Source organism: Bufo bufo, chromosome 7, assembly GCF_905171765.1.
Source record: "Bufo bufo chromosome 7, aBufBuf1.1, whole genome shotgun sequence".
Classification (NCBI taxonomy): Eukaryota; Metazoa; Chordata; class Amphibia; order Anura; family Bufonidae; genus Bufo; species Bufo bufo.
The window spans coordinates 29314338-29458516 of record NC_053395.1 but is presented as its reverse complement, the minus strand read 5'-3'; the positions used below and the strand labels follow the sequence as shown (position 1 = coordinate 29458516).

Here is a 144179-nt window from a genome sequence, read left to right as displayed (position 1 = left end):
ATTACTTGAATGATGTACATGACACCATCCCTGCAGGACTGCAAGGGAATAGATGGGTGAGTTTTTTTAAACAATTTCTTATGCAATCTTTTTAACCCTAAAGGAGTTCGCCGGACTTTTAATATTGATGACCTATCCTCAGGAAAGGTCATCAATATCAGATCAGCGGGGGTCCGACACCCGGCACCCCCACCGATCAGCTGTATAAAGGGAAGGAGCGCGCAGTGTGCACGTGCCGTCTCTCTTCCTGCTCGCTGCTGCTTTGCCATAGACAGCGGCGAGCAGGAATAGAGACAGGAGACGGCACGTGCACACTGCGTGCGCCTTCCCTTCATACAGCTGATCGACGGGGGTGCCGATCTGATATTGATGACCTATCCTGAGGAGAACTTGAAGGAACACATGAACAATGAGAGCTGTGTTCACACTTGAGCTTTCATCACTTTTTTTAACCCCCTTAAAGACATGGTGATTTTTCATTTTTACTCCCTGCCTTCCTGGAGCCATACATTTTTTTCCGTTCACATAGCTGGATGAGGGCTTTTTTTGTGGGACAAGTTGTACTTTCGAATGGCACTATTTAATATTGCATACGATATAGTGAGAAGTTGGAAAAAAATTCCAAATGGAGTGAAATTGGAGAAAAAAAATGCTATTCTGCCATAGTTTTATGGGTTTTGTTTTTATATAGTTCATTATACAGTAATACTGACCTGTTTACATCATTCTACGGGTCAGTATGATTACAGCGATATAGTTTTTCTTGTGTTTTCATCCTTACAAAAGATAAAAACTTTGGAAAAAAAAGATTTTTATTTGCGTCGGGGGGGGGGGGGGGGGGGGGGTGGTAATAGTTACAACTATGGAGTTGTGTGACAGGTAATTTTGTGCAGGGCGACTATTCGTTTTTTATTAATACCGTTTTGGAGTTTGTATGACTTTTTGATCCCTTTTTTGGGGAGGCAAAGCAACAAAAAAAGGTGAATCGACAATTTTTTTTTCCCCTTTACAATGTTCACCATGTGGGCTAAATTTATATTTTAATAGTTTTGGGATGCGGTGGTGCAAATTTTTTTTAATGTTAATTTTTTAAAGTGGATTTATTTATTTCTTTTTTTACTTGTCATTAGGGGACTTTAACATTTGACTGTCTGTTCGCTTCTCCCATAGACTGTAATGAATTCCCATTGCAGCCTATTGGAGTTTCATTGGGTTTCTATGGAGCCATGCCGCAGTATTGAGCAGGAGATATAATTAGCGTCTATGCATCAGATTTTAATACAGGTATCCATTCTGTGGGATATTCTCAAATCCTGACCGGCAGGTGGGCCCTGAGGACTGGAGTTGAGGGCCATGGCAACTGAATGGCTTCCTCCATCGCCGCACAGGGGAGCAGTTCGGGCTCTGAGACCACAGATCTCCCGGGGAATTTCATTCTCTGCCTGGATGCAGCAGCCAGGGGCTCAAGGTGGGACCACATCTATCAGACATTTATGGCATATTCCCCCTAGGACCCCCAAAGTGTACATTGAACAGTAACGGGGGTTGTCTAATAGTATTTAGAATTTGCTTGTTTGTCTCAGTTGATGTGATCTGATGTGGTGTAATTCCACAGTTTTTCATTAGGGGGCAGTATTGACCTTCAGTATACAGGGAACTCACCAGTAAATGCTTCTGGCTTCTCATTGTTTCTCCATAAAGACTAAAAGAAACATGGTGCCGGAGAACATATGCCGTTATTTAGGTACATTACTAGCGTGTACAATTTAGGGATTATTTGGAGAGGGAGGTTATGGCTGGAAAGGAAAGTGCAGGTGAAAAGTGACGTTTCTGATTACAGTTATTTCTACACAAATCCTGCAGACTCCCTAATGAATTCGCTGTGCAGGTGCAGGGCTGACAAGAGTTGGTGCCGCACGTTGTTGTGCGGGTGCCGACGCTGTATGTGAGGTTTGATGCGCTTGTTAATCAGGAGTGTGGATCTGGAAATATGGAGCCGTAGCGGTCAGGATGAGATGACTAGTATATAAAAAAACGGGTACAAGAGCCAATTCATGGTTCATTCATGGGTGGATGCCAAAATGCCAGACTGAAATCCCACAGAAGCACTCCGTAGTGCTTCCATCGGTTTCCACTCCACACTGCTCCGTATTTTGCAGACTGCAGACCCAGTACGGGCATGGGCGGCACACGTTTCTGTCCATGAGCCCTTTATACCGTATTCGAACTGCAGGGCTCCGACCACTGGGCTGATCATGACAATGGGGGCCCACGTTTCCCAGTGTGAAGGGGGCAGAGGACACACTGGCCCTTCATTCAGTACTGTAGGGCTGCTAGAGATAGCCCATCACTTGCATTTTGCTATCTCTGTCAGTCCCATGGAGTTGAATGGACATTTGTGTCTGCTGCTCCATTCAAATGGTGGAATGATGCAGTGGTCCCGCATTTCTGCCATCGCTCCGTATTTAAGAGGTTGTCCCATCTTGACAATCACCTTTTCAAATGCTGTTTTTGGGCACACAGACATCTTATTGGTGGTCTTCCACTCCGGACCCCTCTATGACCCAGAACGGAGAACCAATGCAAAGAGCAGTTCCAACAGACTCCATGTCACCATGTATTACATGATCATTTATTTGACTTGTCATATTCTTCCGGCTGCAATAAGCCATTACAAATGTGCCGTCATTGTCAAATAGGTGCAGGTCCCACCTCTGGGACCCGCTGTTATCTCCAGAACAGGACCTCCAAAGTAAACAGAGAACAACCATACATGCATGGACAACCTCTGTTCACCGCTACAGCTTGGCTATTCCTGCAATCCCACAGCAGTAAATGGAGAGGTCTCCACCCTTGCGCGGTTTACTCTCCATTCACAAGCTCAGCTACTTTCAGGACTCCCATAGTGATGAATAGGGATCATGCCGCACATGCACGGGATGCTTTCTTTCACTTTGGGGACCCCATTCTGGAGATAGAAGTGGGTCCCAGAGGTGAGACCAGCACCTATCTGATATCAATGGCCTATCCAACTAAATACCATAAATGTCTGAGATGGGCCAACCCCTTTAAATTCAGTGAATAGATGAAATTGTCTGAATACGAAGGGTAGGCCTGGGCATGACAATGTGAGAGAAAACTGTGCAGTCCTGAGAGCTGCAGCTCTTTTCTATTACTCATTAAAATTGATTGAAAATCACTTGTTTTGCAGGGAAACCTACAAAGCCACGCCAGCATTAACCATAGGCAATCAATTGATAATCCATTATTAATTAATGTCTGATATGGGCCAACCCCTTTAAAGGGGTTCTCCGGGAATTAAAAAAAATATGAAAATATTACTTTACTTTATTATAAATATATTCCCAAATACCTTTTGATTAGTTATAATGGCTTTCTTTGTCTGGGAGCAATTATTAGGAGAAATAAAATGGCCGCCGTCTTATTAGTACACAAAAAAAACCTGTCCTAATCAGTAATCACACAGGAGGATAAGTTACTTTCATTGAGCTAAAGAGCTGCCTCATCCTCCTCTCTGCTCTGCTTGTCTGGGGTTATGATCCTGAATACAGCTGAAAATATCTTCAGCCAAATCTCTGTAGGAATGGAGTTCATGAGAAGACATGAAGTACAGAGAGGAGGTGGGGATGTGACTAATGCACAGCAGCACTTGTATACAGTCTCAATTACCACAGCGTGTCAGTCCTCTCTGTACTTCATGTCTCCTCATGAACTCCAGAAGATCTTATCAGCTGTATTCAGGATCATAATTCCTGACAAGCAGAGCAGAGAGGAGGATGAGGGAGCTCTTTACCTCAGTGTTGTGAAGTAACTTGTCCTGCTGTGTGATTAGGACAGGTTTTGTGTGTACTAATAGGATGGCGGCCATTTTATTTATCCTTATGATTGCTACCCAGACAAAACGAGTCATTATAACTAATGAAAGATATTTGGAAATCTATTTATAATAAAGTAATATTTAAGTATTTTTAGTCACTTTATTTTCTTAATTCCCAGAGAAACCCTTTCCTACATTGTAGGAAAAGGCTTGAACTGAGTTACCGCTCCCATGCCAATGCCTACTTGGTCTCTGCTTCCCAGTCCCTTTTTGACATACAGAAAAGGCCTGCTCTGCCAATCACTGAGTCAGGTCACCGCTGTAGCCAGTGATTTGCTGTCAGGGCCACAGAGATACTGCAGGCCGTGATATCAAGGCAGAGGAGTAATAGTATACACTCCGGTAGAAGAAGCAGCCCTCCAAAGGTTCTTCAAACTCTATGCACCCAGTGCACAAGTGACATCTATGACACCATTCTCAAGCTTCGTTCCATAGAAGGCGTGAAAAGTGGCTTGTACATTGGGCGTATAAAGTCACTGTTTATTTGAAGAACCTTTGGAGCCCTGCTTCTTCTACTATTATAACAGGACCTGGAGTACAACCTCATTTGAGGCTTGCACCTTTCTGTTTTGAGGATTTTGGCTTTAAAGTCTACTTAAACTTTATACAATTTTATTAAAACCTATTCTAAATTCCATAAAATGTATATCTGTAATATACTTTATTTTTTTCATATTTCCCATAGACATGTTACAGGAGATGGTGCTGGTGCAAAAACAGTGACTAAAAGCTCAAAAGAGCAGAAACCACCCTTACTGTGCTGCTCCACTTCTGTGAACTTATGGCACATCAGTAACATACACAAAAATGTACACTATGACATCATAGCACAACAAAAAACAGCGCAATGATGTCAGGTGCAGTGCAGATGAAATAGGACCAGGGATTTGGCCCCTTAGTTGTTGGGTGCCATAGCATGTTACCCTGATATATACGCTCATAAAATAAAAAATGTTAGTTGTCGTGGGTTAATGCAGATCTTCACCCTCGTAGCATCTCTATACACAGTATGTGACAGAATTGAAAATTAGGAGGTTTACAATAGATACGAGTGAGTGAAGTGCTCAGAGAACAGAGCAAGCTTGAAGGAACAAGGATGAGAAGATGAAGCCAAGATGCGCAACGGTATCAGTGGTGGTCCCTCTCACAAGCCAAGCTGGAAGTTAGAGTTAGAAGCCAATACTAAATCCAAAGGAAAGTCAAAGGCATTACTATACTGAATGTCAAATTAAAGCTAATATGTTTCATTAGGATGGCAGCCAGAAGAGCGCAGTCAACCAGAGGATGTCAGGACGAAGAGTCTTATAAATGAAGAGGGGGGGCTGTAATGTGAAAGCTGGTGAAGAGGTTGAAGAGCGTAGACAAATACAAAAACGGTCCTTACATTTTACAGAGAGCGCGTGTCTTTGGCCATGGCTTGTTGTTGCTCTTTCGGTAGAGTGTTAAGTGTGGAAACCAGATTAGACAGCGCCAAGCAAGGTGTTAGAAGAAAGGAAATGAGTCATGTGCCCGTATTGGAGAAAAACCTGGAGGAGGCTTGATAGGGTAGCAAGTTAGAAACTAAAGAGGGTCATGAGGTTGAGGCTTTTCATTAAGGGCCCTTGCACACGACCGTATGCCCTCCGAGACATACGGTCCGTGAGCGGGCCATATGTCCCGAAGCGGCATTGATCGTGCTCATGGGAGCACACAGCATCATAGATTAGTATGATGCTGTGCCCATCGGGCCGCCTCAGGGCTATTGTCCTGCACTCATGTGATCTTACTCATATGATCTTGCACTCATATGATATTGACCTTCTCGGAGGGCATACGGTGGTGTGCAAGGGCCCTAAGTAAGAAAATATGTCAAAGACCAGGTTTGGATTGGTACAGTGGTGTACCGGAGGATCCTCTAGTACAGTGATGGCTAACCTCCGGAACTCCAGCTGTGGTAAAACTACAACTCCCAAGATGTACACTTGCTTGGCTGTACTCAGAACTTCTTAGAAATGAATGGAGCTTACTGGGAGTCGTAGTTTCACCACAGGTGGAGTGCCAGAGGTTAGACATCACTGCTCTAGTAGGCCCAAGCTTTGAAACAATAATGGACCCCATAGGTTCAGGAGAAGACAACCCCATCTGGAGGTGACCTTCGAGCCGATTACTTAGGTCCATTTCTTATGGGATGTCTTCTAAATAACCCGTTCGATGTAGAAGACGGTAATCTACAGCAGCTCCGAGTTGCCATAGGTTTTAGTTTAGGAGCATGGAGGATGTGCCAAATTTATGACGAGGCCCCACCCACTTTTCAACCAAGTCTAAAAAAAAGTAAAGAAACCCTAGTTGCTCCAAATTGCGTCACTTTTTTGACAGATTTTAGGCACAGGCACATTAGTAAATCTGGGCAGTGGAGTGGACAGAAGTATACAGCAGTTGTATACACCATACTTATAAAAAGTGTGTTGTTGCCGCTTGTCTGGGGTCACTTACTGTCACAGTCCCTCAGGTGACTCATGTCAGGAAATCAAGGAGATTGGCTGAGCGTGGAGGAATCTAACAGCCTCCTTGATTTCTCTTGATTCAGTGTTGATAGGGTTAATGACCACATCCCTCTTCTCAGCTGTTGCTCAGTGGTCATCACTTCTACCCTTTATAATCTCACCCCACCCTTCTGACTATGCGGTTGATAGCTTCATTTGGGTTTGACTGAGCTGGTGTGAGATCCTCTTTGGTGTTCCTGTTCTTCCATCTCTAAAGAAGTTAAGTTCTCGCGTTTGTTTGTATTTGTTATATTCCGTGTTGTTGTATCTGGGCCTGAGACAGAGACTTCCATTCGTCCTTCTGGAGAGGAATGGGTTGTCCCTGGTCCTATGCTTATTCCAGGGCCTTATAGGGAAATCAGGGCCTAGGTATACTGCTTACAAATATTCCTACCTTCAAGGTCTATTCATATTGATAGGTAGTCAGTAGGGATCGACCGATTATCGGTTTGGCCGATATTATCGGCCGATATTGAGGATTTTGAACGTTATCGGTATCGGCATCTCTTTTGCCGATATACCGATAACGTATGGGGAACACAGAACGCGCTGCTCTCAGCGCGTTCTGTGTTCCCTCCGCAGCACAGGGGAGAAGGAAGCAGTGTCTCCTCCCCCCTGTGATGCTGCTGCTGCCGCCAATAGCAGGAGAGGAGACAAGAGGAGGGGAGGGGCTGTGGCCGCTGCGCCACCAATGAAGATAAGCCTTTCATTCATTCATATACAGGAGGCGGGAGCTGGCTGCAGAATCACATAGCCGGCTCCCGACCTCTATGAACGGCAGCTGCGGTCCGCGGTAGTTAACTCCTCAGGTGCCGCGGATCGCAGCCACCGCTCATAGAGGTCGGGAGCCGGCTATGTGATTCTGCAGCCAGCTCCCGCCTCCTGTATATGAATGAATGAAAGACTCCTCTTCATTGGTGGCGCAGTGCGCCCCCCCCGAGCCCCCCAGTATTAATCATTGGTGGCGCAGTGCGCCCCCCACCCCAATGCCGGCCAATAGTAAAAACATTGGTGGCGCAGTGCGCCCCTCCCCCCCACCCAGTATTACTCATTGGTGGCAGTGGCCACAGGATCCCCTCTCCCCTGCTCCTCCGATCGGAGCCCCAGCAGTGTAAGCCTGGGGCTCCGATCGGTTACCATGGCAGCCAGGACGCTATTGAAGCCCTGGCTGCCATGATAAGCTCCATGCTGCTGTGTGCACAAAGCACAGAGCAGCAGGGACAGTGTGAGCTCCTATTCACTCTGATAGAGATCTATCAGGGGGAATAGGACAAGGGTTCTAGTCCCTAAGGGGGCTAAAAGTTAGTAAAAAAAAAAAAATACAAAAATATTAAGTATAAATGAAAAAGATTTATAAAAAAAAAAAATACACATTAACAATAAACCAAAATACACATTAACAATAAACATATTAATTTTCAGCAGATTTGTGTATGAATTTTTTTTTTTTCTCAAAAATGAAAATTCCCAGAATATCGGTATAAATTATCGACTATCGGCCTGAAAGTTCACAAATTATCGGTATCGGTATCGGCCCTAAAAAATCAATATCGGTCGATCCCTAGTAGTCAGGGCCCGGATTAGGGTTGTCTAGGAGGTGACCTGTTTATTCCCTAGTTTCCAGGCCCAGTTACTACTGTTCCCCTTCCCTCCTGTGTTCAGTGTGGAGTTTCCCCCCCACACTGATCGACGATTCGTGACATTTTCAACCGCCACAAAAACCGCCATTTCGTTCAGGTCAGTGTAGCTATGGATCCTATATCTGTACTGGTCGAACAGCTGCAGGGACTGTCTTTGGAGGTAGCTGACCTCCACGCGACAGTCTTACGGATTCAGAGACCAGTCGGGTGTTTCCGATGGTGGGTACCAGGCCTGCCCTGAACCTAAGGTTGCCCTCCCGGACAGATTTTCTGGGGTAGTGACAATTTCTTTCGGTTCAGGGAATCGTGTAAATTGTACGTTAAGCTGCGTCCACACTCTTCTGGGGATAAGTGTCAACGTGTGGATATGATAATTTCTTTGCTTAAAGGGGTTCTGCACTTTGTTTAAACTGATGATCTATTCTCTGGTCTTCATCCTCAAGACGTACTGTCAATTAAGGTGGCGGTTTACTTTGACACCTATGGTAAAGAGACACCTGTGGTTACCCCTTGTGCGGAGCCTATGCAGTTGGGGGATGCTACTCCTGGGACTGCTGGTAAGAGCTCTGGTCACATGAAGGGAGTCTGTTTTGTGGAAAGAAGGGACATTTAGTGAATATTTGTCCGTACATTCAGCGTCAAGGTGTAAACAAGAAAAAAACAAAACGCTTAATCCCCAAATTACTATTGGTGGTGTGGGTGGAGAGCAAGAAAACGTACTTTTGTCATTTACTGGTAGTACCTGATTTCTCCTGTCTGCCGAGGTGGCGCTAGAGTCCAAAACTGTGGAAATCGAGGTATTTATCGACAGTGGGGCTGGGGTTAACCTGATTGATGGACAGTTTGTTCGAATTCATGGGTTGACTACTAGTGCACTAGAAAGAAGCATTTCTGTCTTTGCAATTGATTATGCACCTCTTACCCAAAAATGCCTGTCGCAGGTGGTAAATTACATCCATTTAAGAGTGGGTGATTTCCATCAGGAATCTGTCTCGTGTTATGTGTTGGAGGGTCTGCCTGCACTGATGGTTTTGGGCTTACTATGGTTAAGCAAACACAAGCCTACCATTGACTGGCAAGCGAGACAGATTCTCGATTGGAGTGATTTTTGCATGGACAACTGTCTTAATGCGTCTTTCTCTGTGGTCACCACTAAAACTGTACCCTCGTTCATTTCCGAATTTTCTGATGTGTTTTTCGAGAGTGGTAACCAGGAGTTACCCCCGCATCGGGAGTATGATTGTCCTATCAATCTTATTCCTGGAGCTAAACTGCCCAAATGTAGGTTGTATAATCTTTCGGAGCCCGAAAGAAAGGCTATGCAAGAGTATATCACCGAGAGCTTGGTGAAGGGTCATATCAGACCATCCAAATCCACAGTGGCTGCAGGGTTGTTCTTTGTAAAAATAAAATAAAAAGAGGTGGTACCCTTAGACCATGTCTGAACTTCTGTGAGCTCAACCGTATTTCCGTCCGTGATCCTTACCCCCTTCCTTTGATTCCTGATTTGTTTAGTCAGATTGTCGGTGCCAAGGTGTTCTCTAAATTGGATCTGAGGGGGGCATATAATCTGGTAAGGATCAGGGAGGGGGATGAGTGGAAGACCACATTTTAATACCCCTGAGGGTCATTTTGAAAACCTGGTCTTGCCCTTTGAGTTAACCAATGCTCCAGCGCTTTTTCAACACTTTATCAATGACATCTTTCATCATCTGGTGGGGAGATTTGTTGTTATATATCTGGGCGACATACTAATTTATTCTCCAGACATGGAGACTTATAAGGATCATGTGAGACAGGTTTTATAGATCCTTAGAGAGAATAAATTGTATGCGAAGATGGAAAAATGTGTTTTTGCTGTTCAGGAAGTGCAATTCCTGGGTTACCTGCTCTCACCCTCAGGTTTTCGTATGGATCCCGAGAAAGTCAGTGCCGTGTTGGACTGGGATCAACCCGAAAATCTGAAAGCGCTTATGCGGTTTTTGGGATTCACCAACTACCGTAAATTTATCTTGAACTATTCAATTGTGGTTAAACCTTTAACAGACATGACTAGGAAGGGCGTTGATTTCTCTGTTTGGTCTGAGGCGGCGTTACAAGCCTTTTCTGCTGTGAAGGAATGTTTTGCTTCAGCCCCTATTCTGGTGCAACCGGATGTGTCTCAGCCATTCATTGTAGAGGTTGACGCATCTGAGATAGGGGTGGGAGCAGTTTTGTCGCATGGTCCTTCACCTAGTAAATGGCACCCATGTGCTTTTTTCGACTGCTGAAAGAAATTATGACATGGGTAATAGGGAATTGCTGGCCATTAAGTTGGCTTTTGAAGAATGGTGCCATTGGTTGGAAGGAGCAATTTATCCTATTACGGTAATTACTGATCCCAAAAATCTGACTTGCCTTGAGTCGGCTAAACGACTGAATCCAAGGAAGGCCAGATGGTCGCTGTTTTTCACACCAGATTTTACTTCATTGTCACCTACCGCCCTGGGGTTAAGAACGTCAAGGCGGATGCTTTGCCGCTCAGCTTTCCGGGGGGGGGGGGGGGGGGGGGGTGATTCTAAAGATCCTAGTTCTATTTTGTCTGAAGGGGTAGTCATATCTGCCCTATATCCTGATCTTGAGGCTAAGGTGTTGAAGGCCCAAGAGGATACTCCGGACTCTTGTCCTCCAGGCAAATTGTTTGTTCCTTCAGACTTTCGTCACAAGTCATTTGAGGAACATCACTGTACTGTCTTGGCTGGACACCCTGGGAGTAGATCCACTGTCAATCTCATCTCGTGCAGATTTTGGTGGCCGGGCTGCGTAAGTGTGTTGAGGACTATGTGTCAGCCTGTTGTACCTGTGCTCGTGCTAACATGACACATACTCGGCCTTCTGGATCTCTTCTTCCGTTACCCATCCCATCCAGACCTTGGACGCATTTGTCCATGGACTTTATTGTGGATTTACAGAATTCTTCGGGAAAAACCGTGATCCTGATTTAGCAAAATGGCGCATTTTATAGCATTGCCTGCTCTACCTAATGCCAAGACTCTTGCACAAGTGTTTGTCGATAACATTGTGAAACTACATGGCGTTCCCTCTGATGTGGTGTCTGATCGGGGGACTCAGTTTGTTTCCAGATTATGGAAAGCGTTCTGTACTCAACTGGGGGAACAATTGTACTTTTCTTCGGCTTTTTATCCTCCGTCGAACGGACAGACGGAGCGCACCAATCAGAATCTGGAGACCTACTTGAGATGTTTTGTTTCGGAGAACCAGGAGAAGTGGTCTTCATTCTTGTCGTTAGCTGAGTTTGCCATTAAAGGGTTTCTGTCATCAGAAAAATTGTTATGTATCTGGCTGACATTAGCAATGTGCTAATGTCAGCAGAACATAACTGTATGATTTTTAACTCCCTGCCTGCTGCCGTTCCCTCAAAATAAAGACTTTTATAATATGCTAATGAGCCTCTAGGTGCTAGTGGGGCGTTGCTGCAGCACCTAGAGGCTCCGTCTTCTCACCCTTTGACACTCCCATGTTCAGTTGATTGACGTCCTAGTTCTCCTCTGTGCCCGTATCCCGCGCCTGCGTCGTCCCGTTTAGTATTCGGCGCAGGCGCAGTGAGTGAAGCCGGCAGCAGGAGAGCGTCCTTCACTCACTGCGCCAGCGCCGAATACTAGAGAAAACTTCAGTATTCGGCCGAATACTAAACGCGACGGCACGGGCGCGGGATTTTACGGGCACAGAGGAGAACTAGGACGTCAATCAACTGGACATGGGCGTGCCAAAGAGTGATAAGACGGAGCCTCTAGGTGCTGCAGCAACGCCCCACTAGTAATCATACAGTTATGTTCTGCTGACATTATCACATCGCTAATGTCAGCCAGATACATAATGATTTTTCTGATGACAGAAACCCTTTAATAACCGTAGACAGGAGTCCACTGATAAGTCAGTTTTTTTTTTCCATCCACAGTTTGGCACATTTTCTGGTTCTCAAACTTCCGGTCTTCCTGAGGAGGAACGATTTTCTCTCTTATTTTTCTTCGATTTGGCGGAAAATTCTAAATAACCTGAAAAAGATGGGCAACAGGTATAACCGTGTGGCTGACAGGAGACGTATGAATGGTCCGGACCTGAGTGTCACACACACAGGGGGGTGGGGAAGTGACCACTGAGCTCCACCCGCACCCCTGTCCCTGCCTACTTGCCTCGCAAGTCCTAGTGACAAGGGACAGCTGGTCGACAAACCCTTAGCAAGGAAAGTGCAGGGAAGACAGCCAACACACGCAACAGACTAGTCAAACAAGCCGAGTCAAAAACCAAGAGAGCAGTAAGGTACTGGAGGAGCAAGCAGAGGATCGTCAGGAGAAGCTGAAGTCCGAACCAGGAGGGAACGCCAAGACTAAGGGATGAGACGGATGGGTAATCAGAAGCCAAGCAGAAACAACAAACCAGGTAAGTATATTGCAGGAAGGACCTCAATAACAGGCAATCTGTGGCCAGCAGATTGCTTGTTTAAATAGGGCGCTAGTGGAGTCATGTGACGTGGCCAGTGTCACATGACTCCTGAGTTCCAATACAGCCAAGTGATCAGCTCGGCACTAAGCCCCAGAGTGGTTACCACGGGTAACGCCGGGCGCGCTGATGACGCAAGCGCGCCTCGGCCATCCCTGCCTCCTGGAACCACATACAGAGCGCATTGTGACGGTATCCCCCTCCCCCCCCCCTTCCCTCCACGCGGGGCCACCGGACCCAAGGCCCCAGGCGACAGCTTCTCAGGATGTTCCACATTAAATGTTTTGACAAGTCTAGCGGCATGCACATCCTTAGCTGGTACCCAGGACCTTTCCTCCGGTCCATAGCCTTTCCAGTGCACCAGGTACTGTAAGGAGTTACGCACTCTCCTAACATCCAAGATCTTGGAAATCACAAACTCCTCGGAATCATTAACCAGTAGCGGCGGTGGAGCGGACTGTGAAGGAACAACAGGAGCAATATGTTTTTAAGCAGAGATTTGTGGAAGACGTCATGGATGTGGAAAGATTCGGGCAACTTCAATCTAAAAGATACTGGATTAATTACCTCCGTAATCTCGTACGGACCTATAAAGCAAGGTGCAAACTTTTTAGAGGCCACCTTACGAGGCACATTTTTAGAAGATAGCCACACCTTGTCCCCAACCTGAAAATCCATCCCCCTAGATTCCTAGAACGTTTCTTATTTGCTTTGATTTTTTGATTGTTTTGAGCTTTTTCTAGGTTCGACTGAACCAGAGCCCAAACTGTGCACAGTTCTGACGAGACCTTATCCGCCTCGGGGTTAAACGAGGAGACGGATGACCCAGAATGAAAACAAGGATGAAAACCGTAATTACAAAAGAATGGGGAGACACCAGCGGAGGAATTTACATGGTTGTTTATCGCAAATTCTGCCAAAGAAAGGGACTTAACCCATAATTGTTGATCATCAGAGACATATGACCTGAGAAACTTTTCTACAGACTGATTAAGTCGTTCCGTCTGCCCGTTACTCTCAGGATGATAGGCAGACGAGAAAGACAATGAGATTTGGCACCTCTGACAGAAGGCTCTCCAAAGGCTCTCCAAAATCTAGACACAGACTGGACACCACTATCAGACACAATGTTCTCGGGAACACCGTGCAAACGTACAATTTGTTCTACAAATACCGAGGCCAGAGTCTTAGCATTAGGAAGCTTAGCAAGAGGAACAAAATGTACCATCTTACAGAACCTATCGACCACTACCCAAACCACAGTTTTGCCCTCTGCAGGGGGCAGGTCTGTGTTGAAATCCCTAGAAATATGAGACCAGGGTCTACTGGGAATGGGGAGGGGTTGCAGAACACATAATGGTCTGAACTGGGTGCAATACTCTTCCGCAGGTTGATCTCCCTGTACCAAAGCCTTAAGAGCGGTTTCAGCTACCATGGCCCAGTCGGGTTCATCATACAAGGTTTCCAGGGCCTGAAAGAACCCCTCAACGGAACTGAGGCAACCATTGTCAGAAGGCAAGGAAAAAGCCCAATCCTGGGGGTCCCCCTGTAATCTGGAGATTACTATGCCCAAGCGCTGGGTCTCAGAATCGGATTACAAGGGGCGTAATCTGAAATAAAACTTACAATTCTCTTTGAAAGAAATAAACTTGTTACGGTCACCAGAAAATGGTACATGAAGTTTAATCTGAGGCTCCATAAAATGACTAGATGAATGCTGGGTAGAGGCACTCCCCCAATTCCTAAACCATCTGAGTCAAATTAGAAACATGCTCCATCAGGGTAACCAAAGGATTTATGGTAACAGTGGTAATTTGGGCCTGTTATTCTGTCACACACACAGGGGGTGGGGAAGTGACCACTGAGCTCCACCCGCACCCCTGTCCCTGCCTACTTGCCTCGCAAGTCCTAGCAACAAGGAACAACTGGTCAACAAACCCTTAGCTGGGAAAGTGCAGGGAAGACAGACAACACAAGCAACAGAGTAGTCAAACAATCCGAGTCAAAAGCCAAGAGAGCAGTAAGGTTCTGGAGGAGCAAGCGGAGGATCGTCAGGAGAAGCCGAAGTCTGAACCAGGAGGGAACGCCAAGACCAAGGGATGAGATGGATGGGTAATCAGAAGCCAAGCAGGAACAACAAACCAGGTAAGTATATCGCAGGAAGGACCTCAATAACAGGCAATCTGTGGCCAGCAGATTGCTTGTTTAAATATGGCGCTAGTGGAGTCATGTGACGTGGCCAGCGTCAAATGACTCCTGAGTTCCAATACAGCCGAGCGGCGAGTGATCAGCTCGGCACTCAGCCCCAGAGCGGTTACCATGGGAACGGGCGACGCCGGGCGCACTGATGACGCGAGTGCGCCTCGACCGTCCCCGCCTCCTGGAACCACGTACAGAGCGCATCGTGACACTGAGAGTGGGTGATTCTGTGTGGCTGTCCACAAGAAACATTAAGCTTAAGGTACCTTCTTGGAAGTTGGGGCCAAGATTTATTGGTCCATATAAGATCACTGCCATTGTTAGCCATGTAGCCTTCCGTCTTGAACTTCCTCAGGCTTTGAAAATTCATAATGTATTTCAAGTCATTGTTGAAGAAATGTGTCGAACCTGTTGACCCTTCCTCCTTGCCTCCTGCTCCTGTCATGGTGGACGGCAATTTAAAATCAGCAGGATTGTGGACTTCCGAGTTCTCCGTAGATCGACCACTGGAAGGGTTACGGACCAGAGGAGAGGATGTGGGTTACAGCGGCCGATGTTAATGCAAATTGTCTGGTGAAGGCCTTTCACAGAGCCCACCCTGATAAGGTCGGTCCTGGCTGCCCGGAGGTTACCGTAGAAGGGGGGTACTGTCACGGTCCCTCAGGTGACTGATGTCAGGAAATCAAGAAGATTTGCTGAGCGTGGAGGAATCTAACAACCTTCTTGATTTCTCTTGATTCAGTGTTGATAGGGTTGATGACCACTTCTCTTTTCTCAGCTGTTGCTCACTGGTCATCACTTCTACCCTTTATAGTCTAACCCCACTCTTCTGACTATGCGGTTGATAGCTTCATTTGGGTTTTGCTGAGCTGGTGTGAGATCATCTCTGGTGTTCCTGTTCTTCCATCTCTACAGAAGTTAAGTGTCGCGTTTGTTTGTATTTGTTATATTCCCTGTTGTTGTATCTGGGCCTGAGACAGAGACTTCCATTCGCCCTTCTGGGGAGGAATGGGTTGTCTCTGGTCCTATGATTATTCCAGGTCCTTATAGGGAAATCAGGGCCTAGGTATCCTGCATATGAATATTCCTACCGCCAAGGTCTATTCATATTGATAGCTAGTTTGGGCCCGGATTAGGGTTGTCTAGGAGGTGACCTGTTTCTTTCCTAGATTCCAGGCCCAGTTACTGTTCCCCTTGCCTTCTGTGTACAATGTGGAGTTTCCCCCCCACACTGATCGTGACACTTACTTGGTTTGTGCTTTTGTTTGTTCTGTTTCTTCCTTTTAGCCCAAACATTATCGTTTATCAGCTCTGCAGTTGGACTTAATAAATGTGTTTGCCTTTTTAGGAAACAAAAATTAAGCATTTATGAAATACTCTGTTAATATCAGCAGTACACTAGATCTGTCGAAGAAGCGTGGCGACTCTGAAATGGTTTGTTTTAGAAAGACTTTTTTTTTTACTAGCGTCTACAGATGAGCTTCTTAATTCATATAGCCATATCAATGTAGAAATGGTAGTTACATATAATGTCCCCATGACCAGGCCGAAAAAAGCAAGAGCTCAGGCCTCTCTGACCTGGTTGGTAAATAGTCACCATTGTACTTTGAGATTGTTATTAGGGTCTTGTTTGTCTGCTAGGCTACAAGAGAATCAGTTTCGTTGCCCAGCGGTCGTGAATTTGCTGTATCTTGTATGCTCGGACCAGGAGCAAGTTTCTATAACGCAGGTCTTCGTAAATGTGCTCCACTGTTTTTTGCAGGAGGAAAGGTAAAGTCTATATAATGGACAGGACATATATTTTATATATTATGCATACCTCCAGTGAAAAATGAAGTCTTCACAGTGTTATTAGCTCTGAATGTACAGTTGTGAAGTCTTAAAACTGTTTGTTCCGCAGACCTCTCCTGATTATCATTGTCTGCCAAGTTACAGATACAGTAGAGCTGCAAGCCAGTCACGGACACAGTCTCTACAAGCCTGCTAGTTTACACTATACTTGCCTCACCTCCCATCTTCCCTGTTAGGGCATGTTTACATTTACACCAGAGGCTCCAATCGACCTCCATTGCAGATTCTACCAAAAAGAGCAGACAAAGTCTTGTACAGAGGACTTTTTTGTCTGCTAAAAAAAGCTGACTCCTGAATGGACACCATTAAAGTCAGTGGATTCTGTTCAGTAATTTTCGTTGTTCTCCTTATTCTCCTGTTCTCAGAAATGACTAGCCTTGTTGTGAACATGCCCTCAGTTGACTTCTGCCCACTGCACAACTTAGTGCTGATGCTGCAGTAATCACAGGACTATTAGGTAGCAGGTTCAATTTACAGACATGCAAACATCTTATAATTGCCTATTTGTGTAACTCACAATGTTTCTGCTTCAGCAGGGAGGAAGTAAAGAGTAACTAAAGTTTCCTCCTACTCTGCACCATATTGACGTACATGGGGTTTGTAGCCTGCAAGTGAATGGAAGCTGTTAAAGAACTTAGATCACTCATTTTTTTAATTGTGGATTAGAAATTTGAACTTGCACATTGAGGTTTTTTCGTGGACGGCTGGAGGTTCGCTTTAACATTCATCATACCAATATAATATAAATATCATATTACTAGCCAATACTAAGACTGTTGTTACAGCTGACTGTCCTTGATTTTCAATAACCTGCCTATGCTTTTCCTTCGGCGTAAACTAGTCATACACATATAACATTTCGAGCTTCCCTTCTTTTGCCATTTGTGCCCAGGTTTTTTTTTTCTCTCCAGTATTTTATTAATATTTGTAATTTTATTTCACTTCTATTATTTCAGGGAACCACATACCGGTGCCATATTCATCCGAACTGTCCCTCAGGGATCCCTGTGTAATTGAAGGTATGGTGGAGCGGTTACGTGTTTGGTGTTAACCACACAAGCATGTGGCTTTGGTTTTAGCCGCTGCTGCTTGTACTCAGTGTGTGTTCTTGAAGGCAACCATTTAATCCCACGTTCTTCTGCTGAATTAACCATATTCGCTATAATCATTGGAAACAGCATTAACCGAGACTCTTCTTTCCACTTGAGACGACGTAATGGTAGGCATCACTAGTATATATTTCAAGCTGAATGTGCACATATTCCATGTGTCTTTATCTAGGACTATAGTTTGGATTTAATTCATACCATGGAAATAATACACAGTCTCTCTCTCTCTCTCTCTTTGTATATATATAAACTATAACTCAATAGCTGAATGTTAGTGTCAGTTCCAGAATGCAAAATGTCACTTTCCTTTGGGACCAAAGTTCTGCTGGTTACGATTATAATGTATATTTGACAATAAAGGAACATGAACTGTTGTAGTCACCTTATAGAAATATGGATTCTCTAAGCTAAAGTCTTTTTTTGTGCTGACCAGATTGAGATGCTGAGCCTAAGGAATCCCTTGGTCTTCACCTTTATCCCTTGGAAGGTGGTGTGGACTTCGCTGCACAAAGATACCTGGGTGGCTTTCCTCAGAATAGTCACGGATTGGTACAGCAGGTCATAAAGGGATGTCACCAAGAGAACAGTCCGAATTTCGACAGGCCAGAGGGTGAGATGGGGAAAAAAGTCAGGAACTGAGCCAATGATCAGAACCAGGAGTAGAACAGATACCAGACCTTGTCCAAAGGACAAGGCAGGAACAAGTTGTTAGGTTCAGGGTTGAATTCAGAATTTAGATGCAAAAGTAGAAGCTCACAAATCAGAGCCAGAATGAGCCTTGAACGGGTTATGCAAGAATGGACGGTTTGCTTGGCCGGGAAGCTTACTTACTTCCCCTCTCGGCCTGTGATGCTCTGCTGGGCACCCTCGCTGTAAACATCTGATTTGACATTGACATCATATTCGGGTACAAGTTAACAACCCAACACAGTGCAACTTAAGTAGCAGAGCCCTAACCCAAACCAGCGGGCCATGGTGAATAAATGGAGCTTAAAGGGAACCAGTCACCGGGATTTTGTGTATAGAGCTGAGGACATGGGTTGCTAAATGGCCGCTAGCACATCTGCAATACCCAGTCCCCATAGCTCTGTGTGCTTTTATTGTGTAAAAAAACAGAGTTGATACATATGCAAATTAACCTGAGATGAGTCAGGGTGACAGGTTCCCTTTAATCAACTTGTTGCCCAGCCTAATAACCAGAGAACACCATCGGCAGGAGTCTATTGGTACAACTGGGCAAAATTAGTTAAAATGGCGTAGTATTGGCGTGGGTTTCCTCCGGGTTCTCTGATTTCCTCCCACACTCCAAAGACATACTGATAGGGAACTTAGACTGTGAGCCTCATCGGGGACAGCTTGATGTTAATATCTATAAAGCTCTGCGGAATATGTCTGCGCTATATAAGTGCATAAAATAGATAGACAGTGAAAACCTGTTGAGGGACTGCACAAGGGACCATAACTCACTTGCTGTAAACAGTAATGTGTCTGATGTGCCTTGTGAGTCGCAAAGGTATACATACAAAAGAGGCAGACCATGCATCTGCTATAGGGGCCTGGAGAAAGTGGGTAAAGCCCTGGGTGCTCACTTCTCCTTTGGTACAGGGTGATGAGAACCTGTGCAGGTCACTCCTATACAGAGTATACCCTACTGTATTTTTTGCAAGCAGGTGGGAAAATTACTTAAAGATCATAGAAATAACATTGCAGGGGTAAAAGTCACCAGGCCTTTCTGTCCTAAATGGCAAAATCCAGCACTATAATGTTGGCTCATTTTGATCTATGTGGTGGCCCCGCACTGTTGTATGAATTGAATCTTAGCAATATTTTCCCTGATCTGTAAATAAATCCTCATCTCGGTCCTCTAGTTCCTGACATGGATTCTTTTATAACTTGCATCAAATATGACATTGTTGTGTCTAGGACCAGCACCTCGAGACTTGGCATCAGATCAGGCAATATTGTACTGGCACGTGCCCATCTATATTTGCTTTTAGACATAGTAATATTACACCCAGCACAGAACTACTTGGCTCACCACCAGGTATACCCAACACTTGTACTTTTAGGCCTGTAATCAAACATGGTTGTATTATAGCTGGCATCAGGACTTTTATGAATGCCAAAAAAGTTTGACACTATTGAATGTGTATTATGTAAATTTTATGAATACAATTTTAATGGTTCCTGGGTAAATATACACAATATATAGGTGGAAGGGAAAAGGACTGCTAAAAAGAGAGAAAAGTAGAGAAATATGACAATAGTTAAAGGGGTTTTCCGAGACCTTTATACTGATGACCTTTCCTCTGGATAGGTCATCAGTATCTGAGTGGTGGGGATCCGACACCCGGGAACTCCGCCAATCAGCTGTTTTGCAGTAGCGCCGCAGCCTTCTCTCAGCTCACCAAGCGCAGCGCTGTATAGTGGCCTAGGCACAAAGGCATAGACTAAGCTGCAAGTAGTCTGCAGTGCTACTACAAGCACTTGTGCCTTCTCAAACAGCAGTCCGGCGGGGGTCCCGCGTGTCGGACCCCCACCGATCAGATACTGATGACCTATCAGGAGGAATAGAAAAAGTCTCAGAAAACCCCTTTAAGGGGATTCTAACTTAACCAAGGGCAGCATGAAATATTGAAAAGTACCATGTACTATAGTTTCATAAGGACTCTGGCACAAGAGAAGGGTCTGCTGGGCAGCACCCCTCCAGCTTGATTGACAGGTTGACACTTATGACAGCTTGACTGACCCTTATCCCTATGACCAGCTCTTTTCAAAACTTTTTTTGGTAATAAGGGAGCCTGTCAGTATTTTGTTCAACCCATGGTCAGGAAAACATGAATCAATTAAAAAGTTCCCCAGCTTAAAAATATAATCCAAGTCTAAAATAAGTCCATATGCCCTCTTGAAAAAGCTACAAACAGTAGTGGAGGGGGTAGACGGTTGAAATAACACATGACTTGCAAGATCAGACTACGCACGATTTGTGTAGTCTGTAACCATGGAAACGCATAGGTCTGCATACAATCTGTGTACACAAATCATTAAGAGATTTTTTAATCAAGACTATTTGTAAAGTTGCTTGATTTTTTTAAATTTTATTTTTGCATTGAATCAATATCAAAAAAGTTAGTTGCAAAGATGGCCACAGGTTGTCCTGTCCAATTCTAGCGCAACCTAGTGCTCTCAGCAATAGTTGGACACTGTCAGACTGTCCCATTGACAAAAGGAATGGAAAGGCCCATTTGTCAATTTATTCATATATTTCCAGAAGGAATAACAGAAGTCATATTTTTTTCAAGACGAAGAACAGAAGTCATATATTTCCAGTAGAAATAAGAGTAACAACTGAAACTCCCTTTAAGAAAAAATACTCCAGCGTTGTTATTTTATGGGGAATACAATATATTTACTAAAGCAGACATGTCAGGAGATCTGACCGGTCCTTTCTAATTCTACCTGCGCCCTCTGAAATATATCCGCCCTGAAGTCGCTCAATATTCTCATTGTTTCACCTGTGTTTCCACAGGAAAATTTAACAGTTATGACCTTTTAAGAGTTCACTGGGGACAGTTTAGAGAAGCCTTCTTGTGAATGAAAAGTGATACGTCGATAGGAGCGCAGCATACAGCAACTGGCATATTGTAGCAGGGATTAGTGGAGGGCAGATTAGGGCAGCGATTGGCAGAGGGCAGGGGGGGAATCCTGAGAAAACAATGTTTCTTAGGGGCTGTGGGAATGACTGATGCCGAGAGGGTGAATGGGTCTTTGATGAGAGGTACAAGCTCTGGAGACTGAAAGAAGTCATGAAGATCAGAGAGAAGGAAGGGGTGAGGCTGCCTGCGTGTGCCAGGAATGTGGCTGCATATAACATTTAATACTATATAAGGAGACAGAGATGGGACCAGCGCTGGCATTTCAGAAAGGGGGAGAACACCCATTCTACTAGACTGAATCCAGCAATGTGACAAGTTGTTTATAGTTAACCACTAGCACACCAGGAACATGTCTGGAAATCTGCATCTCTGCGTCTCTTGCAAAATCCAGCTTAACTCTGCCCCCCGACGTACTGACAGAACACTACGAGATGTGCCAGTCGAGGACGTAGTAGGTGGAATGGCAGTAGGGGAGCAGAAGAGTGCAAGCGGATAAGCTACCTGCCCTGTGTGCACTTAAGACCTGAGCTAGGCTTACTATGTCATGGCTATATTGAGTAAGGTTGGTCATGGTGTCTGCAACATATCACACCAGTCGTCCACATCGACTGTGCTTACAAAAAACTACACCTAGACCTTGATGCTCCTTTAGTCAGCAAAGTATGTACATCATCGGTGGTCAGCACGATTCCCATTAAAGGGCATCTGTCACTAGTTTTGTGCCTAGGACACTGGCTGACCTTGGCAGCTGAAGGCATCTGTGTTGGTCCCATGTTCATATGTGCCCGCATTGCTGAGAAAAATTATGTTATTATATATGCAAATGAGCCTCTAGGAGCAACGGGGGCGTTGCCGTTACACCTACAGGCTCTGCTCTCTGCAACTGCTATGCACTTTGACAGGACCAGGTAGTGTAAACGTGATCATGCCTGATCCTGTCAAAGTGCAGGGGGCGCAGCAGTTACAGAGAGAGCAGAGCCTCTAGGTGTAATGGCAATGCCCTCGTTGCTCTTAGAGGCTCATTTACATTATATTAAAACATCATTTTTCTCAGCAATGCGGGCACATATGAACATGGGACCAACACATACAACAGGTCAGTTTCACAGGTACAAATCTGCTCACACATATGGATGGCATCGTGAATGGGTTTTGGGTACAGACACCTGGACAGACTTACTAATATGGTCAAATTTAATTTTACATAAGAGAGTCTAAAAATGTGCCGCATTTATGAAAGGCGCACATATAGACTGTTTAGGGTGCATGGACCCAAAACTTGCGTTTCTGTTTATAAAATTTTTTTTGCTCCAGATCTCACCCTTTGCATTGTAAAGCGTAAATCCGCACAAAGAAAATTGCACAAACAATTGATATGCTGCAGATTTCTAAGTCCGCACAGCAGGTCAATTTCTACATAGAAAAAAAAGCAAAGCGTTCATGAAATTTGTCAGATCTGTATTAGGCCTCATGCACATGAATATATTTTCTTTCCGTGTCCGTTCCGTTTTTTTTTTTTGCAGACCGTATACGGAACCATTCATTTCAATAGGTCCGCAAAAAAAACTGAAGTTACTCCGTGTGCATTCCGTTTCCGTATGTCCATATTTCGGTTCCGCAAAAAAATAGAATATGTCCTATTATTGTCCGCATTACGGACAAGCATAGTACTGTTCTATTAGGGTCCAGCTGTTCCTTTCCGCAAAATAGCTGTCTTACATTTAGACCAGGCGTAGAAAATACCCACACCACGCCCATTTTTTTAGACCTGGCGTGCGTGGGCAAAGGACCTTAGCGAGACAATCTGTGCAAGATATATGCCTAATATTGGCTGATTTCTGTTCAATAAATGACCCCCTTAGTTTATACCACCTACTAGTTGGCTTATGAAGTAGAAATATTATCTGTTGTAGAAATATTAATATTCGAAATCCGCTCTCCAATGTCTTTGTGTAAGGAGAGGTAAAAATCTCAACCGCTGTCAGCCAAAGGTGTTCTCGTGTTAAGTTCTGCTGAGCATCTGCCCCGCCCCCTGCTCAGTCTGCTCACTTACTTATTTACTAACAAAACGTGTAAAAGGGGCTGGCCCAAGACAAGGGAACAGGAAGTGATGACATACAGGAAGTGATGACATAGGAAGACAAGACACCATCATTTAGAATAACCTAGCCAGCTAACAAACACATGTATACAATAATCTACCATTACCACTGGAGCTAATTTTATCCAGCCTTGCTCAGTGATCAATGCCAGATAAAATTACTATGATCCTCATGCATGTTTATTTACAGGACAACGTCAATATCTCCAGCGGCTGATCAGGCGCACTAGAGACAACAAACGCACGTTCCTTTCGTTATATTGTTCTCTTAACAAATGCATCCACGCCAAGCCAATAAATCCGCGTCTTGCGCGGGTGCCCTAGCCGGCGTCCACACATCAGCCAACAAAACACTGCTCTGCTGAACACATCAGTCTCCCCCGGCCCACAGCCCAGTGCTTAGCACATGGACCATTCGCCGACGGAGACCTCTGCGCCCAGCAGCTGTGACAGGACATACACGGGAAGATATCCACTCCAATGGTTTACCCTGACACTGAGAGACATGATGACAATACACAATATATTAAATACACATCCTAATAAAATTTCCACAACACTTACATTATGGCAGAATTTTTTGCCGAAATTCAGGCACAGTTTCTAGTGCACATTGATGCTCCCTTTTACTGTAGGACAGGCCCCTTTCCGCTAAGGGATGTCCCATTGTCGGACGAGTCGTGTAAAGAGTCTGAGATGCTTAATATATGTGTTAAAATGCATGTACACCATGTGTTTTATGCAATTCATGTCATAAATTTGCCACATTTTAATTAGCAAATCTCTTGTCTGAGTTGTGGGTCATTATGATGGCACTGCGTATCTGGTTGTCTAGCTAGAAACACTACCCCCAGCTCTTATAACGCAGGTGGAGCTCTTATTGTCCGTGCTTTTATTTTTGTGTGAGATTTTCTCACATGTGGCTAGTAGAGTTTTCCCATACGTTTTCTATTGCCAAGTCTCGGCACACGTGTTTATTTAGACTGAGGTGTAAGCTCTGTGGGGCAGGGAATGGCAATTTCCTTCAGAATGAATTCCCTCACATTGTCCCCATATATAATACATGTAACACAGCGGCTGTATAAATAAGCTACACGCTGTCAGCATTTAGGTAGAGGAGCGCAGTGATCGTTTCTCGGCGTGAAGCTAACGCTCCTTTCTGTCCAGGCAATAAGTCTGTTCTGATCCACAACTGAAATAACACGGGGAGCCCATGTAGGTGACACAATGGTATAATTCATACCGCTGCTGTTTATTTTCTCACTGGTCTCTAATTTCTTACAGACTGGCCTGGGTAATGAAGTGTTTGTATTGTTACCCCCATCGTCTATATTAAAAATAGATGAACGCTATAGAGCAAAGAGGCAAGCGGCTCCGCTGCATTGTATCACAGGTGTGACGCATTTATAGTCTGCACACTGAATCACACCAGCTTCTTCAGCTTTTACCAAGAACTAGAAATAGTGATGTTGGGGGTTGTAGTTTGTAAAGAATATACAATACCTAGGGGGGGTCATTTATTAAGACCGGCATTTTAGATGCCTGTCTTAAAAACCCCTATATGTGGCGGTGGATCCGCCAAAGTTATGAAGAGGTGCTGGCCTCTACATAACTTGAGCATATCCAGCACTGGTCTGAATGTAAGCCAGCTTACTAGCTGGCTTACATTTAGACCATTTTCTACGCCTAAAAGAGGCGTAGAAAATGATGAATAGGGGATAACTTGTACCTACCAGAGTACCCCTTTAAAAATGGCCACCAACAACTTGTCCTAGAATGTGAGCAGGACTGGTTTCCATCATTTGCAGAGCTTCTAGGTGGGGTACTGCACTGCTCTGCGATTCTGCCTATGATAAGCTCTCATGGATGAGCAGCCTGACAGGAACGCTTACCAGTGTTTAGTATATGCAAGAGCCAGAATGTAATGTGTAGTGAGGCCTGACCCGTCACACCCCCCAGGCAGCTCTGCAAGTGGAGGCAACTAGTACTGCTCACATTCTAGGATAAGTAGCTTGTGGCCATTTTAAATAATTCCCAGAGAACCCGTTTAAACACATTTCACAAACCACAAGCTCTTCTGCAGGATCTACACGCTCCATTCGCTTTGAAGAGGAAAACTTCTATTCTCACTTTTTTTTTTTACCCCTCATAAAAGTATTTTTCTAAACCCCTTTGTCTTTAAATCCAAATTTTTTTCCCGTTCCCATTTTTTCTCTCCTTATTTTGTGCTTTTTTTTCCTCTTCTTCACATTTGTTACTTTTCCCTCTCGCTATCCCCAGAGCCCCCCCTCGCGTCTTCGTATCTTTTCATCTCCCGCTGACATTTGGTGATAGAGCTGGGTGACAATCGCATTGATATGGTAATAAGGCAATGAATAGAATGAGAGGGTGTTGGGGGGTCAGTGCCATCCCCCCAGTGTGTGGCATAGGGAGTAATACTGCTTGGCAGCACCCCTTCATCTCACAGGGGATGCCATTGTGTTAGGACTGGCACAAAGGACAAGGGGTGGTTGTGGGCTCGACAGTATCACTTATTATAGCCTTGCAGTCCGATCAAATAAGTAAAATTAAACACTGGTCTTCTGGATACCTCCAAATTAAAATATAACCGCTCTAGGGTGGTCCTAACCTTTCTGCCATTTTCACCATTCATACAAGCCTAGATTAATATTTTAGCGTAGACTGGTAGACGTGTCTGATGGGGTGGCTTACATACTAACAGGCAAATGTACAAAATCCCATAGTAACCAAGCAAGTATTCACCTTCATTGTTAGGCTTTTTTAGGGTTTTAGAGTTTAAAAGCACCCATTAGTGCCCATTGTTGGCATACATAAAGGTAACCTTGGTAAACATCATAGGTCTTCTTGTTCAGTATTCTAGTAAATGCCAGGATCTCGACATGGATATATCGTTCAGAAAACCCAAGGGTTGCCTCCGTAATATTTTAAAGGGGTTCACAGTTTAGAAAACCCATTTTCATAACCCTGTTAGTGAATTGTGAGAGCAGGGTCATCTGTTCAGGATCCGGATGTCTTGGCCAGAGTGGAGAAGTGTCTGGAGGACCTGTCCTGCCTTGTATTTTTCAGGTAATCCACTGGTTTGAATTTGCACTGTGTAATAATTAATTTCTCCTGGGGTGGCGCTGCAGGAAAACCAAAAAGGCTTCCTCACGGATGACAGCTGATCGCTGGGGCTTCCAGAAGGAGGACACTTACATAATTTTGTAAAGAGATTCTTTCCAACAAGTAGGAATTTTCCAAAGTGGAAAACCCCTTTAAGTTTTTCCTGAAGATAGGCTGATCTTCCACGTGCACTCCACCAGCTCCGGAATAACGAAAGCTAATTTTTGGTCCCAGTGTTTCCCATGTTCTTCAGGCAGCTCATGACACCATAAACCCTGCCAAGAGCGTTATATGAAACTGATAAGACATCTGTATATAGAATTACTCCCTCTGCTGGTCAGGAGGTTATACAGGTGACCATTTGCTTAGTGATACAACATCGTGAATGACATAAAATAATCAAGGCAGACAGAGGGCAAGTTGTATCACTTGTTGGACCCTATGGGGGAGATTTATGAGCAAAAATCAGTTTTGCAGTAGTGTGCGTTGCTGTAATTTATTCCAAATTTATCAAATGCCATCCAATCTTTGATAAAATTTGAGCATCTTTAAGGCTAACATGCTGTCTTCAGATGGTAATCCACTTTCAATGCCGCCCCTTTATTGGAATATGATTGAAAAAGTTTTTACAGCGTTTAAAAAAAATCTCTGTTGATAAGGGCTCATGCACACAACAGTATGTATTTTGCAATCCGCAAAAAAAATACGGATGATGTCCGTGTGCATTCTAGATTTTATGGAACGGAACAGCCGGCCCCTAATACAACAGTCCTATCCATGTCCGTAATGCGGACAATAATAGGACATGTTCTACACTGCTCAAAAAAATAAAGGGAACACAAAAATAATACATCCTAGATCTGCGTTAATTAAATATTCTTCTGAAATACTTTGTTCTTTACATAGTTGAATGTGCTGACAACAAAATCACACAAAAATAAAAAAAAGGAAATCAAATTTTTCAACCCATGGAGGTCTGGATTTGGAGTCACACTCAAAATTAAAGTGGAAAAACACACTACAAGCTGATCCAACTTTGATGTAATGTCCTTAAAACAAGTCAAAATGAGGCTCAGTAGTGTGTGTGGCCTCCACGTGCCTGTATGACCTCCCTACAACGCCTGTGCATGCTCCTGATGAGGTGGCGGACGGTCTCCTGAGGGATCTCCTCACAGACCTGGACTAAAGCATCTGCCAACTCCTGGACAGTCTGTGGCGCAACGTGACGTTGGTGGATAGAGCGAGACATGATGTCCCAGATGTGCTCAATTGGCGAGCACATGGAGGGCTGTGCGGCCCTCCAAAGAAATGCCACCCCCACACCATTACTGACCCAATGCCAAACCGGTCATGCTGGAGGATCTTGCAGGCAGCAGAACGTTTTCCACGGCGTCTCCAGACTCTGTCACATCTGTCACATGTGCTCAGTGTGAACCTGCTTTCATCTGTGAAGAGCACAGGGTGCCAGTGGTGAATTTGCCAATCTTGGTATTATTTGGCAAATGCCAAACGTCCTGCACGGTGTTGGGCTGTAAGCGCAACCCCCACCTGTGGACGTCGGGCCCTCATATCACCCTCATGGAGTCTGTTTCTGACCGTTTGAGCAGACACATGCACATTTGTGACCTGCTTGAGGTCATTTTGCAGGGCTCTGGCAGTGCTCCTCCTGTTCCTCCTTGCACAAAGGCGGAGGTAGCGGTCCTGCTGCTGGGTTGTTGCCCTCCTACGGCCTCCTCCACGTCTCCTGATGTACTGGCCTGTCTCCTGGTAGCGCCTCCATGCTCTGGACACTACGCTGACAGACACAGCAAACCTTCTTGCCACAGCTCGCATTGATGTGCCATCCTGGATAAGCTGCACTACCTGAGCCACTTGTGTGGGTTGTAGACTCAGTCTCATGCTACCACTAGAGTGAAAGCACCGCTAGCATTCAAAAGTGGCCAAAACATCAGCCAGGAAGCATAGGAACTGAGAAGTGGTCTGTGGTCACCACCTGCAGAACCACTCCTTTATTGGGGGTGTCTTGCTAATTGCCTATAATTTCCACCTGTTGTCTATCCCATTTGCACAACAGCATGTGAAATTGATTGTCACTCAGTGTTGCTTCCTAAGTGGACAGTTTGATTTCACAGAAGTGTGATTGACTTGGAGTTACATTGTGTTGTTTAAGTGTTCCCTTTATTTTTTTGAGCAGTGTATTTTTTTTCAGAATGGACATACGGAAACGGAATGCACACGGAGTAACTTGCGTTTTTCTTGCGGACCCATTGAAAGGAATGGTTCCTCATACAGTCCGCATAAAAAAACAGAACGGACACGGAAATAAAATACGTTCGTGTGCATGACCCCTAAATCCGGCTTAAATAATTTCAGCAGGCTAATCACAATCACTGGACTGAGTGCTGTAGAATTTAAAAAAATTGCCCAAAAAGTCACACAGCCCTATTTTGCAACATTCTGGAAAAAACATATATACAGCAGATGCACGCCTCAACATTTAAATTGCAACACCACGAAGGAAAAGTCGTGGAATTATGGAAATCACTGGATCAATAGACATGTTAATGAGGTGCAAAAAAAAAAATGGAAAAAATAATTCAAAACATCTCAATTTATTCAGTATCAAGTATGAGCACCACACACAGAAATACGCACACTTGCACGCCTTGGCATGCTATCATTGAGGTTATTAAAGGGGTTATCCAAGACTGAACAAGTCCGTAGACGCTGCAGATCATGGTAGCTTGTTAAAAATAGCTCCTAGGACACTTTGTAGAAATGGCTGAACCACTTGTTCCACAACCAAATCAATGTAGCACTTAGCTGTTAATGTATCTGAATTGAGGACTAGAGAGGTCTGGCTATCGTACAATATGCCACCCCAGACTATAATCCCGGGAGTGGGACTGGTGTGATGTTCCCTTTTCATGGCGTTGTCCACGTGGTCTTCAGACCAATCTCCAGCTATCATTGCATTCAAGACAAAAGCGGGACATCTCTGAAGAGGATAGACCTCCATGCCAGCCTCCATTGACGTTTTACTGTGTACCATGATAGTAGCCTTTGAGAGTGGAGGTGTGAGGTCAGTGGCACACCTGTAGCTGGACGTCTGGCTCGTAGTCCAGTGTCGTGCAGATGCCTTCTAATGGTTTGTGTAGACACTGTTTGCCGCCCCAGGCTTGGGATGTGACGTCCAATTTCACCTGCAGTACAGAATTGATCACAACGCGCCATTTTTCTAATCAGACGACCCGTCTATGCAGAGGTTTTCCTCTGTGCATCTATTGCTGTCATTCCAGTTCATCATTTTTCTCCCAACCACTGAGAAACTCAACGTTGACCAGTGCCGATATCTCGGCCTAGGCACGTAGCGATCTACCGGAGTGATGATGCAAGGTCTCTCAGTTCAAGGATTTGTCCCTCAGTTTACAACAAGTGGAGACAACTAGCTTGTCAACGAACAGGAGGCATCGCACAATCATCCTGCACGACTTGATCCGATTTTTGAGGTTTCATGTGGCTACAAAAACTTTGCTTTCAATCTGGCTTTTATGCCACTCTCAATTGTCACAGACTGGAGGTAGGTGCTTGAAAATTTGATCCTCTGCAGATCTTAGCGACACCTGCGTCCGTGTATAACCTTACGGCTTATTGTTGCAATTTCAATATTGAGGAGTGTGTGTGTGTGTGTGTGTGTATATATATATGTATATATTAGGGGTGCACCGAAATTCCGGCAGCCGAAAATATCGGCCGAAAATGTACCTAATCCATTTCGGCCGATATTGTTACATATCAGCCGAAAATATGGGGTGTGGGATTTGTCACCCACCATTTGCGGGCGGGCGGTTTACTGCATCTTTATTTTACCTTACAATGGTGACGCTCCAGTAAGAACTCTGCAGGCAGAGCGGAGGGCGACGTAACGTCACTTACTCACGTGACGCGCCTGCTCTGCCTCCTTCATTCATAAAGTGGGCGGAGCAGGTGCGTCACGTGAGTAAGTGACGTTACGCTGCCCTCCGCTCTGCCTGCAGAGTTCTTACTGGAGCGTCACCATTGTAAGGTAAAATAAAGATGCAGTGAGTGATTAGTCTGCTGTGAGCAGCAGGGCCGGGGCTGTTATGGGTAGGGGGATCGGTCTATGGCACTGCTATGGGGAGGGGGGATCTGTGCACTGTTATGGGGAAAGGGATCTGTGCACTGTTATGCCCATAACAGTGCACATATCCCCCCCTCCATAACAGCGCCACCCACAGATCCCCCCCTCCATAACAGCGCCACCCACAGATCCCCCTCTCCATAACAGCGCCACCCACAGATCCCCCTCTCCATAACAGAGCCACCCACAGATCCCCCTCTCCATAACAGCGCCACCCACAGATCCCCCTCTCCATAACAGCGCCACCCACAGATCCCCCTCTCCATAACAGCGCCACCCACAGATCCCCCTCTCCATAACAGAGCCACCCACAGATCCCCCTCTCCATAACAGCGCCACCCACAGATCCCCCTCTCCATAACAGCGCCACCCACAGATCCCCCTCTCCATAACAGCGCCACCCACAGATCCCCCCTCTCCATAACAGCGCCACCCACAGATCCCCCTCTCCATAACAGCGCCACTCAAAGATCCCCCTCTCCATAACAGCGGCACCCACAGATCCCCCTCTCCATAACAGCGCCACCCACAGATCCCCCTCTCCATAACAGCGCTACACACAGATCCCCCTCTCCATAACAGCGCCACCCACAGATCCCCCTCTCCATAACAGCGCCACCCACAGATCCCCCTCTCCATAACAGCGCCACCCACAGATCCCCCTCTCCATAACAGCGCCACCCACAGATCCCTCTCTCCATAACAGCGCCACCCACAGATCCCCCTCTCCATAACAGCGCCAATCATTTAAAAAAAAGTATTTTAAAAGTATTTGGGCAAAAAGGCAGTTTCGGTTTCGGACCAGAATTTTCATTTCGGTGCACCCCTAGTATATATATATATATATATATATATATATATATATATATATTATATATATATATTGTGGGGACTCACACTGGTAAACAGGATTAGCGGACGCAGTATAGAGGCAACAACAAGTTCTTTGGATCAAACAGTTCAGTGTTTTATTCACACTTTAGGCAAGTGGCAAAACAAACAGTCATAATCAAACAAAAAGTCACATTGCGGTGTTGGTGGTAATTCACACCATGTGGCAATTCTGCCTCAGAGTCCTTGCTGATAGCAGCACCAACCTGTTTTTACGCCAAACTAGTAGCGAGCCTTCATCCAGACACAAGGCTCCCAGATCCCAACACAGAGACCTGGCTTCTGAGCCCAGCTGCCTTTTTAAGGACAGCCAGGTGCTGCCAAAACCCGGACCGGCATTTAAAATCCGGTCCGGTATTTGACCTCACCTGGCTGTAAATCATGCTGGGAGGAAAATACCTGTTTTTCCAGACCAAACCTCTCACTGTGTCACTATATATATAATTTGGTATTACTAAAAATACATTATGGTTACCCTTTCCACAAGACTGATGCCGTATAAATAGTTTCTTACATGTGGATTTCCTGGCAGATAAAGGGTTACTACATGTATATGCTTTTCCTGGCAGATAACGAGTTTCTGGCCCTGTACGTACCCTAGAAGGTAAAGGGTTTATGGCCCAGTGGTTCCCCTGGCATGGGCACACAGAGATGAGCGTTTGGCTTAATCCTGTGTGACCAATCTGTCCTCACTCGGAGCTGCTCTCCAAGGCTACTTTGTCATGCTAATCACAGCTTGCTGAGTGAAAGGTGTGTGTCCTGCTGTGTGTGTTTGTCCTTCCGTGTGTGCATGTTTGTGCTGCTTTGTCTGCCCTGCTGTGTGCTTATGTTTTCCCGCTGCGTCCTCCCAAATATTTATGCCTCATAAAAATCACTTCATGTGTGTCAGTCAGACTGTTTGTCCTGCTGCATTTGTGAATCCTGAGCTCCCTAGGCCGTATTTCATAGAACCGCCATCAGTGAGAGCTGACGAGTCCGAAGCAGCTGTATGCAAGTTACATACGTGTCTGTTCTATACATTCAGCATTTCGTGGGGCTTGGTCAGCCACCGGAGTGAGAAGTAATCATTACCCCTGGACCATATGCTGAATCATTACTGGAAACTGCCTCTGCCTGAATGTATGATCATTTCATGCCATGTAATGCCTCCTTTTCTTCTCGGCTTTAAACTATATTTTCTTGTTGGAAGGATCTGCAGACAATAATCTGCATGCACTGCTTGGAACCAAAACAATCACCTGTAATCTGTGGTGGAACCATTAGCAAGTATTCTTCACTCATTGACAAAATAACGCACCAAGAAGGAGTTGTTGGAATTGAATGCAACGTTCTATGTGTGAATGTAATGATGATATATGTACCGTATTTTTCGCAGTAGTACAGTAGGGCGGGATAGCTGTGAATTCAGTGCTTCTTGTCCTGGCAGTACTCACCACTTCCTGGTCGTCTCCTGCCGGCGCCCCGCTGTGCTGTGACTTACGCACAGCATGGTGATCACTGGGGTCTGATGAAAAATATTTTTTTCTTATTTTCCTCCTCGCGTCTTATAGGGTGAAAAATACGGTACGTGATTACAATATTAGAGTGAAAGGATAAGTTTATTGGGGTAAACTGTATAATTTAAAGGAGGCTCTTGGATCCTGTTGTGCCGCCTCTAGCCTGGATACAAGATAGGATACGATTGGACATGAAGGCATACAGGTTCACTGTGGTATCCTGCGACAAATTTGCCCACAGATGTTGGAGCTGGAACTGTAGATCCTGCACACTTCTAGGTTGCTAAAACTGAGATCCCAACTGGTCCCATAAATGCTTGATTGGCGATAAATCTGGTGATCGTACAGCCAAGGAAATGTAATCTGGAGGAGACATTCCTGGGAAAGCCTTGGTGTGTGTGTGTGTGTGTGTGTGTGTGTGGGTGAGCATTATCCTTCTGAAATTTCTTTTATGTCCTGCTTATATTGCTGAGCTGTTAGTTTCCTTCTTCGTATCACTACCAGGGGTGACCTACTGTCGTATGCGATGGCCCCGAGATCGTCACACCAGCAGTTAGGGCAGATTTTCACTCCACTGTAAAGGCAGGATTGAAGTGCTCGCCCTGAGGCATCCATACTTGACCTTGGAATCCCGAGCAGAACCTGGATTTGTCACTAAAGACGATAAAATTCCAGTCTGTAGCAATTCAGGTTTCTTGTTTCACGACACTACTGTAAATGAAGCTGATGGTGGCTGGCTGGACGTGTAATGGGCGTCATGACACCAAATTTCCTTCTGCTAAGTACTGGGAAATGGTCCAGGAAGAAAGGGATGCGTAATGAAGGTGCCACCTGGATGGTGGACAACAAAACTGCGGGAGCTGCTTGTGCTTGTTGGTGGATCAAAAGATCCTCTTTACTGGTGGTCTGTCTGGGTGGTCTGGAGCCTTTTCTCCTTGTGTGCATGCCCTCGCGTAATCCCTGCTCCCAACACTTGCTTACAGCTAGGTTAGAAGGGCCTAGATGGTGGACAATTCGTTGAATCTTACTTCTCTCAGTCCAGTGATACACCTCCTCTCAAAGTCTGTCAACTTGCCATAATGTCTTTTACAGGCATATCAAGCAGTCTATGAGGTACTTGATTCAAAAGTAGCCTCTGAGAGCCTTTTTATAGGGCAGTGGGGGGAGCATTTTTACGCCCCCTTCTAGCAAGACCCAGTTTCTAACATAACTGCATGCTGTGTTTTGCAACATTTGACATTTCTATCTGGGTACATTTAGTTTTTTGTCTGAGTGTATTTGCCTGCGGTGCCCCCACAGGAGGATTCGGGCATTATACATTTACTGTAAGCTGTCTGTCTACTGTGTGGACAAGTCCTCCAACGGGAGAGATGCTCTTTGTGGTGTTTGTCTAATGTATGGACAAGTCTTTCAAAGGAAGAGGTGCTCTCTGTAGCCACTCTCTTTTCTGGCTTATGGGTATGGAACAGGGTACCCCATTAATTTAAAGGGAATTAGACAACCCCTTTGCTTGGTCACCTTAAATAGTTTTTTCGTTTGTTAGCAAAGGCTTAATTGAAGCCAGATCCCCAAACTTCAAGTATTCATACACCCAGGCTCTAATATTTGGACGTTCCTTCCACAGGTGCTCTAAGTGGGTGGCAGAGGATGGGGACAGAGTGGCAAGGAAGGATCGGGAGACAGACAGACATCTAGGGAACTTTCTCATGAATATCAGCACCCGGCGGAGAGAGACAGGAGGGATTTCCTTGATATTACCTGGTATTGACAGACATGTGGCGTATATGTGTCTGCAGGTGTCTCTCCGCAGGTATGTGTGTGTATTTATTACACAGGCGCTCACTTCCTCTCGGCAGTCAGATGTGTGCTCCCTCTGTATTACCGGTCTCCTCTCTCCTGTTCCATTATCCTGATTTCTTATGGCTGCAGTCAGAGGTGTAATGTGTGTACACTGAGTATGGCTGGCAGAATGCAGGATATTTTAATCACTATATAAGTCATTTATTCAGAATTGTATGAAGTCAAATCTCCGGTAGTTTTCATTTATGGACCCATCCAAGTTCCAGCTGAAGATTACTGATGAATTTTAGGACACTTCGGATATTGCAGCTCACAGTCATTACTCATCCCTAATGAAGATGTAGACAATACAGCAATTAGCTAGGCTGTCTGGTAAACTTTTTCCCTTAATGGATCCAAATATTGGGGTGTTACACTGAAGTCGGAACGGTTTGTTTGTGATTTTAAGGCTCCTTTACACTATCCGAATATCGGGCAGATCCTCGCTTACGAGCATTCTTAGGATCGATATTCTGCGGGTGTAAAGGTGTCGCTAATTACCTGACGAACTAGCAAAACGCTCGTTTATTGGGTAATTGGTTCTTTCATGCGATCACCTAAAGTCCCCTTTACATTGCTCAACTGAGCAGACGATTGTTGGAAAGGAACGGTTCCTTCCGGGCAATCGCCTGCTCGTCAGTGGAGGAGACCGCAATCTCCTACACAGTATTGGGAGAAGCGATTTGCTAATGCCATTTCTCGTCCCCATACAGAATCATTGTATGGTTAGATAGCATGATCTGCTGCCGGCAAATGATGATTTGGGTTACCGCAAATCAAAGATCCAGCATTTCGCTCATTCATCGGGCAGTCACCAGCACCTATACACTGGCAGATCATCGCTAACGAGCGTTCCTACGAACCCTGTTTGCGATGATCTGCCCGATGTTCAGGCAGTGTAAAGGGGCCTTAAATCATTGTTTGCTGGCAGCAGATCATGCCGTCTAAACAGCCTCTGCTGCCGGCAAACAATGATTCTGTATGGGGATGAGCGATGGCATTAGAGATCACTCCTCCCTATACAGTGGAGGAGATCACTGCATGTAAATGCAGCAGTCTCCTCCACCGACGAGCAGGTCATTGTTGGGAAGGAACGCTCCCTTCCCGACAATTGTCTGCTTAGTTGAGCAGCGTAAAGGGTCCTTAATCAATGGCTTCTTTTTATAAGGATTCATACCGACCTAATTGGCCACTAAGTAGTCAGAAAAAATGGGCAGCATGGCCGTAAGGCCAAAAGGTTCAGCCGCGGTGCTTGTGGACACGTCCACCCACTTCAGCCAATGGCTGCACAAGAAATCGGTGGGTCTGGCATGCAGGCGGCAGCTGCCTGGCTGGGCCTCTTGGCCTTACCCTATGGATCTGCACAGCTTAGACAGGGACCAAATGGGATGGATAGCCAACTGGGTCATAGCATCTGCAACACGGTCTTGTGGTGTGTTCAGGGTATGCATTGATTAGTACCTATGAAAAGTGGTCCAAGGGATGACATCGATGACAGTCATAGGCACGCAAGGCTCATTTATGTGTGTCCAATCCATGAAGGTCCTACCTTCGCTGACAGAAATCACAGGGCACATTCAAAGGTCCTGTAATTCCCATGCCTCGACGGATCAGAACTCTGTGGCAAGAGCACAACTTACACAATATTAGTCAGCTAGTTTTAATGCTATGGGGCTGATCGGTGTATGTACCAAGATGGGCCTCAAGTGCATTGCAGCTCTGAGATGTACACCCATGGACTTCTTTGGGGTCGTACAGAACCTTTGAACGCATCAAAATTCACATGTATGAATCTGCTAGAAAAAAAAGCACGGCATACTGTCGGGCGCTGTATTCCCTAGCCATCCTTTCCTAGAAGAAACAATTTTGTAATGCAGTGCCGTATGGAGCACCAAAAGGATGCACGCATCGGGGCTATGGCTCTATAGTACCTCTGCCCTTGCGCATGAGGCCTTAAAGAGATTATTTAACAAACTTATTTTTTACAAAACTGTTTTCCACCCGCAGCCCCAATAGTGATGGTTTCATAGCATTTAGGCTGCAATTGTTTCCCCGTTGTCATTAAGTGCCATCATTAAAATTTGCCCCACATATTGGCCCAGTGGTTTTTGCAGTGCAGTAGTTGTGTGGGTCCCTGCTGCACCATTACGCTGGCTATCAATATACCCTTTATTCTTATCAGATGATAAAACATGTTAATAAGTTGGCAAATTACCTCACTTTGCATCGTTCAGATAGTAAAGCGCTACAGAGCACTGAACTGGTTAAGTACCTGCTGAGTTAAGGTAAGGGGGCACAAGATTTTCATTAGCCCGAGTGACCTGAAAATAGCTGACAGGCACCAACCCATGACAGGCGAAATGAAAGAATAAAAAAAAGCTTGCTCTTCCTCCTCCCTCTGCGGTGACCATTCATAGGAAAACGCATCCCAATTCTAGGCAGGTAATAGAGGTACATTCTTGAGGTTGAAGGAAGATGTTTAATCCTTATATTTTCCAATATCTAATATCACTCTGGTATCTCTTATGGGTCTGGGGTCATCGTGACAAATGGCAAACATTAGTATTGCACTTTTCTCACAGGGACTCAAAGTACTTATTTTAAAGGCTTTTTTTTAACATTTTGTAGCCTTTTAAGCATGCATTTTTTTTGTTCCTGATATTTTTCAATTTTTAGGGCGCCTTCACACACGGCAGATTTTGTTGCAGAAAATTCTGTGACTGAAAATTCGTTTCATTCACCTTAATGGGGCTTGCAGACATCCATGTGCTTGCTTACTGCCCCATTCGAGAGAATGGAACTGATTTTCTGCCACATAATTTTCTGCCGTGTGTGGAGGTAACCTTTATAGAGCAACCTATGGGGAAAAACTCCATACCCAGAGCATGGTGCGTTCTGAAAAAAAAAGTTTGTCACCAAAATTTGGGACTTTTTGGCATTTTGAACCAGCCCCTCTTCTTTTTTAAAAGTGGGCGTGATTTGGTATGGTCATTAGTTTCATGCCAAATTTTTGAAAAAATCGCTCGAGTTGGGGGATGTAGGAAAAGTGGAGTAGCATTTTTAGACAAGTGTATTTTTAAAGATGCGCCAAATTTAACAAATAACATTCGTTAACTCATAGTCTTAGCAAAACTGACTTCAAAAGGTACCATCATGATATATCTTCTTTTTGTGTATAGACATTTTAATATTTTACTATAGACTTTAAAGGGGTTTTCTGGTATGTTTATATGAATTGCCTATCCTCAGAATAGTCCATGAGTATCTGATCAGCAGGGTTCGACACCTGGCACCCCCACGATCAACTGTTCTACTGTAGGTCTGGCAGACAGTAACAGCTCCATCCTCGGTGCAGTGGACAGAACTGGTTGCCATTGACCACCATGGGAGCAGCTCCATCCACTATATTCTATTGGAGTTCGGAGGAGAGCAGAGTAAATATGCATGCTGGGAGTTGTAGTTTCACAACAGCTAGAGTGCCGGAGGTTGCCTACCCCTGCACTACACAGTGGACGAGGCTGTGTAGTTGTATGCCGCATACAGTTACTATACACGGAGGGCTGCTTTCTGGGAGAAAACAGCCCTCCATGCTTGTCCCAGGAAATTTGCCAACTCGTCCAGGAGGTCTCCCTTTTTGCTGGGAGCCTCCTGGACGTTCCTGGAGAGTTGGCGAGAGTCAGCTTCACCTTCTAGTCTTCAAATTTGAAGCACAGTTTAAGTAATTATATCCTCATGCACATGACCCTGTTACGGATCGCTGTTGCACGGTTCTGTAATATGGCATCTATAATCTGCTGTGGGCCCGCGCTGCACCTCTGCATGTCTCTGATTTTATATGGAGGCACACAGACTGCTCAGGACTTTTCTCAGGGCTTCATATATAATCCTTGAGCAAATAAATAGTGGCTTTTCCCGTCAGATGCCACATTACACAGGTAACCTGCACAAGTGAATACAGCGCCTCATGGAGGCACCATCTGGTGGCACGGGGAACGCCAACAGCTCAGTAATAAGGACCTGAAGACTTGACATGTCCTGCAGCGCGGCTTTGCATGAGCCCTACTAGCTCTGGATTCCAGTCTCCCTGGACGTTTTGGACGCTGCTCCTCTTCTAGCTCCTTCCAGCCTTTCAGTCCCCAGAGTCAGTTCATTCATCTCTCGCTTCTGTAAATATTATACAGACATTTCAAACAGCACCAAAACTTTCCCGTACCGCGTCTGGCGAGGGCATTCCTCAGCGCAATACTCATCGAATGACTGCCGTAAGCGCATAATGTCTGCAACTGTTCCGTCATCTACTGGATACGAAGATCATGACGAAGATATGTCCTGAGTAAAACCTTCAAATCCTATCCTAATAATTCACATAACATGTTAAAAAAAATATATATATATATATATATAATTGCTGTCTGAGTCCTAACATGCAACCTGGCAGCAAAGACTCGGGTCACGCTGTCCTGGCGGTAATGCCCGTTCTGTCGAGCAATGTTTTGATGAGCTAAATTAATGAGTCTCTGTTAAAATAAATATTTCCCCGACGGCTATGCTCCTCGGTGTCTACATATAAATGCCGCGTCTTGCGTCGTCCTTTTATCTGCCACTTTCTCACCCTTGCACCCTCGGCTTGTCTCAACACTTTCCCCTTTCCGTCTCTCTTTCCTTCCTCTATCTTCCACTTACAAGTGTCTGGATGATTTTTACCGCTATCCATGTTCTTCTTTTATAAGGCTACGTACTCCATCTACCAGGAGGAGAAGATAGCGATAAGGAAACCCTGCAAGAAATGGGATAGCTCAGACTGATGGTATCAGGAATGGTCTGTGCTTGGGGAATATCATTCTTTTTAAAGCACAGGGGAACATTATTAGGTATAGGATAGGGAATTGATAAGGGAATTGATAAGGGATGTCGGACAGGAGCGAACTCTGTAAAATCCAGGCACTGAGAATCTGTCAGCAAACAACGTTTCTTTGGGGTAGGTTCACACTGCTGACCCCCAGGATTTGCATTTGTGCATATACGCACTTGAATTTGGCCACACTCAATGGGGCTAATCCGCGTGTGGCCCCTGGCCATGGTTTCCTGCCTGAAAATTGCGGCAAGAAAAAACATAATATTATTTTTTTTTTTTTACATGATGTAGATTTCAAATCCGTATGTGGAAGTTTTAATCCTGATTTCAGTGCAGAAAACGCACCGAAATCCTCAACAAAAATACCCCGTGTGAACATACCCTTCCTACCGCTGATGCAGAGGTATTACATCTCGTGCCGAGTGTGCATGAGTTCTAAATAGGCACAGGGGAATACCTCTGGCAGCTTACCTCCCCTGAGAGTGAAAGGATTGGGCATGTTGAAAGCCAACATCTGCCATCTGGTGAGAGTCGGGAGTCCCCCTTACACTTGTCGGCAAAGTCAACCACTTCAGCCAACAGTGGTTTAATGTCTATGACCTCCTTAAGAATTTGTGTGCTAAAAAGCCTGCTAAATAAAGAGTCCTCTCATCCCGAGTTAGCTCATTTGGCCGACAGCTCTTTCTTCTATTCCTCTCCCCATATACGTGTGTGATCTGCCTGGTAGAGCAAGCATGTGTTCTCAATAGGGAAAGTGGAAAAAGCTGCCGCCATCCATGATCTCCCTTGAGAGCAAAGGGTCAGGCATGTTGTAATTCAACATGTTCAATCCTTCTTCCCTCTGACATCTGTCAGGAAAGAGTCGGAACACCTCCATTAAAGGGTTTGTCTCATCTGAGATATTAGTGGCCTATTCCTAGGACATGCCACCAATGTTAGATAGGTGCAGGTCCCAGAGGTGGGACCTACACCTATCTCCAGAATGGGACCCTTTGAATGGAGCGGAGAGCATCCACTCTGGCTCGGCTATCTCCAGCAGTCCCATAGAAGTGAATAGGGTGGCGGTCGCTCTTGCCATTCATTTCTATGGGACTTCCGAAAATAGCAGAGTTCACATATTTGGCTATTTTTGGAACTATTTCCAGGAACCCATTCTGGAGATAGGTGCAACCCATACCTATTTCATACCTAGCGATATGCCATCAAAGTGCCAGATGACACAACCCCTTTACCATTAAATAGTCGGCCAGCCCTACAGAAATTTTTGGGTTCAGCTGACATTCATCTAATGTGCACATCATGTCCTTTCGTAATAGGTCTACTTCATAGCAGATTGCTAGGATATGTTTTGCTGCATATAAAATGACCCATCCACTCTGGATGAACACGCATACGAGATGATGGGTTCATTCCTGTGTTACTGAACAGTATGGCTAGTGCTACTCAGCAAAACCTAATGTGCTGATCAATGCTGTTCCCGGCTCTCTGTCATCTTGTATTTTTGTTTCCCCGTCTCAGTCCGTTTCGTAAGGATCTTTTAGCCACACGCCTGTATATTTTTCTTACTTTAAAGCACACAGCCAAATTCTGAACTTTTCACTCTTTCCTTCCTCTGCATTTTATTTGCACATTCTTGCTCATTTACAATAAAATATCTGATCTTCTTCCAAAATGGTTGCACAGGGGGATGGATACAAGGCCAGGCAATCAAAACAAGACATGTAACAGCAGACCAATACTATTGGCCTGATGTCTGTGTATTAGGAGGAGGAGAGGTCCCTGTCCTGATGTCTGTGTATTAGGAGGAGGAGAGGTCCGTGTCCTGATGTCTGTGTATTAGGAGGAGGAGAGGTCTGTGTCATGATGTCTGTGTATTAGGAGGAGGAGAGGTCCGTGTCCTGATGTCTGTGTATTAGGAGGAGGAGAGGTCCGTGTCCTGATGTCTGTGTATTAGGAGGAGAGGTCTGTGTCCTGATGTCTGTGTATTAGGAGGAGGAGAGGTCCGTGTCCTGATGTCTGTGTATTAGGAGGAGGAGAGGTCCGTGTCCTGATGTCTGTGTATTAGGAGGAGGAGAGGTCCGTGTCCTGATGTCTGTGTATTAGGAGGAGGAGAGGTCTGTGTCCTGATGTCTGTGTATTAGGAGGAGGAGAGGACCGTGTCCTGATGTCTGTGTATTAGGAGGAGGAGAGGTCCGTGTCCTGATGTCTGTGTATTAGGAGGAGGAGAGGTCCGTGTCCTGATGTCTGTGTATTAGGAGGAGGAGAGGTCAGTGTCCTGATGTCTGTGTATTAGGAGGAGGCGAGGTCCGTGTCCTGATGTCTGTGTATTAGGAGGAGGAGGGGGTGATGTCTGTGTATTAGGAGGAGGAGAGGTCCGTGTCCTGATGTCTGTGTATTAGGAGGAGGAGAGGTCCGTGTCCTGATGTCTGTGTATTAGGAGGAGGAGAGGTCCGTGTCCTGATGTCTGTGTATTAGGAGGAGGAGAGGTCAGTGTCCTGATGTCTGTGTATTAGGAGGAGGCGAGGTCCGTGTCCTGATGTCTGTGTATTAGGAGGAGGAGGGGGTGATGTCTGTGTATTAGGAGGAGGAGAGGTCCGTGTCCTGATGTCTGTGTATTAGGAGGAGGAGAGGTCCGTGTCCTGATGTCTGTGTATTAGGAGGAGGAGAGGTCCGTGTCCTGATGTCTGTGTATTAGGAGGAGGAGAGGTCTGTGTCCTGATGTCTGTGTATTAGGAGGAGGAGAGGACCGTGTCCTGATGTCTGTGTATTAGGAGGAGGAGAGGTCCGTGTCCTGATGTCTGTGTATTAGGAGGAGGAGAGGTCCGTGTCCTGATGTCTGTGTATTAGGAGGAGGAGAGGTCCGTGTCCTGATGTCTGTGTTTTAGGAGGAGGCGAGGTCCGTGTCCTGATGTCTGTGTATTAGGAGGAGGAGGGGGTGATGTCTGTGTATTAGGAGGAGGAGAGGTCCGTGTCCTGATGTCTGTGTATTAGGAGGAGGAGAGGTCCGTGTCCTGATGTCTGTGTATTAGGAGGAGGAGAGGTCCGTGTCCTGATGTCTGTGTATTAGGAGGAGGAGAGGTCCGTGTCCTGATGTCTGTGTATTAGGAGGAGGAGAGGTCCGTGTCCTGATGTCTGTGTATTAGGAGGAGGAGAGGTCCGTGTCCTGATGTCTGTATATTAGGAGGAGGAGAGGTCCGCGTCCTGATGTCTGTGTATTAGGAGGAGGAGAGGTCCGTGTCCTGATGTCTGTGTATTAGGAGGAGGAGAGGTCCGTGTCCTGATGTCTGTGTATTAGGAGGAGGAGAGGTCTGTGTCCTGATGTCTGTGTATTAGGAGGAGGAGAGGTCTGTGTCCTGATGTCTGTGTATTAGGAGGAGGAGAGGTCCGTGTCCTGATGTCTGTGTATTAGGAGGAGGAGAGGTCCGTGTCCTGATGTCTGTGTATTAGGAGGAGGAGAGGTCTGTGTCCTGATGTCTGTGTATTAGGAGGAGGAGAGGTCTGTGTCCTGATGTCTGTGTATTAGGAGGAGAGGTCCGTGTCCTGATGTCTGTGTATTAGGAGGAGGAGAGGTCCGTGTCCTGATGTCTGTGTATTAGGAGGAGGAGAGGTCCGTGTCCTGATGTCTGTGTATTAGGAGGAGGAGAGGTCCGTGTCCTGATGTCTGTGTATTAGTAGGAGGAGAGGTCCGTGTCCTGATGTCTGTGTATTAGGAGGAGGAGAGGTCTGGGTATTAAGGGTATTTTCACACTAGCGTTTTTCTTTTCCGGCACTAAGTTTCATCATAGGGGCTCATTACCAGAAAATAACTGATCCGTTTTATCCCCATGCATTCTGAATGTAGAGAAATCCATTCAGAATGCATCAGGATGTCTTCAGTTCAGTCACTGAATGGCGTTTTGGACAGAGGAAATACCGCAGCATGCTGCGGTATTATCTTTGTCCAAGATTCCAGATCAGTTGCCAGAATTCATTTACATTGAAATGTATTAGTGCCGGATCCGGCATTAAAAATACCGCAATGCCTCATCCGGAATTCTGGTCTGCGCTTGCACAGACCTTTAAAAATACAAAAAAAACAAAAAAAAACTGATCCGTTAGTCCGTATGACAAATGGAGAGACGGATCCGTTCTTGCAATAAATTTGTGAGACGGATCCGCATCCAGATCCGTCTACAAATGCTGTCCGTTTGCATGCATATTGCCGGTGACGGAACTGCTTGCCGGATCACTCTGCCGCAAGTGTGAAAGTAGCCTAAGGCCTTGCTGCTATCAGCTATATCTCAGGCTATGTAGCAGCTACGGATATGAGCCAAGAAGAATAAGAATCTAAGCTGTAAAACAAGACCCAGATTATGATGACATACAGCCTGAGATATCACCTATAAAACCTGCAGATCTCACTCCCGACCTGGTTTCTAAAGGTTCTCCAAATGCACTGTGATCCTGGTATTGTTTTAAATTTTAGATGCTTCGCTTTAAAACATGATATGGCTAAGATATTCCAGGTTGAAGCAGACCCCCTCCCTCAGCCAATCAGTGGAGGGAAGGCGTGCTGACAGGCTGCTGGGAAAAGAGGAGAGCTTTAGATCATGCTTTTCCTGTATAATTGTGCATGACCACAGGGGAGAAGTCTGGGTTCATATCACCAGTTCTATTTTCCTGCTCCATTATAGGAGCAAAACAACGAAAATAATAGAAGTGGTGTTTCTTCCAAATAATGGAAACTAAACCACCTGATGGACCCATTCACTATAATTAAACAAACCAGGGCAAGCTGGGCTCCTCCATAGGCCTCCAAGGCTTAGGGGCAGCATGGGGAAATAGGTGTAGGGTATGTATTTCTCCTGGCTTTTTCTCCTGCATTTTTTTTTTAAATACCAGTATCATTTTTTCTTAAAGAGGTTGTCCTACGAAAAAATATATTCTGTAGTTTTCAAACCAGCACATGGATCTGAATACTTTTGTAATTGCGCAATTAATATGGCCGCTTATTTATTCAATAAAATGCTGTTTTTTAAAAATAAAATAAAACTTCTCTGATCACCTTGCTGAGGTGGACGCACATGCTCAGTTCCATCCTTCACCTGCCTCCTGAGCTGTGATAGGACAGAGCATGGACACGCCCCCTGAGCTGCAGCAGAAAAGACACTCCTCTTGAGCGGTCAGCAAATCTAGCAGAGCAATGAATGGGGAGATCCCTGGATCCATGTGAGGTACAGGGCTGGTTCTAGCTTTGTTAGAAAGAGGTTGCCATTTGCTATATGATGTCTGATTTTAATGTTTTACAATAATCACAGGATAACCCCTTTCAGTGCCGCAAAAAACGAAATATGAGCAACCCGTTGTTGTCCAATAACTTGCTGTATTAAGCCACGTTCCAAATGTTTTTACCTCCTTTTTTTTATTTAATTTTTTATAGTGGCAAGCTTAGTCCTGATGTCTGTCTATTTACCAGGAGATATGGAGAATATAATGGCGCCTAAGACCATATACAGTATACACTCTGGATGTGTGCATTAGGTAGGTGAGTGCAGGTTGTGTCAGGGGGTGAGGTATGTGTCCTTGATGGTTTGCAGTAGTCCGCTGGTTGGGGATATGAGCGTCCCTGATCTGTGCAGTAGACATTTTGGAGTGGGAAGAATGTTCCCTGTTAATCACCGCTTGGTCTAATTGAAATATAAAATGAAGTGCGGGTCTCCTGTTTCCAGGGAGCTGTCAGAAGTGCAGGTGTGAGTCCAGGCAGCCTGAGGTGGGTTAAGGGGGGGAGAGGGCGGCTCTTTTAACTGGCGTTGGGTTACTGGCAGCGATGAGAAGAACGGGAGGAATCTTGCCTCAGCCACAAGGCTCAATTCTTCCTTTTGGAATGAAAGGCAGGAAAACAGACCGCCCCTGTGCACCTGTCCCCCACCATGCTAGCCAACACAGGAAAAAGAGCGAGCGTACATTAACCCAGCACACGCCAAAGGCTTTGCTGGCTTTTTTTTTTACTGCGTGTTTGCTGTCTGGACTGATGTGTTTTTTTTAGGCAGATGGGGAACTCTATGAACTTTTCAGTTTACCATAGCCTATACGGGGAAATTGTAAATAGGACACACCGGTGGTGCATGCTGTACCGCTAATCTGACGCAGGTTTCTGACCCAAGTGCATCTTTATTTGTGCAGCTTTATGTGTTTGTGCACATTGTACTATGGGCCCGTGCGCTCATATGTATACTTTTCTGCATATTAGACCGGACTGGTAAGTTAGGTGTTGACATGCTGCCGGCTATAACCGAGGTACAAATACCTAATTAGCTTTACACAAAGGATCAACTATGTCCTGGAAAAGGAGCGAATGGACGTAAGGTGATACAGTTTACTCGCTAACAGGGTTGTTTTTTTTGTAGCAGATGTTCAATATAAATCTGTTCAGTTACTTGAAAAGCACTAAAGAATTATATATCGCAAGAGTATTCGCTCTAGAACAGGGATGCCCAACCCGCGGCCCTCCAGCTGTTGCAAACCCCCAACTCCCAGCATGCCTGTACAGCTTACAGCTATTAGGACATTCTTACGGTTCTTGACCATAGAAATGTATGCAAGAAGAACATGTGATGGCATTCTATGAGCCGCCATATGGTGCTCTTAATAGTGCCGTATTACAGTGGTATCTCTGTATAAAGCATCTGATGTAAGATGGCACCAAATGAATCAATTGCATGCTTGTGGTAAGTGCTGCGGCCTCTTCCTAGGCCAGCAATGTTATGTTCAACAGTCAGTTGGCCTGGGTGCACTCACTCCCATTGAAATGAATGGCCTGGGTTGCAATACCAATTCTTATGCACCCCTCCAGTGGCCACAAGTTACCTCCTGAATTCAACTGCATCACCGTCCTCAGGACAGTGATTCACTTGAAAACTGCAGTGAGGGTGGTGGTATTTTGTGCTGCACTGTGGTATTTGTTCTGCACAGGCAGTATTTTGTGCTGCACTGTGGTATTTGGTTCTGCAGGGGCGGTATTTTGTGCTGCACTGTGGTATTTGTTCTGCACAGGCAGTATTTTGTGCTGCACTGTGGTATTTGGTTCTGCAGGGGCGGTATTTTGTGCTGCACTACAGTATTGCTGTCCCCGCCTATTTTTGTTGTCCCTGCTTACTTGTGTTGTCCCTCCTTCTGCCAATTTGGACTCTCCTACGACTTGGGGCCACTTTTATGTATCCAGGGTCACTTTAAGTTCGCATCCCACCCCTACGCTCAAAACACACAGAGCATCACAACAGGAAGATCCCACTCAGCAATGGTGAAGAGAGAAATTGTGCATTTAGACGACGCAGCGGAGATCCTGCACATTTCTGGCTGCACTACATGTAATATACATCTACAGCTGTATAAGGTTACTTTCACACTAGCGTTAAAGTTTTCAGGTATTGAGTTCCGTCCTAGGGGCTCAATACCGGAAAAAGATGCTTCAGTTTTGTCCTAATGCATTCTGAATGGAAAGCATTCTGTTCAGTATGCATCAGGATGTCTTCAGTTCAGTCCCTCTTACGGTATTTCCAGAACACTTGCCGGAATGCCGGATTTGGCATTATTTTCCATTTGAAATGTATTAATGCCGGATCCGGTACCAAGTGTTCCGGAATGCGCAGACCCTTAAAAGTGTGAAAAATAAATACCGGATCCGTTTTTCCGGAGAGACAGATCCTGTATTTCAATGCATTTGTCAAATGGATCCGGAAACAAATGGTATCCGTTAGCACACTGATAATCCGGCAGGCAGTTCCGGCAACGGAACTGCCTGCCGGATTCCTCTAATGCTAGTGTGAAAGTACCCTAAGATGCAGTTGTACTGTCATTTCTTTTAGCATTACTTTCACTTTAAATGCAAAGGAAATGGTGAAAGGAGTCTTAAAAAAACGAAGCTGCTAAAGTGGAGATACTGATTACAGCGAAATCAGCAACGTACAGTTATGTGAATCCTTTCATTTTTGGCTTTAAGCATCTCTGTTTTTTTTTTTTCTCCAGGTCTACACATCCAGTAGCACTTCACTTTTGTGGGGGTGTTTCCTGAGAACGGAATTTGGGTGTGCACCTTGGTACATGCTGGGAGGGACATCAGGAAACACATGTGTAAAACCTCAGATATTCACACTAGGTTCATTTTGTGTTTGCACTTTCAAAATACAGGTCCAATAAAATAAATATTTTTAGCCGCTATTCACATATTTTTGGGGATATATGTCAGGTATACACCGGGCGTATCCTTCAAAGTATTCTCTTTTGGGATATATGTCAGAGGTATACACCGGGAGTATCCTTCAAAGTATTCCTCCAACGTATGTCTTTGTATAACTATATAGTGACACATGACAACCATTGAGCACAATACGGTGGCCCACTGGAAAGCACAGTATGGGCTTACCTAAAAAGACTTACCAGCACATACTACCCCAACGGTGGCCAAAAGGACACTCTGCCGGCCTCAGTTGAGTCAGTGTAGTCCTATGTCTACGTCTGGCGTATGCACCAGGAACTTCTCTGGTACACACACCAAACGTGTTCTCATAACAAGATGTGGACAGAGACCCTCTTATTACATAACCTCACTGGTTGTGCCAGCATATTCCACAGCCCTGTACTCATTTCTGGAACACCAGTGCCTGCCGCACTTGATTCACATCTAATATCTTAGACATACTGTAGATGCTCAGATCTGTTTCAGTGGTGGTCATTCTACCACACAGCACTGGTTCCTCAGGGGCGGTCCTTAAATCTGAAGACCACACATTACTTTCCTATTGTCATGGTAGAAATTTTTGTATGATCCCTAAACAAGGGATCTAACCATGTTGTCTGCAGTGCTCCAAACCTTAAAATTTAGTCTAGGGGCAAAAGAATGAGAAGACATGACTCGTGGTGGTATTTGAGTCTTCCTCTTCCGACCCCAAATGGCTGAAGACTCATTTTATTAAGCAAAAAAGTAGGTGTTCCCCTTACAACCTAAAAATACAAATGAGCCAATAGATTCTGCCACACAGCTCTATAGGTCTTCACAACATCATACCGTCTGGACGCAATAAAGATACTATAGTGCGGTAAAACCAAAGCAGAGGAATTCCCTTGTCTAGATACATGACGTCCCCTCTGTAGCCATCTAGCTTTTATACCAAATATTGCAACCCAGGTATATCCAAGATTTAATTATGTTTAATTAATCCTACTATATCACTATGTCTTCCGTGTGCAGCGGGGAGAGGAGAACGTTTGAACACGTGTAGCCTCCTCTTTCAGTAAACAGGGGACTTGGGACTCCCATTCTTGGTGTGAGATTAAAGGGGGTTTCCCACTAACATTATTTATACCTTATAAGTGTCTGAAGGAGATCCCATGAGAATGGAGTAGTGATGCACATGTGTGACCACCAATCCATTTACTTCTAGGAAAATGCCAAGTAGGTGGTCACCCATGTGCACCACCACTCCACTGGGCGGTCTGGGACCGCCATTCTCATGATCAGCTGTGGGTCCAAGTGGTGAGACCTTCAGCGACTACTCACTCACTTTTCCCTTGTCATGTGCATAGAAGAAAATTGTTAGTGAGACAACCCCTTTAAGCAATGCATGTGTGGATCAGTGGGAGACGGGATCCATGGGGGTGAGCATCTAAGGGCCGTATGCTGCTGCCTGTTGCCCTCCACTGGCCCATTTGATAGAAGGCCAATTAAAGTGGCATTCCCATCTCAGCCTTTCATCACATTCTGCATCCACAGCCACAGTAACCAAGCGGGATATGCTATACTGTTAGCAAGGGAAATAGAGTGGCATAGCAGTTTGTGTAACCCAGGCCACCTTTGTCTACCACATATGATGGGTACTCCTACTTCAGCCTTGAATGACTGACATGGTAGGACCCCTTTAACTTTCCAGACTGTTTGTAACAGGTGAGATAAAACTAGAGCGCCCAGAGGAAACCCATATAAGCACTGGGAGAACTCCTGCAGATTTAGCTTTGGTTGCATGTTAGGACTCACGACCACATCCGTTTTGCAGTCCTCAAATCTCAGATACTGGTCGTGTGCATCCCGCATTTTAACCTTCTATGTGAGAAATGCCTATTTTTTTTGTTTTGACAAGAATAGGACATGTTACATTTTTTAGCGAGGCTCCTGAACGGACATACGAATGCAGACGGCGCACTGCATCTTTTGCAGCCCCATTGAAATGAATGGGTCTGCCTCCAATCCGCAAAAATTGCAGATTGAATACAGACCAGAAACAAGGTCGTGTGCATGGGGCCTCAGGTCTACAGTACTGCAAGCCAACAGGCTGCTTTATTTTACAGCAGGTGTGTGCTTTACTGTACCCTACAGACAGAATATATTTGAAGCCATCCTGTGGAGCACATCGGTGTGACCAGGCTTTTCTATTGCTTTAGATTATATTGCCTTTTCCCCCAGCGCATCCATTAACTTCTACAACACCCAGGTGTGCAGCTGATGATAACGCGATGAATTATCGTCTCATCCCCTGCAAATCTGTCCTCACTCCCCTTCAGCATCTCAATCTACTCGTATTCTTCCAGGTGTTTGTCTGTCATGCACATTTCTACCGCCATTCGTCTCCTCTCCGCGTCTTAACAGCGAAAAAAGTCTTTCCGCACCAATGAAATGAAGCCGGCGAACATCTGTCATGTGAATAGTCATCTAGCTGGAATAATACACTGGCTGGGAATGCAGTTTCTTGGTGGACATTCATCTTTTTACGATCATTATTAATGATGCCACATACAGTAGATGTAAATGTCTGTCTGTGTCGCTGAATCTAGTGTAGGCGGTATTTTGTGAGCAGAAATAATAATTTATTGCATTAAGAAATTGCGCTTAATGTTCTAGAAAGGACCCTCTGATAGATGGGCCGCATTATTTCCTGGTGGGTTATACGGTAGGAATGCATCTTTTAAAAATAGTGTCGTATTTTTAATATCCACGTTGTCCTTGGTTTTATATGTAATTGTACACAGGACATGCTGATGCTCAGTCATAGGACTGATTTAAAGGGAGGAAAAAAATAAATAAACACGCAATTTGCCATTTTATAGTCACCTTGTCCCCCCAAAAAAATAGAATAGGACTGTTCTATTTTGGGCCGGACGTTCCATAAAATGTGGAACGCACACTTCTTTTTTGGTGTTTTATATTTTTTTTGCGTGGTATCGAGTATCACAATACTTTTTTATGGTATCGCAATCGAATCAAAATTTTGGTATAGTGACAACCCTACTTCTATTAAAAAGTTTTGTAGCCATGCTCTGTGACCTGTGCAGAGGTCAGGAGGGAGTAGATAATCCTTGACAATCACCTATTATGAATGATGAGTCCTATATTATCTATACAACAAGGTGATATCTGTCATTGTAATCCTGCCTGTGATGATAAGTAGATAACTGCAGAAATGTGATTTGTACAGAACAAGAAGTGGCGCCTATTATTAGGCTTAGTGGCCAGTGCGGAAACTGCAGGGTTTTATGTAGGGGTGCACCGAAATGAAAATTCTGGTCCGAAACCGAAAATTCAGGATGCCCTTGATCGAAAACCGAAACCGAAACTGCCTTTTTGCCCAAATACTTTTAAAATACTTTTTTTTTAATGATTTTATTAATAATTCTTTTTCATGAATGAAATTCATCTGTGGGTGGCGCTGTTATGGAGGGGGGGATATGTGCACTGTTATGGGCATAACAGTGCACAGATCCCTTTCCCCATAACAGTGCACAGATCCCTTTCCCCATAACAGTGCACAGATCCCCCCTCCCCATAGCAGTGCCATAGACCAATCCCCCTACCCATAACAGCCCCGGCCCTGCTGCTCACAGCAGACTAATCACTCACTGCATCTTTATTTTACCTTACAATCGTGACGCTCCAGTAACAACTCTGCAGGCAGAGCGGAGGGCGGCGTAACGTCACTTACTCACGTGACGCACCTGCTCCGCCCACTTTATGAATGAAGGAGGCGGAGCAGGTGCGTCACGTGAGTAAGTGACGTTACGCCGCCCTCCGCTCTGCCTGCAGAGTTGTTACTGGAGCGTCACGATTGTAAGGTAAAATAAAGATGCAGTGACTTAAACCACAAATCCCAAACCCCATATTTTCTGCCGATATGTACCAATATCGGCCGAAATGGATTAGGCCCATTTTCAGCCGATATTTTCGGCCGCCGGAATTTCGGTGCACCCCTAGTTTTATGTTTTTTGTTTAAATATAGATGTTGACATGGAAAATGAAATTAAAACATCACTAAAAATTTTTTAAAGGGAGTCTGTCACCTCCATATGGCCATATACAGTGCTTACATGGGTCTGTAGCACACCTATACAGGATTGTAACGGTACCTTTGTTCTTTTCTTTAGACTTGCACCAGCAGGAAAAACTAAGTTTAATTCATATGCAAATGAGCACTGGCAAGTGCCCGGGGCGGCGTTCAGTGTGTAGCACCAGGCTGCTCTGCCTTCTTTTCACTTTACTCCTCCCCAGCCTCTGCCTTTGCCCGCCCTCCAAGTCTCTTGCCTCAACGATAGGTCCGGACTTGGAGGGCGGGCAAAGGCAGAGGCTGGGGAGGAGTAAAGTGAAAAGAAGGCAGAGCAGCCTGGTGCTACACACTGAACGCCGCCCCGGGCACTTGCCAGTGCTCATTTGCATATGAATTAAACTTCGTTTTTTCTGCTGGTGCAAGTCTAAAGAAAAGGACCAAGGTACTGTTACAATCCTGTGTAGGTGTGCTACAGAGCCATGTAAGCGCTGTATATGGCCACATGGAGGTGACAGACTCCCTTTAAAAATTAGTTTAACATAAAAACGTGATTTAAACAATAGGTCATTTTTTGATGATGCCTTCTGTTTTAGAAGAGATGTGTTGCGCTCGGGGCAACAGGTTTTTCCCAAATTCTCCATTCTTTCACTTCTGTGCATCCACCTCTGATTGGTTAATAGTGGACGGGATAGGTTTAGGGATTGGTGTGCGGGCGGTGCAGGTACTTAAATACATGATTGTCAATCCAACTGCAGAACGTTTTTGGGTAGGGAATGGAGGGGGCACGTTATGAAACCCCCATGACACCTTGTCTTGCTCCTGGTATCAGGTCTTCGTTATTTCCGGTATTGGGAATTGTAACGTTAGGCTGCGTCTACACATAGCAGGATGCAGTTTTTGTGGCAGTTTTCTGAAATTGCATAAAAACTGGAAAACTGCTGCAAAAACAGCACCATGGCCACAACATTTGAACAAATCCTAATTTCAATCTAGCAGCATTATTGTGTCCTGTGGTGTGTGCCCTGTGGCCGTGCTGCAGCCCGCAAATTGCGTTGTGCAATGCACGAACACCCACCGTGGGGCAGCCGCAGTGGATCGCGGACCCATTCACTTTAATGGGTCCGCAATCCCGCCGTTCCGCAAAAAGATAGGACATGTTCTATCTTTTTGCGGAACGGAAGTACTGGACGAAACCCCACGGAAGCACTCCGTAGTGCACCGCACCATTCAGCATCTCTGGATTTGCAGACCCATTGAAGTGAATGGGTCCGCATCCGTGATGCGAAATGCACGCGGAACGGTGCCCATGTATTGCGGATCCGCAAATGCGGTCCGCAATATGGCCACGGAGCTCACACGTTCGTGTGCAATAAGCCTTAGGCCTCTTTCAGACGGGCGTTGCGGTAAAAGGTGCGGGTGCGTTGCGGGAACATGCGCGATTTTTCCGCGCGAGTGCAAAACATTGTAATGCGTTTTGCACTCACGTGAGAAAAATCGCGCATGTTTGGTACCCAAACCCGAACTTCTTCACAGAAGTTCAGGCTTGGGATCGGTGTTCTGTAGATTGTATTATTTTCCCTTATAACATGGTAAAATAGCGCTGGAGGGGTTGAAAAAATAAAATAAAAAATTTAACTCACCTTAATCCACTTGATTGTGCAGCCCGGCATCTCCTTCTGTCTTCATCTTAGCTGTGTGCAGCAACAGGACCTGTGGTGACGTCACTCCGGTCATCACATGATCCATCACATGATCTTTTACCACAGGTCCTGTTCCTGCACACAGCTAAGATGAAGATAGAAGAGATGCCGGGCTGCGCGATCAAGTGGATTAAGGGGAGTTAATTTTTTTTTTTTTTATCCCTCTGTATTCAGAATGCTATTATTTTCCCTTATAACCATGTTATAAGGGAAAATAATAATGATCGGGTCTCCATCCTGATTGTCTCCTAGCAACCGTGCATGAAAATCGCACCGCATCCGCACTTGCTTGCGAATGCTTGCGATTTTCACGCAACCCCATTCACTTCTATGGGGCCTGCGTTGCGTGAAAAAAACGCAGAATATAGAGCATGCTGCGATTTTCACGCAACGCACAAGTGATGCGTGAAAATCACTGCTCATGTGCACAGCCCCATAGAAATGAATGGGTCGGGATTCAGTGCGGGTGCAATGCGTTCACGTCACGCATTGCACCCGCGCGGTAAACTCGCTTGTGTGAAAGGGGCCTAAGAGAATACGAATAGAGCAGGTGCGAGCCAGATCTCCACTACAATACATCTAGCTTCTTTGGTGGGAATTCCCAGTGACATCCCATCGGAGGATTACCTGTAACAGGTAATTAAACCTACATTCTGTTATTTTGGCGGATCATAGCACTCACTGTAGTATTCTTGGGACACATGACTCTAATGGTGCCTACATACATAAGAGCAAAGTTGGCTGATCTGGTTGATTTTGGAAGGACTGGCAATTGTTTTGTGTATTGTAGTATAACAGTTTTTCCTTCACAGAATTTGGCATTGGAAATAAAGATCAGGCATGTCGAATTTCAATACGCCCGATCCTTTGCTCCCCCAGGAGAGATGTCTCGCAGTTAATCATTCTCCTCTCCTGATTTAAAAAATACATCCATGCTCAGCGGAACTGACCATGCGTGTGAATGGGGGAGTCAGGATCAATATCTGAGACTGAGAACATTCAACCAATGGCTATTTCTCCTAACCCCCCCCTCCCCCATACACATGCACGCTTGCCTAGCTTGTTTTTCAGTGTGGAAATGGGAAGAACCGCTTCCAGATTCCACTGCTACTGGCTTATATCCTGTGGGAACGAGGACTGGGTCAGGTTGAAAATCAACATGCCTGATCCTCCCCACCCAGTGTCTGCCATCAGTTGTAGTTGAGTGACCCCCCCCCACACACACATACACATTAGATAGATGCTTGGACCCACCTTATTGAATCAATTTTGCATCATGAATTTTGCTGTATGCAACTTGTGGATCCATAAAAGACAGACTCTGTCCGTGTTGCATCCGCTTTTTTGCGGACTCATTGACTTCAGTGGGTCCATGGTCTGCATTTTGAGGCCCGGTGTCGGGCATGTTCTATCTATTTGCAGAATGGACAAACGGATGTCCAAAACACTTAAATCATCCTTGTGCTTTTCGCATCCGTATGCAAAAAGATAGACTGTCTGCAAAATGCAGACCACGGACCCATTGAAGTCAATGGGTCCACAAAAAAAGATGCGGACGGCACACAGACTGCATCCATATTTTGCGGATCCATGGTCTGCAGACCGTAAAATGGACATGGTCTTGTGCACAAATCTAATGTCTAAGGAAATTGGATTTCTCACATGTAGCCATGATTATTAATTAAAGAGGTCATGTGAGATTAGAGAGAGGCCGCTTTCACACGAGCGTATCGAAATCCGTCCGTATTCCAGCTCCGGAGGCTAAACCATCTGCATTGTCATCAGTATTGCTTCAGTAATTCATCCAGATTTAAGTGCATATTCCTTCCTACATTTTTTATGCATTCCCATAGACTAGAATAGGTGTATTTGGAAGCAAATACGCACAAAACTAAAACAGGCAGCAAATTTCAAAGACTGACGGAAACTATATGCCCTTGTGAATAGCTCTATTCATTAACATTAGCTGCGGATTCTGGTGCACAAATACGTGCCGTACACTGATTGCAAATAGGCTTGTGTGAAAGAGGCCAAAAGGTGTTATTTTTTTAGAAACAAGCTTATTCTGCAGTGACTACTGCAATACCATGCACAGCCTATCAACAACAGTGGCGCTGTTTATAAGGAAAACAAATCCTTTTTCGTAATCTCACATGATCCCTTTAAGGGCTCATGCACATGCCGATGTTGCCCGTGCATTGGGGACCGCAAATTGTGATCTCCAATGCACGGAACGGCCGAGCAATGGCCGTGTGCATGAGCCCTAACTCTTCTTTACTTCTCCTTCTCTTTTCTTCTTTCTCTTACATTGCTTTCTGCTTTACCTTCACCCTCGTATCCCCTCTGCCGCACTTCAGCACGTCCAAATATATCAGATATGCTGACACATCACGCAAACATCTGTGAGCCAATTACATCAAAATTATGTTTTTCAAAATCATTTCCAGAATGATTTCCGACGCCCAAAGAGCACATTGCAAAAATCCAGGATAACATAAAAGCATTCTTTCCAGGCACAAATTTACTTGACACTCGATATGTAGGAAATAAAGAAAAAAAAAACATCCCAAAAAGTCAGGTAAATCTTTTTTTTATTTTTTTATTTTATTGAATGTGTTTCCATGTCGGAAAGGTGTTTACAAGGCAGGAGCCTGCTCCTTCGCCACAAAGAAAAGGCATTTAGGATGTGGTGTAAGAAGATCCAGTAATTGCTTCATTGATCGGAGTCTGAATGTTTGGAATTGAGGCATCAAATAAAATATTCTGGGAAGAATGGAAAGGGGAAAAGGATTGGGTGGGCATCAGGATTCACAAGGCACTGCACAGGAGGGTGGACAGTAACTACATTCATACACAGCCGGGGCCGCTGCTATGTCACCACAGCAGATGTGTGGCTCGTGGGCAGGATCTTGGTATATTTCTCGGTACCTACTGTTGGAAATTTAAAGAGAATCTGTCAGCAGTTTTGTACCTATGACACCGGCTGACCTGTTACATGTGCGCTTGGCAGCTGAAGACATCTGTGTTGGTCCCATGTTCATATGTGCCCGCACTGCTGAGAAAAATGATGTTTTAATATATGCAAATGAGCCTCTAGGAGCAACAGGGGCGTTGCCATTACACCTAGAGACTCTGCTCTCTCTGCAACGGCTGTGCTCTCTGCACTTTGACAGGACCAGACAGTGAAAACACCATCACATCCTGGGCGGTTGCAGAGAGAGCAGAGCCTTTAGGTATAACGACAACGTCCCCGTTGCTCCTAGAAGCTCATTTGCATATATTAAAATTTAATTTTTCTCCGCAAAGCGAGCACATATAGACATGGGACCAACACAGATGCCTTCAGCTGCCAAGCGGACATGGACCAGGTCAGCCAGTTTCATAGGTACAAATCTGCTGACAGATGCCCTTTAATATAACCAGCGCCGTGCCCCTTTACCACCTTTCTGTTTTGTCTAAAGCAAAATGAAAACATTTCAGCAGGTGCAAATCTAAGCTATTCCGACTCCCCCCGGCGCCTCCTTACCCATAATGTTATTATAACCCAAGAAAGAGAACACATTGGAAGAAAGTTACTTAGCAAAACGTGCCAGAGTTTCGTAAGAAAACATAGGGCGTGTGGTGATGTGTCTCCGGTTTCTTATGCATTTTATACCCTTTTTACGCCTAAGCTGCAAAGTGTCGTTTTAAAATGCTGCAAAAACGGACTTGATAAGGCGTAAAACGCACCAAAGTTGTGCAACTATTTTTGGCACAAAACATATAGATGTATAAGGAAAGTTGTCTGGGGTATACAGCAAGTTGTGCCAAATATACGGTATTATACCATGTGCAAGTTAGGCCTCATGCACATGTTTTTCTCGGCCTCCGTTCCGTTTTTTTTTGCGGATAGGATGGAGAACCATTCATTTCAATGGGTCAGCAAAAAATGCTGATAGTTCATCCGTTTGTGTTCCGCGTCCGTTGTCCATGTTTCCCTTCAGCAAAAAAAATTGTGCATGTCCTACTTTTTTCACATTTGCGGACAAGGATAGGCATTTATTACAAAGGATCTGTGGAAAAAAACGGATCCTCCAAAAAAAAAAAACGGATGCCGCATCCATTTTTTTGGGCAGACGCACAATTTGCGGACGCAAAAAACTGTCGTGTGCATGAGGCCTTACTCAGTAGGAGCGTTGTCTCAGGAGGGGAACCCTGCTAATTCTGGGAAGACATGGGTTTCATCATGCAATTTATGAAGGTTCTACGGCAGTTTTCTAGCATAGAATACTGGCAAATTTTCGGACAGGTCCCATTTTGCACTAAAATTTGTGATTTGTCCCCCTTTTCCTACACACTCGCTACTTTTGGAAATAGCAGGAAGGAGGAAGAGGAGGCTGCCGGTGGAACCCGTGTGCCACAAAACCGCCTCACATTACACCTGAATTCTACGCCAACTCCTATCAGATATTTATGGCCCGTCCTGTGGATATGCCATAAATGGTTCAGATAGGAATACCCCTTTAATACTTTCTCTTCCTTTAGGATCCACACCTGATTTTAGCTGCAAAAGTGGCATAAAAAGACCAATTTGCTGCATGCATTTACCAGACATCAGTCTGTAAAGTTCACAAAAAGACCCTGCAAAAAAGAAAAAGGAATTTTTCTCAAATCTGTTATTTACGAAGCCATTTTGGTGGCACTGGGAAATATGCCTCCTATCCGGCAGTAGCAAATTGTCTGTTTACTTCCATTTTAATCTAATTGCTCACTGGATGCGGCACATTTTTCCTGTTTACGGGTTTCCATAAAAGCCTTTCAGATTTTTTTTCTTAGCAGGTCAGTCGATGTGGAAACTCTGTGAAGCAAATGACACGAAGAAATCGGCTGTGTGGACCCAATGTTCTATACATATGATACACACTACATAAACAGTACATGAACGTACCGAAGGCTTAAATTACACATATATTACTACAGAAAACGCGTCGTATTACACAACCCCCTTCACTGCTAGGCCTGAGCGACAGCGAGAAGGTCCTGTCTAATGCATTATAATATAAGATAATATACCGGCTTGTATGTTACACTATTTTGCATATCACAACACTTTTTTACACACCCAAAATATAGTCCTCAAGTCACTTGTTTTTATTTTTCCTGTCCCGTTAAGAGGCAGCATATGCCATGTCGTGCTGTTTGGCAGAGGCTGGGTTACTGTACATAGCCCTGCAGGTCTTCATCCCTAGATACAATCCATACAGTTCCCTAGAACAGTCCGCAAGCATTCAGATCAGATCAAAGGTGCTACATTTTTGGGGCAAGTAGGTTCTTTTTTATTTTTTGTTTTGCCCGGTGTAAATTGGCAGCGGCCTTGATGGAAGGGCAGGAGGTTCTCGTTATGCTTGTTGACTAACGTCAAGAATTAAGTTTGTGGCATTTTGTGCTGCATCGGGTGGTCTTGAAATCCTTTTTGAAACCTTTCAGAATTTTTTGTGACCTCCTAAAAATAATTGTATTAGGGCAAAGATGATAGTCATACAAATATACCTAGAACTTAGACATGTTTCCCATTGTAGATCCATCATGGTAACTGGACAGTGAGTTGGTCTTTGAGAACGTGTAGCACATGCCCCAGCCCGGTCATGTTGTTTCGAAAAATATAAAATTTAAACCATCTGGCGTAAGAGTTCAAGATAGCCAATGGTTTCGATAACCTTGTAGCATAGAGTCAAGGCCTTGTAAGTTAGTGACACCAGGTCACAATTTGAGAACAATCCTGGTACTTTTTGCACATTGACTATAAGATGCATTAGTCCCCGTTAATGGAGGTTCAAGACCAAGATCAGTGCCTAACATGCTTAGGGGTCAGTTGGCTCACAGGTCGTGGGTGTCATAGTCTCTTGCGTTGTGAACATTGATGGATAGTTGTAACCCTCTCAACGAGTGAGACACTGCTAGGCCATTGAAAAGAAGCATCCTTCTGCACGTGTGGATCTTGTCTAAGCTGCACCCTTAGCATCCTTGCTGTCACCTAGACTCTCAGTCTCCGCTGATGCCAACATGTGCGTAGTTCCAAGCATTGAAGGTTGTGTATATACAGAATTAAAGTTCCCTATCCATGACAACCCTCACGGTTTCACACATTTTCCTTTTTTTTCCTTGCGCTGTAGCTTCCTCAGGCGCCTGGTCCAGGCGTCCCTCCATAGGATGACCATGCTGTTTTTGTCGGCTGTAAGTCCTGGCCTATCTCCTTGACCCTCGCTGCTTCCCATCACTAAGTATCGCCGGCTCAGCAAGATCTTTGGACATTTGCAGGACAGATCTTTTATGTGTATCCACAGGACGTTATCACCACGTTTCACCCGGTCATCTCGGCATTTGTAGACTGAAAGGACGTTGACCGTAAACTTTGCCCAGGATCCGACCATCTCCATTTCCAAAACGTTCACCTGCACCACTGTAAGTGAAGAAAAGATGATGAAAAGATGAAAGTCTTACATATAGCATGGGGTAGCAGATTCACAAAAACCAAACTGAACCAGATTTTTCAGTTTCATTAAAGAAAATGAACCCTTCACCGATATATCACTGAGATAACGGTGTACCGGGGCAGGGGCTTGATTCACATGGATAATAATAACCTTGATTTATCATCCAGGCACATAACATCTCTTGTTCGGGCTAAATGAGGTACCAAGCACTAAGGGTTATGGTATGAGCCTGCTACCCCCCCATTTCCAAAAAAGCTCTATTTATCAGTGGGGGGTCTTTGTCTTCTTGACAGGGACAGCTTGGGGAGGCCTGGTTCAGACTTTCACGTCTCACAGACCCATAACGCCTTCTCTATTCTCCGCACGCCAAGAGTCCCTGCCATACATCAATGTGTTGCTTCCCCTCCGCGATCAGGATGAATGGTCACCGTGTCACACTGATTAGGGGCCATCAGTCTACGTCCAATGGTTGCACCGCCAGGTGATTATTAGCATCTCATTAGCATACGGTTCCCTCCCATGGATTTTTTTTTTAAAGGGGGACGGGGGGGACGGGGACGATATCCTTTTTAACATTTCTGGCAGACAGAGAAAGGGATTAGAATGAAAAGAACTAGGGAGAGGGAGTATGTGAAATAGAGAGAGGTGGAAGCAGACCGTCCTATGAATTAAAAGGCCAAGAGAGTATTCTCTTCTCTAGCCCTAATGAGGATACAGTCCTTTTATAACCCGGTGGCATCTCCCCTCTTCTGCGCCTTTCTTAACTCTTATGTGGCTGAACAAGTCCTGGAATGTCAATGCTCTGGCTATCCTAAAGGCCAGTGATGGGAAGACCCCCACACAAACACCATAAATCATGGGGTATATGTTGAGTTATAGAAGAATAATGTGGATATACATGTTCCTGGGTTCACATCCTTTCTCACTTTCTTGTCGGTTTCTGAACTTTATATGACCCGAGATCGAATATGCTCACTTTTTTACTGTTGGAAACTAGTTTATAGCATGACCCCTGTACCCTGGTACTTGCATTGTGAACTTTGATTAGTAGTCAGTCGCCTTATACCCATTCTAACCCATGAAATGCTGAACTCATCCAAAGCTCTGGCCCATTCTATATTATAAGGTCAGTGCTCCACAGCATTCAGTAAAAAGCAGCAAAAACAACTGAAGTAAGGCAGGGGTCGCTTCTGCGGCAAAAGAATTCGGATGTCTGATCAGGCACAAATGCCGGCTGTTGGCCGGACCAAAAAAACGTTGCGTGCATTGTTTTTTGTCTAGCCAAAACCCGGCGTTTGTAACGGAAAGCGGTCGGATCACTGCTGGATCCCATTATAGGCAATAGGGATCCTTCGGTGATCTGTAGAATCAGGCAATGCCGGATATGGTGAACTCCAGCAGGAACCCTTCACCAGAGATGTACACATGGCCTAACAACACGTCACTGTCTGCCAGTGCCTGCTGCAGAGAGCCCTGCTCCTAGATGGGTTGCCATAGGCTGATATGCTCCAATGCTATGTAATAGAGCACAGACACTATGGGGCACATTTATTAAAACGGCGTTGTAGACGCCAGTCTTAATAACCCCTATTTGTGCCAGAGAATCCGCCGGAGTTATAAAGATTCAGCTGCCTCTACATAACTTCGGCGGATCCACCGCTGCTTCTAAATGTAAGACGGCTTCCTTGCGGTCTTACATTTAAACAATTTTCTACGCCAAAACCAGGAGTAGAAAATGATGAATGAGACGGGCCTACCGGTCCGTCCACGCCAACTTTTTTAGACCTGGCTTGAGCAGGGAGAAGTCGCAGATTGTGGCGCAAAGGACCTTTGCGCTGCAATCTGCGCCAGAAATTTAGGCATATTTCTGTTTAATAAATGACCCCCTATAAATGGCATCTTACATGTCTGGTTTTTGTGTAATCGGCTCTGGCGTGTGATTTTTAAAAAATTATTTTTTATTCATTTATTTTGTAATTTATTGTTACTCTATTGGAAAGGGAGCAGCGCTGCACTTACCAGCTCTGTCCACTACACAATGGATGCAGCTGTGTAATTCCAGCACCGGAGCTACATGGTAAGGGGGTGCCTTCACACGCTGCGGATTTTGTTGCAGAATATTCTGTGACTGAAAATCAGTTCCTTTCATTTGAAGGGGCGGCAAGCACATGGATTTCTGCAAGCCTCATTCAGGTGAATGGAACTGATTTTCAGTTGTGGAAAATTCTGCAACAAAATCAGCAGCGTGTGAAGGCACCCTAACAGATGATCGGTGGGGATGCAGGGTGATGGATCCTGGGCAATCTGATATTGATGTCCTGTCCTGAGGATAGGTCTTCAATATCAAAATCCTGGTAACCAGGTAAACAATAAATGCTACCATTCACAGACAGCAAGCAGATGCAAGTCACGTATCATGCCATAATTTAGCTTTATTTACAGAAGACCGATCAGCCACCTAATTGGCCGTACACGGGTGCATGCGTGCTTCGTACGCATTTTCATATTTGGCATATTCAGCAGGAAAGCTCCCAATGTATATGTCAGATGCGTCTTTTGGCTCTCATTTACCTAATGCGGACCGAAAAAGTGCCCTCCATCAAGCCTGTATGTGTCAGTACAATGCTATTCTATACAGAGGCATTGAGTAAAAAAATTACTCTTTATTTTATTCCACGGACATGCTCAGAGCATCTTCTACCAATAGGCCATGAAAAACCGCTGACCGAACACGGATGCCATCAGTGGTTTTTACCGGACCTATAGACTTCAGTGGGTGTGTTTGGTCCACATCACAGACTGAAGTGGTTCATGTTTGCGTGATTTTTCCATTTACCCACGGCGACTGGAAAACCAATGATGCATCAAAGGGTAAGTTCGCCGTCCGTGGAGAAGTGTGAACGAGGCCTTAGACTGTGCATAGAAGGATGACGGATTTCATGCAGCGGCTTATGAAGTCAAAGTGACTCAGGTGTGAACACTGATATAATGCGCTCATTTTGCATTGGAACTCAAGAACTACAAGTAGCAACAAGACAATTTTCGCCCCTGTCCTTTTCTCTCATTGTCACCCCGATTTATCTGACCTCATATCACTCCCATATAGTAGAGCCCTGCACAGCACATGTATAGACATACGAGGTTTCTCACCATAATCTTTCTTGCAGTATTTCTTCAGGTTGATTTTATAATTTCCCTTAGGAGGTTTGCAGTACTGCTCGCAATCTACAAAATAAGGAAGAGTAGTTTTATTACATTAGAAACAAGTTCTATAATACATGTGGGGGAACTATTTCCAAATTCCGCATATTAGGGCTCATTCACACGACCATATTTATGTGCCCGCAATATTGCAGAACGGGTGTGGACCCGTTCATTTCATTTGCATCCGTACTTCTGTTCCGCGGCCCCACAAAAAAAGATAGAAATGCCTATTCTTGTCCACAATTGCGGACAAGAATAGGACACGCTCTATCATAGGGCACAGCCAATATCCATGTTTTGCGGATCGGCAATTTGTGGGCCGCAAAACACATGCGGTCATCTGAATGGGCCCTTAGGAACATCTGTCAGTGTATCGGGAGGGTTAGCCATCCTCAGCGGATGGAGTACAGGTGGTGGTCTGTTCCTGCGCAGCACCAAACCCCATCAAGAGAGTGATTGTGTCCACCAAGAGGAAGGGGCTGCTCCTTGTATTCGTCTGCCTGACGTCTGTACAGGTATGGCAATTTGTACTATTGTTTATTACATCCACTTTTTTATACATTGCACTGTGGTTGAACAAAATGAGGGCAACAGAAGCCCCTCAAACCCTATTAAGAGCTTTGGGTCTAAGCCAGGGTGAAAAGGCCATCTGTTGTAGGGTGGACGGTACAAAGTGTGCCAGGGCTCTGTGCCAGGGTGACATTAGAAATCCTATCACATGCCAGGCTAGTGCTGAGCACCGGCAGGTACAGCTCTAGGGCCCAGCTTTCCGTGTAAAGAGCTGCGACTGGATCACCTGATATAATGCCGATTATAAAGACTAATCATAAAATTCATTGAGGGAGATTTATAAAGAATGACTGTGAAATAAATAGGAAAAAATCTATGCTTTGTGGAAATGTTCAGTGTAAAGTATAGCCTCATGCACACGACCTTTGTGTGTTTTGCAGTCCGCAAATCGCAGATCTGCAAAACACGGATGGCATCCGTGTGTTCTCCAATTTGCGGAACGGCATGGATAGCCATTGATATAACTGCCTATTCTTGTCTGCAAAACGGACAAGAATAGGACAGGTTATATATACACTGCTCAAAAAAATAAAGGGAACACAAAAATAACACATCCTAGATCTGAATTAATTAAATATTCTTCTGAAATACTTTGTTCTTTACATAGTTGAATGTGCTGACAACAAAATCACACAAAAATAAAAAAATGGAAATCAAATTTTTTAACCCATGGAGGTCTGGATTTGGAGTCACACTCAAAATTAAAGTGGAAAAACACACTACAGGCTGATCCAACTTTGATATAATGTCCTCAAAATGAGGCTCAGTAGTGTGTGCGGCCTCCACGTGCCTGTATGACCTCCCTACAACGCCTGTGCATGCTCCTGATGAGGTGGCGGACGGTCTCCTGAGGGATCTCCTCCCAGACCTGGACTAAAGCATCTGCCAACTCCTGGACAGTCTGTGGTGCAACGTGACGTTGGTGGATAGAGCGAGACATGATGTCCCAGATGTGCTCAATTGGATTCAGGTCTGGGGAACGGGCGGGCCAGTCCATAGCATCAATGCCTTCGTCTTGCAGGAACTGCTGACACACTCCAGCCACATGAGGTCTAGCATTGTCTTGCATTAGGAGGAACCCAGGGCCAACCGCACCAGCATATGGTCTCACAAGGGGTCTGAGGATCTCATCTCGGTACCTAATGGCAGTCAGGCTACCTCTGGCGAGCACATGGAGGGCTGTGCGGCCCTCCAAAGAAATGCCACCCCACACCATAAACGACTAAATGCCAAACTGGTCATGCTGGAGGATGTTGCAGGCAGCAGAACGTTCTCCACGGCGTCTCCAGACTCTGTCACGTCTGTCACATGTGCTCAGTGTGAACCTGCTTTCATCTGTGAAGAGCACAGGGCGCCAGTGGCAAATTTGCCAATCTTGGTGTTCTCTGGCAAATGCCAAACGTCCTGCACGGTGTTGGGCTGTAAGCACAACCCCCACCTGTGGACGTCGGGCCCTCATATCACCCTCATGGAGTCTGTTTCTGACCGTTTGAGCAGACACATGCACATTTGTGGCCTGCTGGAGGTCATTTTGCAGGGCTCTGGCAGTGCTCCTCCTGTTCCTCCTTGCACAAAGGCGGAGGTAGCGGTGCTGCTGCTGGGTTGTTGCACTCCTACGGCCTCCTCCACGTCTCCTGATGTACTGGCCTATCTCCTGGTAGCGTCTCCATGCTCTGGACCCTACGCTGACAGACACAGCAAACCTTCTTGCCACAGCTCGCATTGATGTGCCATCCTGGATAAGCTGCACTACCTGAGCCACTTGTGTGGGTTGTAGACTCCGTCTCATGCTACCACTAGAGTGAAAGCACCGCCAGCATTCAAAAGTGACCAAAACATCAGCCAGGAAGCATAGGAACTGAGAAGTGGTCTGTGGGCACCACCTGCAGAACCACTCCTTTATTGGGGGGGTCTTGCTAGTTGCCTATAATTTCCACCTGTTGTCTATCCCATTTGCACAACAGCATGTGAAATTGATTGTCACTCAGTGTTGCTTCCTAAGTGGACAGTTTGATTTCCCAGAAGTGTGATTGACTTGGAGTTACATTGTGTTGTTTAAGTGTTCCCTTTATTTTTTTGAGCAGTGTATTTTTTTTTGCACATTTCTTTATGTATCATCGCTTGTAAATCCAAAAGAGAATGTCAAGCTAGTACAATCTTAAATCACAAAAATACAATGTCATACAACTTAAATTGCAGATTGTACATTAATTATCAACGGTTTTCAAGTAAAACAGTCAATACCATCCAAAAGCATAACCCACCCGCCCCTCCCCCCTTCCTCCCTTCGGTCTGTTACCTCTCCCCCCCTCCCCCCAAATATTTAACAGTATGCCCTATACCTAACAGAAGCTAAATTCAGCCTATCTACCCCTAACAGCCCAATCTAAGATACTTTCAACACCCCCAAATTCCCTTTCAGGTCCTCCGTTAAATACCAGGACGTTAACTTAAATGGAGATAGGATTCGCGGGTATTCCGAAGCAATAGTGTACCTGATCAGGAACCATTTCCATACTTGATAGAGTTTTTTCCCTAAAAGCTCTTTATTATTTAGGGCTTCAAGCCGCTCTAAATGGAACACATGACGTAGTTGGGCAAGAACCATATCCCGAGATGGAACTGTTGGCTGCAACCATAAATGCAGGATACACCGCTTGGCGACCATCAAAAGTTTATGACCCAACCTTGTAAACTGCAGGGTCCCTCCATCTCCTTCCTTCCCTGAAGACGAAGAATGCTGAGTGAACGAGTGTGTGATCACCAACACTGGGGAAATATCTCCCTTAAAACTGTTGGTATCCCGCAAAATCTGCCCTATCTGTGACCAGAAAACTGTCAGCTTTGGACACTGCCACAAGCCATGAAAAAGGTCCGACCCTTCCATCATACATTTGGGACACCCCTTCAATCTGCTGGTATCACCCTCCTTACATGGGATATTAAAGCCATAAGTGGCACAATGTAATTTTTTAAGATGTGTTTCTCTCCATATCTCATTTGTAACCGCTCTATATAGACCTGACAGACCTGAACAGATGTGCGAGTATACATCCTCCACTTCCAATGGTCCCTTCCACTTGTCAAAGATTTTTTCCCTATCCCTAGATCTCCATTTGTCTCGTAAGTACTAGTACAAGGAGGTTATCGTGGGTCTAGTCGTAGTCTTGAGAAACCGGTCAAAATCATTCCTAGTCCACTCCCGAGACAGGTCTCTAACAAGGCTTCTACTATAACTTCTGACCTGCAGATATGGTAAAAAGTTTGATCCACGTATCCCCCATCTCTCCTCCAACTCCTGCATTGTGGCCCATCTGTCTTCACCCTCTTTGAACAGGTCACCCACTGTAGCGATCCCTTTCTGGGCCCAGTCATCAAATAGCTTGTTAGTCTCTCCCAATTGGAAGACGGGGTTGCGAAATAACGGGAGATGTTTAGAGAATTTTCCTTAAGATCTTCCACGTCAGTATAGTGTCCCTCAGTATAAGCGACCTCTTAGCGAAGATTGGGAGATTGGGTATGCTAGTATGCAGCAAGCCCAAAAGGTCCCAAGGTTCCGCCAGTTGTGTTTCCTCTTTCAAGTTGGAATAATAGGATGTTTTATTAGCCCAATCCAATAAGTGACGACTCAAGCATGTCAAATTGTACCCTCTTAAATCCGGAAAATTCAGTCCCCCGTGTTCCTTTCTTAACTTCAACTTGTCTAGGGAAATAAGTGGCCTCTTTCCCTTCCACAAGAATCTCAAGAAACCCTGCTCTAATTTCTGAATATCCGCATGTCTAAGCAAAAGTGGGATGGTCTGTAAGGGATATAACAACCTGGATACCCCCATCATTTTTATTAAGTGACAGCGCCCCACCATAGAAAGTGGGAGATTCATCCACCTGTCCAGGTCTGTCAGTATTCTAGCGATCAGCGGTGGGAAATTTTGTTGGTATAGTGTGTGTGGGTCTTTCCCCACCTTAATGCCCAGGTAGGTAATGTGGGTCTTGGCTCTGGTAAGAGGTAAACTTGTCAACCCCCACTGGGATCTCCCACTATCAGAGGACAACGTTAGCAACTCACATTTGGCCATATTAACTCGGTAGCCCGAGTAGGAACCAAAAACCTTCAGTTCCTCGAAAATTCTTCCTATATGATCCTGGGGTCGAGCCAGAAAGAGGATGATGTCGTCAGCGAACAGGGCCGTTTTCAGTCGCGTGTTCCCTATCTTTATTCCCTCAAAAAGGTCAGACTGATTCAGGCTCCTGGCCAGAGGTTCTAGAGCTAGGTTGAAAAGAAGGGGTGATAGGGGACACCCCTGTCTTGTCGTGTGCCTTTCTGTAGAGGAAAGGGGCTAGAAAGGAAACCCTGTGTATAGACTCTCGCTTTGGGGTTCTTATATAGCTGAGACAGGAAAGTCCGGAAAGGTCCCTCAAACCCCATTTTGTCCAATACCGCCTCCAGCCATGCCCACCGGACATTGTCAAATGACTTTTCAGCGTCTAGGGTGAGCATGGCTGGATTCTCCCCCTTCTCGGGATGAAACCTAACCCTGTCCAGAACCGTTAGCACATTTCTTATATTAACAACTGCCAATCTCCCCTGCACAAAGCCTACCTGCTCAAGGGCAATCAGAGTAGGCAACATGGTTGCCAAACGTTCTGCCATTATTTTGGACATTATTTTCATGTCTACATTTATAAGGGAAATGGGCCTGTATGACCCGGGATTCAACAGGTATTTTCCCGCTTTGGGCAACAATTTAATGTAGGACATGTTCTCCCTGTCTGGGGGTGCATTTCCCCTCAGCACCTCATTATACAGCCGCAGCAAAACTGGAGACACCTGGGTAAGTAAGGTCTTATAATACTCCCCCGAGTATAACCATCAGGCCCTGGGGCCTTGGAGTTACCCAGGTGACGTATGACCGTCTGGAGCTCCTCCACCGAAACATCCGCATTTAGCTGCGCAATCTGGTCTTGTGTAAGTGACGGCAATTTTACCCGATCTAAGAGGATATCTGTTAGGTCCGCAGTGACATTATCCTCATACAGGGATTTATAATATTCCCCCACTATTCTGTTGAGATTGGCAGGATCAGTAACCACCTCACTATCAGAGTCCCTCAGGGACGATATGAATTGTGGCCGCCTTCGCCCCTTGCCAGGTTCGCCAATAGGCGACCCGCCTTATTACCAAATCTATGCAGGGTAGCCTCAAACGCAGTGAACCGCAGGGATTCCCTATCCTTGGTAAGTTTGTCAAAGTCCTGACGCGCCTCCACCCATCTCCTTTTATTCGCTTCAGTTGGGCTTCCTAGAAAAGCCGTATAAGAAGTCCGAACTCTAGCACTTGCTTCTTCCTGTTGTAGCAGTACCTTTTTTTTCATCCCAAACACATAGTTCATTATCTTCCCCCTCATCACCGCTTTAGATGTACACCAGAACAGACTGGGGTCCTCCATATGCTCCTGGTTCGCATCCTGATACTCCTCCCACCACCCCTCTAACTTATTCTGAAATCCTCTCTGGTTAACAACTGGGAAGGGAACCTCCAGAGATAGTCCGGGCCCCTGGGATACTCCGCACTAAGGACTAACTCTACCGGTGCATGATCCGCTATCACAAGGTCCCCCACACTCGCCATCTCCACCCTCCCTCTCAGTGAGGGGTGCATTAAGATGTAATCTAAGCGGGACCACGAATTTCTCGCGTGGGAATAAAAGGAGTAGCACCGCTCATCGGGATGCAACTGTCGCCAAGGATCTACTAACTCCGTCGCCTGCATCAACGTTGACAACACCCCGTCTTGGGACCTAGCGACCCCTTCTCCACCTTCTGCACGCTTCCTATCCTCCAGTTCATTGAATACGGCGTTCCCCTACTAGTCTCCCCCTACTATTTTATTAGGGCATGCATCCTTCAATAATAATTCCTCCAACTCACTATAAAACCGTGCATTATTATGGTTCGGCCCATAAATATTGTACAAGCTGTACTGAGTCTCCTGAACCTTCAACGATACATGGACCCACCTTCCCTGTCTATCTGACTCACAACTTATCACCTGACAATTTAGCTGCCCGTTAATGAGAACTAAAACCCCAGCCTTTCTGTTAACCGCCGGTGAGCCCATAACTTGTGCTACCCACATCTTTTCCATCCTGTGATTCCTGCAAGAAGACTAGGTCGGGCTTCAACTTTTTGAGATGCCTAAGTGCCCTCCACCTTTTCTGTGGTGAGCGGAGGCCATTTACATTCCATGATATTACTATTATCTGGCTGGGGCAGTAGATAGATAGGCACGAACTTGTCCTCCCCCAAGTAGTAGTACTAGAACAGACCGATTTCCCTCTTACCTTAAGGTATGAAAACAAAATAAGCAATATACTGTAAACCAGATAGCCTTGTCCCTACACCTCCCCAACAGAACATTTACCGCCCCCTCCTAGCTCCGTTCTAATATCAGGTAGAGCGTTCCGAAGAAAAAAAACATGAGACAGGAGCCCGGCAGGACCAATATATCCCCCCGGTTCCTCACCTCCCCCCCCCCCCCCCCCTCATCCCTGTCAACATCACCAAACAGATGATAAAACTAGGCATAATAGACAAAATAGAGAGAGACATAGAGAAAACAACATTATTGCTAGCTACTGTAGGTCGGTAAACCTTGGACGCTCGCCTCTTCAGCGTCTGCTTTGTCACAGAGTCTCCATAAGAGCCATCTAATCCACCTCCATTACAGCGCGAACTGGAACAGTGAATTCCTCTTGCTCAATGCTCTGCGACCTCCTGGAGATCTCTGGTCTCGGGGTCGTGGTGTACCATCTCGACCTTCTCAATCACGGCCTGCCGGATCTCGATCTTCCTGCTTATCAAGCGGGTCCCTCATGGAGTCAGCAGTGAACGGCACATCAGACCGGTGAGAGTTCCGATTGTCCTCCTTAAGTCTTGTAAGCATTTGCTCCGCTTCCTGGGGGTCCCTGTAGAACCTCACCGAACCATCATGCATAGTTTCTTTCAGGCGAGCTGGATATTGTAGTTGGAACCGCAGCTGCCGCTTATACAATTCTGAGCAAACTCGACTGAAGTCTCTGCGCTGACGTGCTACCGCGGCCGAGTAATCGGCAAATAGGAGATCAACATGGCCTCGAATCCGCAGGGGCTCTCTCCGGGCCCGGAAAGCACGGAGGATCGCCTCTTTGTCGCAGTAATCTAACTAGTGCATTATCACCTGTCGCGGTTTCCCACGGGCATCTGCCGTACTGTTGCCTCTGCAACTTTTACTGTCCAGTGTCGGGCCCACGCGATGGGCTCTCTCCACCTTATGCTTGCCCTCTAGACCAAGGGCTTCAGGCACCTCGTGTTCACAAATCTCCATCAGAGCTTGAGGTCTAATATTCTCAGGTAGGCCCAAAAGTCTCAAATTATTCCGCCTGGACCTATTTTCTAGGTCCTCCAGCCGGTCTAATGTTCTGCTTGTACAGATCCTGAGTTTCACTTTCCGCTCTCTCCATTGCCTCTTCTACTTGCACCAATCTTTTTTCCACATCTTCTATGCGGGAATCTTGCTGGGCTATCGCCTCCCGGACCTCATCCAAGGATTGCGTCAGGGTTTTGGTCAGTGTCTCTCTAATGTCAGGCGCCAAATGCCGAGCTACCTCAATTGCCAGTGCCAGATAATCTATCACCGTGTCAGTAGCCACTGTTTGAGATACAAGGGACGGCAGCTCCACCGCCTGTGAGTTCAGCAGCTCGACTGGTGAGGCTGGGCAGGGATTTGCCATTTTGTTGAGCACGCTCTTCCCTCCTGCGGCCTTGCCGCTCGTCGTTATCCTGCTCCCGCTCCTCAAAAGATAACGGTCCATGGACCGAGTTGTCCAGATGTAAGGCCGACCGAACCTCTCCTGTTCCGGTCTTCGTTGCACGCTTTTACTGTGGAGCGTGGCTCGATTTAGGTGAGCGGTGTCCGGAGCTCTAGCACTCCACGTCCTGCATCACAGCGCCGGAACCGGAAGTCAGGTTATATTTTTTTGGCGGACCACGGAACGGAGCAACGGATGTGAACTGCACACGGAGTGCTGTCCACATCTTTTGCGACCCCATTGAAGTGAATGGGTCCGCACCCGAGCCGCCAAAACTGCCACTCGGATGCGGACTAAAACAACGGTCGTGTGCATGAGGCCTAAGAATGATTTCATTATTCTTTATAATGTCTCCATCGCAACTTCTGATTTGGTATTACTAACATTTCCCCAATTTGAATATGCAGGTTGCAGATGTAGCAGAGCTGAACTTTATAGCCATATACATGACAATCATCAAGCGACCCTTCAGACCAGTCTTCTCCCAATCTATGGTCCTCCACCTGTTGCAAAACTACAACTACCAGCATGCCCTAACCGACGGCAGAATAAGCTTGAAGCGGTCTTTTTGAAACAGCCGGACCGCCACAGGTTGAAAAACGCCGTTGAAAATCGCCTCCTTAGACTATGCTGGCACCAACACAGTCTAGACATTAACCTGCTGCAGTCTATAGTGCCTGGAGGAAGAGGAGCGTCTCGTCTGGGAGACCCCGGTGCATTACGAGGTGAAGGTCTGTTCACATTTTGTGTCCGTCAAATTGTATACCTCCATCTGAAGCCTCTGGTTTATGGCAATGTATAGGAGTACCGTGATGATTGGCTCCCATTTACCCTGTCCCTCTGTATGGGAAAGGGCAGAACACTGTGCAGTAAAAAAAATGGGCATACCAACCCAGCCAGCGTATGCCATAAGGACACTATTTTGGGGTACGCTGGGTGCTTTCGGTTAGTAGGAAGGTTATAAACTGCAGAACAAAGCTAAACTTCACCTATCTTACTGAAAAAATACGATATACACATGTACTGTATATACATATCAGATTTTCTGCAATTTATACTGTACAGACCTTTCTATGAATCCAGGAGTTGTCAGACCTCCGGGGGTCAAATAAGCTTGATTCAGTTCTGGACACATGCAGGACAGGCCCCTAGATCCTAGCATTATAGCCTTCATTCAGATAAAGAGGAAATCAGCTTATAAACTACAAGCTCGTCATATACGTAACCTCCTTCCCAACTCGTAATCCGACTTTGCGACCAAAAATAAACTGTCCCGATAGACTTTATAATTCAGGCACTTATTTTCAGCAGCATTGTACCAGTCTACCGCCGTTAAGCCTGCTCTAGATATAGCCATTTTTTTTATACGCTGCGAACAGGAATGAGCCTTTTTTATTTAGGACTACGCACCGTGAGCATAACGGGAATGGATTTTTGATAGACGATAGACTTGAACAGGTTGAGCGGCATCATTATAATAAATCACATTTAATATGATGCCATATAGGAAAATTCATAAATAAATTAATATTTTATTATTCAGCACATGGACTGGTTGTCGTGTAATAAATGCAAGGTAATGGTGGTGGCGTGTTATCCATATGGGTTGTGTGTGCCTAAAAGTGTCCCCAAGTTGTAGACGAGTCCAAATTGACAAAAGGTGGGCCAACACAAGTAGGCAGGGCCAACACAAGAAGGTGGGGCCAACACAAGAAGGCGGGGCCAACACAAGTAGGCGGGGCCAACACAAGTAGGCGGGGCCAACACAAGTAGGCGGGGCCAACACAAGTAGGCGGGGCCAACACGAGAAGGCAGGGCCAACACAAGTAGGCAGGGCCAACACAAGTAGGCGGGGCTAACAATACCACAGTGCAGCACAAAATACCGCCCAGCAGAACCAAATACCACAGTGCAGTATAAAATGCCGCCCTATCACAATGCTGAACAAAGTAATACAGTTGAATTCAGGAGGGCACTTTGGCTACCAGCAAGGTACCTGATGCTCCAAGTGTTAACTTTTTGCATCAGGGCTCGGGCGGCAACCTGGGCATTGTCCCACAGGGAAATTTTACTGTAGGGTCTATGGACAGTCCACCCATATTTGCCTGGGATATGGTCAAAAACTGTAGATTTATTGTAATTTGGTGCAGTTTTCACATGCAATAGCTGTGTGTTATTTGGAGGTGAAACAGGTGTATAACTGCAAAAACTTGCAAATTACTGTGATTTTTAGTCACATAGCTGCCGCTGCTAGCATAGCATTTCTTTTTTTTTCAGATTTTTTGTGTCTATGGGAAAGCGCCTGCAAAATCACCACTGGCATGCTTGACAAAAGCGCCAGCAGATCAAAAAATGCCTTAAACCCAGTGTTTGTAGGGTGTTTAGTAATTTCCTATTGACCATTATATAACATCTGGACGACCAGTTTTTTTTTCTCCTAAAAAAAAAGACAGAAAATGCAGTGTTTTTGAAAGAAAAAAAAAAAGTTTTGTGTGGTGTGATAGATCAGTCAGTATTGGATCAGTCATTGTAGTTTGTTAAAAATTGCTAAATATGTCGGCCTTTTTCTGATCGTTCAACTTAAGACTACTTTATGGTATTTCTTGGAAAGTCTCCTTCAGTCAGTATCCACACACGGTGAGCCAGGACAGTGTAGAAGTGCAGGTTACTTAGACCTCCTCTAAGTGTTTTATGGTTCGCGTGCCAAGATTTTTAGGTTGTATATAGCCAGTACTGGCTTCAGTTCTCTCCGTTGTCCAAGGGGTTAACAGTATCATTATTTCCGCTGGGAGATTTAGTTTCAGAAAATGAGGGGAGAACGTCTCAGAAAAATGTCAATGCAAACAGAGCCGAACAGGCCTCCACCCTGACTGCAGGACGAAGGAGGGGGGGACCAGACCCCTCTCTGAGGTAGATGGAGGCACGATCTATGGCTGCTGTCTCACCCTCACCTTGCTGCCTTATATGCTGTGTCAGCTGGATCGGATCTATAGATTGTTGCTTCTCACTAAAGACACGGATGGCATGTCACTAGGATATGCTCAATGTCCAAACAGCGAGGGTCCGACCGATGAGTTCCCCACAGAAAGAAGAAGCAGCAGAAGGAAAGCCTTGTGCCTCACGGCTTCCCACTGCTTTTTCGGAGAGTGCATGGACGGCCCTTTCAACCCTTTTTAGAGATTAGTGGAGGTCACTAGGATATGCCTTCAATGTCCGATCGGTGAGGGTCCAGCTGATGAGCCCCCTACAGAATGACATATAAGTGGCAGAAAGAAAGCTATATGCCACTACATCTTCTCATGGCACCTCTTATGCTTTTTCAGAAGGTGCATGGTCAGCCCATTCAACCCCTTTTACAGATTAGTGGGGGTCCCTAGGGTATGCCTTCAATGTCCGATTGGTGAGGGTCCAGCTGATGAGCCCCCTACAGAATGACATATAAGTGGCAATAAGAAAGCAATATGCCACTACATCTTCTCATGGCACCTCTTATGCTTTTTACGAAGGTGCATGGTCAGCCCATTCAACCCCTTTTACAGATTAGTGGGGGTCCCTAGGATATGCCTTCAATGTCCGATTGGTGAGGGTCCAGCTGATGAGCCCCCTACAGAATGACATATAAGTGGCAATAAGAAAGCAATATGCCACTACATCTTCTCATGGCAACACTTATGCTTTTTCAGAAGGTGCATGGTCAGCCCATTCAACCCCTTTTACAGATTAGTGGGGGTCACTAGGATATGCCTTCAATGTCCGATTGGTGAGGGTCCAACTGAGGAGTCCCCCGCAGAAGCAAAGCAATGTGCTTCTTTAGCTCCTCATGTTTCCCCTCGGCTTTTGCATTTGGCATTATATTTTGTACAGTTTGAACCTTTAAAGCCCTTTTTTCGGGAAAAATATAATTCTCTAACAATGAGAAACTAGGAGAGAGAAATATATAAAAATCCAAATTATCTCTCATTCATTGAATAGAGGTAAGAGGGTATTTTGGGAAAAGATCTTTATAAAGGGCACAGTGGGTTTATGAGTTCCCCTACTGGTGTTATCTGTCATGGTGATCTTGTTGCCTATGTGCTTTGCAGAATGAGGGTCTATGCTTTCGTGAAGTGGTTCCATGAGGATTTCTGACAGCTGGGTGTTTGTGTATAGCTGGGTATACATTTTGTAGGAGAAGACCCTATACATCCGCATCATTGGCTGCAGGTCTGGTAGTGGTGGGGTTAACATAGCCTGACCACAAGAATGTTCTGTGTAAGATTTCTGACCAGCCTCCACTTCCCCTCCCTGATCCTCAGACCGACCATGAAAGAGCAATGGGCACTCGGTACTCCAGCATCCAACCACACGTGGGCAGCGACCCCTCCACAGACCCTCGAGGGTTTCTCTTAACTCTTCAGTGCCAAGCATATGCAGTTGCAAGAAAAAGTATGTGAACCCTTTGGAATGATATGGATTTCTACACAAATTGGTCATAAAATGGGATCTGATCTTCATCTAAGTCACAACAATAGACAATCACAGTCTGCTTAAACTAATAACACACAAAGATTTTAATGTTACCATGTTTTTATTGAACACACCATGTAAACATTCACAGTGCAGGTGGAAAAAGTATGTGAACCCCTAGACTAATGACATCTCCAAGAGCTAATTGGAGTGAAGTGTCAGCCAACTGGAGTCCAATCAATGAGGTGAGATTGGAGGTGTTTGTTACAGCTGCCCTGCCCTATATAAAACACACACCAGTTCTGGGTTTGCTTTTCACAAGAAGCATTGCCTGATGTGAATGATGCCTCGCACAAAAGAGCTCTCAGAAGACCTACGATTAAGAATTGTTGACTTGATAAAGCTGGAAAGGGTTATAAAAGTATCTCCAAAAGCCATGCTGTTCATCAGTCCACGGTAAGACTAATTGTCTATAAATGGAGAAAGTTCAGAACTGCTGCTACTCTCCCTAGGAGTGGACGTCCTGTAAAGATGACTGCAAGAGCACAGCGCAGACTGCTCAATGAGGTGAAGAAGAATCCTAGAGTGTCAGCTAAAGACTTACAAAAGTCTCTGGCATATGCTAACATCCCTGTTAGCGAATCTATGATACGTAAAACACTAAACAAGAATGGATTTCATGGGAGGATATCACAGAGGAAGCCACTGCTGTCCAAAAAAAACATTGCTGCACGTTTACAGTTTGCACAAGTACCTGGATGTTACACAGCAGTACTGGCAAAATATTGTGTGGACAGATGAAACCAAAGTTGAGTTGTTTGGAAGAAACACACAACACTATGTGTGGAGAAAAAGAGGCACAGCACACCAACATCAAAACCTCATCCCAACTGTGAAGTATGGTGGTGGGGGCATCATGGTTTGGGGCTGCTTTGTTGCGTCAGGGCCTGGACAGATTGCTATCATCAAAGGAAAAATGAATTCCCAAGTTTATCAAGACATTTTGCAGGAGAACTTAAGGCCATCTGTCCACTAGCTGAAGCTCAACAGAAGATGGGTGTTGCAACAGGACAACGACCCAAAGCATAGAAGTAAATCAACAACAGAATGGCTTAAAGGGTTTCTGTCACCCTGCAAAACTCATTTTTTTTTTTTTGGATAGTTAGATTGCTCATAGTGCGATATAGCAGAATATAATGCTCTTACTTACTTTCATGCGGCCGATTCTTTATAAAACGAACTTTTATAATATGTAAATGAGGGCTCTACCAGCAAGTAGGGCGTCTACTTGCTGGTAGCTGCTGCAGAAATCCGCCCCCTCGCCGTGTTGATTGACAGGGCCAGCCGTGATCTCCTCCTCCGGCCGGCCCTGTCAGTAATTCAAAAATCGCGCGCCTCGCGTCATTCGGCGCAGGCGCTCTGAGATGAGGAGGCTCGTCTCCTCAGCACTCCCTCAGTGCGCCTGCGCCGATGACGTCTTCTCTTTCGGTGATGTCATCGGCGCAGGCGCACTGAGGGAGTGCTGAGGATACGAGCCTCCTCATCTCAGAGCGCCTGCGCCGAATGACGCGAGGCGCGCGATTTTTGAATTACTGACAGGGCCGGCCGGAGGAGGAGATCACGGCTGGCCCTGTCAATCAACACGGCGAGGGGGCGGATTTCTGCAGCAGCTACCAGCAAGTAGACGCCCTACTTGCTGGTAGAGCCCTCATTTACATATTATAAAAGTTCGTTTTATAAAGAATCGGCCGCATGAAAGTAAGTAAGAGCATTATATTCTGCTATATCGCACTATGAGCAATCTAACTATCCAAAAAAAAAAAAGAGTTTTGCAGGGTGACAGAAACCCTTTAAACAGAAGAAAATACGCCTTCTGGAGTAGCCCAGTCAGAGTCCTGACCTTAACCCGATTGAGATGCTGTGGCATGACCTCAAGAAAGCGATTCACACCAGACATCCCAAGAATATTGCTGAACTGAAACAGTTCTGTAAAGAGGAATGGTCAAGAATTACTCCTGACCGCTGTGCACGTCTGATCTGCAACTACAGGAAACGTTTGGTTGACGTTATTGCTGCCAAAGGAGGTTCAACCAGTTATTAAATCCAAGGGTTCACATACTTTTTCCCCCTGCACTGTGAACGTTTACATGGTGTGTTCAATAAAAACATGGTAACATTTAATTCTTTGTGTGTTATTAGTTTAAGCAGACTGTGATTGTCTATTGTTGTGACTTAGATGAAGATCAGATCACATTTTATGACCAATTTGTGCAGAAATCCATATAATTCCAAAGGGTTCACATACTTTTTCTTGCAACTGTATCTGACTCTGCACTGGCTGCACATTTTAACTGTATAGTATACCTGCATTTATTTCTCTGCACAACAAATTCCTAAATTATGTATTTTTTTAAATTAGTATATTATGCATTCAATTTAATATATGCACAGTTGCAGGTATACAGCGGACTTTCACCTAAAATGTATGGCCACGTTTATGGCACAACCTTTCAGTGTGGTTGGGTACCACGCAGCCATACAAGCCGATTAGCACCTCACTGTTTACTCAGTCTGCATTGTTAATGGACGCACTGCACCTGCAATGCCATGCAGCCATTAACAATGCAGATCAACAAAACAGTGCAGTCCTAATTAGTTTAGTTATAGCCTGGTTTAGACAGCCGCATGGTAGGTGACCACAGCGAGTCCTCAATGCAACCGAGACATGACCGCACTGGGTGGTCGTACATTTAGGGTCAAGTCTACGGGGGTAAGGATCAGTGCTACAGTTGGGTGAAAAATGGGTAAGAATGGTGGACACTGCTATTATCAGGGGTTTTCTAATTGCACCAATCAGTGCAATTTTTAACTATATAGTCATAAAATCTTTGTCCGGTAAGTTAAAGGGGTTTTCTGGGGGTATAATATTGATATCTGATTGTTGGGAGTCTGACTTCCAGCACCCCGCTGATCAGATGTGTGTAGAGACTGGGGGGTGCTGCAGCCTCTTCCAAGGACAATGATGTCATGCTCATTGGCCACATGACCTAGGCGCGGCTCAGTCCCATTCAAGTGAATAAGTCTGGACTGCAATACCAAGCTCAGCCACTATTCAACAAACGGCGCTGTGCTTGGTATGCAGTGTGAAGGCTGCAGCACTCACCAGAGCACCGCTGCCTCTTCAAGCAGCTGATCGGTGGGGGTGCTGGGAGTCTGACCCACCGATCAGATGTTGAACTATCCTGAGGATAGATTATCTATATTCCACTCCTGGAAAACACCCTCTAATGGCCTGACTCACAAAGACAGACCCTGTCCTATTAGCAGCCCTCGTTATGATGGACCCATCTAATCATTAAATAAACTCTAATAGGATACTACATTACAGTCCTTGTATAATAATAAAAAAAAAAAAATGCACTTTTCCCGAAATATACAGTTTACTTTTTCATAAAACGGTTATGATTTCTGTCTGCAGTGCATGGACTGGACGGCCGTGCGGTGCATGCTGCAAGCCACTCGTCATGGACTATCGGTGCGTGCCACAAAACTGAAGTGTGAATTGCACCATTTAATTTATTGGGTCCTTGCGCTATGCAGGTGCAGTTCGAATAGCACATGAATAGAAAAGACTGTCTAAATCCGGCCTTAACCCTGGTCCCTCTTTCTTTTGATGTTTGCAAAGATATTTGTTTCCCTGAACCCAGATATAACCCGTTCTTTACCCAGGCAGCCCCTCTGAGATGAGCATTGGAGCATTTTCAGGCTTTTTTGTTCACAAACCTACAATGCTAGGCGGAGGCTTCCACCTATCGGTGTTCCCGGTGACATCACCGGCACTAATGGGTGGGCTTTAGCGCTCCCCTACCCCGCCCATTAGTGCTGGTGAAGTCACTGGGAACAATGCTATGCGGAAGCCTCCGCCTAGCAGAGACCTGGTACATCTCTAGATATAATGAAAAATCTCTTCCCTGCGCTGAGACGAAGGAGATCATCGGAGCATGAAATCCTCCTATGCTCATCTCAGAGGGGCTGAGGGGTGAAGAAGGGGATATGTCCGGGTTCAGCTCTGAACTCGGACAACCCCTGAATGGAGCTGAGCTGCAATACCAGTTACAACCAAAACATAAGGGTGGTGTTGTTTCTGGGGAGAAAAAAACAGATACTGCTTTGACTACTCACAATCCATTCACATTTCACTTTTTCAGTCCTTTTAGGGTACTTTCACACTAGTCAAAAGGGCTCAATGCCGGAAAATAACTGATCAGTTATATCCCCATGCATTCTGAATGTATTCCGTTCAGGATGTCTTCAGTTTTAGTTTTATTTTAATTTGACTTATTAGGGAAAAGATAAAACCGCAGCATGCTACGGTTTTATCTCCGGCCCAAAAACCGGAAGACTTGGCTGAATGCCGTATCCGGCATTTTTTTCTATAGGAATGTATTAGTGCCGGATCCGGCATTCAAAATACCGGAATGCGCAGACCGAAAAAAAGGTGAAAAAATTAAATGCCGTATCCGTTTTGCCGGAAAGACGGATCCGGCACGTCAATGCATTTTTCTGACTGATCAGGCATTTTTAAGACTGATCAGGATCCTGATCAGTCTTACAAATGCCATCAGTTGGCATAGGTTTTGCCGGATCCGGAACTGCCTGCCGGATCACTCTGCCGCAAGTGTGAAAGTAGCCTTAATCTTCCAGTATTGTAAATTTAGCCCATTGTGTTTCAGTCCATGTTTCTATTCTCCCTCCCCTGCCCTTGTCCTCGATGACTTTTTTCCTCCAATGATCCCTTTCTGCTGCCGCCCCTGAACTTTCTCCGTCTTCTGCACGTTAGCAGACTCGTGCATACATCACTGGACTCAACCGTCATAACTGTCCTCACTTGACTGATACAAAGAATAATGCAAAACTTCTGCAAAATCCCTGTACGATGACTATTGTTTTCCTTCTTCTGACATGTAGTCAACCCCCCTCCTCCCCTTGAACCAAGTGTCCTTTCCTTCTTCATTTTCTAGTTTTTATTAAATTTGGGAGAGGGGCCAGAACCAGTTAACCCATTGCTTTGCATGCTCCCACCCCCCGCGGCCTGGCATATTCTCTGGCGGTGAGCCTGGAAAACTTGTCTCTGAACAGCTTGTCTCGGAAAATAGGGAAAAATTCCCAGTGTTTTGATGCACGCTCTAAACGCCTGGCATCCACCATCTTCCTCCCGACAAGATGAACTGGCAGCGGTGTTAATTTCATTTACTTTGGGGTTAGCTATCTAGAATACCGCCCCACCTTCTTTGTCCTGCAGATTGTTAAGACTTACCAGCTGGCTCCTCTGTGCTGGTGAGGGCTGGAGTAGGGACCACTGCTGGGATTTCTGGCGGATGGGGGGAAAAAAAGAAGAAAAAATATGACATTTATTTATGCAATGTGTTCATAGAGTATTAGCTGTGAGTCATGGAAGGCAAATACTACGAGGGAAAAAAAAAAGGTCTGTATGGTCAGGGAACATCAGAACTGGAAAGGTATAGAGGAACACCCTAATACAGGAAAAATGTAAATTCATAATCTGAAAGTTCATCTTTAAAAAAAATCTAAATGCTTTCTTTACCTTTTGGGGGAAATAGTCATGATCATAGCAAAAAAAATAAAAAATTATTAACTGTGTGCTCTCCATGAATGTTAAGAAACCTCCTCAGTCTCCAACAAGTCCATCTAGAACTGTAGCTAGAAGACAGGGAAGAGGGGGATGAAGCTGCAGCTTTTCTTTCTGTTTCAGAGAAGGGGTAGACATCTGATTGACTCGGGTCATGCAGCATAGCTTTTATATGACCCCAGGATGAGTCCACTCAATAAGTATAGAGAAAATATATATTTACTGAAACTGTCATGGGAAAGGTAAAAGACCAAAATGTGCAAGTTACAACATTTCTGGATGCACTTCATCTGTATACTGCGATTTGGGGAAAAATAGAGTTAACATGACGTAGGTGACAAGAATGATAAAATATATATACACAAGATAACATACAGAGTAAAATAAGTAGTCATCAAAGCCGCGAACAAATGAGCGAGCTCCCCATCGACCAGTTCCCAACATGGCTGCCAGCCAACTCCCATATGATACAAAGAGTGGCGGTGGCAGCAAGACACATCTTATTCTGATGATGTCCTCAATGAACCGAAGCTCTTTGTTACATATCTAGATGTTTTCTAGCCTCCTGTCCCCTCCTAAAGTTGCAGTACGCATGTACAGTTAGGGTCCATTCACACGTCCGTTGTTTCTTTCCTGATCTGTTCCGTTTTTTGCGGAACAGATCTGGACCAGTTCTGTACCCATTCATTTTCAATGGGTCCTGAAAAAAATCGGACAGCTCAATGTCTGATTTTTTTTCAGGACCCATTGAAAATGAATGGGTACAGAACTGGTCCAGATCTGTTCCGCAAAAAACGGAACAGATCAGGAAAGAAACAACGGACGTGTGAATGGACTCTTAGCCTGGTACCAAGTACCACTAACCAACTACATGGAATAAATGGGGAAGAACCACAAAAATGCCTGGTTATACACCATATAATACATTAACATCTGCCAAAGGCGAGTTTTTTTAAGTTTTTTTGTAACTGTGGGTGATGAATTCAAAATGGAGTTAAAGGGGTTCTCCGGGAATGAAAATACTTAAATATTACTTTATAATAAATATATTCCCAAATACCTTTCATTATTTATAATGGCTCATGTTGTCTAGGGAGCAATCATCAGGGGAAACAAAATGGCCGCCGTCCTTTTAGTACACACTAAACCTGTCCTAATCACACAGTAGCTCATTGATGTGAAGTAACTTGTCCTGAAGAGCGGCCTCATCATCCACTCTGCTCTACCTGTCAGGGGTTATGATCCTGAATACAGATGATAAGATCTTCAGCGGAATCTCTGTAGGAATGGAGCTCCTGAGGAGACATGAAGTACAGAGAGGACGGACAGGACAGACTGTGGTAATGGAGACTGCATATAATAGCTGCTGCTTATTATCCACACCCTCCCCTCTGTACTTCATGTCTCTCCATGGACTCCATTCCTACAGGGATTCAGCTGAAGAGGAGAGGAGGATGAGGCAGCTCTTTACTTCAGTGTTGTGAAGTAACTTGTCCTGCTGTGTGATTAGGACAGGTTTTGTGTGTACTAATAGGACGGCGGCCATTTTATTTCTCCTAATGATTGCTCCCTAGACAAAACGATCCATTATAACTAATGAAAGGTATTTGGGAATATATCTATCAAACAATAATATTTTAAGTATTTTCATTTTCTTAATTCCCGGAGAACCCCTTTAAGGTAGAGTCACGTTTATATTCAGCAGATAGGAAATCAGTGAGATATGTTGCTGTATCAATGGTTCCACCAGGTTACTTACTGATGCATGGAGCGATTGGGGAGCGGCTTTGTTGATATCCCTTGGCACATCGGTTACATGTCAGACCGGTCACACCATCTTTACAAGGGCATTGCCCTGTGGTCTGGTTGCAGGTCTTACCTGCTGCCCCCACCGGATGGCAGTCACAAGCTGGAAGAGAAGAAACAACAAGACTAATGGCTTCTCGTAATACAAAAGTATTTTTGCCACCAGTCTTTCTTTTTTTTTTTTCACAAACTCATTTTTAAAGTCGCCTCTGTAAATACAGTAGTAATGCCGCCTAGATACTCAGTACAATGCAATTTTTTAGAGTATGTATGGAGCAGTTAATAAATATACTGTATCATTTCTATATTATTTTGGTTTTCAAAAAGTTGACTTTCCACCATCAGTAAGTGCATGTGGTGCAATTCCAGAAAGCAGCCAGGGACATGAAAAGCACATGGGCCCCTTCTTGAACCATTCTGTAGTAACATGCAATGCTATGTTTCAGTTTGCACATTGAATGGAGAAAGTGGCGGGCAAACGACCTGTGTTCTCATTAAGGGCTCTTTCACACCTGCGTTCTTTTCTTCCGGCATAGAGTTCCGTCGTCGGGGCTCTATGCCGGAAGAATCCTGATTAGGATTATCCTAATGCATTCTGAATGGAGAGAAATCCGTTCAGGATGCATCAGGATGTCTTCAGTTCCGGAACGGAACGTTTTTTGGCCGGAGAAAATACCGCAGCATGCTGCGCTTTTTGCTCCGGCCAAAAATCTGGAACACTTGCCGCAATGCCGGATCCGGAATTAATGCCCATTGAAAGGCATTGATCCGGATCCGGCCTTAAGCTAAACGTCGTTTCGGCGCATTGCCGGAGCCGACATTTATCTTTTTCTGAATGGTTACCATGGCTCCAAGGACGCTAAAGTCCTGGCAGCCATGGTAAAGTGTAGCGGGGAGCGGGGGAGCAGCATACTTACCGTCCGTGCGGCTCCCGGGGCGCTCCAGAGTGACGTCAGGGCGCCCCAAGCGCATGGATCATGTGATCGCATGGATCACGTCATCCATGCGCATGGGGCGCTCTGATGTCATTCTGGAGCGCCCCGGGAGCCGCACGGACTGTAAGTATACCGCTCCCCCGCTCCCCGCTCCTACTATGGCAACCAGGACTTTAATAGCGTCCTGGGTGCCATAGTAACACTGAACGCATTTGGAAGACGGTTCCGTCTTCAAATGCTTTCAGTACACTTGCGTTTTTCCGGATCCGGAGTGTAATTCCGGCAAGTGGAGTACACGCCGGATCCGGACAACGCAAGTGTGAAAGAGGCCTAAGACCTCCTGCACACGATCTTGTCCGTATTGCGGTCCAAAAACCACTGATCGGCAATAAAGGAACATCTTCCATGTGCAATCTGGATTTTTCTCACTCCCATCACTAGAAATGACTGTTCCTGCCGTCCATTTTTTTCCTTCACCAATAGAAATGAATGGCTCCGTGTGCAATCCGCCAAAAATGCGGATTTGACATGGATGCAGAACACGGCCCTATCTGGGTACCACCGCCGCAGATGTGAAAGATGGATATTGAATTAGATAGATGTTGGCCGCACCAATTTCTGCGGGAGCGGCCGACCATCTAATGTGTATGAGGATTTTCTGACTCTCTCCCAATGGCAGATGTTAGCGGAGAGAAGGGTTGAGCATATTGAATTTCAGCATGCCCAATCCTTTTGTTCTCTTGGAGATATGAGATTTCTGGCAATGCCGTTCTCCTCTTTCCCATTCAGAGCACGTCCATAAAAATGGATCATTGAAGATGCCTTAACATGCTTTACTGGGAGCTGCTATTTTGTACGGTGTCGAAACGCTAAAAAATTGTGTGTGTTGCCTTAATCATAACCACGAGTATTTCCGTAGAATAAATCCTTAAATAAAGAGCTAAAACCACTACAAGACCTCTATAAACCATGGTTGGAATAGTCACAAGGCAACTTGGACAACTAGGCATTAAACTACTCGGGGAGGGGGAATATTAATACTGTGGGCAATGGGAACCAAGTACTAAACCGTCTAAACAGTATGCAGCAATTTAACCCTTCTAGATCATTAATATCTCATGTATGTGAGAGGGAAGATCATATAATGAAGGGACTCGTGGGATTGACACCATTATACGGAGTTATCCCACAAGGAGAAGGTAAGACGTAAGGGAAACCAGCCAGATCCTGGACTGCAAAGCTATAATTTAGTAATGAGTTAATAGAGCTGCGGTTGTCGGTTTTTGCTCTGGTGGGCGTCCTCTCAGTTATTATAGCTGAGCCTCCTGTAATTGGACAATAACATTGTTCTTTCTGTCTGTGAGATTTAACCTCTAACACTTTGCAGTTGGAGCTTCCGTTTTATTCTACAAAATTTTAAAGGGGTCTTCCGAGATTTTTTTTAACTGATGACCTATCCCCTGGAGTGTGATCAGTGGGAGTCTGACACCCCGGACCTCCACCGACCAGCCGTTTGGGAAGGTGGTAGTGCCGCGGCCTTCTCACAACTTTGGCTAGGCCGTGTAACATGACGTTAATCAGTCTCATAGCCTAGGATCAGCTCACCCCATAGAAGTGAATGGGGCTGAGGTGTGATACCAAGGACCGCCACTATACAATGTATGGCACTGTGCCTGGTGAGCTTATCAGCGGGGTCCCGGGTGTCAGACTTCCACCCATCAGATACTGATGACCTATGCAGAAGATAGGTCATCAGTTGGAAAAATCTCTGGGTTGTCTCATGAAGACTTCCCCTGTATATGCTCTATTAGGGCACATGTATGTCGTAGGAGTTCCCCTGTTTGGGACCCCCCTCTGTGAACCAGATGAAGAGCTGTTCTACAATAGCGGCTCCCTTTCTGTTGGACTTCAGCCATCCTTGTATTACCTGGACAGCCATTCATCTGAATGGCCGCCATGTAATACTATATCTTTCCTGCAGGGAACCTAGATGTTCATGGATCCCCTGGAATTATCAGCTGTTTACCGGGAGCAAGCACCTTCATATTGTGAGGGGCTGTCTCTGCCGAGACAACCCCTTTAAGCAGTGGTTCATTTCAGATGTCTTTGGAGGCTGATTCAATGAGGTGCATGGGGTCTACCTCTTTCCTTAGGATAGGGCTCCTTATGTCGCCCTCTCTCATACTGTTAAAGGGGTTGTCCAGGATTAGAAAAACACGACTCCTTTCTTCCAAAAACAGCCCCACACCTCTCCATGGGTTGTGTCTGATCTTGCAGCTCAGCTCCATTGGAGTCAATGGGGTTAAGCTGCAATACAGCATACAACCTGAGGACAGGTATGGTGCATTTTTTGGAAGAAAGCAGACATGTTTTTGAAATCCTGCACAACCAGCAATGAGTCCAGTTATATGCATGATATGCAGGCTCCTTCTGCCCTTCAGCTGCTGATGGACAGGTTTCTCCCCCTGCACCGTTTAACATGTAAGTACTCAAAAACGACTTCACTTTAACTTTACAAATGACAGACTGCTGTTGTAAGCGTGTCAGTCACTGTGCTGTCCTCAGAGGGGGTCCTGACACGTTCCCTTTAAAGCTTCCCTAAGAGGGAAAAGTTAGACGACTTGTGACAATCAGAAGAAAAACCACCGTGATGGAATCTTTTCAGCAGTTTGTGAGCAGAGAGGTTGTGTGCAAGTCACTATTTCTTCACAACTCGCAGTCGACTATGAGACACTTTGGAGCGCCACATTGGGGGAATTGGGGCTAACAAATTATGCTCTCCGGTCTATGGCCATCTTGCAGGCAACCGCTGACACACAGATCAATGTTTGCTTGCTGTGATCTCATGTTGCATACAGTACCGTAGGATACTTATTTTTAATAGACCACCCGGCACCCATCTGATATTGATGACCCATTCTGAGGGTTCAACCACATGGTGCGGTTGCGTCACGACACCGCTGCAGTCGGGTACCGCTTGGCCATACGTGCCACAGCTGGTTCCTTACAAAGAGAATCTGTCACCCCGATTTTGACTATTATCTGGTTGAACAGAAGGCCGCGCTTCGTGCGAGCGCAACCTTCCCTTCATTGTTTACCTGCTTGCCGACAACATCGCAGCGGTGAGCAGGTGTAATTACAATCCGTCCCATACACTTCTGTGGGACGGCTCGTTCCTATACATTTGAATAGGAAGGAGCCGTTATATAGAAGTGAATGGGACGGTTTCTTGTAATTACACCCGCTCACTGCTGTGATGTCAACGGCGTGCAGGTAAACCAGTGAGGAGAAGGCTGCGCGCGCACGCAGCGTGGCTTTCTCTTCAACCAGCCCCCATCCGATCGGACATTGATGACCTATCCTGAGGAAAGGCCATCAATATTAAAATCCTGGAAAACCCTCTTTTACTATCATGGGGACCAGCGGAGATCCAGCCACATTCAAGCAAATATGCCTTATGTCTGTGGAGGCTCCAATCCTGGTTTTGGCTCAAAATCACCGACCAAAACACTGACGTGTGAATGAGGCTTTAGGATTGGTCATCAGTATGGAAATCCTGGAAAACACCTTTAAACGACGTCATATTTTACTAGCAGCAGCAGGACACTAACATTATTTATTCCATAAGAATGCAAACACAAGACACAGACACTAAAGCCTCCAGATATTTCCATTCACGTGCATCGGATCTTTGATCTTCAGCAGAAAGAACATTTCCAACTTTGGATTATCTGCCGCCCGCTGCATGGGGCCTAGTGGGAATGGAAACACATACAAAGCTGTGTGCTGTGTGTCCCTGTCCACCTGAGAGTCACCGTACAGATGAAGGCTTGCAAGTGCGTAAGTGGAAATGGGGGAAAAAAACTAAAAGGAAAGTATCTTGACAATTATATATTTCGGACGACATAAAGAAGACGTCCCCAGACCAGGATCCCCCTTTATAAGACTACATGCCCTTAACCATATTTTAGGTCCAAGTCCGATCTGTATTCTTTTGCGGATCACACACAAACCCATCCATTTCTATGGGTTGGCAAAAAATACAGACAACATAGAACATGTCTTATTCTTGAACATTTTGCGGACAGGAACAGCCAGTTCTAATGAAGGGAGTGAGAAAAATGCATTTTGCGGATCCGTGTTTTGCGGACCACAAAACTTACAGGGTCGTGTGTATGTAGCCTAAATTAGCCAATCAACTGGAACCATTCTTTCATAGCTTCAACACCACCGCTCTTGCCTATGGGTTATCTCTGGTTACGGCAGGTTAGGGTAATATTGCAGTACTAAACACAGTCCATGGTCAGCACGTTTCATAAAAAAAAAAAAATATAGGTCATCAATATCAGATCGTCAGGGGTCCGACACCCGGCACCCCCGCCTATAATCTTTTGGAGGATACGGCGCCCGCAGTGCCATAGTAGGGAGACGGCACGTGCACGCTGCATGCGCTGACTCCTCAAACAGCTGATTGGCGGGGGTGCCGGGTGTCGGACCCCCACCAGTCTGATATTGATGACCTATACTGAGGATTGGCCATCAATAGAAAAATCCCGGACAACCTCTTTTAAGAGCAAATGTTAAAGTTTTAAAGATTTATTAAATGTGGCATGATGCTTGATACATTTTTTGTATCTGTAAGTCTAACGTTTCTACGCCACCCCTTTACCGGAGGAAGATTGCGACAATTTTTGCAACTTTTTAAAAAGTCTCAGTTAATAAATCTAGATTAAATCATCTCAACAGGATAATCCCGGCCACCTTCTAAAACTGAATGGTAGCAAAAATAAAACAATTACGGTAACAATTCATATAAAAGTTGGTAGTTTTGTGCAAATAAGCCCAAAAAACTTCTATTTTAAGACTTTTTTAAACCAAAATTGGAACGCAGGGCCTGATAAAATCCTCAAATGTTTCTTTCTGTTCCCCTTTGTTGTATATTGCTAGCGTTAGGCCTTGCTCTATATAATAACCCCGTCAATAGATTACACTCCACGTATGGGGTCTTTTCTGCTAATTAGATTTACACAGAATTTTAACAAAATGGTCGATTCTTTATGTATGGAGACAAAGGGGGACATTTATGAAGACCAGCGTTTTACATTCCGGTCTTAAAGGGGTTGTGTCATTTTAGCAAATGGCATTTATCGTGCGGTGAGTAAAACTGTCCAAAATAGTCTCAATATTTTTAGCAGCGTGCGCCACATTTTGCGACTTTTTGGCACCACTTTTCTGGCACACAAGGGATGAAAAATGTCCCCCAAAATGAATTTGCTGCATCGATCGTTGACTAGAAATGTATCATGAAGGAGGAGCCCCCTTTAAACAGCTGTCTGTAAACCCCCTCACTGCGGCTATCTCCGCTGCAGCTGTTTAAAAAGACGGAGCTGTATTTTCCGTGTGAAAAATGGGAGGAATTTAACCCAAATGGGGAAACTCACAGCTGGTAGAGTCATTTAGCCAATAGCAAACTGGCAAAAGAAAAGGAGGAGAGGGGGGAGGGGGCACGTTAGGGCTCATTAGGAGAAACTAATTGCCACCTTGTTATGGGACAGAAAAAAAGCGAGAGGGAAATTCTTTCCAGGGTTTTTTTTTTTTTTCAATTTAACTGTGGAAAAAGGAACGTGTTAGGAAACAAGAAGAAGAATGCAAAGTTCAGGGATACAGAGAATGGAGGTGTGCAGGCAAATGTAATTTCGGCAATGAATTACAGAAGTGGATAATATTCCATATGTGCATTATTAGATAAGGCTCGATCGGTGCACAGGTGCCAATCAGGACAGCGTGTACGAGGCACATGCAATATGCCGGCACCCAGAGCTAAGCTTCTGCAGCTGCTCCGAGCATAGGGATCAACGATCACAAAATAATTACCCCTTATTTGTTAACTGCACAGAGTGCACTTGTCTTTGGCACCTCACCTGGTGCGAATGCAGATCCTGCGGGAATTTTTGGAGAGTCTTGTCTACAGTTTTAGGCCTCATGCACACGAACGTATTTTGTTTCCGTGTCCATTCAGTTTTTTTTGCGGATAGGATGCGGACCCATTCACTTCAATGGGTCCACAAAAAATGCAGACAGCACGCCATGTGCTATCCGCATCCATTTATCCGTTCCGTAGCCCCGCAAAAAATATAGAACATGTCCTATTCTTGTCCGTTTTAGGCATTGTTACAATGGAGCCGCAAAACACATTTTTTGCGGATCCGCAATTTGGAACTACACACACTGTGGTGGACAGAGGTGGTTACTGCAATGCTGCTTCCATTGACTTCAGTGGGGGCTTTTCAGCAATATAAGGATAGTCATCAGTATAAAAGTCTCGGAAAGCCCTTTACTGAGCTGACGGTGCTGTGTAATTCCAGCGCTGACTTCTGGTGCCAGAGCTGCACCCAAACTGCTGCGCAGGGGTGTGTGGGTTGTCGTAGCCCCACATATGTGCTAGAGATGGCCTATTCTGAGGATAAGCTATCACTTAATAAAAGCTGGACAACCTCTTGGAAAAAAAATTTTTCACTGTTTATACTACCTTTAGGCCAGGGTTCACTCTAGCAGCTGTGAAACTACAACTCCCAGCATGCACACTTACTCGGCTGTTCTTGTAACTTCCTTAGAATTGAAAGGAGGATTCTAGGAGTTGTAGTTTCAGAACAGCCGGAGTTTGCTGATTTAAGGTATGGGAATTGACACAGAATGGGCCCATGTCCTGATGAAGGACAATTGGTGTCTCTGGTTCGGCTGATATTTCTCTGCCATTGACAGGGTCGCTACCTATAGATGGCGCTAGAGGGTCAGTTTTCTTCTTTTTGGGGGAGAGCTAATTTACATTCCTTTTCCCAGGGAGCATTTCATGTAAGACTCCCTACCAGCTGGATCTCCAAAGCTGAACCAGTACCTTCAAGGAAGGACAATCCAGGCTCGGACTGGCCCACAGGGGTACAGGGGAATCCCCCGGTGGGCCCCTGAGCAAGGTGGGCCCCTAGTCTCCCACCCCCTGCACAAGTGGCACATAACACATTAGATTTAGTACACTACATACATATATTCAATGTACAGCACCTCAACAGGCTTATGTTCATATAAAAAACTTGTTAGATTATTTATTATATTTGAATGTATCCGTACGGTGGGCCCCCAAAATAAAATTTACTGGTGGTCCCTAGGTACCCCCAGTCCGACACTGGGACAATCCATAGAGTCTTGTAGGTCATTAGTCATGAGGGCAGGGCTGTGGTCTGACGGAAATATTCCCTGTCACCTCATATTGTCCAGATGTTACGTGAACAGATGAAGAAGAGCACCCCCCCCCCCACCCTGCCATCTCCAGGTTCGTTGGAGATCCATAGAAATATCCAGTAGAAGAGTCTGTAGTCATTCAGACCCGTTCCTTACCTTTACAAGCTCTACGGTCCGATATGGGGCGGCTGACGTCCCGGTAGAAGCCCTCCTTACAGTAGTGGCAGTGCCTGCCTGCTGTGTTGTGCCTGCAGTTCAAGCACACTCCACCGCTCTTCCTTCCTGACAACTTGTATAGTTCCATGTTGAAACGACAACGCCGGGCATGCAGATTACAGGAGCAAGCTAGAGACATATGAAAAAAGGAGATAATGGTTATTTAGAGATAAAAGCGATGGATACAGATTTTATTTTCAGGGAAAGAGATGATATTAGGGGACATAACATTGATAATTTCCTTATTATAAGGAAGGGGGTGCCAATAATCAGGAACTCCAACTGATTAGCTGAATGAAGGGGCCACCAAACAGCGCTGTCCATGTTCTTGTGGAGGTGTTTGGTACTGCAGCAAACCTAAGTGTATTGTTAAAAGGAAGGTTATCCTTGCACAATGTCTGACCATTAGACATATGTGACTATTCCTAGTTAGTGACTATATACCTAGAATAAACCGTCATGCCATTACCTTACCCAATAAACCATTCTTTATCCATTCTTAAAGGGATATTCCAGTACAGTAGATTAATGGGTCCTCCTCCAGTCTGCAGAAAATACAGTTGAGTGCATGGGGCCTAATGGAAGTCCGACTGATGGGAACCCCCTCCACATTCGCTAGAAGAGGGGATCCTGGTCTCTTATCTACCAACCCCCCCCCGCCGCCGTATGACCACAGCAAGAAGAAGTATGAATGGAGAAGTAGTCGAGCATGTGGCTACTCAATTCAAAGTCTGTAGCACTGATCGAACCAACACACAAATATCTTCATCTATGTATAAGTAGACTCAGACTCGGGCTGGAATGGCTCCTTAGGCCTCCTGTACACGAGTGCGGGTGAACGCACATAAGACCCACATGAATTTATGTGCGTTTCTGCAGCATATCCGCACCAAAATTCGCAATCTCTAATTGCAGATTTCGGTGCAAATTAGATGCGGTTTTGCCGCAGATCTCTCGCCCTTCCATTGAAAAGGGTGAAATCCGCAACTAAAACCGCAAATAGAATTGACAAGGTGTGGATTTGGAAATCCGCAATGTAGGTTCATTTCCGCACAGAAAAAATCCGCAAAGTGTACATGACATTTGTGTAATCTCATACACTTTCATGATACTGTAATACGCTGCTTTTTTTCCGCATGGGAATCCACGCTGCAGGTGGCCTTAGGGCCAAATCTAGTAGCCATGGTGGTTTTCGGAGTACCGGTGAGGATGCAGTTCTAAGATTAGATAAACCAGCAATGGCCTGTCTCCTGAGAGTTTTTCCAGCACTATGTTAACCCCTTTCCTACCATAACAGTGTCTCTTAATTCTTCCTAGCTGCAAAGGGTCTACTGCAAATGGGTGAAAGCGGTGTATGTGTGTACGCAGCGGGCATGCACCGTGGCCTCCTCTCACACAAACAGCTGTCAGAGCTCCCAGTGTCTGTATGGGAACGTCTGTCGCTGGGTGTGTGCCCGTGTGCGTGCGTTTGGCACAGTGCACCTGTGTTTGTGTGCACTTGTCTCTGTCTGTTTAAATGTCTTTCTGCGTGTGTGGCTGTGAGCGGTGTAATTCCTATACACAGAGTGGCCCGTTTATCTGTCTATATGCTGATGGATTTTAACAAGCTGCATCTCTGTCTCAGGTGTCTAAATATGGAATATACATGTCCCTCAGTAGTCACCTCCCGGCCGGGATGATCTGTTTCTGCAAATTTATGGACTGAATCATATTGCAAAATATTATTTCAAGTGAAGTTTACCTCTGGAATTTTACTGCTAGTTTACAATGGTAAATCTAGGAGATAAATCTTCCTCCAAATAAATTCATTGGGTGAAAATGTGCCTCGTGAGCGTTATAAAACTGTATCAGTGCAAAATCTATGTCTGTCTGTCTATGTAAAAACTATCTAGCCATCATCCAATATCAATCTATCGCGTATCTATCTGTCTAAAATCTATCTATCTTTAATATCTAGCTAGCTATCACATTTATATTCATATTTATCTGTTTGTCTACCTACTTATTATTTGTCAGTCTCGTTTATGTCTATTTAATAATCCATCAATTTATCTCATAATTATAATAATAACATTGTTTATTTATATAAAGCCAAAGAAAATCATACATAACATATCAACAAAGTGAACAATTAAAACAAAAGGAATGAGGGCTGTGCCCGCAAGAACTTACAGTCTATGAGGAGATGGGGGTGACCCCTATCTATCTATCTATCTATCTATCTATCTATCTATCTATCTATCTCATATCTATTTATCTATTATCTATCGATCTATCTATCTATCTATCTATCTATCTATCTATCTATCTATCTATCTATCATCTGTCTATCTATCTATCTATCTATCTATCATCTGTCTATCTATCTATCTATCTATCTATCTATCTATCTATCTAATAGCTATCTATTTATCTATATATCTATCTAATAATTACTCATATGTATCTATCTCTCTCTCTCTCTCTCACTATTCTTTCTTCCTCTGGCAGGGTATAACCAGCAGGTGTCACTGTTGTTATTTTGTTATTTAAAAAAAAAAAAGTTCAGAATAAAATGTCACCAAATTGTACTAATTCGATTTTACTAGATGGGAGGATAATGTAGAGTGTTACAATCAGTGTAACGCAAACATTTTCTATTTCAACTAATAAATTATGTAACTTCTTTTTAATAACGTTGTTTTTAATTGATTTCCCATCTTCCCAATCAATCGTCTCCTTACAGGTTATTTTACCTATATTAATGAAATTTTAGGATAAGTTCCCCCGCTAGATATCTTCCATATTTATACTGGCGACCCATTATCACTGTAGAATGAAAAAGTAAAGGCGCTTCTAATATACTTTATGCTTCAGTTTCTCCAGTCTTGATAGTCTTTGAGCCATTTGGTAAGGAAACCCATTCATCAAATCCTGCTTTAGGGCATCAGTAATAGAAGGAAGTCTATCATTTAGCCAGAATGTGGAGCAGCTGCCAAGAGTGCCTCTCTTTTTCTGGAGGACCCAGCATGTCCTCCAGATACATCCAGATCCTTTTGATTCATTGGGCACGATGCAATGCTTCATTTCCCCAGTGGTGGCACTGCAGGGGAACTGAACACTCAATGCTGGATCCTCCTGCCGATCACTGAGGATCACAGCAGCATTCCACCTTGTGGTCAATGTATTATCAGGGGTTCTTCTAACAAAACTTGGATTTTTTTCTATTAAAATATACTGCCCTATCGGTTTGCCTCTTTGAGATACATTTATAAAGGACCTCATTTGAGGCTCCTAACTTATAACTACTGGTGTCAGGCGTACCATAGGCATCTGTAAGGCCTAGTTTACACATCAGTGTATGGTCAGTCTACTGGTTTTGGCTCAGTGAACGTGAGCCAAAACCAGTAGTGAGGTCTACTCAGAGATAGCGTATAATGGAAAGATTTCCTCCTGTTCTATGTTTTTGACCCAAACCTGATTTTAGTTTACAATCACTAATGGAAATCACTGAAGTGTGAACTAGGCCTAAGGTGACCAGATAGATTAAATGACTGTCATCCGAACCCTGGCCAGCTATCTAGTTTGTCTTCAGGTGTTCCAACTCTCCCCTGTTAACAAGCGCTCCCACCAGAGGCGTCCGACATCCGAGCGTCTGTGTGTGTGTATGAGGATTGTAGTTAATGCCTCATTCACACGTCAGTGTTCAGTCAGTGATTTCCATCAGTGATTGTGAGCCAAAACCAGGATTGGAGCTTCCACAGACATAAGGTATAAGGGAAAGATCTGCTCCTCTTCTGTGTTTAGAGCCGCACCGGGTTTGGGCTCAAAATCACTGATGGAAATCACTGACTGAACACTGATGTGTGAATGATGGCCAGTAGCTGTCTATGGTATATGGCCACTAGTGTTGAGCGATGCGAGCTTGGGATGCTTCATATGAAGTCGCCTCGTTCAAGATTTCTGAATAATACTGTATGAAGATTCGTCTCCGTACAGTATTATTAGAATGTATTGGCTCTGATATGCCAAAGTAAGTTATTCATGAAGTCACGCGTGACTTTGTTGAATAACTTTGTAAGTTTATTTTTAAAGTGGAAAACCACTTTAAAATTTGTAACCGTTTCCAACTAGTACCTCGGTACCGAAGCCGAGTTCGTTTTCAAGTTTTAAAGTGGTTTTCCACTTTAAAAATCAATTACCAAAGTTATTCAACAAAGTCATGCGTAACTTTGTGAATAACTAACTTCGGCTCATCAGAGCCCATACATTCTAATACTGTATGGAAACGGATCTACGTATAGTGTTCCGAAGTTTTGAACGAAGCGACTTTGGATAAAGCTTCCCAAGCTCACTTCGCTCAATACTAATGGCCACCTATATCCTGAGTATGGCCTTCCTTTATCTATCTCTTTACCCCTTGTTCATGGCATTTCTTAACTGATAACAATGATATCGGTGTGAGTCCCGAGTAGGATCCATAGATGGATCCAAAATGAACTCTACTTTCATAAAAAAATAAAGTATACTTGGGGGGGGGTTAGGGGAGGACCAAAGTCGCCCTCCTGACCATAATCTATAACCTATAATTATTAAAGGGGTTCGGCAGTTTTTTTAAACTGATGATCTATCTTCTGGATAGATCATCAGCATCTGATCGGCGGGGGTACGACACCCGGGATCCCCGCCGATCAGCTGTTTGAGCAGGCAGCGGCGCTAGCAGTAGTGCCGCGGCCTTCTCGCTGTTTACCGCAAGCCCAGTGACGTCACGACTAGTATCAATGGCCTGGGCGGGGCTAAGCTCCATTCAAATGAACAGAGATTAGCCCCGCCCAGGCCATTGATTCTAGTCGTGATGTCACTGGGCTTGCGGTAAACAGCGAAAAGGCCGCGGCACTACTGCCAGCGCCGCTGCCTTCTCAAACAGCTGATCGGCAAGGGTCCCGGGTGTCGGACCCCTGCCGCTCAGATGCTGATGATCTATCCAGATCATTTATCATCAGTTTAAAAAAACTGCAGAACCCCTTTAAGCAGACCCACTCATGACTATCTCATCATAGGAGAGACTCTCCACCAGTCATTCAGGAAATGCGCACGTTATTCAGATTACTATACATGGTGTGAAGACTATACGTCCTTCCCGAATGTAAATCACCAAAGCAAGCTCTGTCCAGACACAGAATAAGCAGAGACTGCAAGGAAGTCAGAGGAAATATAGCTGCGGTCTTCCAAAACTACAACTCCTAGCCTGACGGGAGTTGTAGTTCTGCTACGGCTGGAGAGCCACGGGTCTGAGAAAGCGGATATAGTGTGTAATGCAAGTTCCTTGCTATTGATTCTGTTTCATTGGGTCCTATAACATCTGTCTGCGTCTGTGGCTTTGGTGTAAATGGGTGTTTGTGTGTGGAGTGCGCTGCAGGTTTCAGGAACAATCTGTACTCCAGATGCCGGGTGTTCTCACTACCCCACAGAGCCAGGTGTGCCGAGGTCACCATGTTAGACATTAAGGACACGGCAGAATTAATAAGAGGGGGGCACATAGGAAGACGAGGGGGAAAAAAAAGGCGATTTGATTGCTAGCCTTTGAGGACTATTTGCGATTAGGTCTGAGTAGCGTAGTATAATAGGCTTGTGCAGGGGCTGGGATATCTATCATGCCCTGTGAAACTCATTTCTAATTTCAGACCATTTTACAGCTGTTGGGGGCCTGATAGCTTCATAGGCCACATGTGCTTTATAAAAACCAACAGCGAGGGCCTGCACCTCCCTCCGCCCAAACTTCTGCAGACCATCTCCACCTCTCCAACTTTTTTTTTTTTTTTTAGGGCAGGGTATAATGAAAACAAGATTTTCTTCAGCCTGCTAGGCCCCCCACCCGTTCCCTCTCTCTCCCCCCCCCCTTCCTGAAAACCTTCAGCTAAGGTGCGAGTTTTTCCAGACATGCTGTGAAATTCATTAACATGTCAGAGAAATAATACAGCATCCTGAGAGGGGAGCGATTTATTAAGGAGAGGGCATTCTGTCCAGTCACGAGGTCCAGAGCTGCATGCGACGGCAGCAACAAAGTCTACACGCAGCGCCTAAAGTGACATTATTAGTATTACTTCACAGGATGGACGCTGGGTGGTCTTCATCATTGCCTCACCCGTGCATCACTTCCAGACAGTTATGATGTTGGCTTATCTTATAACCATGCACGGTTAGGCGTCTATAGGGCCTTTCTGTACCTTCCCTCAGAGACATGGAGAATAAAATTGTGGCAATGCTTCTAGATGAGAGTAAGGGTACTTTCACACTAGCGTTAATGTTTTCCGGTATTGAGATCCGTCATAGGGTCTCAATACCGGAAAAAACGCCTCCGTTTTGTTCCCATTCATTGTTAATGGGGACAAAACGTAACTGAACAGAACGGAGAGCTCCAAAAGGCATTCCGTTCTCATACTGGAGAGCAAACTGCAGCATGCATGTGCACGAGGCCTTATGGCGTATTGTTGAGGCTGGAAATTACAATGCGTGATTCAGAAGAAATCAGTGTTTGCATTTTTTTTTTTTTTTTACTTGTGTTTCATTTTTTTTTCGTGCCTTTTTTTTTAATGCATTTTTTTGCTCCATATTTCCCCATGGGATAATTTGGCATATATTCCTCCCAGCATGCATAACCACAAGTGACGTGTCACGTCTCTTAAAGGGGTTCTCTCACATCAGCAAATGGCATTTATTATGTAGAGAAAGTTAATACAAGGCACTTACTAATGTATTGTGATTGTCCATATTGCTTCCTTCACTGGCTAGACTCATTTTTCATTGGTGGCCATTCTTGCACACTGTAGGAAAAAGCTCCCGCCTATATGTGTGCCTATGGTCCTGGCCACCAGAGAGACCAGTGCTTTTTTCTATAGTGTGCAAGCACGACCACCGCTGCTGGATTGCAGGGTGGTCGTAACCCCTGGAAACGAGCAGTGTATAATGCGATGGAAAAATGAGTCTAGTCACCAAAGGAGGCAATATGGACAATCACAATACATTAGTAAGTGGCTTGTACTAACTTTCTCTACATGATAAATGCCACTTGCTGAAGTGAGACAACCCCTTTAAAGCCTTGTTAGTAAAACAATGTCAAATTTGCCATTGAAATCAATGGAGGAGCTGTTTGTAGACATTTTACATGCATGCAGATTTCGCTGCGGATTCTCAGTGGAAAATATTCTACGTGTGGATGTAGTTTTGTTCGTAGTGAAAAGAATTATACTGACTGTCTCGGTTCCAGCACCCTGGTTCTGTTCTGCGATCTTCTGATCCCCGTCCTGTACATTTTCAACGAGATCAGGGGCGCCAATGCAGCCAGTGACTGGCCTCAGCAGTGACTTGTCTGCAAGCTGTACATGATCCAACAGTGACGTGTCCGCAAGCTGTACATGACCACCCCTGAGGCCAGAAGTTTACAGGTTGAGGACCAGAAGATTTCGGAACGGAGGCAGGGTGCCAGAATGAAGCAGCAGGTACGGCACACTCCTGGGACTGAGGATGGACGACCCCATCAAACTTCCCATTCATGTTCAGTAGCTCACTTGGACGACGGCTATGCTTCCAGACCATACACTCAGCTCGGCCAAGCATGCATGTGTTTTCAAGGGAGATAGAAGAATAAGCCGCTGCCAAGTACTCCTGTTAGAAGAAAAGATCGAGCATGTTAAACTCTAACATGCCCGATCCCTCTGTCCCCAACATCTGCTGTTGGGGGAAAGTCGGCACACCACCCTGCACATAAGATGGTCGGTTCCTGCTGAAAAGAGCAAGTTTGGCTAACTTTGTTCTTCCATTTGTCGGCACCCTTAGTCAGGGAAATTCTCTGAACGGGCTTGACTATTATCACATTTCCTTTAGGGCTCATGCACACAGCCATATAACATCCCCATTCAACCTCTGAGCTGTGCACCTATAACAGAATATTGTATAAAAGAAGTTGTGACTTTCTCCATCGGATGCCGTATTACGGAGGCATTGCTTGTAGGGTAGGTTATCCGTACCCCATGGAGTGTCTGCAGCTGGCATTACAGGGACTCCCATACTGTGCCACATGTAGGATGCATGCTTCAGAAATGCATATAAAAATAATAACTAGGCGGTAGATAGAATCCTGTATAGTATAGGTGCGGTATTATCAGGGACATGTCCAAAAGCAAACAGAAAAGGGAGAACGAAGGGGATGCGCAGGCTCTTACCGACAGGGCCTTTCATGTTCTTTGATATAAGACGTGGCGGACAGTGATTAAGAACATCTTTCCAGCAATGGATAGAGAGGGGTGAACATAAAAGGTACAGTAAATTGCAGGTCTCACTCTGCAAGATAGCATAACTACAAGTCTAATGGCCTCATTTATTAAGTGTCTAGCAGGAAAACAAGACCTGGGTAACCAATCATAGAATAGCTTACATTTTTCCCAGAATTAGGAAATGAAAGCTGAGCTCTGATTGGTTGGCGCTCAGACACTCTTGAGGCCTAACCTCTGGAGAAAGAGGCCTAATTCACTAAACGGACGCCGCTGCCGGACCACCACTGGTAGTTCTTCGTCTTTTGTGTCCATTTATCATGTATGTCAGGAACCCTCCTGGCAAAATGGATACCACTGAGTGTCATCCTTCATAGGTGCCCATGTTAGAAAACGTATACCTCACGATATATGTTTTTTTAATAGACGTCTATTCATAGAATAGCATAGTCTACTGTACTGTCGGTACAGTGCAAGGGCATCTGTCAGTAGTTTTGTACCTATGACACTGGCTGACCTGTTGCATCTGCACTTGGCAGCAGAATACATCTGTGTTGGTCCCATGTTCATATGTGCCCTCATTGCTGAGAAAAATGAGGTTTTAATATATGCAAATGAGCCTCTAGGAGCAACGGGGGCGTTACCATTACACCTAGAGGTTCTGCTCTCTCTGAAACTGTTGCACCCTCTGCACTTTGACAGGACCAGGCAGTGAAAACGGGATCACAACAGCCTGGTCCTGTCAATCAAACTACAGTTGCAGAGAGAGCAGAGCCTCTAGGTGTAAGGGCAACGCCCCCGTTGCTCCTACAGGTTCATTTGCATATATTAAAACATTATTTTTTTCAGTAATGCAGGCACGTATGTACATGGGACCAACACAGATGCCTTCAGCTGCCAAGCACACATGTAACAGGTCAGCCAGTGTCATAGGTACAAATCTGCTGACAGATGCCCTTTAAAAAACTTAAAACCGAGGCCAAAATAACGCTCCATTGTTGTAATGAGGGCCTATGAGCAGTGATGGTCAGTTCGCAGCGTTCGCTCACGAACACATGCGGGCTGCCATCTTTAGTAAGGTATACTCACCTGTCCGGCGATGCACAGGTAAGCCCTTACCTGTGCCGCGAGCCGGTCTGAAATCAAATGCGGTCACCGGGAGCAGGCAGTTCCCAGAACAGCCCGATGAAGGCCCCCAGCGGCTGTTCTGGGAACTGCCTGCTCCCAGTGACCGCATTTGATTTCAGACTGGCTCGCGGCACAGGTAAGGGCTTACCTGTGCATCGCCGGACAGGTGAGTCTACCTTACTAAAGTTGGCAGCCCGCATGTGTTCGCTCGCGAACACTGCGAACTGACCATCACTGCCTATGAGTGTGTTTAACAAGTGGCACATATGATGAACAGACGCAAAAGACCACGTTGGAAACTGCGTGCGTTTTTCTTTTGATTCAGTGTTCGCATACCCATTCGCACCATATGAAGACAAGCTCTCACACGTCCATGTACCAGCCACAAAAATCAAATTATTTTTTTTTAACTGGACCACACGTATGGAGTCTGTGTGCCGTCCGCTTGTACTGCGCAGCTATTCACTTGAATGGACGGATATCGTAACTAAATGGTGCATGCTGTGATTTTTTTCTGTCTGTACAGAGAATAGTCTATGTGAATTGGCCCATTGGGCAGCACCCGGACGTGACCATCGCTTGTCTGAATGAGCCCTAACACTACAGCGCTGCTCGCGGTTTACACGGTCGTTATAATTATTCTCTCTGGTAAACTTCCATTGTAAATAAGCATTTGACGTGCACAGAGCAGTTTTTTCCTGCGGTTTTACAAGTTATTGGTTTTCCACTACAGCCCCACAATTTATTTTTATAGCCTTTTATACGTCACCTGTTATTAATGTAGGTGTCGTGGCTTTTGGTATTCATTATAGCATAAAAGACCTGCGCAATAAAGTCTCATGCACACAAAGATAGGGCGGCGTTACAAACCGCCACCCATAGACTCAGTATGCTTTCAGTTTCATGCAGAGGTATTTTTTTTCTGTCGGATGCCGTATATCGTGTACCGGGAATGGGTTCAAAATCATAATTGATGTTGCCGAGCTGAGTGCTTTGATTTCGCTCTATAGCTAATGGCACCGACTGTAATAACCCAGCAGGATTAATGGCCATATGACAAGCATTTAACATATTCACAGAGTCGTCCCCATTTTCCTGTAGGAGAGTATAAATCACACACAGTGTTAGGAATTTCTAGAAGGGACCCAAAATGGCTCGTATTTTATCTTCATCAAAACCCAGCAGAAACATTAGAAATGACAAATGACTGCGTGGTGCCTAGAGGTGCCCGAGAGCAATCCATAAAATCATATCTCGGCTTCTAAGGACAATGGGATATGAGGTAAAAAATGTACATGGCGAAGAAAACATCCTTCACCCTGGATAATGGTGGCTCTGTAGTCCTATGGCACTGGTTTACTGGGTGGGAGCTTGAAGACCATATGAGCTCGGTGTTAGGGGACGGGATCTCCAATAATAGCAAGTGGCCCTCATATCAAAGACCAACCTAGGCCTCCCGTTGTGTTGCCCAAGACAGAAGGGCTCAGTGTTTGCTTCACTTTTGGGTCCTGTGCCCATTCTACATGGTTCTGCAAAATTTCTCACCATTCAATAGCCCAAAAAATATGGGACCAACCAGACTTGGACCCCTCTCTCCACGAACCCTATAGCATCCTTGTTGTTTGCCTCTATGGTAGGTATGCCATTGACTCTGCCCTAACCAGAGTGTTTCGACAATCTGAATCTTTACGCCAGTGAAGGAAAGCCTCCCTACAACTGGGACGGTCCAAGTTTAAAAAAATTATAGTAAAAAGTGAGAGAAGGTATTAAAATAACAACAAAAAAAGTTATACTACTGCTCCGATTCTCTCTCCTCCTGCACCCGTGACATCCCATATACAGCACGGCCCCGCTGCAGCCAATCACCGGCAGCCTTAGCAAGGTACACCACTAGACCGCTGAGGCCAGAGATTGGCTGCAGCAGTCATCACTCCAGGGGAGGATCTGATCAGCAGCGCTGGAAAGAAGGAGGTTCGGAGCAGCGAGTGTAAGTTTTTATTTTTATTATTTTAATATTTGGCCATGCCTTTTACCATTAATTTTTTTGTTTTACTTTGACAACCCCTTAAATGCTGGATGGGGTTAATTCACGATATGTCCTTATTCTCATTATGTAGTATATACAGCACTGGAGGGGGTGGGTGCTCCAGGCGACTTGTATAACGCGGCAATATATATATATTTTTTCCTGGAGCGCTACAGGCCTCTGAGATGTAATAAAATAGGTGTTTTGTGGTTTGCTACTTAAATTAACGTAAATTCCCTCCAGATATTCTAAACATATTTTATTATTACAAAAATATATAAATCAGATGTACGCGACATGCACTACTCGAGCCCTGCTGGAGGTAGTAGTTCCTCAGCAGCTGCCAAGGCACTGGTCACCCAAGCTTTTATAGCTAGTTAATCCATGCTAGCCCCAAGAACACACACCATGTTTTTCTGCGGGACAGCTGGAGTCTTGTTCAGAGGGTGGTAGTGGGGCTGGGGTAATTAAAGCAATTATCAGTAACCTCATTGGTGATGTTTTCCTAACCTTGTTGGGGTTGCCCATTGCTTTTAAGAAACTGTCCAAGGACGTTGTAATGGCAGACATTAATCCGGAGCTGTGGCCCTTTGTCTGACCTTGATATTGGACCTCGGTTTGTGCTTTCCTTTCATGTAACCAAGCTTTTCCCTAAAATCTGCAGAACGTCTCCATGAATGCTCTCTAGTAAAGTCCACATAATACAGATGCCTGAGATTTTTTTTTAATATGTACTAATCACTTATCTATCTATCTATCTATCTATCTATCTATCTATCTATCTATCTATCTATCTATCTATCTATCTATCTATCTATCTATCTATATTATACAGGGTGATTCAAAAGTCGCAGGAGACCCTTTTATTTCAGAAACGAAAAGGAAAATTTTATATCTGAATACCCCAGCAAGTAATGGGTGAGGGGACCCACCTTTTAGGCTATGTCCGTAACATGGCCGCCATCTTGAAGGCCGACATATTGAATCAAGGGCAAATTTTTCCAATAGGAAGTGGGTCATGTAGCATATCAAAAAAGAATAGCATTTACTCAGAAATGTATTGCCGCAATGAGATTCGCAATATCTCTTGTCATTCAAAACTTAACACAGAAAGTTCAAAACGTCAAAGTTCTGTGTTCATCATCAGGGACAAGACATTAAACACGTGAAATAGCTGTGCATCACAGGGAACGTTCCCGGTTGTTGTTGCAACTTTCTGTGTTAATAACTTTTGAACCACAAGAGATATTGCAAATCTGATTTCTGAGAAAATTCTCAACACAGTTTTCAGGATGGCGGCCATGTTCCGGACATAGCCTAAAAGATAGTCCCCCTCACCCATTTCTTGCCGGGGTATTCTGATATTTAATGTCATGTCTTAGAGGGACAGCTGGAGCTAGAGGCAGCTGATGGATGGAACTGAGCATGTGCGTCCACCTCAGTGAGCAGGACAGAGAAATTAGAAAAAGTGCAAACAGCAGGTAGTGATAGAAAAAAGGATCTGGTTTTGTTTTCCAGAAACAGCTTCACTCTTGTCCATGATCTGGTATTGTTGCTTAGCCCCATATATATCAACATGGCTGATCCTCTTTTCCTCTGACACCTACCCTCAGTAGAAATGAGGATCAGCCATGATGGATTTTAAAATGCCCGATCCTTTTGCTCTACCAGGAGATGAGTGGCCAAGCCAAGCATGCATATTAATAGGGAGGTTGAGTGAGAGCTGTCCGTCAAACAGGTGTCCAACCAGTAGCTATGTTATGTGTATGTCCATTTTAAAAAGGGATTGTCTCACGAAAAGTAATTAAGTTTTCAAACCAGCACCTGGATCGAAGTACTTTTCTAATTGGATGTAATTAAAAATTTTGCATAGCCACTGAGTTATTCAATAAAATGTATCTGTATATCGCCACCTGCTGTTTGTTTTCATTTTTTTGTCCTGCTCACTGAGATGGGCCGCACATGCTCAGTTTCATCCTTCAACTGCCTTCTGAGCTGTGATAGGACAGAGCATTGACACGCCCCCTGAGCTGCAGTAGAAAGGTCACTCCCCTTGAGCTGTCAGCTTGATATAAATCTAGCAGAGCAATGAATGGGGAGATCTCTGGACCCATGTGAGGTACCGGGCTGGTTCTAGCTTTGTTAGAAAGAGGTTGTCATGTCCTATATGATGTCTGATTTTAATTTTTTACATTAGTCATGGGATAACCCCTTTAAAGCCGACCTTATTAGATGCATGTTTGCAGAACACGACGCTTTCAGCGGGAGCGTGCAAACATCTTATGAATATGCGGCTTCCCGAATCTCCGCCTGCGGAAGATCTTGGGGGATATTGGGTTGTTGATCCTCAGCATACTGGATCCTTTTGTTTTCAGGGAGATAGGTCTCTGGTCTCTGACAGCAGCCTTCTCTCCTTTCCCCATTCCGAAATCAATGCACGCTCTGCCAAGCATGTGTATGGTACAATTGAGAGAGGTAGCGGTCAGTCAAAAACATATAACAAGTGTCCCCTAAAAGATCTTTTGCAAGCGTGTGGTTGTAATATTGGATTACCGATTCTGGAGAACAGCAACCCCCCCCCCCCAAGAGTTAGACTTTATCCAGTCATACAGTCCATGTAAAAAAACACGTATTCCATCAGGACAGAGATAATTGTAAAGGCCATCATCCCAGCTCCATGATGTAAAACACTGCTGCTTTCCCCGGCATATGCGCGCTTGCTATCAATATTGGCAACAATTACCGCTTCATTAAGATTCCTCGCATTTTTAGGGGTTGCCAGCGGCAAGAGTTTTGGAATTTCTCTAATTAACAGATAATAAACCAATTAACTTTATACTCCTCGCTGCTGAGCACAATGTCAGCGTGCTGTTCTGAAAACCCATCTGCGCTATGAACTCAGAGGCACGATCTGTGTATATGACTCACAACCTTTAAGTTTCTCAGGTGTAGAGTTCCCTGATGTTGGCACGGTACCACCGCTGCGTTTCTCCCCCGCCCTGGCCACTGGTTGATGCTGCCGCCCACACAGATGGTTCCTTTTCGGCTGAGACATGGGGAGAGACTTCTTGCAAGAGGACCTCCCGCTAAGACTAGAGAGGATTCCTTTAATTGGTGCTAATTAGAGCATCTGTTCAGAAAAGCGGATGAGGTGTCATTGCTAAAAAGTCGGGGGGGGGGGTTGCCAATGGAAGAGAGAAGACTAGATGGTGGAATGCGGATTGCGTGCGGATTTTTGTGCGGAAAGCACAAAGCGTATTAAAAAACAGTGCAAGCAAAGTGAATGAGACTTGACAAATCTCACGTACGCTTTGCTTTTTCTTTCCGTGCAGAAATTGACCTGACGGGCAGATTTTGAATTCTTTGTTGTGGATTTCACCTTTTGCAATGCAGAGGGTGAGAACTGCATCAAATGCGCTACAAAAACCGCAAGTAACACATTTTGTTGGGGAAACGCAGAGAAATTTGTTCAGAATTTTCTGTTTGTAAGCATGCACCCCACATAGGAGGAGAAAGCGCTGGTCTGGATATCCCCGGTGCCGCTGGAGGATGCACCACATTTATGGCGAGGCACACACCTTGCTATAAACTAGGAGCATCCTCCAGCAGTCCGTGCGCCTAAAGAGAAATCTACGGCAGCTCGGAGCTACTATAGATTTCTGGCTTCATTTGCACCATAAAACTGGTGTAAATACAGATAAATTTATCATGGCTGATGGTCACCCCCCCCCCCCCCCCCCCTTTTGCAAAAGTGCCGAAGGTGGCGCAAAAAGAGGCAATTCCGACTTTTTTTTATTCTCTACAAAAAGTCGCATTTAAGTCACAAACACACGGGTTGCATCTTTCTAAAGCCAGTTTTCTGGTGCAAGGGAGATGATAAAGGTATTTTTTCAGCACTTTTTCATTTATTTATTTTTGCTAATTTTTTGCACTTTCGGTACTAAACGTCCCTAAAAACACCATTAAAAGAAATACATTCAGTATGAAAAAATAAAGCACTTTATGGCGTTTTTAGCAGTAAAAAAAAAACGCCATAGCAAATTTATGTGTGAAGGAAGCCTTGGAAACTTCTGCTAGATATGGATGGAGCGGTGAAGCAAGATTCCAGGAAAAACATGATATTTAATTTAAAGGGGAAGCAAAGGGTGGCAGAGAATACAAAAAATGATTTCTACAAAAGAGTGATGAATGGACGCAGAAGTAGAAGGGAGACGGGAAGGAATTCAGATGGACGTAGGGAAGGGTTGGGGATGAAACATGCTGCTGGTAAGGTAGGGAGAAAAGACGCAGACTGCATGACATGTATAGAAAGAGGACAAAGGCTTTTGTGAAGGGACACTTGCTGGATGAATGAAATGGAAAAGAGCTCAGATCATAGGGAAGAGACGGCAAAGAGGAACAGACTGAGAAGCACAGAGAAGAGACGTGAGATTTGCTGTCAAAAAGAGGTCCTCAACCTTTCCTAGTTCACACGCTGCTTTCACATATGACAGATAGCATGGAGCCACTTACTAAATGGATCAGACAACTGATCTGGAATCCACGTCCAAAAGAAAGAATTCCCTTGTCTGGATAAAGAACGCTTGTACGTTATTAAAGCCTCGAGTGTCTGATTAAGACTGCACATTTTGGGGTGCTAGACCCCTTCTTTGTGTACAAAATCATCCTACTTCAGGAAAACCTAAAAACCGAACATGCATTGCCGGAGTTGTTTTATTCAGGAAAGGGTTGTGCCCGATGGATGCCACTTTTCTTTTGGACCCAGATTACTGTCTAGCTGATTTTCACCATCCTTGGGTGGGCATTGATTGCACCGACAGCATTCTCAACGCATAATATGCTCTAATATAGTGTTGTGTCTATAAGTTTGTAATTTTTTTAGCCTTCACATATTACCTGCATTATAAAAGGTGAAAAGTATAACAAATGCACATGCCAAATGATAACTCTGCTGTTTATGGGGGTTGTCTTATCACAGACAAACCCTTTATGCCATGTTAGCCAGCTTATTGCCGTCCATTCAAACAGCTCATTTGCCCAGAAAAGTATAAAATAACTCAATAATTTCCCCAGTTATTTGGTTTTGACCTTGGTACCAATTTTCGGTAATGCCAGGACTTCCCTAGTGCTTCTATAGTGCACAGCAGCTGGGGAGGCACAGGAGCCATATGTGCCTTCAGGGCCACTCGTTGAGGAACACTGATTGAAGGGGTTGCCTCATCTGAGACATTGGTGACATCTCGTTAGATTAGGCCACCAATGTCAAATAGGTGCGGGTTCCACTCCTGAAGTGAGCGGAGAGCAGCTTTGCATGTACGGCCGCCCTCCATTCATTTCTATGGGAGTTCTGAAAATAGTCGAGAGCTAGGTCGGCTATTTCCAGCGGTCACATAGAAGTGAAAGGAGCGGTGGCCGCGATTGTGCTGGGAAAATAGCCGAACTCGCTTGCTGCACTTTTTTCAGAACTTCTATAGAAATTAATGGAAAGCACATGCGCAGTGCGCTCTCCTACCCTTTCAGGAGCCCGTTTTAGAGATAGTTGTGGGTCCCACCTCTGAGACCCGCACCTATCTGACTTTAATGGCATATCCTAGCGATATGGCATCAATAGGAAGCAACCTATTTAAGGATCAGCATTGGTACAGAAGGGTGATGCGATCTTATGTGCAGCACATAAAATCCAAGTTCGTCTGCCGGAAAACCTCCTGTGTAAACAGAAATGTGCTACTGACAAACAAGACAACTGTATGGAGATGACTGATTGTAGTGACGATTGTTCATCCCCAAACACCACAATCATTTCTGCTATGCAGCTAACGAATGGCCAGTGATCGCGAACTTTCGTTTCCAATCATTGCTTGTTTTCTCAGCCCACGTAAAAGTGCCTTTAGGGGCAATCGCTCAAGAAAACGTGGGAAGGGATGGGGATTCGTGACAGATGACTTTGGTTTATAAATCAAACCTCTGTTTAAAAATGAAATAGCTTTTTCAGAAACCAGAACTTGGCTTCTGGATGACCATAGTGTGGACTAATCGTAATCTAAATATCTGTAATTAGACTTATTGTAAACTATGGCTCATAAATCAATTATAGCCCTGACGGCAATATTTATCTTTCTTGTCCTCTGAAATGTTGACCTTTTTAACTGTTTTTGATCTTCGTAACTCAAATATTCAAGACGGTTTTTTGGTGAACAAAGTAAAAGACAAAAGGGTTTGAAAATATAAATTTGCATTTCCATCACACACTTACCCATGCACTCATTGGCCTCCCGGGCATTGGCCCTCTGCCATGGTCGGTCATAATGAAAGGCCTTGCATCGATCACATTCTGGTCCCTCTGTATTGTGCTTGCAGTCACAAACTAACCGTCCTTCTTTGTCTTTGCCGCAACGAGAGGCATGTCCATTGCACTTGCACCTGCCACCCACTTGAAACTCTCCAACTGAGTAGAAGAAACCTGGCCCGTCATCTGATACCTCAGAATCCCTGTTCCCTTGGAGGTGAGGACGGCTGAAGACCACACGGATATCAGTAGCAGTCACCCAGTCCTGGAGAACAGGACTATTGTCAAAGTCTTGAGCTGAAGGTCTTCCATCTAATGTGCTAAAGGCTATAAGGCCTCCTGTCAGTGGGTAAAGATCTGTGTGTCCATCAGTACACAAAGCTTCTTGCTCGTTTTGCTTGGTGACGCTAGCACGGCTAGGTTTCCCATACAACCTCCGGCACTGTGAAGAATAATATTGGTAGGGAACCCAAGTCTTGCCATAATCCATAGACTTGAAAATAGCCACAGACTCAGGTCGAGGAGAACAGAACTGTAGACTGACATAGGTCACCTCAAACTTCTTTCCCAGTGATAGGGTTAGACTGACATTTTGTGGGGAATGACGTGGGAAACTTTCAGATCTCCAGCAAGTCATGTTCCCAGCTGAGTTGAGGTCAGTTAGATAAGAGGGTGGGTGAGCCTTCTTTGGATCAGAAGCATCGCATGTGCGGGTAGCTGGACGTCCACAAGTGCTGGAGGCTTGGACTTCTTTTCCAAAAGCCGCGTTAACAAACTCGGGCACACATCGACGGGGAAGGCTATGCTCATCATAGCAAGGGTCTGGGATTGGGTGCTGTGGTTGGCCAGAAAACGGTGGCGATACCGAATGAAGCAGTGCGGGAAAGAACGAGAAAATGAATAACTGATGAAGCATCTTCAGAAGAAGTAACACAAGCCTGAAACGGAAAAGAAAAGATGTGTTAGTACATTTGATAATGTCTGTAATGCTAGAAAAGAATGATGTCTCGATTGTAGGACACTTATTCAATAACACGGACAGATAATTGCCCAAATTGCCATATGAACGATCGGATCGTTCATGCAGCATCCAATCAGCAAACTTTGTATAAATCCATTAGCACTTGCCTAATCTTAATCTATCACAAATATTGTAATACAAGCTCATACAACACATAGGGGCGTTACATATTCCACTCTTCGTGTAAGCTAAGACCTGGCATAGATTAGAACCATACTATACACCAGTTTCTGCCGTAAATTATATTAGATCCCACCAACTTCAAAAAAGTGAAAAGTCAAAATTTTTCTGCAAATTGGGGGTGGGGGGTTGATACATCAAGACTGATGCATCCATCTGCCCGTCTTGCTCTCCCTGCACTGGCATGAGAGGCTGCTAATTAATTAAGAGGCAGAAGCCTCTTAACAAATCAGGCGCATCTCTGCCCTGCCCCGGAAAACGGGAGTCTACGCCAGCTCACATAGCGCTCTTTCCTCTCTGCATGAGACAGGCTCAATAGAAAGGCTATGAGTCTGTCTCCTGCAGCATGGAGAGAGACCGCGCTGTGTGTGCATGTCTCTCTCCTCGTTCTAGCGATCAGTGGGGGTCTCCGCACTCCGCACTTTTGGCGGCAGCTTATCTTTCTTGGGCACACTGGATCGAGCATGTTGAGCCCTTTCTGTGATCTTCATATACACTATATGATCAGCCAATCCCCCCAAAATGTCTGTTTCAGCCGACATTTACCTAATATTTATGGGCTCCTTAAAGCATTAGATCATTGTATAGGTTTTGAAGTTTTTTTCACCCATCTCATCATCATCCTCTGAGCCTACTTACTGCCTGTAAATGAATGAAGGGTTGAATGAAAATAGAAAAAATGTATGGTCCCCACCGAAACACCATCACTGTTGTCAATGGTCCATATGTGGTATTGCAACTCAGCCCCACTTCAAATGAAAGCTGCAATACCAAGCACAGCCTAGGAGTGGTGCTGTTTTCCATGCAGCACCTTTAAGGTGGCCATAGCATAGCTTGTCAGCAGATCCTGCAAACATTGACGGTCCACCAACACATATCTAATGTCTATCGCCTCTTAGACTCGTAGATTCAAGCCTGCGGCGCACCTCTGTGCCGCACGCCGCTTTTGCGCGGTCAGGGTTATTCGTGTAAGGAGACTTATCCCTTGCAGAGAAAGGGTTAAAGTGCCAGACGTCCCTCTCCCTCTTTCTTTTAAGAGCACATAGTTGAAAGGTTGCCCAGCTGAGATTAAAAAAATACTTCCAGTACAAAAACTAAACAGTTATATATACCGAATATGATGTGATCATTGTGCCAAAACTCCTAGTCACAGACTGATACACCCCAGCAGTGCTGGAAGCAGCCCCTCAAAGACAGATACACCCCAGATCTATTCATCACATGGCTCCTGAAAGAGCCCAGATCCACTCCTAACAGCCCCACACAGACAGATACACACCAGAACTGTAAGGGCTTCATATAAACAGGTATCATTTACAATGGGAGAAAAAGCTGGCGCAGTGGTTAAAAGCGCTGGCTGGAAACCAAAGACACATTGGAGGCTCTAGCATTACTCCATGCGTCAATCCATTTGTGACCTCGAACGACACTTTATTTCCATTTCTTACTAAGAATGAAAAAAAAAAAAAAAGGATTGTAAGCTCTTGTGTGCTGTGCGGAAAATCGCTGCAAGGAAAATATATTCGCTTAATGGAATTAAAATGCACAAACTAATAGCAGCCCCTCAATAGTGGCCGTAGTGCAGACATTGCAGTGGCCGGGGGGGGGGGGGGGGGGGGGTCATCATTTAACTTGGTCACAGTGTCCTTTACAGGACTGTAGCCTGTCCTGCTTCTTTTTTAGAAACCCACGCGTAGAATGGTTTACTGATCAGGGCTTTTACCCTAGTACCAAAGTCTAGTAAGGCCTCATGCACACAGCTGTAGATGTTTTTGCGCTCCGCAAAACATGGATACCAGCCGTGTGTGTTCCACATTTTGCAGAACAGAACATCTTGCCCTCTGGAAGAACTGCCTATTTTTGTTGTCCGCAAAACCGACAAGAAAAGGACATGTTCTAATTATTTTTGCATTGAAATGAATGGGTCTGCATCCAATCCTCAAAAAAATGCGGATCGGATGCAGGCCGAAACCATGGTCATGTGCAGGAGGCCTAATGGTGTGAAATCCCTGATCCTACTAGAGCCGCTTCTGCCCAGTAGTGGTTGATGCAGGTGGCCTGAGAACTCATGAATGGATGCATACCTGTACGCTGTAGGGTCCAGCCTTGTCGGGTTATGTCCCTGTACTGACCAGTATTTAGCAATGTAGCATTTAGTTGGGGCACCTTACTGCATATTGAGTAGTAAAGGGTTCATATAACAGTGGCTCAGTGGTTAATAGCACTGTCTAATTTGAATGCAACCAGATCATCATCTATATACTCCTTATTCTTGAGTGGGAGCAGCGCTGCAGTAACCAGCTCCATCCATGACACAATCTCCAGAGCTACTCCCTGAGAGCGGATCGGTGGCGGGGGGGGGTGCAGAGTGTCGAACCGCTGCAGATCAGATGTTGATGGCCTATGCTGAGGATAGGCTATCCATATAAAAGGAGTAGGCAATACAACAAGTGTTTGGTGCACCTAGCCTGTTATATCTGACTTGGGGTATCCCAAATATAAATTCTGGTTAAATTCTGCTATTGGTAATGTTAAATTATCTGGAAAGGTTGAAATATGATGGAGCACATATTGTAAGTGTTGAGCGTTTGCAGAAACTGCTGGAGCAGCGCTGAACCTGTCTTATTTTCCTAAACTCAATATAGCTGCTTTTCAGTATGAGCCAAACCCACAGAAACCTCTTCCCGCAAAACCATATACTTCCAGCCCCACAGAGGTCTGCCTACATTTCCACCCATAGCACTCTAGTAGCTGACCGTGCTGTCATGCCATAATTTGAAAAAGCTCCAATATTTGGCCGCTATAGACTATCTTGGCCTGCAGAATTGGGGACAGGAAACCTTCATTCTCCTGTTCCATAAAGTCCCAGATATTTACTGCATAGCATAAATATCTACAATGTCCAAGTGATTTTAGTGGACATCATGTAATACCTAATTTGTCCTGTGGTGGTGCTGCATACACTTACAGCCTGAAACAGGTCTGCCTACGTTTTCACTCATAGCAGTCTCTAATAGCTGACCGTGCTGTCATGCCTTAACTTGTAAACGTTCCTATATTTGTTCACGGTCTATCATCTTGGCTTGAAGAATGGGGGACAGGGAACCTTCATTATCCTGTTCTATAAAGTCCCAGACATTTACGGCATAGCATAAATATCTACAATGTCCAAGTGATTTCGGTAGACATCGTGTAATACCCAATTTGTCCTGTGGTGATGCTGCAGGGAAATTGAGCACTTGCTGTCAGATCCTCCCACACCTGATCGCTGGGGATTCCTGCAGCAGGACCCCATGTGAAACAGCATATCTTTGGGTATGCTTCTAATAAAAAAGGAATTTTCCAAAGGAGACAACCTCTTTAAGGCCTCCCCGTGTGCAGGTGATAAGCCTGCTATAATGGATTTAATTGCTTGGTCCCCAACCACTTGTAAAATTTGCATGTGAATGAGGCAGAGCGGGCCTTATGGTGACATTGACGACGTCACGGGTCTCATCTACCAAAGCTGCTCTTCATTTCTCTATGTCGGCTCTTGTCAGGGCATTAAATATGCTCTCTGAATGAGAGAGCATTTAAGGAGGCCCCATCAATTCAGGTACGGGACATGCAGAGGGAATGACGGCATTTTACTAATATAAAGGGACAAATACTTGTGCACCTGCTGCAGGCCAGGAAGGTCAAAAGACCAGCTTGCCTGCTCTCCTAGCATCTCCAGAATCCTAACTCTTCTACAGAGATCCATTGTCCTGACCAGTATATATATTTCTCTCTCTGCCTCTTGCTCCCTCCTCCTCTTTGTGGTTTGAAATACAAGGATCAGTCTTCCACAGGAGCTCACACAGACCCTTCCGTCTTGTGTTTATAGGGGTACAATTGGGAATTATGTGCCTTCTGCATCTGTAATTAGAAGGAGGGGCAGGAGATGAGGGCTTAGTTTGAAGTGATGTTTTTTTTTTGTTTTGTTTTTTGAAGCACAGACAGTTAAGAAGGGGAATTCTCAAAAGACCCAGGGACTGAAAAAGAGGGAGGGGGGATGGAGACGTGAGTCGTACTCTGCAAGTGCTAGTGTCGGGGTGGCGGTATAGTTAGCAGTAGGTAAAGCCACCCACATCACAGCATTTAACTGCCATGCAAGCCAGTGTTTCATTACCTGATGATGTTGTACACAGCCCCATACCCATTATTATATAGATTCATGGCTGTAGGTGTAAGAGATATTAAAATACCAAAAAAACTAAAGAAATACTATATGTTTTTCTTGATGATTACTCTAGGTAGGTGATAGTTATGACATACTATTGTGTGTTGCTACCTTTTGGCTGGGTTGGCTAGTTTACACAAATGATTTTTGTTGCCCGCCGCAACCTTTTTCTGGAGTTCTATTTTTTACTTTTTGCAGTATATTTAAAGGGAAGTTATCGCATTACACGTCCGCTGGTCTGCTAGCATCATGGTATAGAGCAGGTGGAGCTGAGCAGATTGATATATCGTTTTATGGGAAAAGATTCAGTGTAAGTTGTATTTCTTTAATTTACATTCCTGCTCATTCTTGGCTTAGGAGTCCAGTGGACGGTCCTATCAGTGATTGACAACTATATGTGTACACTCATGTAGTGAAGACTGCGAATCACTGATAGGACCGCCCACTGGACTCCTAAGTCCAGAAAGAGCAAGAATTTTAATTAATAAATTACAAGTTTTACGATTTCTTTCTTCTCAACAAGGGAAAATACTTAAATGGTAGTTGTAGAAACAAATCTCTATCACTGAGGACAACTACCTAAAACATAACTTTTATTGAAGATCATTAAACACGGATCCCTTACAGGGGACCAATATGTACATGGACAAACACAGAAAGAGCTATACTGGACCAGGTAGACCGTAAATACTAAAGGATAGAGGAGAGGGGGGGGGGGGGGGGAGGCAGCACATCAAGTTCCCTAGTATCTGTCCCTAGATATCCCTCAAGAAATCCTCTGCCCAGAGATGCACCTGGATGGTAGGAGCACTCTGTCCACGTGCCTAGACTACCTACGGGACGAATGTTATCATGTTTTAATTGCGTCTGTATTTCTATACCTTTCTCGATATTTATCTAACATATACTTAGTGTATACTGAGATCCAGGTCAATTTTCATCGATAAACCACGTATAGATTTTTTAGCTTTAACAAGGGCGTTACAAGGACAGGTAGTCTAGGCACGTGGACAGAGTGCTCCTACCATCCAGGTGCATCTCTGGGCAGAGGATTTCTTGAGGGATATCTAGGGACAGATACTAGGGAACTTGATGTGCTGCCCGCCCCCCCCCCCTCTCCTCTATCCTTTAGTATTTACGGTCTACCTGGTCCAGTATAGCTCTTTCTGTGTTTGTCCATGTACCTATTGGTCCCCTGTAAGGGATCCGTGTTTAATGATCTTCAATAAAAGTTATGTTTTAGGTAGTTGTCCTCAGTGATAGAGAGTTACTATTTCTTTCCCCACAAAACTATATCAGTCTGCTCAGCTCCTCCTGCTCTATATCTATCGATCTCATATTTATCTATATTCTAGCTACAATCACTCTATCTCATTATCTATCAATGTAATTATCTCATATCTATTAATAAGACGCAAATTATCTATCTCATAACTATCTATTTTCAGTTGTAGCGTCTATCTATCTCATATCTTTATAGCTATATCTCTCTATCTCTTATCTTTATATCTATCTATCTATCTATCTATCTATCTCGTATCTATCTGTTTATCTCGTATCTGTCTATTGATCAGTTGCAGTCTCTTTATCTCATATCTTTATCTGTCTTTCTGTCTATTTATGTATCTTTCTTTACTAATCTATCTTTTCTATCAAATATCTATCTATATCTATCTAGATAACTCCTTAAAACAACGCAGTAGATGCTCCTACATTTCTATGTGAAGACACTGATAATACAATGTAATGTACCCAAATTTGCCAGCAGACATTTCTAGATTTTTACTACCCATTCAGTGTGGATTAAAAATAAGAACTTCCCCTCTAATCTAGTCCAATATATTCACGTAGATTGCTTTGTCACAAAACAGCTGTCTGGCCCATGCCCCTAAATTTGTTTTAATGCAGACCACCACATAAAAATGGAAGTGAATGTACAGACACAGTAAACTTAAGTTTCATTGCTGCAGTAAAGCACTAAAACCCTTTTTGCTGTGTTTGATAGAAAGACTGCAGAATAAAGTCTCCGTCTCGTTTGTGGCTCTGCTGTATCGGCTGATTCCTGCAATGCCAGAAATGGAGCTGACATATGGCTTGTCCTCCAGTGCAGGTGGGGACAGTGGCTCTGTGTGGGCAGCTGCTCGACTGCTTCTATGCTGTAACATGCAGTAACCATGACATATATAACTACATGCTTCAAAAGTGTATGGTCACTATTAGAACACCAGTCTGCAGTTGTACCTGTATAACCTACCTAAAAAGATGACTCCACACTATGTAAAGGGGGAATTACCAGAGCAAGATATGTGAAGACCCAACGAGCCACCTGGGAATCCTGTGACATTTCCTATCTGAAGCTTGGGGAATTGTGAGTGCAGCTCTGGAGTATAATACAGTTTGTAAATCAGAATCAGGACAAGATAAGTAATGTAATGTATGTACACAGCGACTGCACCAGCAGAATAGTGAGTGCAGCTCTGGAGTATAATACAGGATGTAACTCAGGATCAGTGCAGGAGAAGTAATGTAATGTATGTACACAGAGACTCCACCAGCAGAATAGTGAGTGCAGCTCTGCAGTATAATACAGGATGTAACTCAGGATAAGTAATGTAATGTATGTACACAGTGACTCCACCAGCAGAATAGTGAGTGCAGCTCTGCAGTATAATACAGGATGTAACTCAGGATGAGTACAGGAAAAGTAATTTTTGTACACAGTGACTGCATCAGCAGAATAGTGAGTGCAGCTCTGGAGTATAAAACAGGATGTAACTCAGGATCAGTGCAGGAGAAGTAATGTAATGTATGTACACAGAGACTCCACCAGCAGAATAGTGAGTGCAGCTCTGCAGTATAATACAGGATGTAACTCAGGATAAGTAATGTAATGTATGTACACAGTGACTCCACCAGCAGAATAGTGAGTGCAGCTCTGCAGTATAATACAGGATGTAACTCAGGATAAGTAATGTAATGTATGTACACAGTGACTCCTCCAGCAGAATAGTGGGTGCAGCTCTGGAGTATAATACAGGAGGTAACTCAGGATTATTTTGGATTAGCATTTTAATATATGAACATAGCGAATCAACTTTTTATGTAGATATTTATATATCCATATTTGTGCTACATATCCACGGGGATCAATGCAATGTTTAAAGGGAACCTGTCACCTAAAAAACGCCTCCCAAACCACCAGCATTACCTTACAGTAGCCAGCAGTATATTCCTAAAGATCCTTTTCTTCCTCCGGCCAGATGCACCAAAAACGTGGAAAATGAACTATAATCCCCTACACCCGCTATGTAACAGCAGAGTTTGAAGTCAAGGGGGCAGCGGCCTGCTCGCTTCAAGTCAAGATAACCACGCCCCCTTTCCCTGCGCCTTCACCTCTGATTGACAGCCGCGCACGTGAACGTCTGACGCACACTCCCACTCGGCCGGCTTTGCTGAACAGCCGAAAGCTGTCGGCTGTCAATCAGAGGCGAAGAGGCAGGGAAAGGGGGCGTGGTTATCTTGACTTGAAGCGAGCAGGCCGCTTCCCCCTTGACTTCAAACTCTGCTGTTACATAGCGCGTGCAGGGGATTATAGTTCGTTTTTCAAGATTTTGGTGCATCTGGCCGGAGGAAGAAAAGGATCTTTAGGAACATACTGCTGGCTACTGTAAGGTAATGCTGGTTGTTTGGGAGGCGTTTTTTAGGTGACAGGTTCCCTTTAAGGATTGATAGATGTTGTATAATGAATGGCCTATCCGGCATACTTCTTTTTAGTAGACAATATGTATACAGCACTTCTCCTGACTATGACTTATCTCAAAGGATCATATAAAATATTTCTCACCAAAGTCGCACAGTGACGCTCTCCATAGACTGCACTGGAGCCTGAACTTGACAGCAAATTTTTCAAGTTACATAATAGTCATGTACAATTCAAATGTAAAGAAAAATTTGCCGTGAACCCGTAGCCTACTTCGAGATATAGACTAAATAATATTTTTTTAATGCACATAATAAAAGTAATAGAGGGGTTCTCCGGCTTCTGAAGTTTTGCCGCAACCACTGAGATCCCAATCGCTACGAAGCCGGATAAAGTGGAAAACAAATTAAAATCTTGGTGCATGTTTGCAAGGGGTATTTCTACTTAAAGAATTTAGGCCAGAATGGGGGGGGGGGGGGGGGGGGGGGGATTCCATTCCACCCATCAGGAATACCCCTTTTATATTTATCCAATGCATCTAAAATTAAAAAAGAAGCAAATATTCTGAATAAAAGTTGTCCTACAGTTTTGTGTATACAGCCCCCCTTCAGATCTATGTGCCTCTATGGTTAAAGGGCAGTTAATTGCACCATGTGCCCAAAGGCTGGAAGTGCAGGTCCCTTCACAGGCTTATTGGGGTCCAAGTGGTGGGACGACCACTGATACGCCATAAATGATCATTGTGGGAAAATGCCTTTAAAAAATGTTTTAATTGTGCTTTGCTTTATTAACTCCTCCTGCCTCACGCAGTTGTTCTTGCATTCACTATTTTGGTGTATTTCGTATGACCGTCAGTGTTGAAAGTAATATACTTTTTTCGGAGAGATCAATTGTTATTTTTTTTCCTCGCAGGGCAGAATGTCGTGATCCTGACCCCACCGGTGCACGTGCTGCTTAATGAGATGAGGTCCAGGTTTCCCTCCTCAAACATCTGCATCAAAAGAGCCCAATCATGGGATTTCAGGAACTTCAGGTAGGCCGCTATGAACCTTTCTTTTAAACTTTAACAGTGGGTCACCAATCTATGACCCAAAGCTGGAGTATGACCTGGGCCAAATGGTGTAGGTCTTCATCGGCATGTTTCATCTGCCTCTAGCATCGAATGAGCCCATCATCCAAAATGGCAAAGGACAGCCGGAGGTGTAAATATTCAGAGTAAGGTCGTGTTCACATCTGCACCATTTTGTCCGGTTAAATGCCAAGCTCCTTGACGAAAGCCTGGAGGACCTTATTAGAGTCAGTAGGTCCTTATTGACTATAACAGGCTTTCCGTATTTTCAGCATTTAACCAGACTGTATAGCTCTATAGGCTTACAGTGGTATATGTCCCCCATACTCTCCCATATTAAAAAATGTATAATACTTTTTTTTTTGTGACATGCCTCTGTGTAGTATCGTAAACTATACCAGTGGAGGCCAAAAGGACACTGGTCAAAGGAATGAGGGCCTACAGATAGATTTCAAGTATATACGCTTGGAGCTTTCCCAGTGTAAATGTACTAATACTTGTATACCTATAGAAGGTATTTTAGCTTAAAATATTTGTATAATACTATGAAAGATGATCTGCATTTTCCAGAAGCATCTGCATCCTTGTCTATGGGCTTTGTCTGGTATTGCAGCTCAATCCTATTCAAGTGAATGAAAGAGCTGCAGTACCAGACACATCCCAAGGATAAGGCTGGCGCTATTTTTATGGGAAAACAGATTTCATTTTTTTTTCCTTCCTAATCTCAGACAACCCAGTAGCCAAATCAGCAAGGGGTTGGAAATGTAGTGGATCAAATAAACAAATTACATTTTTACACCAAGCCCTCCAGCACTTTGCATAAGCTTCCCAATAAATAATAAAAAAGGACACCCCTTTAAATAAACCGGCTGAACTTTTCCATGTGCGCTTGGCAGCTGAAGACATCTGTGTTGGTCCCATGTACATATGTGCCCGCATTGCTGAGAAAAATTATGTTTTAATATATGCAAATGAGCCTCTAGGAGCAACGGGGGCGTTGCTATTACACCTAGAGGCTCTGCTCTCTCTGCAACTGCCACGCCTTCTGCACTTTGATTGACCAAGCCAGGCAGTGTAAACGTCATCACACCTGGTCCTGTCAATCAAAGTGCTGCAGTAGAAGAGAGATCAGAGCCTCTAGGTGTAATGTCAACGCCCCCGTTGCTCCTAGAGGCTCATTTGCATATATTAAAACATCATTTTTCTCAGTAATGCGGACACATATGAACATGGGACCAACACAGATGCCTTCAGCTGCCAAGCGCACATGTAACAGGTCAGCCAGTGTCGTAGGTACAAATCTGCTGACGGATTGCACTTCATGACTTGAAATCATTGCTCTTCATGGCCAGTAATTCTGGCTATACGAGGCACAGCACACACGTGTAAGGTTCCCTTCCCATTATCCTGAAATAAAATATGGGCTGCCATTTTTGCCAACTTGCCACTTTATTCTTCTGGCATTCAACCAATGCTATAAAGTTTGAGAGTTGGGCATTCAGTCATTCCGGTTTATCGGTGGCAGTAAATGCTTGGACAAGACTGGACTTAATGCCAATAACTGAGTCTCCTAATTGAAGCGGAGCAATCTCTTTATAAGAAATTTCTTAAGAGAGGACATAAATTTAAATTACAAGACGTCTGCTCCCCATCAAATCCTTAGTTGGCCTGCCTGTCCCGAGTTTTGTACTTTATACTTGTGCATGCAAACAGTTTCCCTATCAAATGGCTATAAATGTCAATCGTGTGAGTTTATCCGTCGTTATTAATTGGGTTTATACTGAAATGTATCTTCTGCACCGTAAATTACTGCAAGTGTTTGGCTCTAGTAATAATGTGTGCCTGTGGTCCTGACCCCAAAGGGCCTTTGAAGTAGAACACTTTACTCTGATGACTCCTTTCCGAAACGTAACGACATTAAGAAGAGAACAAAAAAAAAAATATCTCATTCTTAAAACACAAAAAGTGATCTACCTGACCTATCCCCCCTGGAAAGCACATAGTACCACGCTCCAAAAATCGGAAGAGAAGCTGCAGCTATGGAACAGCTCCCCCTAGTGGACACGTCAGTTCCCTTAGCCCTACACCTTCTGTCTTGAGAATCTTATTCCTGTGTGTAGCTGAGAGGAAAGTCTTTGTCTGTACGGCTGATACTACAACTCCGAGCATTGCCTGGAATATTGATCTGTGGTTGTGCAGAAGTTGCATCCGATCACAGTTCAGTTTCATACATTACATATCAGGTGTGTAAACTGACATTTCTCCGCTGGTTGCAGATGCTGGGTATGGATCTTAAGTGTCATCGCTTGCTCTCCAGTGCTGCCTCACGTCAGCTGAGAAAGCAGCCTGCAGAACACTTGAGACGTGTTCACATAGGATTCGTTGAGCGTATTACATGGACCCGTGAAGACGCAAGCTGCATTGCAATGAGTTCACGTACCTGCTGAATAGCCGGGATAGATTTGCAGCCCAGTTTTGGGTAAGTAGGGGGTTAGTAGGCAGAACAGATAGTTCTGAAAATGCCTACACTTGCCCGCTGGGTAAGGCTTCGTTCACATCTCCCTTAGGAGATCCGGCAGACTGTTCTGGCACAGAGCAGCCTACCGGATTCTCTACTTCACCGCCGGATCCTCATGGACTGCAATGAGGTCCGGCGGTGATCTGTTCGATTTCCGACATAAATGCAGGGTTTTGGCTGGACAAAAACCGCTGCATGCAACTTTTTTTTTTTGTCCGGCCGACAGCCGGGTCTCCAAAACGGAAATGTGAACACAGCCTTAGGGCTCAAAGCAGAATCCACGAATGAAAATCTCCAAGACACACACCGGGGTATAAAATGGGCCAATAGCAGTGTATTACAAATCAGCGCCAAACAGATCTGTACTGTGGACTGCTGGGAATGGATTGGAAATTGTGGAGCAATTTCATTAAAAAACCCTTAATAATTTCCTTCAAGTTGTCACATAGGCACAATGGATGGATCTAAGGTATACAAGTAAGTCTGCCCTAATGGTTTCCGTCACACCTGCCAGTGTATAACCAGAGTCTAACCAGTTTACAGGAATACAAGGAGTCAGAGGTAAAGCCCTATATATATATAGTTTGGTTGAAAATGGCCAATGAGGAGTAGCATGACAAAAACACAAAATAAGATATGAGATTGCAATGCGATAATCCTTGCGTAGAGCTTAGTAAAAAGGGCAGCGCAAGTCCGATGCAAAACGCATGGCACATATAGGCACGGCCTGCAAAATACAGCTAGCGTGCACCAATATGCTGGGGACGGACAGGTGCTTGAGTAGGCACAGTAGCTGCTCAGCTGCTGCCGTGTAAATGGAAAATGACAAGGAGCGTACAAACATAACAAGCCGGGTGACTGGCAGAGGCAAGACGTGATACTCGGTAGATTGTATTATTATTGATATGCGGTGAATTGGAATTTTCCTTCATAAGGTTTTCTCTTTGAAGCATTTTTGGTGCATGGATTTGTACAATATCTATCTGTTGATTGATCTTTCTGTGCACAGTTAAACATGTAGAAATCTCCCTGGTCTATAGAATTATTCTCCAGTCTTCTGCAAACTACACCCCCTCCCCCCAGCTTTGCATGTCGGGCCCATTACCTCTTTTGATTGCTATCTGCACGTTTATAGATAAGTTATAAAATATCGTTTTTTGAAAATTGACCATTCAACAGGAGGATAAATCGCTGTACAGAAGTAGCAGCAAATGTTTCAAACAGTCATTTTGGCGTAGTAATGAATAGAAACAATGGCAAGTGCTAATATAATGTTCCTAATATACTAAAACTAGATGCCAATGAAACACAGTTGTAGATGGAAATGTATACAGATAGATAGAAAGAAAAATCAATCGATAGATACTATAGATAGAAATAGATATCAGCAAAACAGATAATTAGATAGATATCAGAAAAAACATAATTAAATAGATGTTAGATATAAATTAGATTAGATAGATATTGGATAGATACATAGATGATAGATATATAGATACATAGATGATAGATATATAGATAGGTAGGTAGGTACATAGATAGATGATAGATAGATAAATAGGTAGGTAGATACATAGATAGATAGATAGATAGATAGATGATAGATAGATAAATAGGTAGGTAGATACATAGATAGGTAGGTAGATAGATAGATAGATAGATAGATAGATAAAGAACATCAGTTTTCTTATATCTTAGGTCTCCTATTTGCTCTCCCCCCGGTAGATATTGCGTGACGCTAAGATCCCATCTCTAGACACCATTCATTACATAGTAGATCTTGGCTCGCAGCCCAACAAAAAATATTATATACAATTCCAAGTGATTTAAAATAAATAATGAGAAAAAGTCCAGCAACACTAGAATAAGAAAGGTAAGATGAAGAATGATAAGAATTCTGCAAGTGTAGTGAAGAAAGGCGCGTATTCTCTTGGGTGTTAATATAAAATAAAAAAAATAACATAAAAAAAGCAACAAACCCCCCCAAAAAAACCTATCTACTTATAGATGTAATATGAATGATCATTTACCAGACCTTACATTCTCTCCGGTCTATAAGACATGGGGCAGCATTTAGTCAGCAACTTACAATTTGAAGACTGCGGGAATATTCTCGATATCAAATCTTCTGTTCCGATATGGAGTTAGTATCCGCAGGTAATGGTACCGACCACATCCAACAGCATTTTCCAGCAAATGTCACAAAAGAAACGCAGGGTCCTCGTAGGATTTCACTGATTTGAAATTCTCCCGGTAAGGTTGTTGCCTCCAGACGAGAAGAAAAGATTTAAAAAAAAAAAAGGAAAAGGGGAAAAGGCATAAAAGAAAAAAGAAAAAGGAAGAAATAGAGAGTAAAATGAGGAATATTGGTGAAGTTTGTGGAGGTGTGAGAGGATCAGGCTGGATGCTGTGCTGTACAGAGCAGACTGAGATGTGCTACATACTGGAGCAGTGTGCTTCCTCTCCTCTACCACTTCAAGGCAATACACTTTGCTCTGGCAATTCCTCCCCCTCCCACTTCTAAGTATTACTCCTTCTGAGGCTCTCCGGTGTGAAAGGAGGGGGGTCCCAGCAAGTAAAGTGTGTGCGTGTGTGTCTCAGACACTACTGATGGGGAGAGTAAAGGGATGAGGACACAACACAAGAATGAAGTCATTATATGCAGGGACAGAATTTCCAAATTTTCCATTGTATTTCATTCGGCTGCTGGATTAAGATTATTTATATATTTTTTTTTGGGGTTTTCTTTTCTGTGGTCTGTTAATTCTTCCTCTGGTATTTGTTGTCACATTGTACTAGTCATCAATTAGATGAGCATACTGCTTGGCAATACGCTAAAGATGACTGCTTGAAATGTTTCCACTGTGTATGGTAAAAATTATAAGCAGAGATGTATCTGGGCTTTCCTTCACACAGGGCGAAAATTCACTGCACTGTGACTGCAGGTGGGTGTCGGACCCCCACCGATCTGATATTAATGACCTATTTTATCTAGGGTTTGGAAAATGACTTTAAAGGGGTTGTGTAAGAATGGGGAGGGGGGGGAGGATTGGCAAATCCCCCACTCCCATTCCCTTCCTTTTACTTTACCAGACTTGTAAAGGAAAGATTACCTACCTGCTTTCCAACGCTGGCTCTCTGCTCCTTCTCTCTCCTGCTCCGCTGGGAAACCCTCCATGGGCAAATATCCGGTTTCGTAAGGGGATACGGTCTCCTCCGTGGCCAGTGATTGGCTGCAGCGATGTCAAACCACATTTACATTGAGTGAGCCTAGTGGCCTGGAGGAAAAGGAGCGGGGCATCACAGACCTGGAGGAGATGGAGTGGGGGGCCCCGCGGAGCATCGCAGGCCTGGAGGAGAAGGAGCGGAGAGCCAGCGGCGAGAAGCAGGAAAGTAATCTTCCCTTTACAGGTCTGGCCAACGCCCGCCCCAATAATTTTTTTTCTTTTTTTTGGAAGGGCCCACTGATTGGCTGAATGGATCTTTGATGTCGGCTTTTGGCAACAGAACTTTGCCCCATGTGAACAATAATATAAATGGACGGCCATACAAATTACCTGAACGTTATAGTGGTTGTAGGTCACCAGTATCTGATCTGTGGGGGTCCAACTCCCGGCACCACTGCCGATCCGCTGTATGAAGAGGCCGCGGTGCTCCAGTGGGCGCTGCGGCCTCCTTGAGGTTTACCAAACACAGCGCCGTACATTGTATAGTGGCCGTGCTTGGTATTGCAGATCAGCCCTATTCACTTGAATGGGAATGAGGTGCGCGTAGACCATGTGACTGAGGAACACGACCTCGTGGAAAGACCTCCCACTCCCCCCCCCTTCCCGATTCCCCACCAATCAGCTCTTATAATAGGCCAGTGAGCACCACAGTATCTTTCTAGGTGAGTGACATCACGTTCATCTGTCACATGACCTCAGCACAGCTCAGTCCCATTCAAGTGAATGGGCCTGAACTGCAATACCAAGCACAGCCACTATACAATCTATGGTGCTGTGCTTGATAGGACGTGAGGAGGCTGCAGCGCTCACCAGAGCGTTGCTGCCTCTTTAAACAGCTGGGTGTTGGCAGTACTGGGTGATGGACCCCCCACCAATCAGATTTTGATGTCCTATCCTGAGGAGCTGTCTCTTATACAAAACTCAGCGGCCATTGCTGATCCCAATGACGTTCAAGCGCTACCTTCACCTTCGGTCTGTATGGGCACAGCTCAGCAGAAGAAGACACTTTGGTGTGACCATTTTATGGTCGCTATCTCACTTTAAATAGACATCTGTGAATAAAATCCATTATTGATCCTGCAGCAAAAATATATTTCCTAATGAAGAGCAGTAAAGTGCTATATAAATCTATATCCAAGACCAAATGCTTTTTCCCGACTGCAAATTAACCCCCTGCTGTCAATTTATTTTGCAAAGCCACAAATACTCAGAGGTGTTTAAGTGCTTTCAGATATTGACCACCTAATAATGGCCTTTTCTGCAAAAGCAATTGTAAGAAAGAACACCGTGGAAAGTTATATCAGGGCCGCACCCTCCTCCTACCTATACAGCCTATCTCATACACCGCAGAGTGGAAAAAAGCAGCCACGTCTGCTCCAGACCCTATAACGGTGGTCTCCAACCTGCGACGCCCCAGATATTGCAAAGACTACAACTCCTATGCCCTATAATTCTCAGGCAAGCGGGATGCCTACTGAAAACATATCATGGGTGACTGGAAAAAACATGTAAAAATAAGTAGGTTCACAGTGGGTATCAGTGTATTAAATTAAACAACTTCTTGGGGACTTTGTGACTTTTTGGGCTTATTTGCACAAAAAAAAAGCGACTTTTTAGATTTTTGGTGAGTGTGTGTGGTTAGCTATGTTAATGAGTTTCACTCCAGATATAACACTCTGACTTTTTGAAAAAGCTGACTGAAGCAAAATCTGACTTCAATCGTTACCTCTCATGATAAGTTCCCCAGATAGATAGATAGCTGTTAGATATAAATGAGATGAGATAAAATAGATGGATAATAGATATAGATATGAGTTTAGATAGGTAGACACGAGGTTAGATAGATAGATGAGAAATAGATAGATAGATAGATGAGAGATAGATAGATAGATAGATGAGAAATAGATAGATGAGAAATAGATAGATATGACATAGATGATTGATAGACACGAGGATAGATAGATATTGTGTGATGGTAAGATCCCATCTCTAGACACCATTCATTACATGGAAGTTCTTGTCCAGCATTAATTTAAGGCCTCTTTACACTGGCCAGTGATCGGGGCAATTATCAGGAACACTCCTTCCAGATAATTGCCCTGTGTAAAGGTGCCACTGATGGACGAGCCTGTGTAAAGGGGCCTTTACAGTGTTGCCAGCGCCCCCTAGATTTCCTTCTGGCTCCCGTTAGCTGCACCACCTTCTGCAGCAGGCACTGGTGGACGTGATTAAGCAGTTCTACGTGGCTTGTAAAATTTTTGTTTTTCCTCAGTACTACTTAAAAAAAAATCTGGGCCATATAACTGTACGGGCCCATAGATTGCATATAACGGGCCCATAGATTGCAATAGTTGCCATAGTATGGATCCATTCAACACAGACAGAAGCCTAACACAATATACACTATTGTCTGTCCCGTTTTATTCCATCAGTCTTGCTAAATACATCTGACAAATGACCCTCCTGCATAAGCAGACCACCGTTCTAATACATAATAGCCACAGGGTCTATTGTACCTAAAATGTGTCTCTGAGATATCCCCCCCCCCCATTTCCCAATACACACTTCTTTTACACAAATGGTGGGCTGGTTTCCCCAGCAAATGAAGTCCATCCTTCATTGAGGTGAAACTTATTGTGTCCGCGGCCGCCTCCTGCCAGGGTCATGAATACTGTAATGTGGAGTCCTTTGTAAGAGGTGTTAATGGAGAGTCACTTATTCTATTGCTCTATTGGAGGAGGATTTCCATATTATACAAGGAATTAGTGGATGTAAAGGCTGACAGGTTAAATTAGTTAGGTATTTGCAGGTGAGAACCAAAGAGATTATTGCCTTTTTAAAAGAGGGTTAGTAAGGCACGTATTCCACAAGGTGTGTGGCTGATGTCTGGTTACCAGTATTTTCAGACACCTGGTAATGAGCTCTGAGGATGTGAACATTGTCTAATTTTTAATTTAACAAATTAAAGGAACCACCAAAGACTTTCTAATAGATATGCCATAAATGCTGGGATCCCCAGTGATCAGCTGTGATTGGTGTCGGAAACCTGTTAGCAGGAGTTCAGTTTCCCTGCAGCGCCACCACAGGAGAAATGAAGCATTACATAGTTCTCATTGAAATCAATGGTTTGTCTGCGTAATGCATGGACATGCCAGTTCCTCCAGAGAGACAGAAACTTCCCGATTGACTTCCCGAAAAAGTTTTGATCAGTGAGGGTCTGAGTGCTGAGACCCCAACTGATCCCTAGAACAAGGAGAGAGAGACGCTCGCACATCACGCTCTCTCATCTCGCTGCAGAGGACATAATGAAGACGGGCCCTGTTGCCTTCTCATGAGTCTGTCTCCTGCAGCGAGGAGAGAGACCGCAATATGTGAGTGATTCTCTCTCTCTCCTCCTTCCAATCGGTGCGGGTCTAGGCACTCCGACCTCTACCAATCAAAGCTTTTAGTATGTCTCTATAATATATCAAACGTTTTCTGAAAACTCACTGACTTTTTAAACTACAGTGTGCTGGAATAAAATGCGCCAAATTTATTACGATATCTTTGACGCATCTTTTGGCGGTCTGTGCACCAGAAAAGCAATTCTGTGGTGTTGTATGCCATAATTTACACCAATTTCTGGTGTAAGTCATGGGAAATCTGACTTGCCAATTTTTTCATTATTATTGAAGAGTTGTGAGAGAAGCATAAAATTGCAAGGAGCTGTAAATTTACGCAAATGTGGCGTGTGCTAACAGTTTTGACTTTTTATGCTAGAAAATTGGTTATCAAATTCCCGCCTGCCAGAATGTCCGCCTACCCCATTAAGTATAATGGGGTCCGGCTAAGATCTGCATGCATTCCGGCAGACAAACGAAGAATCTGGCCGATTCTCCGCTTGTCTGGCGGAGTTGTGAAAGTAGCCTAAGTGTTAGGGACAGCCTTCTGCTTTAACCCAATGACAGTCAACCAGACTGTTTTTCTATAAGACTCTTTTAAATGTTACAAAATAAAAAAATAAAAAAATCTCCACCAACACACTTGTAGAAAAATGCTTGAAATTCTTGTTCTTGCTTTTCTTTTTTACACCTAAGAAAAACAAAAATGCTCTTGCAGTGTATTTAAGGAGGAGCTGTCACCTCTCCTGACATGTCTGTTTTAGTAACTGCTTGTAATCGCCATTCTGGAGCATCTTCTTATAAGGCCTCTTTCACACGGGCGTTGCTGTATTGCGGACCGCATTTGTGGATCCGCAATACACAGGTGCCGTTCCGTGGGCATTCCGCATCACGGATGCGGACCCATTCACTTCAGTGGGTCCGCAAATCCGGAGATGCGGAACGGAAGCACGGAACCCTACGGAAGCACTACGGAGTGCTTCCGTGGGGTTTCGTCCCGTACTTCAGTTCCGCAAAAAGATAGAACATGTCCTATCTTTTTGCGATCCGCTGCGGCTGCCCCACGGACTGCGCTCGTGCACACGCCCGTGTGAAAGAGGCCTTACTCTGTTGTTCCGTTCCTCTTTTTTTGCTACTAGATGTTTATTACTAAATCTGCAACAGGGTGTTACCATTTGGAGTTATGTCCCTGCACAGTGCTGCCAGTGTCAGAGCTCTGCAGGGACACCCACAACTGATAAAGCTCCCTTTACGCAGACTGATGATCTGGCATATTATCGCGGATGGTCGTTTGTATAAACACTCGTTCCCGATAATCGGTCTATGTGAAAGGTGTCTGCAATCAACCAGTGAACTAGCAAACGCTCATTCATTGGGTTATCGTGTCATTCTGCTGGCACGAAAAATAATTTGGGGTCATTGGCGTTTTAGACCCTTGCGCTGGCGGTGGATCCGGCAGTGGTGCCAGCCTCTACATAACTTTGGTGCATCCACTGCCGGTCTAAAGGTAAGCCAGCTTCTATGCTGGCTTAAATTTAGACCATTTTCAACGGGTAAAAGAGGCATAGAAAATTGTAAATTAGGCGGGCCTGCTGGTCCGTCCCCTTCCCTGCCCACTCCACTCCCCCTTTTTTTTTTTTTAGACCTGGCGTGAGTGGGGAAAAGTCACAGATTGCGATGCAAATAGCCTTTGCGCAACAATCTGCGACAGATATACGCCAGAAAACTGGCATATATCTGGTGGTAAATAACCCCTAATGATTTTCTATGGGGACAAGCATCTCAATAACATGTCCCCAGACAGCAGAGGTGATTGCTGCATGATCTGAAAGATATTGGAGGCGTCTGCTTCGTTCCTGATAATCTGCCTGATCATCTATACGTGTAATAGGACCCTGACACCCAGATGGACCTTTATTTTAGACCGCTAGCAATTCATTCATAAACAATTAAAAGGAATAATAGAAGAATGGCACCACATACAGTCAAAAGAATAGATGCTCCAGAATTGTTATTACATGGGGAATACAAGTAGTTACTAAACCAGACATGTCGGGAGAGATGACAGGTCCTCTTGACATGATAAACCACAGTGACACCATAGCAAAGATCAATATGGACCCCCGTTACGGTACCATGTTTTCCCACCATGGACAGTAGGGCCTGGCGTTTGCTCACCCCTAAATGCTCTTTCTATGACCCATGGACCAGTTTTTCACCCCAATTTTGACTAACAATTCATATCTTTGGAAGAGCGAAGCCCTGCAAAGTAGCAAAGGGATGGGACTGACCAGGGTTAGGCCCCCGCTCTCCAAGTGTCTCTTAGCAGCCGCATAATCTGTATGCCCTCGCTGGCCACAGTGATCCCCCAAGATATCCTCTAAACAATAGCAGAGAATTATGAGTTTGCTACTCATGAAATATTAATGCAATTAACGCGTAGACCCCCCTTTACTCTTACTAGAAGATATATTGGTTATTTGCAGTAATCTCCATGTGCAGCTTTTATCGATATAATCTCGTCGAGCCTCTGGAAACAATAGAAGGAGGGCATCGGGTTGTTAGGGCTTTTGCGTTCATATTGGGGCCCATCAGTGACTCCTTTGTATTTGCATCTGCTCCATGTGCGGCAATAAATTATTGTGTGTACCTCGCCTTCTCTGGGCTGCACAGCCAGCGTACTGCCAAAGACCTGGGCGGCTCATTAGTGAAAGGGTGGCACACATCTCTCAGCGGCAGGGCTGGCCACCTGTACTGATCTGAAGGCAGACATGATACAAAATCCCCGGAGGATTCTGGGATCTAGCCTCTTCTTTCTGTGTTGAGAGTAAACATTCGCTTACTTAACTCTACAGACGCCCGCTCCCAATTAGCAGCTGCACCAGCCGGAAAAAAATCCTCTGTATTACCATTCAAGTATTGCAGTTTTTGACTTTGTTTCATTGTGTTAACTCCTTGCTTGCTGGGAGGCATCGCCGCGTCAGCCCCGACTGTCATTCCTTGAACAGGTGTGATGTTGACACATTACTTGTCGCAAGATTTAGTGCAAAAAATCAGTTTGTGTGGTCGAAAGTGAGTCAGAGGTGTCTAAATTTAGAAGTCTTCCTCTTATTTTCCAGCAAACTGATCCTGGTGTGAATGCTGTGTAAGCGCAAGGAGCGATGACTGCTGACAGCTCGGGAGGAACGTAGGCAAAGCAGCATCTCGCAAATGTCACACCCACATTCCAGTCTTGTATGGTGCAAACCAGACAACGGTTAAGTCTTCTTCAGGCTGTACCTGTATTATTGTCACGCTGTATGTATACAGCATGAGTACAATATATGTATTCATACCCAGTCCTACCTCAGTGGAGAAACTGTCTGTGTCACTAAAGTTGGCACCAGTCAGTATAAAGTGTTCATAAGCCCGGTGGACGGGATGTTTTTCAGTGAGGACATCTTTCCCATGACATCAAAGAGTAAAAAAAATATGACTATTGAACTCCCCAATCTTTCAACAACCCTATGGTTGATGGCGTTCCATTGCCCAAAGATTCCCCAGCTAAACCTTCTCCACCTCTTGAAAGGAAAAATTTACAGTGATTAGTGTTAGCAATGCTATTCCAATTATAGAGGCAGAGCATGCAACTGCTGTAGGGCCCGTGGTGTAAGAGTTCCCATTTCAGCTTCTCCTGATTGCTACTACACTACCTATCGTGGTAGATAAATCCATATACAATGAGCTCTTCCTAGTAGTGTTTGCAGGCGGCCAGAAATATCTCATTTCAGGGAAAAATGCAGACCTCCACTATACAGTTATATATCCTGACCTAAAATTTTTAATAGTTTATATGGTTTGGCTTGGCAGTAATGAAGATGGTTGCAGCTGCATTACAGACCACAGCACTTTTTCCTTAAGGCACACCTCTGCACCATATGAACAGGTGCTACCAGGTTGTGATATCTCACTCCTTGCCACTTACTGTGCACTCTCTGTGCCGTTTCTCAAAGGTCATGGTATCTGGCATCATGACATGCACAATTATTGCATATAGCAGCAGACTGGCTTTTCTCTATATTACAGACCTGGCTTCCCCATAGGTCTCTAGATGCTTTAGGGTTCAGGGTCTAGGTGTTCTATGACTACATGTATTCTCCAGCCTCTCTCTCCATTAGGGTGCTCAGCTGCTTCTTTAGCCTTCTCTACGTTCTGAGGTGGTGCACCTTTTTGTCTATTGCAACGCACCTCCACTTCCTAGCTAACAGGCGGGAATGTTGCTGGCTTTGTCTCCAGCAAGAGCATCTCTTAGCTCTATCTCTGTCCTTCATCTGACCACAAATGTCTTGTGGCAGCTTTCTCCTCTCTCCCCATTGAATACACATACATATTTGTCCAAATCAAACGTGTATGGGGAATTTGGGAAAGAGTTCTGTCGGACAAACAATCATTCAGCTGTCAGCTATTGAATGTTTATGGCCGGCTTTAGAGTATTTTTTTGCGGCTATCACATAATAGTCTCATGTATAAAGTGTAACGTGAACAAGAGCACTTACCCTTTTCAAGACAAAAAAGAGTGCCTTAGACTACTCAGAAACTGCGAGGAGTAACAAATGGCATGCATTTAAAACAACATCTGCGTGACAGAGGAAAACCTGTGGTCTAATAGTCCATTATATACTCTAAGATGGTACCAATAATCAAGATCCTTTATCACAATAAATATTTAAAGACACAAACAAAAGCATAGCATAATTACCGTAATACCTGGGGAACCAATATGTTTCCCCCTCCCAGACCAAGGTAAATAAGATTTTTTATGGGAAGTAGTTGGATGGTAAAAAGTATCGGCTTTCTTTTTTGATAGATGTGACATTGCTCTCTGGTAAAGCTCCACTACTACTAATAAAATGCACCTGTTGCCTTCACTTGGTGGGTCTCCATTTGGTAGATGCAGACCAGATGAGAGCACAACACATGTATACAGTATACCCCACCAAATGGTGGCATGCACCACAAGGAGATGGTATTGCTGGATTTACTCAGCATATACTTGGGGTCAGACCTATGGTTCATCCATCTTTGACATTTGAGTCCATGAAAGGTTTACTCTGTAAACACCCTGGTGGGTTGTACGAGGATCTGGTGATCTTTGATCCATGTTGTAGATAACTGGCTCATTTTTGAATGGTTCCTGGATGGCTCCAGCAAGCACAGAAGAAGGATCTGACTCGCTCCACTTTCATCGGACTCATTTTTCATTGCATTCCATTACCTTTCACTGTATTTCCCCGCTTGGTTTGGTGACTCAATAAACCATGTCTCTGAATTTTGACTCCAGGATGTGCATAACATAAGCGTTCTTGAACTAGCAGACTTTCTGGGAATGATGAAACCTGCAGAAGAATTCCAGGCATGGTTGGAGAGATTCCATAAACAAGTGGGTGGCTGTACAGTAAAGATGAGGTGCAGATGAGGCGGCTTTCATCGGAAAAATAGATACGATAATTGTGCAATTTAAGATATTTAATACACAGCTAACTGAGAAAATGGCTGCATCTGTATCAGCCCATCAGATGCTCACTTATATTGCAGAATGGCTGATTAATATGGTGTACAACGTGTCTTCTGCATACATAGGTAAAGCCCTAAAACTTTATTAAAGGAGGTGTTCACTTTGGACAATCCATTTTTCTAAGAAAGTAGTCCTAAGAGTAGGGTTGTCCCTGGCCGACCGTGGCTCCCCTGACATGAACTGACTGTATCATGGTAATTTATAATGTCCAGTTGCTGAGACCTCCAGAAATCATCTGTGATCAGCAGGGAGGACCTTGCTAGAAGTGTTCAGTCTCCCTGCAGTGCCACCACAGGTGAAAGGAAGCATTACATGGTGCGAAGTGAGATCAATAGACTGTCAGTGCTGGGTCCTCCAGTTAGAGAGAAACAAAGAAATGCTTTCAGTAAATGCTCTCTGTTCAGGCTAATTAATCGAGAACATGAATGAGCTGTATGAGGTAGAAACTGCACCCATTTGACCCCCCAAAAACAATAAATGACTTGTACATAAAAAAAAAAAAAACATACTCCTTTGCACTACTTTATGCTGGGTTATGAGTTGATTATTTGGCTAAGGCTGATCATACAGCCGACAACTATCCCTGCCATACCATGATATGCATGCGTATTTTATGAATAGGAAGAGGGGAATATGCCAGTGCCAGACACCCAAATCCCCTCCGATTACGAAAGAATTGGGCATGTTGAAATCCAATCGCCTGATCCTTCTTTCCCTCGACATCTGCAGTCAGCTGTTAGAAAAGGTTGTGAGATCTCCATACTCATTCTACAGTTGGCCAGTCCCTTCGAAATTGGCTAGCTTGACCCATCTAAGGCTAGTTTCATATCAGTGGCAGATATGTGCCCTGCCAGAACAGCCTGCTGGAATTCTCCAGATCTGGCACTGCCAGATGCAGCCGGCCACATTAACTATAATGGGGTCTTAAAAAGATCCGGTAAAAATGCAGAGAATTGGCTGGACAGAAACCGTTGCAGGCTACGGTTTGTGTCCGGCCGATTCCCAGCATTTTTTTTAGCCGGAACTGGTGACTGGATCGCATTGCAACGGATGTGACAGTAGCCTAATGTGTACGGTCTGTCGTCCTGCAGGCTGCACACTAATAACACATCATCATTTTACAATTACAACTTTCGTCCAGTTGAATTCCTGTTCATGTCACTTCGTTTCAATCACACGGACATAAAAAGAAGTGCGGGGATCAGATAGGATGAAGGCGTTACAGGAGCGCTGCGGATAAACAGGCAAGTGTTGACTTTGTGCCTTTTGTCAGGGCTCTTATCACCTGTGAAGAGGCCACTTCAACTCAGATGATAAAGGGGGATCTGATGTAATCAGCTTATCAGGCTTTCAACTGCTCTTCCCAGGGTGTGTGAAAAGGAGTAGGAGGGATTGGTGTGAAAGGGCCAATTTCCCTCGGACATTGTGTATCTCCTCTCTTTCCTTTGTCGTTGACTGACAGTCCTCCCGGAATGCGCCTGGTCACAAAAAAAGGCCAATATGTGAGGAATAGTGATTGAATTGTGGAGAATGTTAGCAGCATGCAAAATGAGAATCCCCCGCTGAACTATAATTCAGAGAACGTGAAGCCATGGTGTGGAAATGAAGGAAAATTCTTAGATTTTACTTTTGGATACGTTGATCATTTCTCATAGTACCATAGGTAGATATGAGATAGACGAGTGTAGAGCTGCGCCCCAGTGACAAAGGAAATGGTAATAGCCAGTTGTCAGTGTATTCGGACATATCCAGGAGGAATAACTGAGTAACGACACAACACAGGGTTAGAATTAAAGAGGCCCCAGAATTGTTATATTATGATGACTTTACGATTGAGTAGTAAGATTAGATGGATTGTCAGCACATCTGTGGTCACCCCTCGGGCTCTTTTACACTGGGCAATAAGCGCTCATTTGAACACTCATTCCCGATTATTGCCCCCAATAAGCAGGGCAGCGATCGGCGGACAAATGAGCAAACACTCAGTTCTCACGCAGAAAACCGCTCGCTGGTCAGCAGCACATCTCCCCATGTAAACTGTGGATGTGCTGCCGACATAATGTAAAGAGTATGGGGGATGAACGATCACATACTTACAAACATTTCAGTTGGTAAATTCAGGGCATATAAGCCTCGACTCGAGGAACGCCCCAAACCCTGCCAGTAACACCCGTGTAATGTAAACCTCACACATTTTCGTCATAGGTCTTAAAGTGCATGAAAATTTAAGAAAGTTGGCAATGATGCTATGGTTGTAGCAGCCATTCATCCCCCAATCAGTAAGCATCAGCCAGTGTGAAGGGTCTTTAAATGAGCGCCGATCGACGATACATCACCCATCGACCTATTTAATACCCACTTGAAACTAGTGTAATATATGCTAAACCAACTTGGGCTGCTGTTTGGGTGGGTGTTGGTCTGAGTATCACAGCCAAAACACAGACCCTAAAATGCGGCCTTATTACAGCTACGTAAAAAAGGGCCTTATACAGTGCATTCAGACTTTCACTTTTTATTTTTTTGCATTTTATGTTGCAGCCTTGTACTAAAATAAAATAAAAACATGTTTTTCCCTTTCATTCTGCAATCAGTATCCCATAATGTGAAAGTGAGAACAGAATGTTCTAAATGTTTGCAAATTTTTTAAATTTTTATTTTTATTTTTTGCATTGACATAAGTATTCAGCCCCTTTACTCGAGAACATTCACAGAGTATTCAGCCCCTTTACTGGGCCACTCGAGGACATTCACAGAGTTGTCCCTAAGCCATTCCTGTGTTGTCTTTGCTGAGTGCCTTGGATCATTGTCTTGTTGGAAGGTGAACCATCAGCCCAGTCTGAGGTTCAGAGCTCTGGATCAGGTTTTCATTAAGAATATCTCTGTACTTTGCTCCATTTATCTCTCCCTCAGCCCTGATCAGTCTCCCCGTCTCAGCCACTGAAAAACACTCCCCACAATATGATGCTGCCCCCACCATGCTTCACTTTAGGGATGATATTGGGCAAGTGATGAGCCCAGGCCTGGTTTCCTCCAGACATGATGCTTAGAATTAAGGCCAAAAAGTTTAATCCTGGTTTCATCAGACCAGAGAATCTTGTTTCCTATAGTCTGAGAGTCCTTTAGGTGTTTTTTGCAAACTCCATGTGGTTTTCTTGTCTTTTACTGAGAAGATGCTTCTTTGTGGCCACTGTGCCATAAAGTCCAGATTGGTGAAGGGCGAAGTGATGATCGACCTTCTGGAAGTTTCTCCCATCAGCACACAGGAACTTTGGAGCACAACCAGAGTGACCATTGGGTTCTTGGTCACCTCTCTTACCCCCCCCCCTTCAGTTACTTAGTTTGGGGGTTTGGGGCATCTTTAGGAAGAGTTCTGGTTGTTCCAAATTTCTTCCATTTAGGAATTATGAAGGCCACTGTGCTCTTGACAACTTTCAGAGAAGCAGAAATGTTTTTGTCCCCTTCTCCAGATCTGTGCCTCCACACAATCCTGTCTCTGAGCTCTACAGGCAGTTCTTTCCTCCTCACTGTTTGTTTTTTGCATTGTTAGCTGTGAGACCTTGTAGAGACAAATCATGTCCAATGACATGCTATATGATGTCTGATTTAAATTTTTCATCAATCATGGCATAACCCCTTTTAAGTTATGTATGACTTTATAAAATAAAGCAAATTTCCACAATACACTTCTCACAATATCTAGCACTCTCTGCAGCCTTCGTTTGGTGTCCTCCTTTCATTCCCACAGCACTGAGTGCCTAATCAATATAGAAATACACACAACATACATATAAATACACACCCTTTACTAAATTCATGTGCATATTTTCCCTCCTGCCAGTGCGCTTTCCCAGGGCTGCCTATAGGCATGGGCCTACTGTGTCTATACATCAATCCAGTCCTTCTACTAATAAATTGAGAGGAGCTTTTAATTTATTTCATTTTACAATACATAGTCATTTTTACTCCACATTTTGCTGGGAAAACATTTGCGTAACAAACAAACAGCCAGATGGATTGAGTTCAACACCATTCACACCCACAATAAAGAGCCAGAGGGCAGCCATCTTGCCCCATTAGCTATAGATTGCTTTGATTTTGGTCACGTTGCCGCTGTGCCTATGGTTTATTTAATGGTAATGAGCCTTATCAACAAGGACATTCATTTCGACTGACATTTTCTGTTTGTACAACTCCCCACAATTAGCAAAGTCAACCTGTAATCAAGCAAAATGGCGGCAGCTTTGTTTTCAGAATATATATGAAAAGATTATAAAGGTATGAGCATCAACAAAGAATCTTGGCACAAGAAAATCAAAATTATTGAACATTAAGCTTTCTTTTTAAAGGGTGTAGTAGTTCCTGACCTCTGATAAATCTAACGTTAAAATTTTTTTTTTATCTCAGATGACGCCAAAACCATCTTCCTGGCTCCAAAATTGAGCTGTGTTCACTACAGGTGTGTCCTTCCTTCCCTTGGCTTGAGATCCCGGTGAGGCAAGAACCTCAAAACCTCAACATCTAAATCATGTTGCTTTTTTAAAGACACAAATGTAAAAAAAAGATATATTTTTTTCTTCCATAATATTGTAGAGGCAGAAGCATGACTTGTAAAATCAGCCTAACGATTGTTCTCCTTGCCTAGACATAGCGATGTCCTTCTTCTCCTCAGCTCCTGATTCAAGATATCTTCAGATGATCGGCACAAGATGACCAGCTGTCAAAAAAAAAAAAAAAAAAAGCAACTTTAGATGGTGACACATTTTTGTCAATTATTATTTGGAGTCATGTTTTTGTTTTTTCTTAAAAATAGCATTCTTTAGATATAGAATTTTTGTGATTTTCACCCCAGTTGTCTTTAGTAGAAGATACAGTCAGGTCCATAAATATTGGGACATAGACACAATTCTAAAATTTTTGGCTCTATACACCACCACAATGGATTTGAAATGAAACGAACAAGATGTGCTTTACCTGCAGACTGTCAGGTGAACGGTGCAGGAATTACAACAGTTTGTATATGCGCCTCCCACTTGTTAATGGACCAAAAGTAATGGGACAATTGGCTTCTCAGCTGTTCCATGGCCAGGTGTGTGTTATTCCCTCATTATCCCAATTACAATGAGCAGATAAAAGGTCCAGAGGTCATTTCCAGTCTGCTATTTGCATTTGGAATCTGTTGCTGTCAACTCTCAAGATGAGATCCAAAGAGCTGTCACTATCAGTGAAGCAAGCCGTCATTAGGCTGAAAAAACACATCAAACCCATCAGAGAGATAGCAAAAACATTAGGCCAAAACAACTGTTTGGAACATTCTTAAAAAGAAGGAACGCACCGGTGAGCTCAGCAACACCAAAAGACCCGGAAGACCATGGAAAACAACTGTGGTGGATGACCGAAGAATTCTTTCCCTGGTAAAGGAAACGCCCTTCACAACAGTTGTCCAGATCAAGAACACTCTCCAGGAGGTAGGTGTATGTGTGTCAAAGTCAACAATCAAGAGAAGACTTCACCAGAGTGAATACAGAGGGTTCACCACAAGATGTAAACCATTGGTGAGCCTCAAAAACAGGAAGGCCAGATTAGAGTTTGTCAAACGACATCTAAAAAAGCCTTCACAGTTCTGGAACAACATCCTATGGACAGATGAGACCAAGATCAACTTGTGCCAGAGTGATGGGAAGAGAAGAGTATGGAGAAGGAAAGGCACTGCTCATGATCCTAAGCATACCACCTCATCAGTGAAGCATGGTGGTGGTAGTGTCATGGCGTGGGCATGTATGGCTGCCAATGGAACTGGTTCTCTTGTATTTATTGATGATGTGACTGCTGACAAAAGCAGCAGGATGAATGCTGAAGTGTTTCGGGCAATATTATCTGCTCATATTCAGCCAAATGCTTCAGAACTCATTGGACGGCGCTTCACAGTGCAGATGGACAATGACCCAAAGCATACTGCAAAAGCAACCAAAGAGTTTTTTAAGGGAAAGAAGTGGAATGTTATGCAATGTCCAAGTCAATCACCGGACCTGAATCCGATTGAGCATGCATTTCACTTGCTGAAGACAAAACTGAAGGGAAAATGCCCAGAGAACAAGCAGGAACTGAAGACAGTTGCAGTAGAGGCCTGGCAGAGCATCACCAGGGATGAAACCCAGCGTCTGGTGATGTCTATGCGTTCCAGACTTCAGGCTGTAATTGACTGCAAAGGATTTGCAACCAAGTATTAAAAAGTGAAAGTTTGATTTATGATTATTATGTCCCATTACTTTTGGTTCCTTAACAAGTGGGATGCACATATGCAAACTGTTGTTATTCCTGCACCGTTCACCTGATTTGGATGTAAATACCCTCAAATTACAGCTGACAGTCTGCAGGTAAAGCACATCTTGTTCGTTTCATTTCAAATCCATTGTGGTGGTGTATAGAGCCAAAAATGTTAGAATTGTGTCGATGTCCCAATATTTATGGACCTGACTGTATATAAAAAAAATTGCAAGGAGCACCTCGGTATCCCCTGACACAACCCTAGGCTTTGCCCAGCCCAGTACTCAAACCTAAGACACAGACTCCATCCTGGATACTGAAAATGATCATCTCTGCCATTGACATCCTTCATTCAGAACTGGTGTTGATGTCCGATGACCCCAAATACCTCTATTCAACTTTATCATCACCATTTTAAACAAAAATGCATCAATGCTGCCCAGAAACAATAATTTACCTTCCTTGAACGAACGACTGTTTCACCCGATGAATGAGCGTTTCACTCGTTCATCGGCTGCGCCAATTATTTAGGATCAAGCGTTCGTAGGAACGTTCGTCCTCGATAATCTGCCCAACAATAGGGCGATGTAAACCCAACATAAAGAGAAAGATCTTGATGTTTTCTGGTGTTTTCTTTCTGTTTTATCTATATTGAAACCAATAAGGAAATAAATTGCTCTGGGGAAAAGCACACCGAGGTTTACCAAAATCCCCTGAAAACGGGTAAATATGAAGGCGTGGATTTCATCAATCGGTATTTGTGACCACAGAAAGTTTCCGCTATATCTTCTATGCTCTGAGCTCGGCCGTGCCCTAATTGCAGTCGCCTCGTATGATCCAGTCTGATATGTTTGGACTTTCTGATCTGCAGATGTAGGTTTTTATCAAGAACAGTTCACATTCCTCTTGTCTTATTTATTTGTATTTCTTCCCTTTTTTTTTCTAATTAAAAAAATATTGCATTTGGACAGCGCAAAAAGAAAGAGAGGTCACTGAGCCAAATTTCTGTAGTATGGTAAAATGTTTCATGTGTTTACACATAGCTGAATGTCTTGAGATCCAATCAAACTTCCTCAGGGTCTTCTTACTCCACCCGGGCTAATAACAAGTGCTGACCTGTGATAAACAAGTCGATCAGCGCTCGTTTAAAGTGTCTTTCCTGATGCTAAGTGACAGGGCGTCAAACAATCGCTGTTACGACCATTCGTCCCCTATTCACTTTGCAGAATGTCGGCAGGACATCCCCATGCGGAATACAGCGCAGGGATAGACAATTGTCAGCCCCATAGAATAACGTGGGGAAGTCCTGGTGTTGTGGATTTTCTGGTGGAATTTTACGCCACATGTGGAGTCACCTTTACACAGGCCGGTTATTGGGAGCGAGCATTTCTATGAGCATTCATTCCCGATAATTGACCTTGGCCAGAGCTCTTAGGTGTTCCCTAATGGATGTCCGTGCATTACTATGAGAGAGAGAGAGAAATAAAAATAGCATAAAAATACTATAAATATTTTTGTAATTAAATATTTAAATATTTATTAAGGTTACTAAACAGCACAAACCATACTTATACAATACAATAGGGTTATTGCAGAAACTAAGGTAAAGGGGTTAAATACAAATAAAAAATATGCTTTTTGAATGCGTTCTGCCATTCTAATAAAAAACATATATCCCCCAAAATGGTACCTAAAAATTCTGCAACTTATCAACAAAAATAGCAAGGTGTTACATAGCTACGTTCCCTTAAAAAACAGGAGCAGGAGGCCAGAACAAGTCCTTAAGACTAAAGTGGGCTCTGTCCTTAAAGGGGTTGGCTCATATTGTTGGCATATCTATAGAATATGCCATCAATGTCAGGTGCAGACACCCGCACCTACCTCTAGAACGGGGCCCCTAAAGTGAAGAAGAGCACACAGCGCATGCACTGCATGCTCTCCATTCATTGATATGGGAGTTTTGAGAATCCCAAGCTCATCTGTTTTCTGGAGTCCCATAGCGGTAAACAGAGGGTAGCTACTTAGGCACCGCTTCTCTCCGTTTTGGAGAAAGGAGCAGGCCCCAGAAGTAGGACCTGCACTTATATGACCTTGGCGGCATATCCGACCTAGTGAACGAGATGAGCCAACCCCTTTAAGGGGGTTAACAGTCAGTGCTAATCCTGTGATAATTACAAACTGTGAGTGCGATCCTCTATTATGGGGAAGAAGGGTATTTTTCAGATGTCATCAGGTTGGAGGCAAAATTGTAATATCCATCTGATTTAAATCTATGTAACATATATGATATCCTCCTATAGCCTCTCTAAGTAATGCAGACAGGTAAGTGTAGGGGGCGCTTTTGCGGTTGCAGTTGTACCCGGCCCGGGAGCATGAAGAGGCCCCAAAGATTGCATGCCCCAAATCAGGAGCCTGCTGTTATAAATAGTGCATGATAATTGGGGGCCCTTTTACAAATTGTACATCGGGGACCCTCAGATTACCCCCCTGAATGCAGCAAGTGCTCCTTTTCGCTTGCACAGTAGAGGTTTTGGCTTCATGTTCCCTCTTGATGTGCAGCGATGTACATCATCCTCCGGGCCGTGACTTCTGTCGTCTCTTCCCATCGCTCTGCCTCTTCGCTTGGGTCCCTCCATTTCTTTTCCATCTCTATGGCTCTCCCTCCCTTTCTCTCTCTCTCTTTCCTCTTTCCCCCACAGACCTTCCTATAGACACACGCTCTCACACACACATAAGGCGTGTTGTTTTAAATGGGTCTCGGCCCAGATCAGACTAGGGAGTGCCAGGAAACCAAGAGAGAACTCTGCCTGGTCTCCCTGTGCCTTCCACATACTGAGGGCCGGCTCTGGTTACAGTGAGGGGGCAACTTTGTCTGGCAGGGCAGCAGTGGCAGTGGAATGTATTTGTGCACCCTTTCCCTACCGGAGAGACTGCCTGAAGGGGTCGGGACCCTGCAGGTTTTTGTTTTTGCTGCGTGTGGCTAATGTGAAAAAATGTAGAAACCTATTTCATTCCTCTCTTTTCATTCCGTTGTCATGAGTTCATTGATGGGCAAGTTACCAGTCACTGGTTCAGGTGTCCATTACTGGGGGACAGGTGTCATTAGAAAGTGGTGCTGGTCACACTGGTGCTCCAGAACCATGCGTCCTAGATCTGTGGAGAAT

General features: G+C 44.6%; 1 protein-coding gene across 1 annotated transcript; it reads right to left on the bottom strand.

Annotated features, from left to right (window-relative positions):
• Nucleotides 1–57854: 57854 nt before the first annotated feature.
• On the bottom strand, nt 57855–125134 carry NTN3 (netrin 3). Its single transcript, XM_040439285.1, has 7 exons — nt 124680–125134; nt 109869–110839; nt 92153–92341; nt 83779–83928; nt 81687–81740; nt 63453–63527; nt 57855–60268 (listed from the first exon to the last, which is right to left on the bottom strand). The coding sequence occupies exons 2-7, from the start codon at nt 110815–110817 to the stop codon at nt 59940–59942; spliced, it is 1746 nt and encodes a 581-aa protein (XP_040295219.1). The 5' UTR covers nt 110818–110839; nt 124680–125134; the 3' UTR covers nt 57855–59939.
• Between the last annotated feature and the right edge of the window lie 19045 nt (nt 125135–144179).

Bases quoted from the DNA above. Each gene is read 5' to 3' on its own strand.
- NTN3 (XM_040439285.1), bottom strand. From the start codon at position 110,817: ATGCTTCATCAGTTATTCATTTTCTCGTTCTTTCCCGCACTGCTTCAT. The intron at 63,528-81,686 runs GTAAGTCTTAAC...CTTATTTTGTAG, and splicing joins CAGCACAGAGGAGCCAGCTG to ATTGCGAGCAGTACTGCAAA. The intron at 60,269-63,452 runs GTGAGAAACCTC...CTTCACTTACAG, and splicing joins ATACTGCAAGAAAGATTATG to TGGTGCAGGTGAACGTTTTG.